Genomic DNA, 118,458 nt, shown 5'->3' on the forward strand with positions numbered 1-118,458 from the left:
TAACCCTGAGGTTTTGACAGCCTCTAGAGGAGTGAAGGAAGGAAAACAGAGGCAGCTTGTGCATGGTGGCGCGCTTCTCGAGGCGTTTTACCTTTTTTTTTTCTTAGTCTATTTAATTTGTTAATTAAATTAGGCAATTTGTAATATTAATTAGCTTGCGTAGTTAATTAATTTATAATATTTATTCGGTCCCTCCGAGCGAGGGCAAATCTGTAATAAATGTGCGTGAGTGTGTGTATGTCTTCCAACCTCACGTCTTTCTTCCCTTTTATTTACCTGCTTATGATAGTAGATTAGGGCATGTTTAAATTCAGCATACCTTATGCTATGCATGCGTGCATTCATGCATTTTGTATTACATGCATTAGGCTCGGCACATCACGCTAACTGCATTCGTACTTCAAATCAAAAAGTGAATATGTGATAATTGTGCATTTTCACATGACATGTTTAGGATAGCCGAGCCTATTCTAGCAACATTTTGTATGCGATGCATTAGACACTCAACATGGACTTGGATCATGCATGTTTGCTAACGAGTTCTTTATTTTGGCACGGAGTACGATGTAAGTATTTCCGCTTTAGCATATCGCATGAGTGTGAATGTTGCCATGATAGCATGCTTAACATGTGGCTAGATGCTTATGTGTTATAAACTGCTTGAATGCCTGTGGGTGAAGGTTGGATTGTTTGAGTTGGAAGAACTCATTGAAATCCGTGTTTTAGCCTACTTGCGAGTAGCAAATTCCAAAGCATTTTCAAAATGAACGGATATGCAATGTTTCTTTCCAAATTAGGCAATCTAGTCTATACTTGTTTGCTGCGCGCATAACGTAGTAATTCTAGGCTAATAATTGGTTTAAGAACACATAAAGTTTTCAAAAACGGATATCACGGTTAGTAGAGGCCGGTCTTCGGACCGGGCGAAAGGGGGTGCTCATAGCTGACCTTCCCCGATCGTACCCAAGCTCCCGAGCCGAGACAACTCCGGTGATAACGGACATGTGGCCTTCGGCACCGAGTCAGGGTTTCCTAAATTTCCCATTTTAAAAAATATTTAGGTGGCGACTTTGTATCTGGCAAAGCAGTCCATGTTTGGCACTACTTTTTCAAAAAATCTGTTTTCTCAAACGATTTGCCAGATTTGGACTCTTTGGTTCAGATTAAGAACCGTGACACAAACCGAGAGTCCGAACTGTAGCGAGGTTCCCCCCGCGGGCTTGTTACATTTAGTATCCGATATCCAGTTTACATCACTGTAACCTTCAAGTAAGGCTGGATATCTAGTATAATTCAGCCCAATATTATGAGTAAATCGGTGATATCTTAGAACCCTTATAATTGCTTTACAGTGTTCTACTCCTGGATTACTCGTATATCTACTTAATTTACTTACTACATAAGCTATATCTGGGCGAGTGCAGTTCATCAAGTACATGAAGCTTCCAATAATTTGGGCATACTCTAATTGAGAAATAATTTCCTGTACATTCTTAGATAGAAACAAATTAACATCTACAGATGTTTTAGCAAGATGATCATCATCTTTGCTGAATTTGTCAAGTATTTTTTCAATGTAATGAGATTTTGACAAAGCATAACCTTCTGATGTTTTGGTAATTTTCATACCAAGAATTACATCAGCAATGCCTATGTCCTTCATGTCAAAATGTTTATTCAACATTTTCTTAGTAGTTTTAATCATATCATTATTACTACCTATGATGAGCATATCATCTACATAAAGACAAACAATGACATAACCTTTGTCTGTGTTTTTAATATAAACACATTTGTCACATTCATTAATTTTGAATCCATTTGACATCATTGCCTTGTCAAATTTCTCATGCCATTGCTTTGGCGCTTGTTTTAAACCATATAATGATTTAACTAATTTACACACTTTCTTTTCTTTTCCTGGAATAGAAAAACCTTCTGGTTGTTCCATGTAAATTTCTTCATTTAACTCACCATTTAAGAAAGCGGTTTTCACATCCATTTGATGAATTTGTAGATTGTATAGAGATGCAATGGCAATTAGCATTCTAATGGATGTTATTCTGGTAACCGGTGAGTATGTGTCAAAGTAATCAAAACCTTCTTTTTGTCTAAATCTTTTGACCACAAGTCTTGCCTTGTATTTGTCAATTGATCCATCCGCTTTCAATTTTCTTTTGAAAATCCACTTGTACCCAAGACGTTTACAACCTGGTGGCAAATCCACCAATTCCCAAGTGTGATTTTGCAAGATGGATTCAACTTCACTGTTGACAGCTTCTTTCCATAAAGGAGCTTCAGGACTGGACATAGCCTCTTTAAAAGTTAAAGGCTCATTTTCTAACAAAAATGTTAGGAAATCTGGACTAAAAGATTTTGAGGTTTTAGCATGTTTACTATGCCTAGGTTCCTCTTCCTCATTTTGATCTAACTCTTGTTCTTGATCATGTTTTTGATCCTGACTAGTAATAGCATCATGAGATCTTTTATTGTTACTAGTCTCTTATCCAGTCTTATTTGGAAATACATGTTCAAAGAAAGATGCATTCCGAGATTCAATAATAGTATTTACATGCATTTCGGAATGTTTTGATTTATGAATTAAAAACCGATATGCACTACTATTCTTGGCATAACCAATGAAAATGCAATCAATGGTCTTAGGACCTATTTTAGTCTTTTTAGGACTAGGAATAGCCACTTTAGCCAAACACCCCCACACTTTTAAGTATTTGTAGGATGGTATTCTTCCATGTCACAATTCATAAGGTGTTTGATTCACTTTCTTTCGGGGTACTTTATTAAGTATATAATTAGCAAAAAGTATTGCTTCCCCCCCACAAGTTCTGAGGTAATCCAGAACTTATTAACATGGCATTCATCATTTCTTTTAAAGTCCTATTTTTCCTTTCAGCAATTCCATTTTGCTGAGGTGAGTAAGGAGCGGTGGTTTGATGAATTATTCCATGTTCTTTACAAAATTCACCAAAAAATGATTCATATTCATCACCTCTATCACTTCTTAATTTTTTGATTTTCTTACCAAGTTGATTCTCAACTTCATTCTTATATTGAATGAAAGTTTCCAAAGCTTCATCATTGGTTTGAATTAAATAAACATAACTATATCTAGTATAGTTATCTATAAAAGTGATAAAATACTTTTTCCCACCTCTAGTTTGAATTGATTTAAAATCACAAATGTCACTATGAATTAGTTCAAGTGGGTTCTGTACTTCTTTCAATTGAATGAAAATGAGTTTTAGATCAATTTTTTCTCAACGCAAATTTCACATTCATGATTTGAATCAATGTCAAATTTAGGTAAACATTCCATATTAATTAATCTACGCAAAGATCCATAATTAACATGTCCTAGTCTACCATGCCATAAATTTGAAGACTCAAGCAAGTAAGAAGAAGATGTATTATTATTAATAATTGAGGGTACAACGGTCATTACATTTAACTTGAAAAGGCCATCAGACATGTAACATTTTCCTACATACATCACATTCTTAGTAAGTACAAATTTATCACTCTCAAATGCTAGTCTAAACCCATTCTTACACAACAAAGATCCGGAAACAAGATTCTTGCGAATGTCCGGTACATGCAGCACATTGTTGAGAGTAAGTTCCTTTCCAGATGTCATCTTGAGTACAATATTTCTTGTCCTTCAACTTTGGAAGTTGAGGAGTTGTCCATAAAAAGTTGTTTACCATTATCCACTGTAGAATAAGATGTGAACATCTTTTTGTCGGCACAAATATGACGAGTAACACCAGTGTCCACCCACCATTCTTTAGGATTTCCGACAAGATTTGCCTCGGAAACAACTGCAGAAAGATTGATATCATCTATACCATTGAAAATATTGTCCACTTCGGTCATATGGGCTTGAGCAGGCTTCTTGCTTGTTCTTCTTTTGCTTTTGCCTTTGCTACGACAATCTCTGGCCCGATGTCCCTCTTTGTCACAGATATAACATTTGCCATTAAACTTGTACTTTTTATTTTCCTCGCCTTTAGAGTCTTGTGATGAACTTTCTCCAAAAGACTTTCGTTTCTTGGTTTTTGAAGCATGTTCCACCACATTTGCCTTAGACTTCATAGGATGTTTACCGGCCCGCTTTTCAGAATTGCGGTTGTCCTCCTTAATCCTCAAACGCACAATTAATTCTTCCATAGACATTTCTTTGCGCTTGTGTTTGAGGTAGTTCTTGAATTCCTTCCAGCCTTGTGGTAATTTCTCAATTAAGGCTGCAACTTGGAAGGATTCACTGAGAGACATGCCTTCTGCGTGAATGTCATGCAGAATGAGTTGGAGATCTTGAACTTGGCTGATCACAGTTTTAGAATCAACCATTACAAAGTCCAGGAATTTGCCAACCACAAATTTCTTTGAGCCGACATCTTCCGTTTTGTACTTTTTCTCCAACGATTCCCAAAGTTCCTTTGCTATCTTGATTGGACTGTAGACGTTGTATAATGTGTTGTCAAGTTCGTTCAAGATGTAATTCCGGCAAAGGAAATCGGCATGTTTCCAGGCATCAACCGCAGCAACTACTTGCCGGTCGGTTTCATCCTCTTTCAAAATAGGAGCATCCTCACGGAGGAAACGAGCCAGGTTCAGAGTTGTAAGATAAATTAACATTTTCTGTTGCCATCTTTTAAAATCAATTCCTGAGAACTTTTCTGGCTTTTCACCGTGATTTACCGGTACTGTCACCACAGGAGAGGGGGTTGGCGTCAGTGCAGCCACCACAGTAGTACTTGTTTGAGCATTTGTTTCAGTAGCCATGAATTCTAAATTATAAACAAAATTATAATTAGAATTTATATTACACAGAAAATTAATCCAAATTCATAGAATGAAATTTTGTAAAAATAAAAGAAACAAGAACGTAACTTTTATTTTTTAATTAATTTGGAAATAAAATAAAATTTTATTTAACCAAATTAATTTCACACAGAAAATTAAATTTCTGTTTCACTTCAATAATTTTAAAAAAAAACTAAAACTAAATTTTTTAATTAAAGAATACTCAGAAATAAATTTCTAAAAACCAAAAATAATTTCTGACAAAATTCCACAAATATATATTCTGAATTGTTAATAATACCAGTATATTACTACTAGTTGCCAAAGAAAATAGACAGTATATTACTACTATCTGTCAAATAGCATATAACCACTATTTGTTTTTCCAACCAGAATATTAATTTGTAAATTCATAGAAAATAATTTTCTTAAAAGAAGAAAAAGAAAGGGAAACAAACGAAAAATTCTGTAAACAGAATAGTTCGAATCTATCTTAAGATTGTTGGAACAATCTTCTGTGTAAATAAAATAGATTGAAACTAAATCAAACAAATAAATAAAAAACGTACCGAATTTATTTATCGAACCGAATTTAAAAAATCAAAGACCAAGTCGAGTGTGTGACACTCTGTCCTTAAGACAGATTTGCCCCGCTACGGTGCTTACGGTTGAGTGGCGTCTATCTCCCAAGATACAATGATCTTAACCAATTTGTAGTAGTACTCCAAAACAAATTATTCAGCGAACCAAACTTGTATTCTAACTCTCTGAATATTTATTCTAAAATTAATATGGAGAATAAGGCACCAAAGATGATAATTGGACAGCAAAAGGAATTATGCAGACTGATTTTTGGATCATACGGGCTGCTGGAAATTGGTTGTATTTATAGCCAAATATTTCAGCCGAACAGTTACCAAATTGAAGTGAAAAGGTGCACATTTAATTTGAACAGGTGCACGCACTATTCAAACAAATAACTGTTTGAATAGTGATCTGTCCGTTGCTTAGAACACTTTTATGAACTGTTGGGATATTTTTTATTAAACTATTTGAATAGTTTAATCAATAAAGGAAGAGGTACAATCTTTAGGAAACCAAAATTTGAATTTAAATTTAAATTTAAATTCCCACAATACTTTTTTGAAAAAATTCAAATGAATTTTGTTTAAAAAATTAATGTTAGACCCTAAAACGACGTTAACTTCCCGTTCACTCATAAATGGTTTTGACGTCCCGTCTTCACCATGTGACTTGCCACGCGACAAGGAACACGTCACCGATTCGGTCCCACCCCAAAAGACGTTTGGGGACTACTCAATTTTGGCCTCAAAGTTGGCCCAAAATAAGCCATATAAAACACCATTTTTCCAACAATGTGTTACAGTCATCTAGAGACAAGTCTGTAGTGCACTGCACGAGAGCGTATATTGTTTTAGTGTCTCTGAAGTTCACCGCTTCAGTGGCATACATACCATATGAAGCATTGAATGCTGCCAGCCTGCTAAGCTTATGCAACGTGTTGTTCACGACAGAAATGAACTGGCCTAGTTCATCATCCGAAACATTTTCCGAGTTGTATTGAAAAATGTTTCCTGTCACGTCCAAGGTGCCAAAGAACGATTCATTGGAGTAGCGCAACTCGCAATTTTCCTCCCACATAACCGCCTCGTTTCTGTTTTCGCAACGGTTTTTGATGTCTTGTATTGCACTTGCTATGCAGTTCTCACACTTCTGTGTTTCAACGAAGTTATAGCAGAGAAAGAGACCGAAAAGTCTGTCTTGGTCATTTCCCATCTTGGTGGTGTAGAACTTGGAGACAGGGGCATTTGAGGACAGAGAATCAAGAAGCTTTTCGAGATTATAATCAAATATACTATTCGTTGTAGAAATAGTTGTGTTTGAGCAAAGTTCATAGGGAGGGGCTTTGGCATGAACAAAATGATGAAGAGCATAAAAGAATGAATAAAGCAAAAGCATTTTCATTGTTTTTAGAAATGGAAACATGACTGACTGGCCTCGTTCAATAGTGCTGGGCTTGAGGAGAAAACAAATAAAGCTGTTTTTAATAACAAAATTATATAGACACGAGAAATTATATGGTACACAGCATTACCCTTGATAGAGACTTCATACACAGAAAAGTACTCAGTTGGGTAATGCTACAATACATACCGGTGTGCCATATGCAAATTAAAAATATAAACTAATTTTCCATGACTAATCTTTGAGGTACAAGCTCAAAAATTCAAAGGTCCAAGCTCTATTGTATAAAAGTTGAATTCAAATTATAAATTATTTTTTAAAATATAAATCTATGCATGATTTTGTGTATAGTTTGCTCCTTTCATGTTTGATTATTTTTTAACTTTGACCCTTCATGTTTTAAATTTTTCCTAATTTACTCTAAAAGTTAATTTCTATTCAAAATTAGACAGAAAATGTCATGATAACTATTAAATAACATAAAAAAAGGTATTATGATATTGGGATTTGTGCTAGAGGTATAAGTTATATACTATAATATTTTCATATCACGTGCCTGTCAGTGTGTCTTTTCTATCTAATTTTAAACAGCAATAGTAAATTGAGAAAAACTTGAAACATGAAAGGCTAGAGTAAAAAATAAATAAATTTTAAGATCCAAAGTGAGAAAGTGACCAAATATAAAAGGGGCAAATTGTAATTTACGCTATCTTAAAGTACTTTACATGACTATGAATCTATGATATATGACTGTAACAGATGAAGAAGGGATGATAAACTAATTTCCATCCCTAATTTTTGAGTCCAGATCCTATGTAGTGTTGAGCACCAAAAAATAAAATAAAAAAAATAAAATAAAATAATTAATTAAAAAAAATAATAATACTAACAAATTACAGCGATAGTCCCTACTTTGGTCTATATATCATTTTGGTCTCTATAATTTCAATTGACATTATTTTGACCATAAATTTATAATTTTGTCTCAATTTGGTTTAATTGATTATAACTCTTAGCATCTTTTTATAGAGCATACGCACATAAATGTCATTTGTCGTATTTTTAATGTCAAAATTATAAACTTACTAAACTCAGTGAGTTAATCTCAATTAATTAAGTGGTGCTCTAGAGTAGCTAATGGCTCTGCCCATTGAACCGCTCATGCTTGCCTAGATGATATGTTACCATTGGATTGGGTTTTGCAGCCTCTTTTGGCTCTTCTTGGGTGTTTTGATTCAATTCCTTGTAATTGAATTTTTGCGATAAAAAAAAAAAAAAAACAAACTAATGATATTATCAATTGGACTAAATTAATACAAAATTTTTAAAATGATGGATCAAAATTAAGCCAATTAAAATTGTAAGAATCAAAACAACATAATAAGTAAAATGTAAGGATCACTGCTAATTTGCCCCAATTTCTTAGTTACACCAATCAAATAGGAATTGTTGGGTTGCTTGTTATGGTGATTTGGAGAGGGAATATTAGATTTGCAGTGGGTTTTGATGTGAGTGGGTATTGCCAAAGTCGTTGCCTTGGGAATTTGAAGAAGGGTTTATTGATAGATCAGAAAATGTTGTTGAAGTAGACAAGTGGGTATTGATAGATGGTTATTGTTCCATAGTTTTGGGGGCTTAGCTTTGTTGGGGTTTGTGTTGGGGCTGAGTCAAGAGTGAGAAAGTACGAACAAGTGTATGAAATGATAATTTGTAGTAGGGTTTTGGAAGGCAGAGAGTGATGGAGGAGGCTGGTTTGAAGAAGTAGTTGGGAAGAACTGAAATAGACGGTAGAAAATGATATATCTCTAATATGTTTCGTTAAATATCAGTCGATATATATATGGAGATTTTAGACTTTCGATACCAATATTCACGAACATATAATTGCATAAGGGGTTAAGTAATACAATTAAAAAATCATGGGGCAAAGTATAAATTTCCCTAAATACTAATTGTCATGACCCGAACCTGCCCCCGTGGGTTAAGGACATAACTGGCCAGTAATCGTGAGATTATCTACGGCCTCAAACCAAACCAAATGTAGTTTAACAGAGTTAATGGGGGCCAAACGGAAGCAATTTAAAAACTTTATCCTTAGAGTTGTGCTTACATGGCATGCCAAACAAGTCATACATATACACATTAATAACTCACAACAGAATTAAAGTATCAAAAAGTGCAGTACAGACAGGATCATCCAAAACTAAGTCAACCCATGAACTATATACGGACATATACAAAGGCTCCACCAACGTGACAACATAAAACAAAATAATAATGGCGAAGGCGAGTCTCATGCGTGAGACACATAGGCTGACTTTCCAAAACTCGGTTGTTCCATACAGACTTCACTGGGGCTGGGTTTGGACCTCTCTTGGCTCACCTACAAACACATGAATGAGCGTGAGCGGAAGCCCAGTAAATAATATCAAATAAAGAAAATATATTGAAACATTATACAACAGACGGCCTTTGGCCCAATTCATTCATGTCAAACTGGCCTTCGACCCTTTTCGAACATTTATATCAGACTAGCCTTTTTGGCCCTATCAAACTTTCGTATCAGACTGGCCTTTTGGCCCTTCCAAATTTGTCATATCAAACTAGCATTTAAGTCTTTCAAACTTGTCATATCAAACTGGCATTTAAGCTTCTCAAAATTGTCATATCAAATTGGCATTTAAGCCTTTCAAACTTGTTATGTCAAACTGGCATTTAAGCCTCTCAAACTTGTCATAATAAACTGGCATTTAAGCCTTTCAAACTTGTTATGTCAGACTAGCATTTAAGCCTTTCAAACTTGTCCACCATTCAAAATTAATGAACTTTACAAAACTTACATAGAAGTAAGCATTTGGACAACAATATGTATTTCAGATATTACTCACATAATGGCACATAAAATCATATTAATCACATATTCATACTCAAATTAATGACCAATTAGCATACCACGGAACAGGGGTATCACAGTCTTCCCCCCTTTAGGAAGTTTAGTCCTCCAAACTTAATTTACCTTCGTCAGGAAACAAATGTAGATAGCGTAGTCGCATTTCCTCCTCTTTTTCCCATGTGGCATCCGTCTCATAGTGTTCTTTCCATTCCACTTTCACCATTGGGATGGACTTGCTTCTCAATTGTTTCACTTGCCGATCGACGATTCGTTCCGGCCATTCAGCATATTCCATATTCTCATCAATAGCTACCCAATGATAATCAATCACATGAAACGGGTCTCGGAGGTAACCCCTCAACATCGACACGTGGAACACATTATGTATTTGCTCAAATCCCGGTGGCAAAGCAACTCTATAAGTAGCTAGACCGAGCCTTTCCAAAATATAAAACGGCCCAATGTAACGGGGCGACAACTTGCCCTTCTTTCCAAACCTGACTTGGCCTTTCATTGGTGACACACGAATAAACACATGGTCACCGACCTCATACTCAAGAGGTCTTCTTCGAACATCCACATAGTTCTTTTGTCGATCCTGAGCTGCCTTGAGCCTTTGACGGATAGTCTTGATTTTCTCAGAAGTGTCTTGCACAATTTCAGGCCCAAGCAAAGCTCTATCCCCGATCTCTGTCCAACAAATAGGTGATCTACACCTCCTACCATACAAAGCCTCGTCTGGTGCCATACCGATGCTGGAGTGGAAGCTGTTATTATAAGCAAATTCTGTAAGTGGCAAATAGTCTTCCCAACTCCCTTGAAAATCCAAAGCACACATCCGAAGCATATCTTCCAAAGTCTGTATTGTTCGTTCCGATTGCCCATCTGTCTGTGGGTGGAATGCAGTACTGAACCTCAATTTTGTTCCCATAGCTTCCTGCAAACTCTTCCACAATTTAGATACAAATTTCGGATCTCTATGCGACACAATGGATACCGGAACTCCGTGCAAACGAACAATCTCATCAACATAAATAGTAACCGATCTATAAGCATTAAACATGGTTCTAACTGGCAGAAAATGTGCAGATTTAGTCAGTCTATCAACTACAACCCAAATAGAATCCATACCTTGCGAAGTCCGAGGTAGGCCAACAACGAAATCCATAGTCACATGTTCCCACTTCCATTTAGGAATAGGGAGAGGTTGAAGTAGACCGCCTGGTTTCTGATGTTCAGCCTTGACTTGCTGACACTGAAGGCACTTGGACACATATTCTGCAATCTCTTTCTTCATTTTAGGCCACCAATAGGTCTGTTTCAAATCCCGGTACATTTTATTGTTGCCCGGATGCATAGCAAATACGGATTTGTGGGTTTCATCTAAAACCCTCTTCTTTAGTTCCGGAACATCTGGGATACACATTCTGCTCCGAAATCTCAATACTTTATTCTCAATGCTAAACTCTGCTTTCGGAGTCGTTTCAAATTCATCAATCACTTTCTTGAGGAACTCATCCTCTTTCTGTTTCTACTTGATTTCATCAATAATCGCCGGCTCGACTGTAATAGCGGCTATCAATCCGCCCTGTTCACACATTACCATGATTTCAGATTTCTCAAAATCTTGCAAGATCTCTTTCTGTTCAGTAAGCAAATAAGCCATACTCCCCGTTGATTTTCTACTCAAGGCATCAACAACTGTATTGGCTTTCCCGGGGTGATACTGAATCTCTAGATCATAGTCCTTTATCAATTCCAGCCATCTCCTCTGTCACATATTCACCTCTTTCTGTGTGAAAAAGTGTTTCAGAATTTTGTGATCCGTGAAGACTTCACACTTTGCCCCATACAAATAATGCCGCCAGATTTTCAAAGCAAAAACAACTGCGGCCAGTTCTAGGTCATGTGTTGGATAACTCTTCTCGTGTGGCCTCAACTGTCGGGAGGCGTAAGCAATAACCTTTCCATTCTGCATTAACACACAACCCAAACCTTTATAAGATGCATCACTGAAAATCACAAAATTTTCCGTACCTGAGGGTAGTGTCAAAATTGGTGCCGTGGTCATTCTCGTTTTCAATTCATGAAAGACAGCTTCTCTTTTGTCGTTCCATTCAAACGGTTGCCCTTTACGACAGCTATTTTTAAAAAATCCTTCACAAACCTCCTATAGTACCCAGCTAAACCCATAAAATTGCGAACTTTTGTTACATTGGTCGGTGTAGGCCAATTCACAATTGCCTCTATTTTCTGTGGGTCCACTAAAATCCCTTCTCTGTTGATCACATGCCCTAGGAAAACAACTTCATCCAACCAAAACTCACATTTCTTTAGTTTAGCAAACAATTTCTTTTCCCTAAGTATTTGCAGGACAGTTCTCAAATGCTGTTCATGTTCAAATCTATCTTTAGAGTATATCAAACTGTCATCAGTAAAGACTACGACAAATTCATCAAGGTAGGTCTTAAAAATATGGTTCATTAAGTCCATAAATGCTGCCGGAGCATTAGTCACTCCAAATGGCATAACAAGAAACTCAAAATGTCCATACCTTGTCCTAAACACTGTTTTCTCAACATCTTCTGCCTTTACTTTCAACTGATGGTACCCGGGCCTCAAATCAATCTTGGAAAACACCTGTGATCCCTGCAACTGGTCAAATAAATCATCAATACGGGTTAGGGGGTACTTGTTCTTTATCGTTACCTTATTCAGTTCCCAGTAATCGATGCACAAACACAAAGTTCCATCATTCTTTTTCACAAATAATACTGGTGCACCCCAAGGCGAAGTGCTAGGTCGGATAAACCCCTTGTCAAGCAGGTCTTGCAACTGTTCTTTCAATTCTTTCATTTCAGTAGTAGCCATTCTGTAGGGAGCTTTAGAAATAGGTTGGGTGCCTGGCATAGTCTCAATCGTAAATTCTATCTCCCTGTCTACCAATTCCCCTGGCAATTCATTTGGAAACACATCCGGAAATTCTCTAACAAAAGGGATATCATTCACACTACAAGAAAAAACACTTTTGGCGACCACCTATTTTTTTTGGTCGCAAATAGTCCACTTTTTGCGACCAAAATTTAACTTTTGGCGACCACATTTTTTTAGTCGCGGAAAATCACCTTTTGGCGACCAAAAAAAAAGTTGGTAGCGAAAAGTATACCTATTGGCGACCAAAGGCTTTTTTGGTCGCGGAAGATCACCTTTTGGCGACTAAAAAAAAGTTGGTCACAGAAAGTATACCCTTTGGCGACAAAATAAAAAAAGTTGGTCGCGGAAAGTATAATATTGGCGACCAAAGGCTTTTTTGGTCGCAGAAGATTACCCTCTGGCGACCAAAAAAAAAAGTTGGTCGCGGAAAGTATCTATTGGTGACCAAAGGCTTTTTTGGTCGCAGAAGATCACCTTTTGGCGACCAAAAAAAAAAGTTGGTCACGGAAAGTATACTATTGGCGACCAAAAGCTTTTTTGGTTGCGGAAGATTACCCTTTTGCGACCAAAAAAAAAGTTGGTTGCGGAAAGTTATGGCGGGATAAATTTTTAAAAAATGATACTACTGTAATTACATGCTATTTTTCTGTTTAGGCATTAAAAGTTTTATAAAATAATATATAACCCAATTTTTATGAGTTATATATATTTTTTGCCAAATATGAACAAGAAGCATGTTATTGGCAGAGTGGATTGGGTGCGTGGTGACTCCTTGGTCAGGAGTTCATGTCCCAGGCAGCACAAAAGAATTATTTTTTTTGGGTCAAGGCGCTGACTTTTGGCGACCAACTTATCTTTGGTTGCTAAAAGTTTACTTTTGGCTAATATGAATTGGACTTTCCGCGACCAAAAAAGTTGGTCGCGAATGGTCACTTTTAGCGACCAAAGGCTTTTTTGGTTGCAGAAAACTATCTGTGACGAGGCGTTAGCGACCAACTCGCGACCAACATATTTTGGTCGCGAAAAAGGTTTTAGCGACCAAATATGGTACTTTTCGCGACCAAAATGTTGGTCACGGAAAGTGTTTTTTCTTGTAGTGTCAATTCAACATTCACAAGTTGTTTAGTCAGTACATAGCACAAATAACCCTAGCATCCCTTCCTAATCAGTTTACATGCTCTCATTGCAGATATCAAATAAGGTGAAGGCACTACCCCATTACCCACAAACACAATCTCTTTATGTTCTGGGGGTTTAAATACAACTCGTTTTGTCACACAATCGATGGTGGCACAATACTTGGTCAACCAATCCATGCCCAAAATTACATCAAAATGCCTAAAGTTCAAGGACAACAAATCTACATATAGGATAGCATCCTCAACACGCATTTCACAAAATCGGTATATAGATTCACACAATACAAATTCCCCAGATGGAGCAGACACACACAGCAGATATGGCAATGGTTCTAAGGGTCTATTCAGTCTAGATGCAAATGCACATGTCACAAAACAGTGTGGATCCAGAGTCAATTAACACAAAAGCATTCTGATTACATATAGAAATAGTACCTGAGACAACTGTGTTGGCATTCCGTGTGTCGTCCGGAATAAGCGCAAAAACTCTCCCCTATCTCACGGTATCCCCGGTGGTAGCGGATCTCAAAGTGTTTCCTGGCTTTGGGATCGATGCAGTGGAACTAGCAGCTTTCTTTCCTTCATTTTGATTACAATCTCGGGCCATGTGCCCTTGTTTACCACACTTGAAACAGGCCCCTGACACACGGTAAAAAACTCCACGGTGCCTTTTGCTGCAAATGTTGCACATGGGAAATGTGTCTTGGGAAGAATTCGAGGTATTTGAGGAGCCCGTGTTTTGCTTTTTCAGAAATTTCTTCTTTGAAAAGAAGCCTTGTCTTTTGTTACCTTTCCATTATGTTGTTGGCTTGGCTTGTCTAGCTATGTTGGCCTCTGATATGATGGCCCTGTCTAGCACTCCAATGTAGGTTTCTAGCTTTAAAACATTCACTCTTTCAAGGATGTCACTTCGAAGCCCACCTTCAAAATGCCTCGCCTTCTTATAGTCTGTATCAATCACATGTGGCGCAAACCTAGCCAATTCAGTGAATTTGGCCTCATACTCAGCCACTGTCATACTGTCTTGCTTTAATTCCATAAATTCTGCCACTTTCCTATCCCGAACACACTGCAAGAAGTACTTGTCGTAGAAAATTTTTAAAAATTTTGCCCAATCAGCGTCTTTGTAACTCTCACGCATTAACATCCACCATCTTCTTGCTTCGTCCTCTAGCATAAAGGTGTCTAGAAGCACTCTCTGTGTCTTCGAACATGGGAACACTTCAAATAGTTTTTTGATGCCGAGGACCCAAGCTTCAGCTTTCAATGGGTCTAATCCACCATGGAACTGTGGTGGTTTCGTTTTCTTAAACTCTTTGGTGAGAGTTATGATTCGGTCATCATTCTGATTATCTGGCATGGGTGGTGCCGGAGGTGGAGGTGGCGGATGTGGAGGTGGCGGATGTGGTTGCTACCACTGTTGTTGCCACTCCTGTTGCTGTCTCAAAGTTTCTGCCATTTCCTGTATCAGTCTTTCCATTCTGTCCAGTCTGGCAGTAGAAGATTCCTCTATCTCATCACCTATTGTTCTCACCATCTGATTAAACTTGCATTATGTTTTATATGAAAGATATACAAGCATGCATATAACAGGGAGCATACATATTCAAATAATTTGTAATGCAAGCAAATCATAAATTTATAACACATAGTTGTTCATATCAAAACATTTAAGCATATATTTAATGCTTTCAAATTCAGACTTATCACGTGAATGCATTCTAGATCTTTTCTAGGCACTTATTGCTCTTTTGGACAAGTGTGTGAGTTGTTAACTCGTGCTCTGATACCACTCTGTCATGACCCAAACCCGCCCCCGTGGGTTAAGGACATAACGGGCCAGTAATCGTGAGATTACCTACGGCCTTAAACCAAACCAAATGTATTTTAACAGAGTTAATGGGGGCCAAACGGAAGTAATTTAAAAACTTTGTCCTTAGAGCTGTGCTTACATGGCACGTCAAACAAGTCAGGCACGTCAAACAAGTCATATACATACACACTAATAACTCACAACAGAATTAAAGTATCAAAAAGTGTTGTACAGACAGGATCATCCAAAACTAAGTCAACCCATGAACTATATACAGACATATACAAAGGCTTCGCCAACGTGACAACATAAAACAAAATAATAAAGGCGAAGGCGAGTCTCATGCGTGAGACACATAGGTTGACTTTCCAAAACTCGGTTGTTCCATACAAATTTCACTAGGGCTGGGTCTGGACCTCTCTTGGCTCACCTACAAAAACATGAATGAACGTGAGCGGAAGCCCAGTGAATAATATCAAATAAAAAAATACATTGGAACATTATACAACAGACGGCCTTTGGCCCAATTCATTCATGTCAAACTGGCCTTCGGCCCTTTTCGAACGTTTATATCAGACTGGCCTTTTTGGCCCTATCAAACTTTCGTATCAGACAGGCCTTTCGGCCCTTCCAAACTTGTCATATCAAACTGACATTTCAGCCTTTCAAACTTGTCATATCAAACTGGCATTTAAGCCTCTCAAAATTTTCATATCAAACTGGCATTTAAGCCTTTCAAACTTGTTATGTCAAACTGGCATTTAAGCCTCTCAAACTTGTCATAATAAACTGGCATTTAAGCCTTTCAAACATGTTATGTCAGATTGGCATTTAAGCCTTTCAAACTCGTTATGTCAAACTAGCATTTAAGCCTTTCAAACTTGTCATATCAAACTGGCATTTAAGCCTTTCAAACTTGTCCACCATTCAAAATTAATGAACTTTACAAAACTTACATAGAAGTAAGCAATTCGACAACAATATGTATTTCAGATATTACTCACAGTGATCGGTTTGAGGATTTGCCCTGGAGCTCGACCCTATACATTCCATGAACACAAAAGGGTCACTAACAATCTAATCCGTTCTAAATTCACATTTTCCTCTTTAAGCTTTATTCTTATTTCTTTAACTCATTTACAATGTTTAACACATGCCTAAAAGTGCTTGCAAGTGAAAGAGAACGGAAAACGAAACACAGAATGCAAAAACAAAATCTCAGAAGACAGGGTCCCCGCTCGAGCGCGAACTACCCCGCTCGAGCAGACTTATAAGGCCTGCCAAAGTACTGGTTGCATCAAAAATACGCTCGAGCGTGAATTAGGGCGCTCGAGCGAAAGGCCTGTCAAAATAGCTCCCCCCCTCCCCCCGCTCGAGCGTGAATTACCCCGCTCGAGCGGACACCAAGTCTGCAAAAAGTACTAGGAGAACGTATTTCCCACTCGAGCGGCAGTTATCCCGCTCGAGCGGACATCAAAATTCTGGAAATCCCAGATTGTGTTCTTGAGTTTCATTTCGACTTTCAACTAACAATTCATGCATTTTATAGCTCCAATTCCACACATACTTGTACTAACATGGTATAAACACCAAAACACATCATCATGGAGCTCAATTTCAAAGATTTAACACATGCATGGCTCAAATTGACGCCAAACTCAATTCTAACATACACATTTATGCATTCAAAGCTCTTATCTTCATAGATTGTACATGCATGTGATGTCTAGCTCCCATTCTCAACTTAGATGATACCAATGGTGATTATACATGAGCTTCAACTACAAATTTACATGGATTTCAACCAAATTGCAACATGAATCATGTAATTCAAGCTCAATCATGCAAATTCCAAACAATTACATACATGCATGCCTATGTGGTCTTCAAATTCAACAAAACAAATTCAAAACACGCCCTTGACCATTAATTAACTTTGAACTCACAAGATTACACCTTAAACTCATGAATTCAAGAATCAATGCTTACCTAGAAGCCCAATCTATGGTTAATTCTTGAACTAGACTTCAAATTCCCAAGCTTGAGTAAAAAATTACACAATTCTCTCTCCCTCTCTCTCTCTCTCTCTAACAGCCGGCCCTTTTATCTTTCTTAGAGTTTGATCAGCCCAAGTGAAGCTAAAGGAGAGAAATGAGGGTATAGTGCTCAAATACAACAAATCCCACTAGCCACAATTAATAATTTTAAATAGTTAGGCACTAATTCACCAATTTAATCAACTTAATCTGGTCCGAATCAATTTTTCAATGAAACTTCACCGTAGGCTCTAAAAATTATGTCAATCACAAAGGCACAATCAATTTCAGGTTCTATGGCCAATAAGGCCCTCAATTTAATTTCCAAAGCAAATAGTCAAACAGATATTCCTACGGTGAACAGATAAAAATTGAAAACCGCATATATTCACATAATGGCACACAAAATCATATTAATCACGTATTCATACTCCAATTAATGACCAATTAGCATACCACGGAACAGGGGTATCACACTAATAGTACTTACCCTACAATTATTATATATTGACAATTGATGTGGTATTGTCCATCTTATTGTATACAATTCAATGACTAAAAGAATAATATGCATTAGATACTCCAATGCTATCATTTTCGAGATATAGATTGGTTGTCAATACATAAATGTTAACCCATTTGTGGAATTGACTCTGATATTAAAAATGCCCAATATCATACTTATGGGTGAAGACAACTTGATAGGACCACTTGTTGACAACCAGATTTTATTAAAACAAGATGTTGAGTGTATAAATTACTCTGTGAATTATAGGTAAGTGTTAAGGGTTACTCAGAATTCCTATACTTTATTAAAGGTTCAAGTCTTGTCATAGACTATGAATTTCAATGTACAAGCAAAAAATATATATATCATGCAAGTATCGAAGGATTGGCTCCTCTCCCCTGGCTAGACTAGAGATCCAACGCAAGAATAGAGCAAGAATTTCAATATATAGAAGCCCATTTTGCCGTATTTGTTGGGCTCTTATATTGTACTCAATTGTTTTGTTACATTAGTCACTCCATTTTTGAAAGTCTAACAAAAAAATTAAAAAAATACTTTTGAAAATTCAAAATCAGACAGACTGATAGTTTTCAAAATATTAGAATATCTTTAACGGTGTATCCAAATTTTCATCAAATTTGAGTAAAAGTTTCATTTGATATCAAATGCTCCAACAGAGGTTTTTGAAGCTTCATCAAAACACCGGTCAGCCGGGCGAATGACTGGGCGGATGTCCGGCCAGTCAACCGGCTAGTGTAAATTTTTTACAAATTTTTTCCTTGAGGTAGTCATCCGGGGGGTCGACCGAGCGGACGACTGGGAGGACAACCAAGGAGTCGACCGGTCAGTGTAATTTTTTTACGAATTTTTTCCTTGAGGTGGTCATTTGGGAAACATCCGGAGGGACATCTAGGGGAACATCCGATGGTGAAAATCAAACGGTTATGAACAATGATTTGATGAAAAGCACATTGGTCCTCAATTTGCTGAAAGAAAAGTAAAATCCTAAATTTGATACTTATTTCATGAAACCGTTGAAGTAGGAAAATGAGTGATTTTTTACCAAATTCAAATTTGATGATGGATTTGAGTAACCATTGGAGATGGTCTTAGAGGTTACAGTCATTAAAACAATAGAGGCAATATTAATACAAGAAGAAGAATGGTTGCTTTTTAAGCAATGTTTTGAAAACCGGACTAATGAGCGAACTGGAAAAGTGACTGGGCGGATGGGTCACTAGTTCAACTGCGGGTGAACCGGAATTAAACCATGATGTCATAATTATGTCATAAATGTATTGAAATTTTTAAGTATACAAAATATAGACAGTTACAAAAAAATATATTTCTTAAAATTTATTGTACTTTTTTATACAGTGATTTTTAGTAAAAATAATTAAGATAATATTTAATATATAATATATAAACTCATTACGTTGTTAACCATTGTATTGATGACTTAATGGTTTACGTGCTTGCTTTTTATGGATTTGTTCCATGTTGAACTCCTCTCCACATTATATTTTTCGAAGAAATTTTAATTCTTTAAACTGATGGTTCTTATGTTGACCCATGGCCGGTTTTGCCGGTTATTCTGATTGAATAGGTGGTTCTTCCAGTTTTCAAATTCTAAGCCGATTTTTAGTATAATCCGGATTTAGAGGATCATCTGAACCAGAACTAGGTCCCCGGTCGATGGTCTGACCGGTTGGCCCAGTTTTCAAACATTGTTTCCAAGGCTTGGTTGTAGCATGCATTGAATTTTAAAATGTAATTTAAGTACCAAGAAAACAATAGGTTGTGTAATGGCATTCTATTTTGGAGTGAGGAAGTGATTAATCAAACAAAGTTGGTGCAAGTATTTTAATTTTATCAAATTTGACTGCTTCTTCTTCTTCTTTTTGTTTTTTCGTTGTTGTTGTCATGTTTATGGAATTGTTATTGTGTTTTATTCCTTTTGCTCTTTTTGTTTTGGTTTTTTAATTTAGAATAATGTTATATGCATCAATTGATATATTATTAGTGTACTAATAGATGAAGTGACATAATTTTAGATATTTTAAGTCTTTGTTATTTGTATAATGGGTAGGGTCATAATTTTAAAATGATAATGTCATAACATATGTTGGTATACTTATCAATTAGTATATGTAGCATCAAATAACAAAGACCAACAAGCACGCATGTCCATGTTATGTTTATGTCAAACATGTGTACCACACCAACATTCATTGAATATTTCCTCACATGCATTTTCTCAGAAACTTCATAACCACAATTAATTTGACTAACAAGCACGCATGTCCATGTTATGTTTATGTCAAACATGTGTACCACACCAACATTCATTGACTATTTCCTGACATGTATTTTAATTTCTTAGAAGACACACGTCATCATTGGGATATATATACGAAATACATTACAAATTTAAATAAGATGCAATTATAAAAATAAAACAATATCGATTTATGTCTATTATTCCGTCATCTTTTAAACTTTAAGAACCAATGTTACATTGAATTTTCTATTATCTTTCAGTGAGATATTTATTTATACGACATATTATATATATACATAAACTTAAAAAATATATGTTTCGCAGGTGTTTGCAAATTTTCATAATTGACATGTCAATATATCCATGTCATGTCACATATACTTCTTAGCTTTAAGACCATGGGAACTGTCAGTTCCACATGGAGGTGTATATTGGCAAAACAAAAACAAAAAATACTATCAATACTTGTTTTAGAACTTTGAAAAATCATGGCCGGCATGTAAGAGCTTTTAAATAAAATTACCGTTCAATGAATTTATAATAAAATCTTAATACAGTGTCCAAGAAATTGTTTATAAAAAATTTCAGTTTGAGTTGAATATTTAGGAGTCATGCATGGTAGCTAGACAAAATTTAAAATGACTACACGAAATCAAGAATCAATATGCAACAGTTAGCTTTATAGGGAAAAAAAAAATTAAAATATGACAAGAAAAATAGTTTTCTTTTAAGGAAAATTATAGAAATGGTCCCTATAGTTTACTCATGGTTTCATTTTGGTCCCTGCACTTCTAAATGTATCAATTTGAACCTGCAATTTGGTTTTTGGCTTGAAATGATCCAATAGTTAACAGTCGTTAGTCCTTTTCAGACATCTAATCCTATGAGAAAACAAACACAGATACACATCAAATCCAACCAAATAGTCCGGGAGATTCACAGTCTCAGGATTCAAGTCTGATGGATTCTAATCCCCCATTTTCTAATTGTTTACTAAGTAATAGCATGACAGTAAAATAGACATTTCACACATTAGTCACATGTGATACTAATCCTCTTGAAATAATCCCCCTTCCCCCCCATTGGATTGTTTAGTCCCTCATATGAGGGATATAGAGTCCGGCCAGGCTCCACGTCCGGCGGACTAAATTATTAATAAAAAATAATTTATTATTAAAATAGACATTTATAAATATATTGATAAAAAATATAGACATTTATAAATTATTTTTTTAGTGTTGTTAATTTAAAATTATATATTAACAAAAAAAAATATAAATTATAAATTTTATTTTAATTTATAAGGCCATAATTTTTAATTTATTATTTTTAATTAAATTAAATTTATAATTTATAATTAATTGAAAATGTATATGATTTTGAGAAAAATCGGCGAACGTCGGAAAAAGATATGTATCACCAAATCAAGTTGGCCTGTATGTCCAGGGTAAAAGTCCCGAAAAGCACGCGTATACATGGGGTGCTAATTCCTGCGGACTAAATATCCGTACAATGGCAATAGTAGCGTTTGTATAGGCTACGTTTACATGAGTGTTGTTTGACGGTTTCCTGCGCACGAAATATCCGTGAAAGGTTGTATTGATTTGAGATTTTCCCCCTCTTTCTATTGTAAAGGACACGGTTTTGAGAACTGAGATATAAAATTGACATAGCATGGCTCTCGAAAAGGATATAAATGTTTTGATACTGGCATTGCATATGCATAAAATCTTATATCTTTATTAAGATTCATATATTGTGTTGGATTATTTCTACTGGGCTTTGGCTCATCCTATATGGGAAAACCATTTTCAGGTGTTGGTGAGATGCCTCCGCCAAGACAGTAGCTTAGGAGGATTAGAGCAAAAGCTTCATTGTGTTTACTCGTTGTAATTATTTTGTACAAGCCTACGGCTTTATCTGAATTGGATTTAAATCCATTTTGATGTAACCAAGTATGATCTTGAAAAGTTGTAGCCTTCAGGGCATTTCAATTTTCTATTTAACTTCTATTTCACATCTTTGTTGTTGACACATGCTATAGATTCAGGGTTAGGACTTATGAATGTATATTCGCATGTGTCACCTTTGTACAACTGAGTCTTATGTAATGGAAGGATATAATACTTTGATTTATATTGTTATTTACTTATCGTCATGGATGGTTTCCTGTATTTGTTTTGAGGCGTTACAACTTGGTTGGTTTATATTGTTCAAAATATATTCAAGATTAACTTGTTTACATAACAAATCGATCTTAAACGAATTTTTAACTAAGTTGAAAACGAGTCAAGTTAGGTTGGTTTTATATACTCCCTCCGTCGTAAAATATTAGTCCCTTATTCCATTTTTCATTGTCCCAAAATATTAGTCACTTTTCAAAAATCAAGGAATAAAATAATATGAATTTACTATTTTGCCCTTCTTTTAAATTCATTAATAATACAAAAAATACAATTATGACTATTGATACCCCCAAACAATGTACTATCAAACAGTAATTTTGAAAAATTAATATTTTAAAATATAATAATTATATTATTAAAAAAAGTTGGATTCCTCAAAAAGAACCATTATTTTCAAACGGAGGGAGTAATGGTTTTCAGTTTATTAGTAGATTGGTCACTTGAAACTTGAAGTCAAATTGTAATGTCACTTTTTCATTCATTTAATGTTCATGAGATTGACAGAAATTAAAAGTGGAGCAAACAACAACGAGATTTTCGTCAAAGTGCAACAACAAAAGTGAGATTTTAGTGAAAGTGTACGCAGCTAATGAGACGAGAACAATATCGCATATAGCTTACCTGATAAGTTTCATCATCACTAGTAACATCAAGGAAAATGATATATAAACCCGTTTTCTAAACTCATTTTCTAAATCTAATGATATATAAGTGATATGATTAGTTGATTATTAGCAAATATATATGAGAGAGAGTGTTACCTTTAATATCTTAATTGATTGTCACATCACCAAGGCTTGAAAATTGGATCTAATTTTTAGTCTTGAATAGCAATGTTTTAACATCAAATGGGTTAGAGATGGATTATCACAATTGAAAGTGAAGGGGTTCAAATGAGACATTAATAAAAATACCAAGATGTTAAGTGTCATTAATAAGTGGAGCAAATTATAGTTTATACCCCTGTACATTACACTCTGTTTCACTTTGCCCCTTGACTTTTTAATTGTCTTACTAGTCAAGTCCCCAAACTTTAAGTCAAGTTACATTTGGGCCCATTCATATAATGTTGTTTCAAAAATTAACGGAAAGACTAAAGTAGAGGGACTAAAGTAAGATTTTGATAAAAGTACAAGGGCGTTAAGGACAAAATGAGATTTTGATAAAATAACAAGAGTTTTAAGAACTAAAGTGAGATTTTGATAAAAGTACAAAAGTGCAAAGTATAATTAATACAACTGCGTAGTTATTGTATGTTAGTTTTCAAAAAGAAGTTGTCTAAATGGATCCAATCGTAACTTGACTGAAAGTTTAAGGGGTTAACTAATACAATTAAAAAATCATGGGGCAAAGTATAAATTTCCCTAGATACTAACAGTACTGTTACCCTACAATTAGTATATATTGACAATTGAAGACGTTAAGGGTTCAAGTCTTTGTCATAGACTATGAATTTCAATTTACAAGCAAAAAAAAAAAAATATCATGCAAGTCTCGAAGGGATTGGTTCCTCTCCCTTAGACTAGAGTGGAGATAGAACGCAAGAATAGACCAAGAATTTCAATATATAGAAGCCCATTTTGCCGTATTCTTTGGGCTCTCATATCGTACTCAATTGTTTTGTTACATCAGTCACTCCATTTTTGAAAGTCTAACAATAAATTAAAAAATTACTTTTGAAAATTCAAAATTAGACAGACTGATAGTTTTAATTTTTAATTTTTAAAATTTACTTTCAGTATAAATCTATTAAAATTTATTTAAGTATACATTAAAGTTTATAATTAAAGAATGACCAAAAAAATCTAAATTGAAGTATCAAATAAAAAGTAAACTATAACAAAAATACTTAAACATCGTTCTTCTCGCATTTTTAGTTGTAAAATTATTGATGTAGTTCACATAATCCAAATTGTAAGCTAAATCATTTTCCGTGGATAAAATTGCTAATCCATTTAATATTTCATTTGACATAGTTAAGCAAAGGTAAGATTTAATAATCAACTTTAATTTGAAAAAAGTAACTGTAAGTACTATAGTCTATCATCTATTTCTATATATAATCTATACATTTAGAAATTATCCATTCAATAATTTCAAACAATTCAACATATCAATAAGTTTTTTGATTTCTTTCAGTTAAAAACAATTATTTATTAGTTTTAATAATTTATCACATCAATCATCTATTAGTTTTAAATCATAACTAGATTTTGTTGAGGCCCTTTAAATTCCAATGAGATTTTTTTTTATAGATTAATATAATAGTTAACAAAATTTTGAGGCCTTTTTTCGAGTAAATTTTCCGAGGCCAATGCGATGGCTTCGCCAGCTTATGCCCAAAGCCGGCCGTGAGGGGTATTAAAGAAATTTCAAGACGTGGTGCTGGACTTCGAACCACAAAGAAGGTATCAGCATCTTAGGGTGTTAGCGAGCCAAGTGAAATTGAGTAGTAAATTGTTTAAGTTTGGCTTAAAAATTTAATAAGTTTCAAAATATATATTTAAGATTAAATTATTTACATAACGAACCGATCTTAAATGAATTTTTAACTGAGTTGAAAATGAGTCAAGTTAGCTTGATTTTATATAATGGTTTTAAGTTTATTAGTAGATTGGTCACTTGAAACTTTAAGTCAAATTGTAACGTCACTTTTTCATTTAATGTTCATGAGATGGACAGAAATTAAAAGTGAAACAATCAAAAACGAGATTTTTGTGAAAGTGCAACGACAAAAGTGAGATTTTAATAGAAGTGTACGCTGCTAATGAGACGAGAACAATATTTCGTATAGCTTACCGGATAAGTTTCATCAGCACTAGTAACATCAAGGAAAATGATATATAAACCCGCTTTCTAAACTCATTTTTTTTAATTTAAAGATGTATAAGTGATATGATTGGTTGATTATTAGAGAATATATATGAGAAAGAGTGTTGTCTTTAATATCTTAATTGATTGTCACATCACCGGGCTTGAAAATTGGATATAATTTTTAGTCTTGAATAGCAATGCTTTAACAGCAAATGGGTTAGAGATCGATTATCACAATTGAAAGTGAAGAAGTTCAAATGAGACTTTAATAAAAATACCAAGATGTTAAATGTCATTAATAACATTAGTGCAAATTATAGTTTATACCCCTGTACATTACACTTTGTTTCACTTTGCCCCTGGACTTTTTAATTGTCTTACTAGTCAAGTACCTGAACTTTAAGTCAAGTTACATTTAGGCCCAAATGTTGTTTAAAAAATTGACGAAAAGACTAAAGTAGAGGGACTAAAGTAAGATTTTGATAAAAGTACAAGGACGTTAAGGACAAAATGAGATTTTGATAAAAGAACAAGAGTTTTAAGAACTAAAGTGAGACTTTGATAAAAGTACAAAAGTACAAAGTACAATTAATACAACTACGTAGTTATTGTATGTTAGTTTTCAAAAAGGAGTTGTCTAAATGGATCCAATCGTAACTTGACTGAAAGTCTAAGGGGTTAACTAATACAATTAAAACATCATGGGGCAAAGTATAAATTTCCCTAAATACTAATAGTATTGTTACCCTACAATTAGTATATGTTGACAATTGAAGATGTTAAGGGTTCAAGTCTTTGTCATAGACTATGAATTTCAATTTACAAGCAAAAAAAAAAAAAAATATCACGCAAGTCTCGAAGGGATTGGTTCCTCTCCCCTAGACTAGAGGGGAGATCCAACGCAAGAATAGACCAAGAATTTCAATATATAGAAGCCCATTTCTATTTATCAGAGTGTTCATTACGAAAGTATTACATGTTGACAACAAAAGTAAATGCCCTACGGGCTTACAACTTTCCAAGCCAACAGTTGGTACAATTAGAAAGTGCTAACTTAAACACATTAAGCCCTTGGTTTGAATTTACATGTAATACCAAAAAGATAAGACCTAAAGATCTTTCAGCCTCTAAGCCTCCCAAGCTACGTCCTTGGAGGTGGCATATCACCTGAACCTGAAAATGATGTCCCATATAGGGAGAGCCAACGCCCAGTAGAGATATGCTAAACACAATATGAACGATAACTAAAACATTAGCTTTTGATAAATGTTCAACTCAAATAAACAGACATACTTCTCTTTCATAACCAATCCATGTTCACAGGTATATATATATATCAATCCTTTTTCGTTTCATTATCCAAACCAATTCATAGATATGGTTCTCAATTCATCCAGACAGTTTATAACGAGACTACAACTCATGTTAACAATATTTCAATTCAAAATGAGATTTCAACTCATATCAATAATACTTCAACATTTCAATTCATCTACGTTATGCAAACGTAATCAAGATTTCGGGACTTTCACCCTGGACACTCCGGCCAACTTAATTATCAATGGAGTCCATCCCCTATCTCCTCCAAAACAGGTTTGAGAGTACAACTCCTATCTCCTCTCAAACCTTGGAGTACATCCCCTATCTCCTCCCAAACAAGATACATATGCAATGTATTTAAACACTTATCATGTACAATGATCAAGCAATCACATATTCAATGTGTTATTCCATCCTTCATATTCCATGACATACTCAATTGATTAGTTTTAATTCACCTAATCATCATGCAGTATCTACAACAATCAAGACTATCCTCCACTGATAGCCCAAAGCAGTTATTTCTAAACAGATAATAAATTATCAAATAGATAAATTATCTACAATTTCAAAGGTGAGTAATTTATCAATCCAACTACACCATTCCATCTCACGACTTCCCGATTTCATGATTTTCACCTCAATTTCACATTCTCATACTTTCCCAAATTAATTGTACAAGTTGATTAATCACATAAAATTAGGGCTTTTCTCCATTGTTCCCAACTTTGGCCCTAAGGCCCATTTATCATCAACAAACATAAATAACCTCATTTTAAGACCCATGTACACATATATAATTCAAAGGAACAAAACCCCTCTTTATACATTTCAAGTTTTGAAACCCTTAACACCTAAAATTTCCCAACTTTAACATTAAATTAAAATGACCACATGTTCATGTCAAAGGCCATAAATATGAGTAGTTATCTCTACCTCAAGTGAAGAGACTCAAAGGAGATGATGAAGAAACTCGAAAGTGCTCCAAACCCACAACTTTTCAGATCAAAACGAAGATCACGCGAAACTCTACACTTTATACAAAGGAAGTAGGGTAGAAGATCACTAGAACTAGATGTATTTGTAGAGAGAAGATATATTATAGAGAGAGAAGCTCTCAAATGATAGTTTTGGAATGTTTTAGAGAGACAAAGAACCGAAAAAGTGATTTAAAATGACACAGTCACGATCTGATATACGTATAGTACGCTCCAGCGGATAGGAAGACGCTCGAGCACAAGACACAAAAACTTTACCCGCTCAAGCGCAAATAGACCCGCTCGAGCATAGAATACACTCCTCCAGTACTTTTACAAACTTCGAATACTCGCTCGAGCGCAAATATTCCCGCTCGAGCTCAGACCCGCTCGAGCGTAATGAACTCCGCTCAAGCATGAAAAACACTTCTGCAGTATATCTGCAGACGCACAAAATGCTAAAAGGATGCAAACTCCGCTCGAGCGCAACAATACCCGCTCGAGCGGATTATCAAAAATCTGGACAACAAGATTAAAGACTAAAACTCAACCAACCTGTTCGAAACATGCCCAAGACATCTCTAAACTCAAATTCAAAGAGTTAAAGGGTGAAGACGAGATATAGACAACAACGTCAACAACAACAAATGACGGGGAAAACCGGGATCACCATAACCTTCCCCCCTTAAAGAATTTCATCCCCGAAATTTATATAAGTTTCAAAATTGTGTTTTCTTAATTCCCAACAATATTACAATTCAATATTCAACATCTTGACCCATTGCCGGTCATCCCATCTCCTTTCAAGAGGCAAATTACAATATAATTCAATATGCATTATTAACATGCATTTCTTTGAAATTCAACAATTCCCAATACACATGCTTCACAATTCCATAACATATTCAATGTTAATGATATATCTGTATTTCTACAACACATTCGACATATACAATGTTAAATTAAACTTCCATTTTCAAGGCATACTCAACCATTACAATACTTCCATAAACCAAAACATATACAATGTTCTTAGAATTTATCAACAAAACAAAGTTTCCAATACATGGCTAAACATTAACAAACAAGTCCGGATATTTCTCACGGACCTCCAACTCGCGTTCCCAAGTGGCTTCCTCCACCCCGTGATGTTTCCAAAAAACTTTTACCAAGGGTATCGTCTTGCCTCGCAAGACTTGTTCCCGCCTATCTAAGACCCTCACCGGTCTCTCCTCATACGAGGCATCCTCATCAACTTTTAAGTCGGTCCAATCCAATACATGTAATGGATTCGGTTCGTATTTCCGAAGCATACTAACATGAAACACGTCATGCACTCCGGACAACTGCGGCGGCAAAGCTAAACGGTATGCAACCTCCCCAATCCGCTCAAGGATCTCAAAGGGACCAATAAATCGAGGGGATAACTTGCCACTCTTCCCAAACCTCATCAAACCCTGCCTAGGTGATATTTTTAGAAAGACGTGATAACCCACCTCAAATGACAAAGGCCTCCGCCTATGGCCGGCATAACTCTTTTGGCGACTCTGGGCTGTAACAAACCTCTTACGGATAAGCTCAACTTTCTTCATCGTCTCCCGAACAAACTCCGGGCCCAACAAAGGTGCATCACCCACCTCGGCCCAACACACTGGAGACCTACACGGTCGGCCATACAAGGCTTCAAACGGTGTCATGCCAATACTCGATTGGAAACTATTGTTGTAGGCAAACTCCACCAAGTGTAAGTGCCTCTCCCACGACCCACTAAATTCAAGGACACAACCTTGAAGCATATCCTCAAGGATCTGAATAGTACGCTCGGACTGTCCGTCAATCTGAGGATGATAAGCCGTGCTAAAGGTCAATCTAGTGCCCAAGGCACTCTGTAAACTCTACCACGACCTAGCAATAAAACGTGGATCTCTATCTAAGACGATCGACACTGGGACCCCGTGCAACCTCACTATGTCCCGAATATACAAGTCGGCAAGATGATCTACCAAATCTCTCACGCGCATAGGGATAAAGTGCGCCGACTTAGTTAACCGGTCCACGACCACCCAAATAGCATCACTACCCCATTGAGTCCTCGAAAGACCTACAACGAAGTCCATCGTGACATGCTCCCACCTCCACTCGGCTATAGGCAAGGGTTGTAACAAACCCGCTGGCCTCTGATGTTCGGCCTTCACTTGCTGACAAGTAAGGCACTTGGATACAAAAACTATCACATCTTTCTTCACACCCCGCCACCAAAACTGGCGACCCAAATCACGATGCATCTTAGTGCCTCCCGGATGCACCACAAGGTGTGAATGGCAAAACTCTCAGAGTACTTCCTCTCGGCAAGACTTCGGTACAAACAAGCGGTCTCGGTACCTCACACTCAGGTCGGGATACACAGTCAAACCCTTCTCAACCTTCCCACTGGAGATCTTCTCCCGGAGGGATTTTACCTCAAGGTCACTTCTCTGTGCCTTTAACACTCGATTCACAAGTGTAGGTTGTGCAACTACATAAAACAAGGCCGCAGACTCAACAGATTCACCTAGAAGCAAATCAAACTCGCCCAGTGCACCCAACATTTCCCACTCCCGGATGGCTGTACAAGCGACATCACTAATGGATTTCCTACTAAGGGCATCGGCCACAACATTGGCCTTCCCCGGATGGCAATGCAACTCGAATTCGTAATCCTCAATAAACTCCATCCACCTCCTCTGCCTCAAGTTCAAGCCTTTCTATGTAAACAGATATTTCAGACTCTTATGATCCGAGAACACCTCGAACCTCTCACCAGGTAGTGCCTCCAAATCTTCAAGGCAAAAATCATAGCTGCTAACTCTAGGTCATGTGTAGGGTAGTTCTTTTCATGTATTTTCAACTGACGTGAGCCATAGGCTACTACTTTCCCTTCCTGCATCGATACACACCCCAAACCCTCTCGTGAAGCATCACAATACACTGCATAACCCAAACCTCTCTCTGGAATAATCAAAACTGGAGCAGTGGTAAGTCTAACTTTAAGTTCTTGGAACGACTTTTCACAAGTTTCACTCCACACAAACTTGACCCCTTTCCGCGTCAATCTGGTCAACGGTGAAGTTAGCTTGGAGAAATCTTTCACAAACCGACGGTAATACCCAGTTAATCCCAGAAAACTGTGAATTTCAAAAACACTCTTAGGTTGTGCCCAATCTTGCACTGCCTCAATCTTGGATGAATCTACAGTCACCCCTTCCCCGGATACCACGTGGCCTAAGAATTTAACCACTCTTAGCCAGAATTCACACTTTCCAAACTTGGCATATAGCTTATGGGCCCTAAGCAATTTAAGCACCACTCCCAATTGTTCCTCGTGCTCCTCCTCCGAAAGTGAATAAATTAGAATGTTGTCCACGAAAACGACCACAAAGCGATCTAAGAACTCCTGGAAGATTCAATTCATCAAGTCCATAAACACTGCCGGTGCGTTGGTGAGCCCAAAAGGAATCACTAGAAACTCATAATGGCCATACCGCGTACGGAATGTCATCTTCGAGATATCCTCCTCCCCGACCCTCAACTGATGGTAACCCGATCTCAAGTCTATCTTAGAGAAACAACGGGGCCCTTTCAACTAGTCAAACAGATCATCTATACGGGGCATAGGGTACTTGTTCTTAACCGTAGCCTGATTCAACTTTCGATAATCGATACAAAGTCTCAAAGCCCCATCTTTCTTTTTAGCAAAGAGAGCCGGTGCTCCCCACGGCGAAGTACTAGGGCGGACAAAGCCCTTATCTAGCAACTCCTGGAGTTGAATCTTCAACTCACTCAATTCGGCTAGGGCAAAATGATACGACGCCATGGAAATCGGTGCCGTGCCAGGCACTAAGTCAATAGAGAACTCAATCTCTCAATGAGGTGGCAAACTAACAAGATCGTCGGGAAAGACGTCCGAGTATTTACAAACCACTCTCGGCAACTCAACTTGGGTCTCATCACACTCACTACTTATACAGCTTGCGAGAAGACAACTAAGCTCACTCCGCCCTCGCGGATCATACACTGGTGGCAAGACTTTACCAACACGATCTCCCAAGAAATAGAAACAATCCCCGCTCAAGGTACATATAGTAACCCTCTAGCGATAGCAATCAATAACAACCCGGTATGACGATAACCAGTTCATACCCAAAATCACATCAAAACCTGACATAACCATTACTACAAAAGAAAATGGAAGCCGACGGTCAGCGACCTCTATATCGCAACCTCTACACCCTTGTTTCAAAATCAACTCACCCCTAACAGGTGATACAATACAAATAGGAGAAGCTAATTGTGCCAACTCCAACCCCAAAACAGATGCAAATGCAACAGATATAAAGGAATGAGATGCACCCGTATCAATCAGCACATTAGCAACCGAGTTGCAAAACAAAAAGGTACCTCTCACAATAGATGGGGCCGGTACCAGATCCTGCGTGGTAACAGCATACACACACCCTGAAGGTCTCTGATCAACCTGCTCATCTCTCGGAGCATAAGACTGCTACACGGACTGAGACGAAGAGGCTTCATGATTGGCCATCGAGGCCTGGACTAACTGAGTTGGCTGATGGCTTTGAGTCTGCCTCGAACCAGATGCACCAGATGTGCCACTCAACTGTGGGTAAAACCTCTTCAGGTGCCCCGCCTGACCACACTAGTAACAAAAGAGCGGCTGGCCTCTGCCCTGACTCTGGCTCTAAGGACGAGCCAAAGATGAAGCTGTTCTCTGCCTTCCTCCCCTCTGAGGGCAAGCTGGAGACTTGTGGCCCAGCTTACCACATTTGTAACAAGTGAAGTCTCCCTGTCCGCCTCTTCCAGAACCTGAGCCCGGTACTGGAAAGGTAGATCTCGCAAACACACCCTGGGACTGCTGAGGGTTAGAACCCCTCTGCCTCCTACCATCCCCTTGGCCGTCCTGACTCCTCTTGGTGCCCCTCAATCTATCCTCCTCCTCATGCATAATAATCTCAAGATGGGCTGTAGCATCCACAAGGCGCCCATACTCCCGAGTCATGGACCCCGCAACCCTAAGTTTAAGCCCGGTCCTTAACTTCTTTTCGAACTCAAGACAACGGCGTTCCTCTAACGCCACTAGCTCAGGTGCAAACCTCGATAAACTGGTAAATGCGGCCTCAAACTCAGCCACTGGTGTATTCAGCTGCTTGAGTTAACAGAACGGATCCCTCAACCTCTCCCAAACAGCGGGAGGCAAAAGCTTCTCCTGGAAGACATCAACGAAAGCCTCCCAAGTGCCACCAATACGTCCTCGAACAAACTTCCACCACTAACCCGCGCCTCCCCTCAGTTGGAAGGATGCCATGGTCACTCTCAAGCCTTCGTCTTCGATGCTAAGCATCTTAAACGTCTTCGTCATCTGCTCAAGCCACTCATCAGCCTTCAGTGGCTCCTTTAGATCACCCACAAACTCGTCCGGATTCGACCAGAAGAACTCCCTCTTCAAAAAGGACGGCCCTGCCTCGGCCACATGGGCCTGGATCTGATTCTCAGCCCTGAGAATGTCCATGGATTCCCTCAATGCTCCTGCCATCTCGCGGGCTAAGGCGCCCATGGCTTGCTGACCTGCTAGCTTGGCCACATTGGCCTGACCAACCCCCTCCTACTACGCCGGAATCTCATCCAGTATAGGCATCTCAAGCCTCCTAGGCCTACCACGCCTACCACCACGTCCTCGTCTTGACATCCTAGTAAAGGTAACGAAGACATTAGCACATTCACAAATGTGCCGAAGCTATATCACTCACGTCCAAATGCAATGGACAATTGTAATTCACTCCACGTAAGCACATAATCACATAAGCACTTACGAATTTCATTTTCGGATAATGACAGTCCCGTGGCGTTGCTAGAGTTCCGGTTAGAAACAGCATTGATCAAGTGCTTTTCTAACAGGACTCCCAGAAACCCAATGATCCACTTAACATCCTAGAAACAAAATTCCATACCCATATAGTCACATAAACATGTTATCACATAAGTACATAACATTACATCTAAGTCTCTAACAAGCGAGACAAACCCACTGTGGTACTAACCACTTCCCACGTACCCAAAGTATTCAAACCCGGTACGCTCTGATACCAAGTTGTCACACCCTCAAAATAATACATTTAAACCTATCATTCAAGACATCCATACATATAAAAGAATAAAACATATTTCTATTTATCAGAGTGTTCATTACAAAAGTATTACATGTTGACAACAAAAGTAAATGCCCTACGGGCATATAACTTTCCAAGCCAACACTTGGTACAATTAGAGAGTGCTAACTCAAACACATTAAGCCCTTAGCTTGAATTTACATGTAATACCAAAAGGATAACAACGAAAGATCTTTCAGCCTCTAAGCCTCCCATGCTACGTCCTTAAAGGTGGCATATCACATGAACCTGAAAATGATGTCCCATATAGGGTGAGCCAGAGCCCAGTAGAGATATGCTAAACACAATATGAACGATAACTAAAACATTAGCTTTTGATAAATGTTCAACTCAAATAAACAGACATACTTCTCTTTCATAACCAATCCATGTTCACAGGTATATATATATATATATATATATCAATCCCTTTTCATTTCATTATCCAAACCAATTCATAGATATGGTTCTCAATTCATCCAGACAGTTTATAACGAGACTACAACTCATATCAATAATACTTCAACATTTCAATTCATCTACGTTATGCAAACGTAATCAAGATTTCGGGACTTTCACCTTGGACACTCCGGCCAACTTAATTATCAATGGAGTCCATCCCCTATCTCATCCAAAACAGGTTTGAGAGTACATCTCCTATCTCCTCTCAAACCTTAGAGTACATCCCCTATCTCCTCCCAAACAAGATACATATGCAATGTATTTAAACACTTATCATGTACAATGATCAAGCAATCACATATTCAATGTGTTATTCCATCCGTCATATTCCACGACATACTCAATTGATTAGTTTTAATTCACCTAATCATCATGCAGTGTCTACAACAATCAAGACTATCCTCCACCGATAGCCCAAAACAGTTATTTCTAAACAGATAATAAATTATCAAATAGATAAATTATCTACAATTTCAAAGGTGAGTAATTTATCAATCCAACTACACCATTCCATCTCACGACTTCCCGATTTCATGATTTTCACCTCAATTTCACATTCTCATACTTTCCCAAATTAATTGTACAAGTTGATTAATCACATAAAATTAGGGCTTTTCCCCCTTGTTCCCAACTTTGGCCCCAAGGCCCATTTATCATCAATAAACATCAATAACCTCATTTTAAGACCCATATACACATATATAATTCAAAGGAACAAAACCCCTCTTTATACATTTCAAGTTTTGAAACCCTTAACACCCAAAATTACCCAACTTTAACATTAAATTAAAATGACCACATGTTTATGTCAAATGCCATAAATATGAGTAGTTATCCGTACCTCAAGTGAAGAGACTCAAAGGAGATGATGAAGAAACTCGAAACCCACAACTTTTCGGATCAAAACGAAGATCGTGCCAAACTCCACACTTTATACAAAGGAAGTAGGGTAGAAGATCACTAGAACTAGATGTATTTGTGGAGAGAAGATGTATTATAGAGAGAGAAGCTCTCAAATGATAGTTTTGGAATGTTTTAGAGAGAGAAAGAACCGAAAAAGTGATTTAAAATGACACAGTCGCGATCTGATATATGTATAGTACACTCGAGCGGATAGTAATACGCTCGAGCGCAAGACACAAAAACTTTACCCGCTCGAGCGCAAATATTCCCGCTCGAGCTCAGACCCGCTCGAGCGTAATGAAATCCTCTCGAGCGTGAAAAACACTTCCGTAGTATATTTGCAGACGCATAAAATGCTGAAAGGATGCAAACTCCGCTCGAGCGCAACAATACCCACTCGAGCGGATCATCAAAAATCTGGGCAACAAGATTAGAGACTAAAACTCCACCAACCTGTTCAAAACATGCCCAAGACATTTCTAAACTCAAATTCAAAGAGTTAAAGGGTGAAGATGAGATATAGACAACAACGTCAATAACAACAAATGACGGGGGAAATCGGGATCGCTATAACCTCCCCCCTTAAAGAATTTCGTCCCCGAAATTTATATAAGTTTCAGAATTGCGTTTTCTAAATTCCTAACAATATTACAATTCAATATTCAACATCTTGACCCATTACCGGTCATCCCATCTCCTTTCAAGAGGCAAATTACAATATAATTCAATATGCATTATCAATATGCATTTCTTTGAAATTCAACAATTCCCAATCAAATGGGAAATACACTTTGCACTCTTACATTTTATATTTAATTTTTTATTTTTCAATTGTAAATAGTCAATTTTTTACACTTTCAATCAAATTTTAACATGATCATTTGGTTAGTTTACAATATATAACAGTATAATGACAAGTACACTTTGAAAATTCAAGATAAGAATTGGAGTAAGTTAGAACATTATTCCTTCCACATATGATACAATTCCTCGGTCGCCTCTCAAGATAAACGACCCGCCATATGAGATAAAAGGATGTGAAAGACGGGAAAAGCACTGGTAATGACAACTTCCATAGGGTCTTAATTAGGGTAAATTACACTACTAGCCCTTTTAGGTTGATCAAAATTTTATTTTGGTCTTCATAATTCTAATTTAAATAATTTAATTAATATATTTTTAATTTTATTGCAATGTGATCTTTTCGTCATGCGTTGTTAACATTTTGAATGGAAAAAAAAAATCATGTGCAAAATTAGAGGGATCATAGTGAAATTCAAAACAAATTTCACTTTGGTCCCTCTAGTTTTGCAAATGGTCTTTTTTTCACTTCAAAGTTTAACGATAAGTGAAGAAGGGACCACATTGAAACAAAATTGAAAGTATTGGTTTAATCAAATTAAAAAGATAGAAACTAAAGTGATACTTTCCGTAAATTGCAGGGATTAATGGCAATGTATCCTAATAGAAACCATTACTCAACTTGGCATAATCGATCACCGTGGCATAATATCAGAAATTGTTGATTCATTAACAGAATATTCTTTATCATTTGGTTCATAATGATAAGCTAATCTCAACATAGAGAAGGCATATCGTTCGGGTTTGGCTAAGAGTTACAACTTCACTTTTTAACATAACCACAACCGATGACATAGTAGGCCTGTCATATGCATCTTCTTGAACACACAATAAACCAATATGCATGTACCTTAAGAACTCATCAAGATCACAAGACTCCGTCAATAATGGATCAATCAATTCCAACCCTTTCCCTTCATTCCATAATTTCCATACCTGTAGCATCATCTGGCCAAATATACTTATTCAAGAAAAATTTCCAACAAGACTATCAATTTTGAGAAGTATAGTCTAACTCAAGCCAAATAAACTTACATATGCTATAAGGCTAGGAGCGCACTTAGTGAGATGGAAATTAGCATTCCTCATCCCAGTTATGATCTCAATCGAGAGGACACCAAAACTAAAAACATCAGACTTGATGGAATATAATCCTTCCATTGCAAACTCTGGAGCCATGTAACCACTATCCAACAAGAGAAAGGATTGGAAAGATATTCAATATGTGAACTAGTGTGATTAATGAAGCTACCTACTTAATTGTTTTACATAGATTGGTTTTGGGAAAAAAAAATGATAGAAAAACAAGCAGTGAACTCACTATGTTCCAACAATCTTAGCAATGTTAGTTGCACCATCGCTTCCTTCGAAGATCCTTGCCATTCCAAAATCTGAGATCTTTGGGTTTAATTCAATATCTAGTAACACATTGCTTGGTTTTAGGTCCCTATGAATGATTCTAAGCTGAGAAAATCCTCATGAAGATATAACATTCCCCTTGCAATTCCATTGATGATATTTAGACGCCTACTCCAATTCATTTGCACACGCTTCCTAGGATCTAACCATAAAAGAATAGAAAAATATATATATTATAGATTAGGAAAATAAAATTCTGATTAACTACAATGAAACATACAAATTTTTATATATTACATTTGTATGAAAAAAAACTAACACATTGTGATTTAGAACAAGTAGCCGAAGCCTTCTTGGAACAATTGGACCTCCAAAAGGCAAGAAAGAAACCAAATTGAGAGCAATAGCGAAGCTCTTGGGACAAGCTCAGAATTGTATCAAATTAAGTAGTCTGATTGGAAATGTCATTTTAAATTGAGGTCAACGCTGTTCTCGATGATTGTGAATGGTGGATTTTAGCCAAATTCCTTCGTTTAGGCCTTCAAATTAGCGATTTTGCCGTTTTAGAAAAGTTCCGTTTTGGGAATAACTTTATTTTGGGAAGTCCATTTTTAGTGCCGTCTATTTTGGCATGTTTCTATTATTTTCTAGTATACAAATTTGTGCTTAACTCATATTTTCTATTTTTGATAATTTTCTATTTATTTTCAATTAGGGTTCATTTTATTATAAACACACATGAATGCCTTAGGGCAAATCATATTTTTTGATGCAATATAATTCAGTTCTTCAAAAAAAAAAAAATTCTTCCTTATGGATTCAAGGATTTTGTTCATCGGCTAGAATGATATCTAGCCTCGTGTGATTTATTCTGCTGCATCAAGTGTTGTTTCTAATATTGTTTCCTAGTATGCAGATTTGGGCTTAACTCATATTTTCTTTTTTTGGTAATTTTATGTTTATTTTCGTGTCTAGCAAGGAATTATCATTGTTTCCTTATTTAATTAGGGTTCAGTTTATTATAAATACGCATGTATGCCTTAGGGCAAATCATCTTTTTTGATGCAATATAATTCTGTTCTTGAAAAAAAAAATTCTTGCTTGTGGATTCAAGGATTTTGTTCGTCTACTAAAATGATATCTAGCCTCGTGTGATTTATTTTGCTACGTCAAGTGGTATCAAAGCAATGAGTCACCTAGCTCAATGGCACAAGACAGAGTAGATCATGCAAACCCTATCGGTGGTGATCGTGGGGTCGTGGCCCTATGGGTAGCATATGAGAAACTGCAAGAGCAGTTGAACGAAATTCGTGATCTGCTTATTGACCTCAATCTCAATGCCAATAATAGGGCACCAATGGTTAATAGGGCTCGTGATGAGGGAATTTCCCAAGGCCAACCTATTAACTAGAACAAAGTATGCACCGAAGGATTTGCCCGAGGTCAACCTGTTCAGAATGCTCCTAGGCATCCCTTTCGTTGTCCATCTGACAGTGAAGAAGAGTCTGAACCAAAGTTTGAACCACTTCTAGCCAACTATCAATCCAGAAGGCAACAAGAACAAGGGTTCGATGAATACCGAATGAAGATAGATCTTCTCCAGTTCAATAGAAATCTACATACTGAGGATTTTCTTGATTGGCTTTCAGAGATGGAGCAATTTTTCGGGATAATGGATGTTCCAGAATCAAAGATGGTGAAATTGGTGGCGTACAAACTAAAAGGAGGTAATGCGTATAGTAAGATCAATTGCAGAAAAATAGGCATCGACAAGGGAAATAATTTGTATGGACTTGTGGTCGATGAAACAACTCCTTCAGGACAGATTTTTATCACCAGATTATGATCAATACTTGTTTCAATTATACCAAAATTGCACCCAAGGAAGTCGATCTGTATTTGATTATACAACTGAATTTACTAACTTTCATATCGCAATAATCTGAATGAGACCGAAGGACAGCGTGTAGGCCGGTATCTCAATGGGTTAAAATTAACCATCCGAGAGAAGATGGGGTAATCAATAGTGTGGACTATGGATGAAGCACATAATATGGCTTTCAAAGCCAAGCTAATGGAGCGCAAGACAATATATTCTGGATATCGTTGAAACCTTCTTGATTCATCGTTTCCTACTACAGAAAAAGGAAAAGGAGCTACCCAACCAACAATTCTAGTAAATCAACAGAGGAGTACCACTGGTGGATGAGGAAACCAGTTGACTAGATCAAGTAGCAAGGAGACACGTCGAAATACAAATCCTTATGCCAAACCAACAACAAATAAGTGTTATCGATGCGGCAAGCCTGGCCATCGCTGTAATGTGTGCTCCGAAAGAAAGACTGTTAATTTAGTTGAAGAAGAAGATGAAATTGGGAATGATGAAGACACAGAATATGAGGGTGATCAGTATGATGGTGCAAAATTCGTCGGAGAAGAAGGAAAACAAGTTAACTGTGTAGTTCAAAGGGTTCTATTTGCACCAAAAACTGAGGACCTCATTCAACGTCACAGTATTTTTTGCTCTTGTTGTACCATAAATGAAAAGGTGTGTGACCTTATTGTGGATAGTGGAAGCTGTGAAAATTTTATGGCTAGACGATTGGTAACGTACCTGAAGTTGTCTCCTAAACCACACCATTTTCCCTACAGTATTGGCTGGATAAAAAAAAAACATGCTGTCAAGATAACTGAACTATGTAAGGTACCTATTTCTATTGGAAAACATTGTAAATTCTATGTATTATGTGATGTGGTTGATATGGATGCTAGTCATGTATTACTTGGTAGACCTTGGCAATTTGATGTGGATGTTACATTTAGAGGGCAAGACAACACTTGCGTGTTCAATTGGGGGTCTCATAAAATTGCTATAAGTCCCATAAAGCAACACGCAGTGCCTTTGAAAGTTGAAGCGAAGTATTTCCTCATTATAACTAGTTCAGAGGCCGAGTTTGTGGCAAATGCGAAAACTTCGCAAGAGGTATATGCTATGGATGTGAAAACAATGGTACTTGCGACCAAGGAGAACATAGTCGCACCAATCCCTCAGAAAATTCAACCATTGTTAGAGGAATTCCAAGAGCTTACTGTTGATGAGTTGCTGGATAAACTTCCACCCATGAGGAACATTCAGCATCAGATTGATTTCATACCATGAGCAAGCCTACCAAACCTGCCACACTACAGAATGAGTCCAAAACAGAGTGAGATCCTACAGAAGAAAGTCAAAGAATTGCTGTGAAAGGGACTTATTCATGAAAGCCTAAGTCTATGTGTTGTTCCGACATTATTAACGCCAAAGAAATATGGAAGCTAGCGAATGTGTGTAGACAGCGAGCCATTAACAAGATTACCATTAAGTACAAATTTCTAATTCCCTGACTAGATGATATGTTGGACATACTGGAAGGATCAAAGTGGTTTTCAAAGATCGATCTATGAAGTGGGTACCATAAAATTTGAATCCGTCCTGGGGATAAATGGAAAGTAGTGTTCAAGACTAAGGATGGTTTGTATGAATGGGGGTCATGCCATTCGGCCTTTCCAATGCTCCAAGCACCTTCATGGAAGTTTTGCATCAGGTATTACGACCTTTCAGTAGGAAATTTGTCTTTGTTTATTTTCATGACATCTCAATCTACAATAAATCAGAGGAGGACCACCTGGCCCATTTACAGGAGGTGTTGACAGCACTGGAGGTAAACAAGTCGTACGTTAACCTTAAGAAGTACAGTTTCCTCAGAAGTAGCTTGTTGTTCTTGGGTTATGTGGTTAGTTCAGATGACATTCATGTGGATTAAGAGAAGGTTCGAGCCATCCAAGAGTGGCCAACACCCAAGACTGTTAGTGATGTTCGGAGTTTCCATGGGTTGGCTACAGTTTATAGGCGTTTCATTCGAAATTTCAGCATTATTGTGGCACCAATCACAGAGTGCATGAAGAAAAGAAAGTTCCTATGGGGTGATGATTAGCTTTGACCAGTTTTGAGACGATCTTTGAGGTAGAGTGCGATGCTAATGGTGTGGGCATCGGGGCTGTCCTATCTCAAGAACATAAACCAGTGGCATTTTTTAGCGAAAAATTAAGTGAAGCTCAACAAAAGTGGAGCACTTATGACCAAGAATTTTATGTAGTGGTTTAAGCTTTGAAGCATTGGGAACATTACCTCATACAAAGAGAGTTTGTGTTGTATACTGATCATCAAGCCTTAAAGTTTATCAATAGCCAAAAGCACCTGGATAACATGCATGTAAGATGGTCTAATTTCCTTTAGAAATTTCCTTTTACTATTCTCCACAAATCAGGGGTTCTGACTCAAGTCGCGGATGCCTTGAGTTGAGGGGCTAGTTTATTAGTCACATTGACACATGAGATTGTGGGTTTTGAGTTCCTGAAAGACCTTTATCCAGATGATGATGACTTCAAGGAGATATGGGCAAAGTGTATTCAAAGGCAACTAGTCACTAATTTCCACATCGCTGATGCCTATCTATTTTGAGGAAATCACTTGTGCATTCCCTGTACCTCTTGCGAGAGAAACTAATTCGGGATCTCCATGGTAGTGGCTTAAGTGGACATTTGGGCAGGGACATGACTATTGAAAGTATGGAAAAATAATATTTTTGGCCTCAATTGAAGCAAGATGTTGGCAATTTTGTGAGGAGGTGCTACATTTGTTAGGTATCCAAAGGGCAGTCTCAAAATACTGGACTCTATATGCCTCTATATGTTCCTAACAACATTTGGGAAGACTTGTTGATGGACTTTGTGTTAGGACTCCCTTGTACCCAACGTGGAGTTAATTCTGTGTTCGTAGTGGTTGACAGGTTTTCAAAGATGGCGCATTTTATTCCTTGTCGAAAGACTTCAGACGCCTCTCGGGTGGCTCGATTATTCTTTTGAGAAGTAGTTTGTTTGCATGGAGTTCCTCAATCCATTACCTCAGATCGTGATGTCAAGTTCCTTAGCCACTTTTGAGTGACTTTGTGGAAGATATTTAACACAGCCTTGAATCGTAGTTTAACCACGCATCCTCAAACAGATGGTCAAATGGAGGTGACTAATAAGACTTTGGGAAATTTGGTTCATAGCATTTGTAGAGACAAACCAAAGCAGTGGGATCTTGCTCTGCCTCAAGCAGAATTTGCATATAATAGTGCAGTTCACAGTGCCACAGGAAAGTCAACATTCTCTCTGGTGTATGTCACACCTCCAAAACATGCAGTTGATCTGCTCCATTTGCCTCGGGTTCCAAGAGTGAGTACTGGCGTTGAAACCATGGCCAAACAAGCCCAAGCAATCCAAGAAGAAGTACAACAGAAGTTGGAGGAAACAAATACCAAATATAAGACAGTTGTAAACAACCATCGACCCTCTAAACTGTTCAAGGAAGGAGATTCAGTAATGGTGTTTTTGTGCAAAGAAAAATTTCCAATAGGCACATACAACAAATTAAAGCCCCACAATTATGATCCATATAGGGTGTTGAAGAAAATCAATGACAATGCTTATGTGATTGAGCTACTAGAAGGCATGAAGATTTCCAAGACTTTTAATGTAGCTGATTTATATAAGTATCACACTGAATAACCCCTCTAGCCAGAATTGAACTCATGGTCGAGTTCTCTCTAAGAAGAAGGGAATGATGTAGAACAAGTAGCCGAAGACTTCTTGGAATAATTGGACCGTCAAAAGGCAAGAAAGAAACCAAATTGAGAGCAACTGAGGCACTTTTGGAACGAGTTTGGAATTGTTTCAAATTTGGTAGTCTGATCGGAAACAGTGTTTTAAATTCAACTGTAGCATGTTTCAAGGTCTCCAAATTCAAATTTCAAACAAGCTCTACAATCGCTATGAGAGATGTCTCTAGCGCACTATACAAGCCCATAGATGGATTCATTCCTTGAGAATTTGGTTAGAAGGATTGACAGTGGCTTCATCCAAGAGTTTATTCATAAAATCTTTCAAAACTTTAATAAAACTAACATGGTCTGATATACTTTTCTCCTATTTGTTTGAGTCAGGATACATTCCATTATAGACCATCAAGGAAAAGAAAGCCACGTGTGTATATCGTACTTGACAAAATTCATGCCATATAATTGCATTTTTGGTTGGACACTTCATGATCTCCTAGCTTGCATTTTTTATGCAATCCCCACACACTTCAGGAGTGACATCCTGTAACAGTTGAGTTTTGAGGACCGCTCGAGCAATCATTTGGTCGCTTGAGCGAAGATTTGTAGCTCTTAGCAGGTGTTATTTTGCAGGCGAGACAGCTCGAGTGGTGAAGTGGTCGCTCGAACGTAGAATTCATGCTCTTAGTATTTTCACTGTAGCTTTACAAAACTTTTGGGACCCCGTATTTACTACTCGAGCGGTGGAAGTATCGCTCGAGTGGTCTCCTTGAAATCTTCTTGGTTGCTTGAGCGAAGAAAAGTTTGCTCGAGCGGTCTGTCAGGGCAGCTAACTTAAAGGGGTGACCTACCTCATTTCTGTTTCACTTTTCACAAAATCTCTCACTCTCTCTCTTTCTCCCATCCATTCTGAAACCCTAGCTCCAAACCACTTGATTTCTTAGCATTTTGCTCTAGATACCCAAGATCCTTCAAGATATTTGTAGAGCAAGTCAAGTTCAAGTTATTCACCGATTGTTTCGCGATTTGGTTGAGGTTTTGCTTGGATTCTCCACTTTAGCTTCTATTTTTGAGATAGGGGTGTCCTTAACTTGTTACACCTTTAATTTGGAACTCATATGTGGTAATTTCATTAGCTATTCATTTTGTAGATATATATATATATATATTTATGTATACGTATATGTATGTGTTTTGTTTGCTACCAAATGGTCTGGAAAGATATGAGTAATGATTCATGATTATGGATGGAATTATGTTTGTTTTTGATGATTATTGTTGTTAGTGAAGAAATTTAGCCTCTAATTCATGAAAGAGAGGAAACCCCTAATTTTTCTATAAACCCTAGTTTTGAAATTTGTTTTAAAAAGAGGGGTTTTGTTCAATTGATTCTTAAAACATGAAATTAAGGGTAATTGTTTAACTTTGAGGTTGAAATGTATGATTTGAAATACTTTTCTACATACACCTTGTGTTGGTGATGATTGTTGAATGAACCATAGTTATTATTGAAAGGTGAAATAGTGAATTGCGTACATTGGAAATCATTTTAGGAGAAAATAAGTATTTATAAATTTCATGCATCATATGCATTATAAAATTTCTTTTCTAATTCAATGGATGGTACAACATAGTAGAAAGCTAAAAGGGGGGTAAATAGTCTATGAGTCCGGGTAGTGAGTCGGGTGGTTTTGAGTTGTGTATTGTATTTGGTACCCGCACAGGGAGTCAAGATGCCCAATTGAGATTTTGATAAAAGTACAAGGGCATTAAGGACAAAATGAGATTTTGATAAAAGAACAAGAGTTTTAAGAACTAAAGTAAGATTTTGATAAAAATACAAAAGTGCAAAGTATAATTAATACAACTACATAACTATTGTATGTCAGTTTTCAAAAAGGAGTTGTCTAAATGGATCCAATCGTAACTTGACTGAAAGTCTAAGGGGTTAACTAATACAATAAGAAATCATGGGGCAAAGTATAAATTTCTCTAAACACTAGTAGTACTGTTACCCTAAAATTATTATATATTGACAATTGATGTGGTGCTGTTCATCTTATTGTATACAATTCAATGACTAAAAGAATGATATGCATTACATACTCCAATGCTATCATTTTTCCAGATACAGATTGGTTGTCAATACATAAATGTTAACCCATTTGTGGAATTAATTCTGATATTAAAAATGCCCAATATCATACTTATGGTTGAAGACAACTTGATAGGACCACTTGTTGACAACCAGATTTTATTAAAACAAGATGTTGAGTGTATAAATTATTCTATGAATTATAGGTAAAGGTTAAGGGTTACTCAGAATTCCTATACTTTATTAGAAAACGTTAAGGGTTCAAGTCTTGTCATAGATTATGAATTTCAATGTACAAGCAAAAAAAAAAAAAATATCATGCAAGTCTCAAAGGGATTGGCTCCTCTGCCCTAGGCTAGAGATCCAACGCACGAATAGACCAAGAATTTCAATATATAGAAGTCCATTTTGCCATGTTCGTTGGGCTCTCATATTGTACTCAATTGTTTTGTTACATCAGTCACTCCATTTTTGAAAGTATAACAAAAAATTAAAAAATTACTTTTGAAAATTCAAAATCAGACAAACTAATAGTTTTCAAAATATTAGAGTATCTCTAACGGTTTATCGTGGGTGGAGTCATAATTTTAAAATGGTAATATCATAACATATGTTAACATACTAATTAATATATCTATTAATACATGTAACATACCACCATTTAATTTAAGCAAGATTGTTTTGGGTTAGTGTTTACATATGATTGTATGTGGTAAGGTAGTTGGGATAAGAAGGTTTTGCTATGATGCATTATTTGTCTTTTGCTTTTCTTTTATTGATGTATTTTTTTTTTGGAGAAAATTATTTATAAGTCCTATTAGGGAGACTTATGGTACATATGGTCCTACTAAAAAACTTATGTTCCCATAAGTCCTGTGGGAAGTTTGTTGACACATTTACCCTCAATATTAGTTGTTAATATGATAAATAATAGTAAAACCATATATAGGAAATCGAATGTTGCCATAGACCATATTAATATAAACGTAACGTAACGTGACACCTATGCGCAACGTGACACCTTCATAAACGTAACGTGACACCTATGACCTATGGTAACATGCAATTTTCTATATAGAAAATTGCACGTTACCATAGATCATATCTACATAAACGTAACGTAACGTGACACATACATAAACGTAACATGACACTTATGATTTATGGCAACATTCAATTTCCTATATAGGAAATTGAATGTTACCATAGATCATATCTACATAAACGTAACGTAACGTGATACCTACACAAACGTAACGTGATACCTACACAAACATAACGTGACACCTATGATCTATGGCAACATTCAATTTCCTATATAGGAAATTGAATGTTGCCATAGATCATATTTATATGAAACGTAACGTGACACAACCATAAACCAGCAACATTTTTACATTCAATTTAAAAAAAAATAAAAACTCATTAAGTTTGCGAAACGTAACGTGACACGTTACGTTACGTTTATATAGGTGTCGCGTTACGTTACGTTTATATAGGTGTCACGTTACATTACGTTTATGTAAGTGTTACGTCACGTTACGTTAATGTAGGATCTTGTGGAATACATTCCTATCTAAATAGGATTTGAGACTCTATAAGAAATTACACAGGACTTAGCCTACCATAAGTGTATGAAAAAAGACTTATAAATAAGTCTCCCTTTTTTTTTTTAATCTGTAATTGTCCTTTGCTTTGTGAAATTAGAGTATTTACTACAAGAAAATAAATATAGTCAAAAAATCATCACCATGCCATTCTCCAAAGCAAACATTACTATTAACATTTATTATTTAGAATAATGCTACATCTAATAATTAATATACCAATTAATGTACTAACATATGATACGGTATAATTTTAGAAGTTTTGATATTTGTAATTCGCATAATAGGTTGAGTAAAGAATAATGTTATAACATATGTTAGTACACTAATTAATATACTAATAACTACATGTAGCACTACCGATATTATTTAATAATTACTTTTGAGTTTACCCACTACACAATAATGGTTTACCATTCATCTTTGAGTTATACTAAGAACTCCAAATGAATTACCAAATTTTTTACTAAACCTCTCACATGGGTGTGGGATCACACAAATCACATCTATGTGTGTCCTACACCCATGTGAAAGGTATGATAGAAAATTTAGTAATTCATTTGGGATCCCTTCATCTTTTGATTTTACCAATTCAATGTTTAATTTATGCATGTATACATAGGGGATAATTTAAACTATATAAACAACCATTTATATAAAACTATTTTAATATTAAAATATACAAACTCCAACATGAAAATTATTCCTTCCACATCTGATTACAATTCCTCGCTAATGAGAAGTATACTTTGAAAATTACAGATAAGAATTGAAATAAGTTAGGAAATTGTTCCTTCCACATCCGATTACAATTCCTCAGTCGCCTCGCACGATAAATGACCAGTCGTATGAGGTAGAAGGATGTGAAAGACGAGAAAAAAGACTGGTAATGACAACTTGCATAGGGTCTTAATTAGGGTAAATTACACAACTAGCCCTTTTAGGTTCAAAATTTTATTTTGATTTTCATAATTCTAATTTAAGCAATTTAGTTCATATATTTTTAATTTTGTTAGAACGTGATCTTTTCACCATGCGGTATTAACATTTTGAATGAAAAAAAAAAATCATGTGCAAAATTAGAGGGATTATAGTGAAATTCAAATCAAATTTCACTTTGGTCCCTCTAATTTTGCAAATGGTCTGTTTTTCATTTCAAAGTTTAACGATAAGTGAAGAAGGGACCACATTGCAATAGAATTGAAAGTATAAGGTTTAAATTGTTCAAATTGAGACCATAAAAACTAAAGTGATACTTTACTTAAATTGCAGGGACTAATGGTAATTTACCCTAATAGAAACCAATACTCAACTTGGCATAATCGATCACCGAGGCATAATATCAGAAATTGTTGATTCATTAACAGAATAATCTTTATCATTTGATTCGTGATGATCAATGAATCTCCCCACAGAGAAGGCAGGTTGTTCAGGTTGGCTAAGAGTTACAATGTCATTTTTTAGCATTACCACAACCGATGACATAGTAGGCCTGCCATATGCATCTTCTTGAACACACAATAAACCAATATGCATGTACCTTAAGAACTCATCAAGATCACAGGACACCGTCAATAATGGATCAATCAATTCCAACCCTTTCCCTTCATTCCATAATTGCCATACCTGTAGCATCATCGGGCCAAATATACTTATTCAAGCAAAATTTCCAACAAGGCTATCAATGTTGAGAAGTATAGTCTAACTCAAGCCAAATAAACTTACATATGCTATAAGGCTAGGAGCGCACTTAGTGAGATGGAAATTAGCATTCCTCATCCCAGTTATGATCTCAATCAAGAGGACACCAAAACTAAAAACATCAGACTTTATGGAATATAATCCTTTCATTGCAAACTCTGGAGCCATGTAACCACTATCCAACAAGAGAAAGGATTGGAAATATATTCAATATGTGAACTAGTGTGATTAATGAAGCTACCTACTTAATTGTTTGACATAAAATAGTTTTGAAAAAAAGAAAAAAAAATGTTCAAAAAACAAACAGTGAACTCACTATGTTCCAACAATCTTAGCAGTGTTAATTGCACCATCATTTCCTCCGAAGATCCTTGCCAGTCCAAAATCTGAGATCTTTGGGTTTAATTCACTATCTAGTAACACATTGCTTGGTTTTAGGTCCCTATGAATGATTATAAGCCAAGAATCCTGATGAAGATATAGCATTCCCCTCGCAATTCCACTGATGATATTTAGACGCCTACTCCAATTCATTTGCGCACGCTTCCTAGGATCTAACCATAAAAGAATAGAAAGAAAAAAAAATTATAGATTTGGAAAATAAACTTCTGATTAACTACAATGAAACATACCCATATTTATATATTACATTTGAATTAAAAAATTGAGATATTGTACAAAAAAAGAAAAGAAAAAAAAAAGAAAGAAAGAAGGATACGAACCAAATAGGAAGACATCAAGGCTGCCATTGGGCATGTATTCATAGATGAGCAGCTTTCCTCTCCATCTATGCAAAACCCCAAAAGCCTTACAAGATTTTTGTGTTGAAGTTTCAATATTAATAAAACTTCATTGGTGAATTCATCTAAACCTTGCTTTGAACAACTTGAGAGCCTCTTCACTGCAACTTCCCTCCCATCAAGTAATTGACCCTGGAAAAAAAATGTTTCAGGCAATTAAAACTAGGAACCAAGAAAAAAGAAAAAAGCACAAAAGAAAAAAAAAATGTCATCACCTTGTAAACAGGACCAAAACCACCTTGTCCAAGCTTATTTGAAGCCGAGAAGTTATCTGTAGCTGCACTTAGTGTCACCAAATCAATGAACGGGAAATTCTGAGAATTCAAGTTGTCCCTGGCCTGCAAATTCTGATGATGTACATCTATCTTTTTGGGGTCCCCAGTTTCATGTAATTGAACTTCTTGGCCAGAAACTTGCCTTTCCTCTAAAATTGGAAAAAAAATAATAATAATAAATAATAACAGGTTTAATTTTAGAGTTATGAAAAAAAAAATAAATAAATAATTGTTAGTGAAGGGAAAAAAAGAAACTTCAACTAGATAGCATCATTACTTGTCTTAGTTTGATTCCTAATAGCAAGACAGTAGACACAAAATCCCACAAGTGCTACAATTAGAATTGCGGATCCAATTGCAAGGCCAATAGTCATCCAATACCTGCGGCTTTCGAAAATCAAGAAAAAGAAAGAAATTACTAAATTTGCGGCTTACTATTTGTACATCAAATTCGAATATTGATAGAGAATTTGTTAACACTTACTTGCAAATATCCTCTGATTTTCTGTTGAACTTTTACTTGCATCCTCATAAAACATGTAGAACTCATACCTTAAGAAGCAACTACAGCTAAAAAGTCTAGCCCCACGAGACTTAGAGCAGCAAGTTGAAGTGTTTGCTATTGCTGTTTCAAGGCATGTGTGTTGGAACAATCTTCTGTGTAAATAAAATAGATTGAAACTAAATCAAAAAAATAAATAAAAAACATACCGAACTTATTTATCGAACCGAATTTAAAAAATCAAAGACCAAGTCGAGTATGTGAAACTCTGTCCTTAAGACAGATTCACCCCGTTACGGTGCTTACGGTTGAGTAGCGTCTATCTCCCAAGATACAATGATCTTAACCAATTTGTAGTAGCACTCCAAAACAAATTTTTTGGCGAACCAAACCTGTGTTCTAACTCTCAGAATATTTATTCTAAAATTAATATGGAGAATAATGCACCAAAGATGATAATTGGACAGCAAAAGGAATTATGCAGACTGATTTATAGATCATACGGACTGCTGGAAATTGGCTGTATTTATAGCCAAATATTTGACCCGAACAGGTACCAAATTGAAGTGAAAAGGTGCACATTTAATTTGAACAGGTGCACGCACTATTCAAACAGATAACTATTTGAATAGTGATCTGTTTGTTGCTTAGAACACTTTTTCAAATTGTTTGAAAAAAGTATCGTTGGTGGAACAATTTTATGAACTCTTGGGATATTTTTTATTAAACTATTTGAATAGTTTAATCAATAAAGGAATAGGCACACTCTTTAGGAAACCAAAATTTGAATTTAAATTTAAATTTAAATACCCATAATAATTTTTTGAAAAAATTCAAATGAATTTTGTCTAAAAAATTAATGTTAGACCCTAAAACGACATTAACTTTCCATTCACTCATAAATGGTTTTGACGTCCCGTCTTCACCGTGTGACTTGCCACGCGACAAGGAACATGTCACCTCTTCGGACCCACCCCAAAAGACGTTTGGGGCCCACTCAATTTTGGCCTCAAAGTTGGCCCAAAATAAGTCATATAAAACACCATTTTTCTAACAATCCCCCACATGAATGGAATTTGACGGAGAGAAAATGCAACAACATGATCTAAATACAGAGAGTACAGAAATTAGAAATATTCTGCAAAGGATAGGTAGCTTTTGGCTTTGAACCTTCCATTGTGAGACACTATCGGATTTAGTAGCTAACCAGTGAACATGATGTCTTGAACTGTTCAGTCGTTTGTGTAAACCAAGACAATAGAACTCACACAGTATATCCCCAGACACAGTTTAGTTTTCACTATTGTGTTCATTTTGGCCCTGAACAACCTGGTCTTCCATGAGTGCTCTAGAGAATTGTAGCCCTTCACAAATCTCATAAAACCGGCCCAGTTCACACTCACATAGGTGATTCTTATGAAGAGTATCCTGCCATACTCCACTAGGTTTACCTAGATATAAGAATCATTAAAATTTTTACTTAACCTCAAATGCTGCAGACATCACTATTTCATCAAAGAAATGGGTAGGAGTTAGACTCCCCAGTGATCCTTCTGAGTGATTCACAACTCGGTTGTCCCTTTGAACCTAGATCTTGGGATCTCCAGTCAACTAGGTTGGGTTGCCGTTGTAGTAACTTTTATTTAATAGGTTTTAGTCTCATTCCCCTCGATGAATTCTCAACTAGCTCTCTTGCTAACCCTTTGGTTAGTGGATCCGCAATGTTGTCTTTAGACTTCACATATTCAATGGAAATAATTCCACTGGAGAGTAGTTGTCGCACGGTGTTATGTCGATAACGAATGTGTCGTGACTTACTGTTATACATATGACTCTATACTCTACCAATTGCTGATTGACTATCACAATGTATGCATATAGCAGGCACCGGTTTAGGCCATATTGGATTATCTTCTAGAAAGTGGCGAAGCCATTCTGCCTCTTCCCCTGCTTTGTCTAAAGCTATGAATTCGGATTCCATAGTAGACCTAGCAATGCAAGTTTATTTGGAAGATTTCCAAGATACAGCCGCCCCACCAAGAGTAAAAACATACCCACTGGTGGATTTTGAGTCTTTAGTGTAGACACCCCATTTTTGACCGTCCTCAAGACTTGGATGTCACCGTTTGAACACTCGGTGATTATCCATGTTTGTGTTCGTTTGGAGTTCCCGGAGGCCTCGGCTCGCGCGCCTTGCCTCAGGATCCCCGAACTCGACCGTTTAGTGTCTGGTTTTGCACCAAACACTTGTATTTTGCCTTTGAGAGGCAGGGTGAGGCTTGGAGACCATCCCCACCCACCACCGGCAGTGGCTAGAGGCCACCGGCTGGTGTTTGCTGCCACCGGTAATGTTTATTGCCGGCCGACACTATTTGTTGCCAGTCAGCACTATTTTGTGCCAGTCGGCACTCTTTTTGGCCAAGATGGCATTTTTGGCCGGCCGATTACTGTGCAGTTGCTTTTTGAGATATTTTTAGGCAGCTGTATTGCAGTGACTTTCCCTCCATACACGTGTGTGGAGGGATGGCCCTCTAGTTTTGCTTAACTTGTAAGTTTTGCAAGTTTGGTGAAAGAGAGATAGAGGCTCTCTCTTGGGGCAAAAAAGAGAGAGACTTTAGACATTTTAGAGAGGGAAAAACACAGAGAGAAGCTCTGGTTTTAGGGTTTGAGTTGCATACATATCCTATCTCTATTTTTACTCTTGTGTGTGTTTTAGTCCATACTATTGCACACAAGCACCTAGTGTTTCACCTTCCTCTTGAAACTAGGGTTCTAAGGGCTTGTTCTTGAGTTTCTTGACTGGTTTGGAGCTAAAGGAGGCCATTGGAGCATCATTTGTGAAGGAGGCTTCAAGGGTGAGAATCTAGTCCCATTTTCCCCCATTTTTGCCTTGATTTTATACCTATCTTAGAGCTGTTTTTGTGCTTATTGTATAACATAAAAAAGTTCTGTTTTTAGGCCCTCTTTATTGTTTATTAAGAGTGTTTTGTTGTTTGAGGGTTGTTCACCACCCTTAGGCCTTGAAAGGCCTCTTTTTTGGACCATTTTGCGCTAGCTCCGGGATTTTGGTGTTGGGGTCTCTTCACCACTGAAATCTTGAGGGATTTCAGTGGTGAAGATGATGCCTTGAAGTCCCAAGAAGGAGAGGGCCACCCCCTCTCCTTGTTGTCCTTGAAAAGGGCATATTTTGGCCTCTTAAGGAAGCCTATGCTTGAGTGTGTGTTGAGCATGTTTGGTCTGTTTTTCATGCTTATATATCCATAATATAACATGATTTGAAGTTGGTTTTGGAACTCCATGCATGCTTAGCATAGTTGCCATGTAATGCCTTGTTTATGCCTTAACATGTCTTAGGTTGTTAGCCTTTGTTGGAGCATGTTTTGGGCTTAGTCTTGTGAAGATTATGTGCTTATCTTGCCATGTTCTAGGTCTATCCTAGGTTGTTTGGGTTGATTTTGGCATGCTTGATATAGCTCCTTTGTATTTGGGCTTGTTAGCCTTGAGTATGTGCATGTGTAGCATGACATCTTTGCATCGATTTGGTGATTTGGGGTCCCCCCACATGTTATTTCAGTCTCATTTCCATGCTTGTTTGATTGCCTTGCATGCCTCTTTAATGCTTTGGAAGCATGTGTTGCATGCTCCTTGTTTTGACCATTTGTGCATGCCTTTGTTTTGAGCCATTTAGATGCCATCTAAGTGGTCCTTCGGGCCTTATGTTATGTGCTAAAACTCTGTTTTGGGTCAATAAGTTCATACCATGTTTAGTCTTGCAAGTGTATTTCAATGCTCCTTGGATTTGCTTTGAACACTTAGACTATTTGTTGCATGTTTAGCTTGATTTGTTGCTTGGTTTGGCACCATCCTAACATGCATTTTCAATGCTTATGTTGCATGCTAATTGTCCATGATTCCCTCTTTCAAGTGTGCTTGAATGTTGTTTGATTTATGCTTAAGTGTTGGTCCTTATGTGCATGTGTGTGTGCATGCCATTTAGCCCTCACTTTTTAGCACATTGGCTGCTGTTTTAGGCCTTATTAGAGCTGCCTAATTCATGTATAAGCCCATCTTTCCATACATTTGCATTGCCACATGTATTCTTGCATGATTGCATAAGTGCCTTGCCATGCCATGTTGCATTCTTAGCTTGTATGCCTAGGTTGCATTGCATCTTGCATGCATGCCTTGTTCCTTGAATTGGTGATGGGAATTGGGCCTAATTTGTTTGATTGGTTTGCATGCATTTGAAATCAAAGTTGCATACTTGGTTCTTTGGGCCATCATGCATGGAAATGCGTGATTGGTGGTTCGAGAACCGAGGCACATGTCCCGTTGAGTCATTACAATGATAAGAGACATGGTTGGTGCATACATGCCTTGAATTGTGCTGCCATGCCTTGTTTTGCCCTCTGTTGCTGTGAGTTGCAGGTCCTGCAGACTTTCTTTGCCGACCGGCAGTGTAAGGTGCCGGCCAGCAACCTTTTCTCTGCCGACAGCTTCAATTTTGTGCCGATGGATACATACCAGTGCCGGTGATGATCCCACTCAGCCGGTGGTACTCCCCAGTGCCCAGGGATGTAACCCTGAGGTTTTGACAGCCTCTAGAGGAGTGAAGGAAGGAAAACAGAGGCAGCTTGTGCATGGTGGCGCGCTTCTCGAGGCGTTTTACATTTTTTTTTTCTTAGTCTATTTAATTTGTTAATTAAATTAGGCAATTTGTAATATTAATTAGCTTGCGTAGTTAATTAATTTATAATATTTATTCGGTCCCTCCGAGCGAGGGCAAATCTGTAATAAATGTGCGTGAGTGTGTGTATGTCTTCCAACCTCACGTCTTTCTTCCCTTTTATTTACCTGCTTATGATGGTAGATTAGGGCATGTTTAAATTCAGCATACCTTATGCTATGCATGTGTGCATTCATGCATTTTGTATTACATGCATTAGGCTCGGCACATCACGCTAACTGCATTCGTACTTCAAATCAAAAAGTGAATATGTGATAATTGTGCATTTTCACATGACATGTTTAGGATAGCCGAGCCTATTCTAGCAACATTTTGTATGCGATGCATTAGACACTCAACATGGACTTGGATCATGCATGTTTGCTAACGAGTTCTTTATTTTGGCACGGAGTACGATGTAAGTATTTCCGCTTTAGCATATCGCATGAGTGTGAATGTTGCCATGACAGCATGCTTAACATGTGGCTAGATGCTTATGTGTTATAAACTGCTTGAATGCCTGTGGGTGAAGGTTGGATTGTTTGAGTTGGAAGAACTCATTGAAATCCGTGTTTTAGCCTACTTGCGAGTAGCAAATTCCAAAGCATTTTCAAAATGAACGGATATGCAATGTTTCTTTCCAAATTAGACAATCTAGTCTATACTTGTTTGTTGCGCGCATAACGTAGTAATTCTAGGCTAATAATTGGTTTAAGAACACATAAAGTTTTCAAAAACGGATATCACGGTTAGTAGTGGCCGGTCTTCGGACCGGGCGAAAGGGGGTGCTCATAGCTGACCTTCCCCGATCGTACCCAAGCTCCCGAGCCGAGACAACTCCGGTGATGACGGACATGTGGCCTTCGGCACCGAGTCAGGGTTTCCTAAATTTCCCATTTTAAAAAATATTTAGGTGGCGACTTTGTATCTGGCAAAGCAGTCCATGTTTGGCACTACTTTTTCATAAAATCTGTTTTCTCAAACGATTTGCCAGATTTGGACTCTTTGGTTCAGATTAAGAACCGTGACACAAACCGAGAGTTTGAACTGTAGCGAGGTTCCCCCCGCGGGCTTGTTACAGTTTCTGGCGACTCTGCTGGGGAAATTTAGAGAGCTTGACTCGAACTCGTGATATCCCGTTTTGATTTCATTTATGTGTTTCTTTGCATTGCATGTGCATTGGTGCGCCTAGGAACACAGTGTTTGCCATCTGCCATTCCTGAACGGTTTGCCGGAGGCTTGTCTTGTCAAGGCATGTCCATAAGGCTGACCGGCTATGGGCTCTGACAGTATGGGAACACAAACCCCGGTTTACCGGGGCACCCTTTTTGACCATTCGACCTAGTTCATATTCGGATCCATAGTGACCATTCCAAATTAGGACAGGCTGCTTATCCGATGTTAGGTTGTTTGAAAACTGCTGCGTGCATAGTGAAACCCTAGCTCCTGACAAAATAGGACAGGGAAATCCTACCCCAACGTAGGGGTGTTTTGGCTCTCCTTACTTGCTATGTGCTTTTAGAGTGTATCTCTACAGGGAACGCATATACCAGTTTGCGAGTTTGAGTATCGGGCCCGAGGGCACCAGAATCAGTATTGTTGAGAATCAGTTATCAGGAATCAGTTATCCGCGGGTATCAGATTCAGTATTTTGGGAACAGAAATCTGGGAACAATGATCAGCAGTAGGGTACAGTTGTTTGGCTACGCCCGTATCCGATCAGTTTGGGCTGAAGCGCTGTCTGTTTTTTTTTCTTTCAGTTCAGAGAGTTGCAGAGTTGATACAGAATAGTCAGTGTCTCCCCTTGCTAAGGCAGGATTTATGGCGGCACAAAATTCAGAAGAAGTTGTGGTTATGACGGCTGCGTTAGAGCAGGGGACCGCTCCGCAGAGTGAGGCCAGCATCAGTATGTCATACCCGCCCAGGTCGCCCGTTGTGCACCCGGTCTGGGCTCCCCAGTTATACCAGGCTCGTGAGCCCACCACCTTTGAATTGATGGGGATGATAGGCGATCTCCAAAGGTCTGTGGCGGACCTCGCCTATGGAATGTCAGCTTCACCGCCAGCGGCGCCATACGCCGGGAATTTCGTACCACAGGAGCCCCCGCTACTGGGGCGGATTGTGATAGACCTCAGCCAGCCAGAGGTGGCTTCCGACTATAGCCACGGTATGCCAGTGCCAACCCAGACCCTTGATCAGGCTGAGGCCAGAGGAAAAGACAAGGCAAAGGTAGACGCCGATCCTATTGAACAACTGCTGTGGGCAGTCGAGGCTCTGAAAGTCAGAGGGATGAACAAGCAACAAACATCTGCAATCGTGATCAAAGTTGTGGATGATGCTTTCCCCACTCCGATCAAAGGCAGTTCAAGCCAGACAGAAAACCGGGATGGGCCCCGTCATTCCCAGACAATTCCTGTAGTTCCCAACCCTGCACCGGGAAAGGTTCAAAAAGCCAAGGCAGCGCCAGCCGATCCTTTCGCCAACGCATCTGGCAAGAATCCTCAAACTGCAAAGTACCTGCCCCGAGGGCGCAGGGTTTTTCACGACCTCCACATGCCTTTGTCTAGGGCATTGCTAATATTGGCGAAGAATGGGCATCTTAAGCCTTTGGAGCCCCGGCCACTCCCGAAGAATCTCCCCGCCACCCATGATGCCACCTTGTACTGCGCGTACCATCAACAGTCCGGTCACAGTACCGATGGATGTTCCCGCCTTCGTCATGAAGTGCAGGATTTGATTGATAACAAGGTTATCCGACCACCCACCTCAGGCAAGCCTGTCACCACTCAGTTGTTGGATTTCGAGGGCTCAGATACTGTGAGTATGTAAAGTGAATCGCCTGCGGGCAACATTTGGTGTATTTTTGAAGCGTCTGGCACGCATTGTTGAGCATCGGTGAGACCGAGTTTTGTAAATCCTGGCTTGGATGTCGAGTCAGTCTTTTGTTTTTGAGTCTGTCTCTTTGTCTTGAGTCAGTCTTTTTTGCTTAAGGGTCTGTCTGGTTGTATCGAGTCAGTCCCCGTTGTATATAATACCAAGTGATTCTGGGGTTGTTGTCCCGAACACCATTTTGTTTTGTAATTATTACCTGTTTTTGTCTTGAGTCTGTGTCTGCCGAGGGGCCAGTTGCACCAACAGAGCCGATTGAAACAGCTGTTGCTATCTCAACTTCATGCTTGCTTTCAGCATAAGGACCAGAGAATTTGATTGGGCTGACAGTACATCTCGCCTGCTCTCCTGCGCGCCAAACCCATTGCATTAACCTAAGTTTTCCAAAAACAAACTTTTTAAACGCTGCGGTGATGAAAACGAAGAGGAAGGAATTCCTCGGGTTTTGCAAAATTTTGATCATTTTGAGAGAAGGAAAGGCGTGCTAAGCCTTTTTATGAATGAAATCATGCTTGTCGGCGTGAGTACTGAGAAGGATCCTGGCCTAATCCAGATTGGTTCCACACTATCTTCGGCGCGAGCGATTTGTCGCTTTCTTAAAAACTTTCAAAAACAAATGTTTTACGCGGCCCTGCGAAGACCTGTGTGGAATCGCTCTTGAGACTGCGCAGCCTAGGATCGCTCTCAGCCTCAAGATTCGACCTGTTGTCTTGAACCTCGAACTCATCCGGAACATTCAACAGTCAACCGTTGGAGGAGGCCCGTGTGGCTAGTTTTGAAGCAGCCCTCGAGCAAGAGGCACCAAAGCCAAATTAGAAGGAGTGGATCTCGCCGGAAGAAGCTTGTGGAGTAACCGAGATGGATTCTCCGCAAATCAGTGCAACAACCGTTCTCCTAGACACAGAGGGGCTTCAATTTCAGGAACCATTTGGCATGGACTTGCTACACTTTTACCCTTGAGAGGCTCGCTGGGCCGAAAACCCAGAAGGGCGACCCAGGCAAAAGTTAGAGCAAGAGAAAAATACAAAAAAAGCAAAAATGCAAAAAAGAAGAAAAGAAAAGAAAAGACAAAAGATACAAAAAAGAAAAGAAAAAGAAAAATGCAAAAAAAAAAAAGAGAAGAAATAGAAAATGAAAAGAAGCTCGCAAGGTCGAAAACCCGCATTGGGCGCCTTGGCAAAAATGAGAGCCAAACAAAGTGAAGGTTAAAATACCCGAGTGTACCTTACCCGGAACTACGTAAGGCTTGATTCCCATGTTTGGGATACGTAGGCAACTTCATCATGAAGTCCAGCCCCCAACGCTTTCATAGCGTCTCAGTCTATGCAATGGTTTCGATTTCATCCCAAAGTCCAGTGGCCAACACCCTTCAAGGTGATTGTGTCCATATATGTGTTGTAACCGTCTTCGTCATCTCTGTGTCCGAGAGTTCGACCACTGCCAATGAAGACTGTCTGCGGATTGCTGCGGCACCATCCCAAACAAGGGGCAACTTTCCGTTGCCACCAGCCGTCGTGAGACGCCATTCAAACTAGGGGCAACTTTCCGTTGCCTCCCACCCCCCTTCAAACCAGGGGCAATTTTCCATTGCCTCCGACCCGAGGTTGCGCATCTCGAAGAGTAAGTTCCATGCTTGTTGAGCATTGACTGTTTGAAAAATAGTTTTTTTTTTTTGAAAATTTTTACTGAGGTTGACTATTTTCTTGAAAACTATTCCATTTTCCAAAACTGGACCATTGTCTTGGACCCAAAAAAGGAAAATTTTCAGTACTTGCAGCCTGACTTGCATGCTTTTCAAATCAAAAATCGAACAAGTACGTTAATCCGACTCTCATTTTGATCAAAACTGTTTTAGTAGAAAGCAAAAACAAAGAATGGTTAAAATGATGAACTAGGGGCACAGTTGAGCCAGGCGTTCTGTCTCTCCCCCGTCATCGACGTACTTGCCAGAAGAGCGCTCTGCCCGTCAGAAGAAATAGCTGTGAGGTAACGGTGTTGAGCATGAACCCACACATTTCTATTTATCCATCAATCACCCCGGGGAGGGATGAAAAATGAGAGAATGAAGAATAGAGAGGTGTAAGTTGAGAGAAAAGTGAGGAAAAGGGGTTTTGAGAAAAAAATCCGAGCTCGAGAGCCGAGTAATGTGAGAATCACAAATCAGACAGGGTGGGAAACAATACCCAGTTTGAACTGGCCCCTCGTGATCTGAGGTCCCCCATTTTCGTTTACGCGTCTGTGTGTCGTGTCTCTTTGATCTGACGGTCTCGTCTTTTGTTTTTAGTCTTTTCCGAGCGTGTCTCGTTCTGTTTAGGTCGTGCACCTATATTTGAGTCCTCCCCGCTGTGTTCGGTTGTAGGCTCGATATCCCGGTTTGAAAAACCCTCATTTGATTTCAAAAATCCTTTACACTCGGAATGCTGTGCCATTCTCTACATTTGAGCATGTCTCAACCCTAGCTGGTTTCACCTTTGAAGGCCGTCTTGTCGGATTGGGCTGTTTTGTTTAAAGTTTACTGTGTGCAGAATAAATCGAATGCTGGGTTATGGGCTGTATGCAGATTAATCCCCAGTAGAGCAAGGGCTGTGTGTCCAAGAATCAGGCAGTGGATTGCTTGGGTTATTTCGCCGTTGGCTGTTTTAAGTTATCTGATTATTACAAGTGCAAGTGTTCAATTTTCAGATAACCAATCAATTTCATCTACATGGAGGTGTGGCATGATAGAATGCGATGCAATGCATGAGATATGTAAATGTAACACTTTTTAAGCAAAAATCTGTTCATGTCAAGCAACTCCGAAGGGCCGTCAGTCTGTCCTGGTCCTCTTCCTGGACGAGGGTCCAGGAGCATCGTCAGCGTCGTCGTCAGAGCCCGAGCTAGAACCGTCTCCGGTCTCCTCCGACGACGACTCGGACTCCGCCTCTGACTCCTCGTCGTCGTCATCATCCGGGACTGGAGCTCGCGAGCTGCTCCCGACGGGAGTACGCCCTCCCCTGGTACGGGGAAATATCCTGCCCTCCTCATCTCTCCCCCGAGCAGGGACGGAAAGTCCGGCCGAAGCACCTCCTGCCATAGGAATCTGGAAAGGAGGCTGAAAAAGTACACAAAAGGGAAATGCATCAATATACTGTAGACATTTTATCAATGCAGAATACAGTGTATGAGTACAGTGTGACAATGCCGTGAGCAGTTTAACAGTGCAGAATGCAATGCCGAGTATGGTGTATGAATGCCGTGAGCAGTTTATCAGTGCAGAATGCAGTATATGAGTACAGTATGAGAATGCCGTGAGCAGTTTATCAGTACAGAGTGCAGTGCAGAATGCAGTGTATGCAGTGTATCAGATACTGTGGGATCAGTGTATCAGGTGTTGTGCCGTGCATCAGATTATGTAAAGCAGTGTATGAATGGTTTAAGGCCAGTGTCAGAAGGACATACCGGTATGCTGTAGAGGGCTAGGAGATCAAATGTCCGCTGGAGCATCCCCATCATCGAGGCATTCATCGCCAACGACTGACGGGTGTACCCAGAAGAGGCTTGCAAAATATCAGATGCATCAATATTCTGTGGAATATCAAGTAAACTGAAATGAAATGACTATACAAAAGTGCAATGATATATACCGGAGGTAAATCGGGGACATCGATGAACTCGTGACCAGCCGGTGGAGGGGCGAAGGGGATCTGATAGGTCGACCCACCCTGCCCCTGGAAAGTCAGTACAGCGGGCAGGGCAGGCCAGCCAACTCCCCGTCCTCCCTGCACTCCACCCCTACCACGGACCCGAGCCCTCCTCGAAGATCCAGCCCCTGCTCCCGCGCCGGCCCCAGCCACCGATGCTACAGGCCTGGCTCCCTCTGCTCGACGGCCGCTCAGGGGGCGCATCAGGTACGTCCGCACGTACTCCTGATAGTCTCCAGTGCCTCGGAAGCCGGCCTCCTCCCAGCCAATGGAGTAATCATCCAGCTGCTCAGTGGTGAGCCCCTCGGTATCCCTCATGTCTGCAGGAGGGGGAACCGGGACTATCTGCTCAGGTAACCCTAGGGTCTGGCGTAGAAAACACTCCCCCAGGTACCAAGCCCGACAGACCGGGCCTTCAAGCAAAATCTGGAAATGCGAGGTCTCCTCCGCACCAGGGAACCGACCCCGCATCGCCGCCGGCATAGGAGCCCACGGCCGCCATGTGATCTGAAAATGACAGACAGTTTGTTATCTACTGTTATTGAAATATACAGTTGGAAAGCGAAGCTTAAATGAACTGAAAGTAAAGCATACCTCCGCGGGGGTGATGGTGTCGAAATATCGGCGGAAGAAGCCGAATGTCTCCCGTGGTCGCCGGGTACATCTCCTGTCGAAGCGACTCGAAAAGGGGACGGCCAGGGGAGTCTCCGCAACTGGCACGGGGGCAAGCCTAGGAAAATAGGCGTAAACCCACAACTGCAAAACAGATGTCAGTATGACCGTCAGAATAAAGCAGAAATAGCAGAGCCGTGTGTTGTGCAGTGTATTGTTTGCAGTGTACAGTGTGAGCAGTGTACAGTCAGTGTAAAGCAGAATGTATGTGTGTGCCGTGTGTACAGTATACAGCAAGTATAGAGCAGACTACAGTGTGTGCAGTGTACAGAGTACAGAAAGTACGAGACAGAAGTGAAAAAACGGAGAAGAAATGTACCTCCCACGCCCGCCAGTAGCCTCCAAGCAGCTGGCCGCTGCCGCGAGAAGCCGAGCTCATGTACCCGTAAAGGGTGGCCAGAGCAGCGCCGCCCCAATCGTAGTGCAGAATATCCCGGACGTCCACCAGTGCGCTGAGAAGACAAAGAGGCACGGTGTTCACCCGATCGGCGAAAATGGTAGTCCCGAACAGGAACATGAGGAAGCCGCGAGCATACCTCTCCTCGTCCTCCGGGGTCATCTGCGCCTCCTCCTCCAACACGGGCTGGACTCGAAACTGGACCTCGAACCAGGAGTATCGAACGAAACCTGGGCGAGCTAGAGGTGGCGCCTCCCCCAGTAGATGGACCTGAGCGGCGGTCCACTCATCCATGTCTGTGTCAAAAGGGATCGGATCCCCCCCTACCTCGATGCCTGTGAGCATCGAGAAATCATGAGGGGTCATCGTCATATCCCCTGCAGCAGAGAAATGAAAAGAATCGGTGGTTGTAGACACCCCATTTTTGACCGACCTTAAGACTCAGACGTCACCGACTGAGCGCTTGGTGATGTTGCATAATGTGCTCGTTCAGAAGTTTCAGAGTCGCGGCCGTGAGCCCTGCCTCCGGACTTCCGAACCCTCTTCTGTGCCTTGTCTCGGTTTGCGAACCGGACTCGGTTTTCTCTGTTTCTTTTCCTGAGGGGAGGGAGAGGTCCTGTAGACCATCTCTCAGTGGCCGTAGGCTACATTTGGTGGCCGTAGGCCATTTTGCCCATTTCGGAGTCCGGTTCCCGGTTTTCGGGACCGTAGGCCGTGTGCCTCGGTTCAGGACCGCTTAACCATCTCCTATTGCTCTGATTTTTGGCATGCATCCTATTTAATCCCTTTTGAGGGACACTGGGGTCTGAGAAACCCACTTCGTGGCCGAACACCCCTTTCGGTGCTTAACAGCCCATTTTCGGGACCTCGAACTGCGCGTTTTGGTCCCCGAGCGTTCGTTTTGCAACGGTTTTCGTTCATTTTTGGCAGGTACCTCTGTTTTATCACCGGGGAGGTCACTGAAGGGTGGGAGGCCAGCAATTGTTGCAGCAACCAGTTATCTCTCCTCCGGAGCCTCCCGGCGCCCGTTTTTCCAACTTCCGGGCTAATGTTGAACACCCTAGGGTTAGTGTTGCCAACTTTCAACCACATATTTGTGATGTACACACATGAGAGGACCCTAAAAGTTCATGGCCGGCCAGTAATTCAAATTGACCCATTTGACCCCTTCCTTCCGGGCTAATGTTGAACCCCTTGGACCCTTTTTCTCGAACTTTGAACCACATATCTGTGATGTACACACATGAGAGGACCCTAAAAGTTCATGGCCGGCCAGTAATTCAAATTGACCCTTTTGAACCCCTCTTTCAGAGCTAATGTTGAACCCCTTGGACCCACTTTCTTGGACTTTTAACCACATGGTTGTGTTGTACACACATAGGAGTACCTCACCAGTTGCTGGCCGGCCAGAAAATATGATTGAACCTTTTGACCCCTAGCCGGCCGGCTAGGGGGTGTGGCCGGCCGGCCACCTGCAACAAAAGTGATAGGCCGGCCGTGTTCCTCGCACTGTGCACTTTACAGCTGTGGGGCAATATCCCCCAGAAAAGATATTTACCCGGGGGATATTTTGTGGAGGAATTTTGCTCTCCTTTTCCCCCACCTTTACACCCCCTTTTGAACCCTTATAACCAGCTGGTGGCTTCACTTACAAGGGTTAGAAAAATTGTTCTTCAAGTCTCCATACTAAACTCCATCTCCATAGCTCTCATTTCTTTGAAAAACCCTAAGTCCCTAACCATCATTCCTTCTACACCACCAAGCTCTACCACCACCACCTCATTTCCAGCAGCAAGGAAGGTTTCCCAAAGGCCAAACAAGCTGCAAATTCATCCAAGAAGCAACAAAAGTTTGAGTCTTCAAGGGTAAGTAATGCTTTTACCCTTTTGACCCTTTTTCTTGATCTATTTCTAAGCCCCACTTTCTTTTTGTTTCAAGATCCAGCCCTAACTGAAAAGGGGACTCTTTTGAGCTCATCTTCACTTTTCATTAAGGGCTCAACCTTGTTTGAGCCCTCCATGACACACTTGCTTCATTGATCCTCTTGTATGTCATAATTTTGCATGCTATTTTTGGCCCATGAGCAATCTGTTTTTGAGCATGTTGTAAACTGATATTAGGCTTATTTTGAGCCCCTCTTCAACATTGGAGAAGGGCTCAACATTGTTTGGTGCCTCCATGTGTCACTTGTAGTTATATCCATTATTTGGCCCCATTTTTGCATAAATTGGCAGCCCCCTTTGCTTCTGTTTTTGGACCTTGGTCCGAACTGAAAGTGGCCTTATTTTGGCCTATAATTCATGTTTCATTAACACTTTTTTTTCTGTTTGGTGATTATTTTGTATACTTTATGTTATAGCACCTTTTGAGCCTCATTTTGCATCACATTTTTAGCATATTTGTATACTGATTTTGAGGCTTCCATATACTGTAAATGTTCATATTTTTGGTCCATATTCAGTGTTGTAGAAGGAACTTTTTCAGTTTGGGTTTTTCTTATACCACTTGCTTCATTACCCCTCTTTTGGCCCCTATTCTTGCATGCCATTTTTGCCATACCTATGCTTGCTGTTTGGCCATGTTTATAACTGTGAAAGTGCATATTTTGGGACTTTCTAGCTTCTGTCTTTGAATTGCATGTCCATATTGTGCATGTTTGGCATAGCTATAGGCCATTTCGGGTGCCTAAATTCGCATTTCGGGACAATTCCTTACATTTCATGTCATTTCGCCTCATTTCGGGACTGTTTTCCCCCATATTTTAGTGCTGAAATTCCATTAGCATGCTTGCATATCATTTTTGCCATGTTGCATCATATTCCGTCATCGCCTCGGTTTGCGTGCCCGTGTGCACGCATTTCGAGGCACTCCATTTTTATCCGTCGGCATCCTATGTGAGTGTGGCTGAGGCTCACTCATGTTGGTATAAGTCCATATCATGTTTCCATGTCATTTCATCGTATTTTGCCATTGCCTCGGTTTGCGTGCCCGTGTGCACGCATTTCGAGGCAATTTATTTTTATCCGCCGGCACCCTATGTGAGTGTGGCTGAGGCTCACTCATGTTGGTATAAGTCCATATCATGTTTCCATGTCATATCATCACATTTTATCATCGCCTCGGTTTGCGTGCCCGTGTGCACGCATTTCGAGGCACTTCGTTTTTATCCGTCGGCATCCTATGTGAGTGTGGCTGAGGCTCACTCATGTTGGTATAAACCCATTTGTCATTTCCATGTCATTTCATCATATTCCGCCATCGCCTCGGTTTGCGTGCCCGTGTGCACGCATTTCGAGGCACTTCATTTTCATCAACCGACATCCTATGTAAGTGTGGCTGAGGCTCACTCATGTTGGTATAAGTCCATATCATGTTTCCATGTCATTTCATTGTATTCCGTCATTGCCTCGGTTTGCGTGCCCGTGTGCACGCATTTCGAGGCACCTCATTTTCATATCATTCTGTCATTTTCTCGGTTTGCGTGCCCGTGTGCGCGCATTTCGAGGCACCTCATTTTCATAGCATTCTGTCATATTCTTGGTTTGCGTGCCCGTGTGCACGTATTTCGAGGCATCTCATTTTCATTGCATTCTGTCATCGCCTCGGTTTGCGTGCCCGTGTGCACGCATTTCGAGGCACCTCATTTTCATAGCATTCTGTCATTTTCTCGATTTGCATGCCCGTGTGCACGTATTTCGAGGCACCTCATTTTCATAGCATTCTATCATTTTCTCAGTTGGCGTGCCCGTGTGCACGCATTTCGAGGCATCTCATTTTCATTACATAACATTTTGCCATCGCCTCGGTTTGCGTGCCCGTGTGGACGCATTTCGAGGCACATCATTTTCATAGCATTCATCTTCTCGGTTTGCGTGCCCGTGTGCACGCGTTTCAAGGTATCTCATTTTCATAGCATTGTGTATGTTAGGATTGCATCTTAGTTGCATATCATGCATATTGCATCGTGTCCGGAATAGGAGTTAGCCCGGGCACGGGAAACGAGGTACATTTCGTACTCCGAGTGACGGAATGTGTCTCAATTCCGCAGTCACCGACACTCCGGATTATCCATGATGGAGTTAGGTTTTAGCTGTAGTTTCATGTGCATTCATCCTATATTGAGTTGTGCATTTCGACTCCTCGACCATCATGCCTCGGTATGCGTGATTGGTGGCACGAGGATCGAGACATGCATATATCTTTGCAAATACATTGCTATGCCCCTTTCCTGCTCTCTGTTGCAGCAAAACGAAGAATCAGCAACTTTTGGGGCTTGGCACGCATTTCAAGAACAAGTGTAAACAGAGGCTAATTGGGGCATTCCGGTGGATTTCCGCGCAAGACAATCCGGACATGCATCATCCATCAGAAGTAAGGCAGTCCCTGGCTTGCACGCCAGTTTTATTTGCTTTCTTAGTTAATTCATTAATTAATTAGGATTTTGTAATACTTTGGACTGTAATATTCTTTTATTCGAGACTGTAATATTGGGACTGTATATTTATTCGGATCCTCTAAGCGAGGGCATAACTGTAATAAGTGTGCGTGAGTGCGATGTATGTCTTCCAACCCCACGTCTTTCTCCCTTTTATTTATCCGCTTATGATGGTTAGATTAGGGCATATTTAAATTAGCATACAGTATGATAGCATGTTTGCATTCATTCATCTGTTTTGCATGCACCGGGCTCGGCGCATCATACTAACTGCATTTGTATTTCAATTCCAAATTGAATACATGTTAGCTGTAGCATTTCATATACCATCATAGAGTAGCCGAGCCTGCTATAGTTGCATTTTGCATGCGTTGCATTAGGCATTTCTGTATACTTAGGATCATGCATGATTTCTAATGCAGTTCCTATTTTGGCTTGGAGTACTCGGTGAGTTTTATGCTTTAGCATCCTTGCATGCGTGTGAGTGTTGCCATGAATAGCATGCTTACCATGAGGCTATGTGCTTATGTGATATAACTGCCTGAATGCCTGTGGGTGAAGGTTGGGTTATCTGAATTGGAATAAATCATCAAAATGTTTCAAGCCTACCTGCGGGTAGCAAACCATTTTCAAAAACAAGCATGCAATGTTTTGTTCCAATTTGGGCGACCCGGTCTATACTTATATGCTGTGAGCATCACATAGTAACCTAGGCTAATAACCGGAATAAGAACTCGCAATGTTTTCAAAAATTGATATCATGGTTAGTAGAGGCCGGTCTATGACCGGGCGAGCGGGGGTGCTCACGAAGTGACCTTCCCCAATCGTACCCAAGTTCCCGAGCCGAGGCAACTTTGGTGATGATGGACACGTGGCCTTTTGGCACCGAGTCAGGGTTTCCTAAATTTCCCAAAATAAAATATTTAGGTGGCGACTCTGTATCTGGCAAAGCAGTCCATGTTTGGCACTACTTTTTCAAAAATCAGTTTCTCAAAATGATTTGCCGGATTTGGACTCTTTGGTTCAGATTAGGAACCATGACATTCAAGAGTCCGAGCTGTAGTGACCCCAAATGAACAGAACGGGAGCTAAACCCTCCCGGGGCGTTCGGGGGACGTCTACAGCCCACTATCTCTCCGCCAGAGCGGCAAGGAGAGGTCTGCATGTGGACAATCTGGAGAGCCCTCGGCAGAAGGTCCCGAAGCCCGCTCGGTCTACGATGCGTCGGACTGCGTCAGGAAGCTCATCATACCACTCCCTCGCACCAGTATTCCTATACTCGCGAATGGTATGGGAACCCTCCTGTAAACAGAAAATAACGGTGGCAAGACAACATTCAAAATGCAGTTTTGAAAGGACAGATATAGCATGTATGCAAGTTTGTCAGTTTCAGGCAAATACCGGGTGCCGGTGTGCTTACAGTGAAATACGTGTGCTGTGTCAGCGTGTTTGGGTGTTCCAGAACAGATATAGCATGCATGCAGGTTTGACAAATTCAGACAAATACTGGGTGCCAGTGTGTGTGCAGTAGAATACAGTGAGTGCAGTGTGTTTGAGTGATTCAGGGCTAGTGCAGTGTGTGTGCATGTGTCAGTCTCAAACAGATATCAATTGTATGTATGTTTACAGTCAACTACGGTCTACGGCATATCATTTTTCAGCAGTTAAAGGGTACAACTAACTATGACAGTTTTGCATCCTACATTGCGGAAAGTAAAGCAGAAGACAAAGAGTTACCTCGAAAGTGCCGAATGAAAGGTGGGAGGTAGGCTCACGCAGTAGTAGCTCAGGCGCCACATGCCTCTCGAAGCTCCGGAACTGACGCAGGCCGTCGGGGGGCAGAACATGGATCGCCGGCTGGTAGGTCGCCGGGTCGAACGGGCGCTCGCTCAGTGGTAAGAGCTCGACCCCGGGATCCATCTCGTGGTCCGGGGGAGTCCCGCCACATGGAATGTCGTCCGCCATGTAGAGAATGGTGTGAAAATGGTCGGGAAAAGGAAAACCGGGCCGGAATACGAAGAGTCAACCGGAAAGTCAACTCCTGAGAGGGTCAGAAATGACCGGGAAGGCCGGAATGTGAAAAGGCACAGGAATGAAGAGGAAAGTGAGGGGAACAAACCCCGAAAAGGCGGGAACGCCAAACGAGGCACCGAAACGAAAATGTGATCGGTGGAAGATGTCCGAAACGCGAAGGAAATCGCGAATCCGACGACGAAACGAGCGTAGAACGCGAAGAAACGGGCAAAAAATGAGAGAGAAACACCCTAGAGAGAGAGAGCAAGGGATTTCGGCGGTGGAGAAGTGAGGAAATAGAGCTTGAAGCCCTATTTTAAAACACCCAAGGTGAAAAGTCAAAACTGCCCCGCATCAGCAACTGTTTGCCGGTCGGCAATGTTTTGTGCCGGCCGGCACTTTTTTGTGCCGATAGAATTGTTTTTATGCCGATGGCCAGCCGGTGGCCTCCCCTTTCGGCCGGTGGGGTTCCCACAGCCTTGTTTAGGCCATTTGAGTTATTTTGGGTCTTCATAGCTCAAGAAAGTGCAAGAAAGTGCATCTCCGACGCTCAACCGGCCTCCGTTCTGACCGCGGGCCGTGTTTCCAATGCGTGGCACTCGAATTCGTGCAAGGTGTATCCTTTTTGTATCCTTTTAAATTCAAAATTTGCCCCATGTGTGTTGCACGAGTTCATCACATTACTTCGGTACATTGCATCGCACTGTTTTGTGCACCACACTTACATTTTGGTCAACGGTCTGGCGAGACCTTAAACACGTACGGTCTAGGAGACCTTAAATCCTTGGGAGGTGCGAAACCTCCGGTGCATTGATGTGCACGTTTTTTTTTTTTTTTTTTTTTGGCATATAAGTCCATTTGTTACACTTACATTCCATACGGCATGCGTGCCTCATTCTTGCATTGTCATGCATATTGCTAACGATATTGTACCTGTTAAGTTTGTTTTCTTTTCAGGAACGATATTGTATGTACGGTTCATTTGAGGCTGGAGCGACCAGACGAACCAGACAGGTACTTTGCGGTCTGGCGAGACCTTAAACACGCACGGTCTAGGAGACCTTAAATCCTCTAAAGGTGCAATTCCTTTGGTGTTTATCATGCCCGAACGACTTTCGGTGGTCTGGTAAAGCCACCTGCCTATGTTTGCGATGAGTTCCTAGAAGACCAACTGGGACGGTGTAAACTAGAGTTCGAACGGCTTATGCCTAGAACGCAAAGGTTCGGGAGTTCCGAGACTAAAGTCTGGTTTAAATACCCAGGGGTTTACCCTCGGCTTGAAATCTGTATGGAAGCCCCATAGGTTGAGGCAGCTTGTCTGCGCCTCAGTTCTGGATACTGAACCAACCTAGTATATCACCCTGTTGGTAAGATAGGGAAAGTTGCAATCATAGTCATTGCATCTTAGTGCATTGTCATGCATTTCCATTGTAGCTTGCATACATCCATTGCATTTTCCCCAGTAGGTCGCATTGCACTGCATTGTCATGCATATTTGTAAATATCCACTCCATTGCATATTTGTAGATATTGCATTGTAGATTGCATGCATTCATTGCATCACCTTCCGCCTATGGCTTGCGCCTTTCCAGGTTGAGCTTGGTCTGGTATGTGCCCTTACTTTTCATGTTAAAACACAGTTCTGCATGTGTATCGCGCCGATTCCACGCTGATATGTTGGTTGAGGGTTGCGGCACCTTTTCTGTGTTACACATGGCCCGTATGTGTACATGCCTTTCCTAGGCAAAATTTGGTTTGGCTTGCGTGCCATATCCATTGTATCCATATCCATTTCATTGCATATTTGTAGATATTGCATTGTAGATTGCATGCATTCATTGCATCATCTTCCGCCTATGGCTTGCGCCTTTCCAGGTTGAGCTTGGTCTGGTATGTGCCCTTACTTTTCACGTAAAACATAGTTCTGCATGTGTATCGCGCCAATTCCACGCTGGTATGTTGGTTGAGGGTTGCGGCACCTTTTCTGTGTTACACATGGCTTGTATGTGTACATGCCTTTCCTAGGCAAGATTCGGTTTGGCCTGCGTGCCATATTCATGTATTACATTGTAGTGTAATTTTTGCATCCGGCATTAGGATCGTAGTCCTTTCTCCAGCGGGTCGTTTCCCCACTTATGTCGATTCCACCCAATACTTGTTCTTGCGTCTGTCTACAATACTCATAGTTCAGTTGACCGTTCTATGGTAGACAGACTTGTTATCTCCATCAATCTATTTGACATAGGTGTGGTTTCGAACCGTTCGTGATTGGATCACGATTCAAATGCTCTGCATGTAGCTTGCATTTTTTTCAATTACATTGCATCTTCATTTGCATTGTTTATACATTGTTTTGTATATATTGCACATCGTTTTGCATCCATTTGCATTGTCATGCCTGTTGCTAACGATTTTGTACCTGTTAAGTTGTTTTCTTTGCAGGCACGATATTGTATGTACGGTTCATTTGAAGCTGGTGCAACCAGACGAGCCGCACAGGTATTGTATCCTCCGAGTGAGACGTATTGAGAATTCCATAATTCTCTTACATCCTTTCTGCATTGTAGTGTAGTTTGGTATGCTAGCTTAAAACTGTCGCATGTTTGCTTCATTACAGCTTTCTTTGCATGATCATAAGTTATGTCCGGCTCTCTGCATTGTCTTGCATTTTGCCCCTGCCTTCGGGCGCATATCTTGATTGTCTTGCATGTTTGTCTAAGTCTTCGGCCTTGTCAAAAATGGGTCGTCTCTGGGCTTTGACATTCACTCCCGTCATTGTTATGACTTTCGAGTTCTGTCAAAGAGGGGCAACTGTAGACACCCCATTTTTGACCGTCCTCAAGACTTGGACGTCACCGTTTGAACACTCGGTGATTATCCATGTTTGTGTTCGTTTGGAGTTCCCGGAGGCCTCGGCTCGCGCGCCTTGCCTCAGGATCCCCGAACTCGACCGTTTAGTGTCTGGTTTTGCACCAAACACTTGTATTTTGCCTTTGAGAGGCAGGGTGAGGCTTGTAGACCATCCCCATCCACCACCGGCAGTGGCTAGAGGCCACCGGCTGGTGTTTGCTGCCACCGCCGGCACTATTTGTTGCCGGTCAGCACTATTTTGTGCCGGTCGGCACTCTTTTTGGCCAAGATGGCATTTTTGGCCGGCCGATTACTGTGCAGTTGCTTTTTGAGATATTTTTAGGCAGCTGTATTGCAGTGACTTTCCCTCCATACACGTGTATGGAGGGATGGCCCTCTAGTTTTGCTTAACTTGTAAGTTTTGCAAGTTTGGTGAAAGAGAGATAGAGGCTCTCTCTTGGGGAAAAAAAGAGAGAGACTTTAGACATTTTAGAGAGGGAAAAACACAGAGAGAAGCTCTGGTTTTAGGGTTTGAGTTGCATACATATCCTATCTCTATTTTTACTCTTGTGTGTGTTTTAGTCCATACTATTGCACACAAGCACCTAGTGTTTCACCTTCCTCTTGAAACTAGGGTTCTAAGGGCTTGTTCTTGAGTTTCTTGACTGGTTTGGAGCTAAAGGAGGCCATTGGAGCATCATTTGTGAAGGAGGCTTCAAGGGTGAGAATCTAGTCCCATTTTCCCCCATTTTTGCCTTGATTTTATACCTATCTTAGAGCTGTTTTTGTGCTTATTGTATAACATAAAAAAGTTCTGTTTTTAGGCCCTCTTTATTGTTTATTAAGAGTGTTTTGTTGTTTGAGGGTTGTTCACCACCCTTAGGCCTTGAAAGGCCTCTTTTTTGGACCATTTTGCGCTAGCTCCGGGATTTTGGTGTTGGGGTCTCTTCACCACTGAAATCTTGAGGGATTTCAGTGGTGAAGATGATGCCTTGAAGTCCCAAGAAGGAGAGGGCCACCCCCTCTCCTTGTTGTCCTTGAAAAGGGCATATTTTGGCCTCTTAAGGAAGCCTATGCTTGAGTGTGTGTTGAGCATGTTTGGTCTGTTTTTCATGCTTATATATCCATAATATAACATGATTTGAAGTTGGTTTTGGAACTCCATGCATGCTTAGCATAGTTGCCATGTAATGCCTTGTTTATGCCTTAACATGTCTTAGGTTGTTAGCCTTTGTTGGAGCATGTTTTGGGCTTAGTCTTGTGAAGATTATGTGCTTATCTTGCCATGTTCTAGGTCTATCCTAGGTTGTTTGGGTTGATTTTGGCATGCTTGATATAGCTCCTTTGTATTTGGGCTTGTTAGCCTTGAGTATGTGCATGTGTAGCATGACATCTTTGCATCGATTTGGTGATTTGGGGTCCCCCCACATGTTATTTCAGTCTCATTTCCATGCTTGTTTGATTGCCTTGCATGCCTCTTTAATGCTTTGGAAGCATGTGTTGCATGCTCCTTGTTTTGACCATTTGTGCATGCCTTTGTTTTGAGCCATTTAGATGCCATCTAAGTGGTCCTTCGGGCCTTATGTTATGTGCTAAAACTCTGTTTTGGGTCAATAAGTTCATACCATGTTTAGTCTTGCAAGTGTATTTCAATGCTCCTTGGATTTGCTTTGAACACTTAGACTATTTGTTGCATGTTTAGCTTGATTTGTTGCTTGGTTTGGCACCATCCTAACATGCATTTTCAATGCTTATGTTGCATGCTAATTGTCCATGATTCCCTCTTTCAAGTGTGCTTGAATGTTGTTTGATTTATGCTTAAGTGTTGGTCCTTATGTGCATGTGTGTGTGCATGCCATTTAGCCCTCACTTTTTAGCACATTGGCTACTGTTTTAGGCCTTATTAGAGCTGCCTAATTCATGTATAAGCCCATGTTTCCATACATTTGCATTGCCACATGTATGCATGCATGATTGCATAAGTGCCTTGCCATGCCATGTTGCATTCTTAGCTTGTATGCCTAGGTTGCATTGCATCTTGCATGCATGCCTTGTTCCTTGAATTGGTGATGGGAATTGGGCCTAATTTGTTTGATTGGTTTGCATGCATTTGAAATCAAAGTTGCATACTTGGTTCTTTGGGCCATCATGCATGGAAATGCGTGATTGGTGGTCCGAGAACCGAGGCACATGTCCCGTTGAGTCATTACAATGATAAGAGACATGGTTGGTCCATACATGCCTTGAATTGTGCTGCCATGCCTTGTTTTGCCCTCTGTTGCTGTGAGTTACAGGTCCTGCAGACTTTCTTTGCCGACCGGCAGTGTAAGGTGCCGGCCGACAACCTTTTCTCTGCCGACAGCTTCAATTTTGTGCCGATGGATACATACCAGTGCCGGTGATGATCCCACTCAGCCGGTGGTACTCCCCAGTGCCCAGGGATGTAACCCTGAGGTTTTGACAGCCTCTAGAGGAGTGAAGGAATGAAAACAGAGGCAGATTGTGCATGGTGGCGCGCTTCTCGAGGCGTTTTGCCTTTTTTTTTTTTTCTTAGTCTATTTAATTTGTTAATTAAATTAGGCAATTTGTAATATTAATTAGCTTGCGTAGTTAATTAATTTATAATATTTATTCGGTCCCTCCGAGCGAGGGCAAATCTGTAATAAATGTGCGTGAGTGTGTGTATGTCTTCCAACCTCACGTCTTTCTTCCCTTTTATTTACCTGCTTATGATGGTAGATTAGGGCATGTTTAAATTCAGCATACCTTATGCTATGCATGCGTGCATTCATGCATTTTGTATTACATGCATTAGGCTCGGCACATCACGCTAACTGCATTCGTACTTCAAATCAAAAAGTGAATATGTGATAATTGTGCATTTTCACATGACATGTTTAGGATAGCCGAGCCTATTCTAGCAACATTTTGTATGCGATGCATTAAACACTCAACATGGACTTGGATCATGCATGTTTGCTAACGAGTTCTTTATTTTGGCACGGAGTACGATGTAAGTATTTCCGCTTTAGCATATCGCATGAGTGTGAATGTTGCCATGACAGCATGCTTAACATGTGGCTAGATGCTTATGTGTTATAAAATGCTTGAATGCCTGTGGGTGAAGGTTGGATTGTTTGAGTTGGAAGAACTCATTGAAATCCGTGTTTTAGCCTACTTGCGAGTAGCAAATTCCAAAGCATTTTCAAAATGAACGGATATGCAATGTTTCTTTCCAAATTAGGCAATCTAGTCTATACTTGTTTGCTGCGCGCATAACGTAGTAATTCTAGGCTAATAATTGGTTTAAGAACACATAAAGTTTTCAAAAACGGATATCACGGTTAGTAGAGGCCGGTCTTCGGACCGGGCGAAAGGGGGTGCTCATAGCTGACCTTCCCCGATCGTACCCAAGCTCCCGAGCCGAGACAACTCCGGTGATAACGGACATGTGGCCTTCGGCACCGAGTCAGGGTTTCCTAAATTTCCCATTTTAAAAAATATTTAGGTGGCGACTCTGTATCTGGCAAAGCAGTCCATGTTTGGCACTACTTTTTCAAAAAATCTGTTTTCTCAAACGATTTGCCAGATTTGGACTCTTTGGTTCAGATTAAGAACCGTGACACAAACCGAGAGTCCGAACTGTAGCGAGGTTCCCCCCGCGGGCTTGTTACATTTAGTATCCGATATCCAGTTTACATCACAGTAACCTTCAAGTACGGCTGGATATCTAGTATAATTCAGCCCAATATTATGAGTAAATCGGTGATATCTTAGAACCCTTATAATTGCTTTACAGTGTTCTACTCCTGGATTACTCGTATATCTACTTAATTTACTTACTACATAAGCTATATCTGGGCGAGTGCAGTTCATCAAGTACATGAAGCTTCCAATAATTTGGGCATACTCTAATTGAGAAATAATTTCCTGTACATTCTTAGATAGAAACAAATTAACATCTACAGATGTTTTAGCAAGATGATCATCATCTTTGCTGAATTTGTCAAGTATTTTTTCAATGTAATGAGATTTTGACAAAGCATAACCTTCTGATGTTTTGGTAATTTTCATACCAAGAATTACATCAGCAATGCCTATGTCCTTCATGTCAAAATGTTTATTCAACATTTTCTTAGTAGTTTTAATCATATCATTATTACTACCTATGATGAGCATATCATCTACATAAAGACAAACAATGACATAACCTTTGTCTGTGTTTTTAATATAAACACATTTGTCACATTCATTAATTTTGAATCCATTTGACATCATTGCCTTGTCAAATTTCTCATGCCATTGCTTTGGCACTTGTTTTAAACCATATAATGATTTAACTAATTTACACACTTTCTTTTCTTTTCCTGGAATAGAAAAACCTTCTGGTTGTTCCATGTAAATTTCTTCATTTAACTCACCATTTAAGAAAGCGGTTTTCACATCCATTTGATGAATTTGTAGATTGTATAGAGATGCAATGGCAATTAGCATTCTAATGGATGTTATTCTGGTAACCGGTGAGTATGTGTCAAAGTAATCAAAACCTTCTTTTTGTCTAAATCTTTTGACCACAAGTCTTGCCTTGTATTTGTCAATTGATCCATCCGCTTTCAATTTTCTTTTGAAAATCCACTTGTACCCAAGACGTTTACAACCTGGTGGCAAATCCACCAATTCCCAAGTGTGATTTTGTAAGATGGATTCAACTTCACTGTTGACAGCTTCTTTCCATAAAGGAGCTTCAGGACTGGACATAGCCTCTTTAAAAGTTAAAGGCTCATTTTCTAACAAAAATGTTAGGAAATCTGGACTAAAAGATTTTGAGGTTTTAGCATGTTTACTATGCCTAGGTTCCTCTTCCTCATTTTGATCTAACTCTTGTTCTTGATCATGTTTTTGATCCTGACTAGTAATAGCATCATGAGATCTTTTATTGTTACTAGTCTCTTATCCAGTCTTATTTGGAAATACATGTTCAAAGAAAGATGCATTCCGAGATTCAATAATAGTATTTACATGCATTTCGGAATGTTTTGATTTATGAATTAAAAACCGATATGCACTACTATTCTTGGCATAACCAATGAAAATGCAATCAATGGTCTTAGGACCTATTTTAGTCTTTTTAGGACTAGGAATAGCCACTTTAGCCAAACACCCCCACACTTTTAAGTATTTGTAGGATGGTATTCTTCCATGTCACAATTCATAAGGTGTTTGATTCACTTTCTTTCGGGGTACTTTATTAAGTATATAATTAGCAAAAAGTATTGCTTCCCCCCACAAGTTCTGAGGTAATTCAGAACTTATTAACATGGCATTCATCATTTCTTTTAAAGTCCTATTTTTCCTTTCAGCAATTCCATTTTGCTGAGGTGAGTAAGGAGCGGTGGTTTGATGAATTATTCCATGTTCTTTACAAAATTCACCAAAAAGTGATTCATATTCATCACCTCTATCACTTCTTAATTTTTTGATTTTCTTACCAAGTTGATTCTCAACTTCATTCTTATATTGAATGAAAGTTTCCAAAGCTTCATCATTGGTTTGAATTAAATAAACATAACTATATCTAGTATAGTTATCTATAAAAGTGATAAAATACTTTTTCCCACCTCTAGTTTGAATTGATTTAAAATCACAAATGTCACTATGAATTAGTTCAAGTGGGTTCTGTACTTCTTTCAATTGAATGAAAATGAGTTTTAGATAAAAATTTTCTCAACGCAAATTTCACATTCATGATTTGAATCAATGTCAAATTTAGGTAAACATTCCATATTAATTAATCTACGCAAAGATCCATAATTAACATGTCCTAGTCTACCATGCCATAAATTTGAAGACTCAAGCAAGTAAGAAGAAGATGTATTATTATTAATAATTGAGGGTACAACGGTCATTACATTTAACTTGAAAAGGCCATCAGACATGTAACATTTTCCTACATACATCACATTCTTAGTAAGTACAAATTTATCACTCTCAAATGCTAGTCTAAACCCATTCTTACACAACAAAGATCCGGAAACAAGATTCTTGCGAATGTCCGGTACATGCAGCACATTGTTGAGAGTAAGTTCCTTTCCAGATGTCATCTTGAGTACAATATTTCTTGTCCTTCAACTTTGGAAGTTGAGGAGTTGTCCATAAAAAGTTGTTCACCATTATCCACTGTAGAATAAGATGTGAACATCTTTTTGTCGGCACAAATATGACGAGTAACACCAGTGTCCACCCACCATTCTTTAGGATTTCCGACAAGATTTGCCTCGGAAACAACTGCAGAAAGATTGATATCATCTATACCATTGGAAATATTGTCCACTTCGGTCATATGGGCTTGAGCAGGCTTCTTGCTTGTTCTTCTTTTGCTTTTGCCTTTGCTACGACAATCTCTGGCCCGATGTCCCTCTTTGTCACAGATATAACATTTGCCATTAAACTTGTACTTTTTATTTTCCTCGCCTTTAGAGTCTTGTGATGAACTTTCTCCAAAAGACTTTCGTTTCTTGGTTTTTGAAGCATGTTCCACCACATTTGCCTTAGACTTCATAGGATGTTTACCGGCCCGCTTTTCAGAATTGCGGTTGTCCTCCTTAATCCTCAAACGCACAATTAATTCTTCCATAGACATTTCTTTGCGCTTGTGTTTGAGGTAGTTCTTGAATTCCTTCCAGCCTTGTGGTAATTTCTCAATTAAGGCTGCAACTTGGAAGGATTCACTGAGAGACATGCCTTCTGCGTGAATGTCATGCAGAATGAGTTGGAGATCTTGAACTTGGCTGATCACAGTTTTAGAATCAACCATTACAAAGTCCAGGAATTTGCCAACCACAAATTTCTTTGAGCCGACATCTTCCGTTTTGTACTTTTTCTCCAACGATTCCCAAAGTTCCTTTGCTATCTTGATTGGACTGTAGACGTTGTATAATGTGTTGTCAAGTTCGTTCAAGATGTAATTCCGGCAAAGGAAATCGGCATGTTTCCAGGCATCAACCGCAGCAACCACTTGCCGGTCGGTTTCATCCTCTTTCAAAATAGGAGCATCCTCACGGAGGAAACGAGCCAGGTTCAGAGTTGTAAGATAAATTAACATTTTCTGTTGCCATCTTTTAAAATCAATTCCTGAGAACTTTTCTGGCTTTTCACCGTGATTTACCGGTACTGTCACCACAGGAGAGGGGGTTGGCGTCAGTGCAGCCACCACAGTAGTACTTGTTTGAGCATTTGTTTCAGTAGCCATGAATTCTAAATTATAAACAAAATTATAATTAGAATTTATATTACACAGAAAATTAATCCAAATTCATAGAATGAAATTCTGTAAAAATAAAAGAAACAAGAATGTAACTTTTATTTTTTAATTAATTTGGAAATAAAATAAAATTTTATTTAACCAAATTAATTTCACACAGAAAATTAAATTTCTGTTTCACTTCAATAATTTTAAAAAAAAACTAAAACTAAATTTTTTAATTAAAGAATACTCAGAAATAAATTTCTAAAACCAAAAATAATTTCTGACAAAATTCCACAAATATATATTCTGAATTGTTAATAATACCAGTATATTACTACTAGTTGCCAAAGAAAATAGACAGTATATTACTACTATCTGTCAAATAGCATATAACCACTATTTGTTTTTCCAACCAGAATATTAATTTGTAAATTCACAGAAAATAATTTTCTTAAAAGAAGAAAAAGAAAGGGAAACAAACGAAAAATTCTGTAAACAAAATAGTTCGAATCTATCTTAAGATTGTTGGAACAATCTTCTGTGTAAATAAAATAGATTGAAACTAAATCAAACAAATAAATAAAAAACGTACCGAATTTATTTATCGAACCGAATTTAAAAAATCAAAGACCAAGTCGAGTGTGTGACACTCTGTCCTTAAGACAGATTTGCCCCGCTACGGTGCTTACGGTTGAGTGGCGTCTATCTCCCAAGATACAATGATCTTAACCAATTTGTAGTAGTACTCCAAAACAAATTATTCAGCGAACCAAACTTGTATTCTAACTCTCTGAATATTTATTCTAAAATTAATATGGAGAATAAGGCACCAAAGATGATAATTGGACAGCAAAAGGAATTATGCAGACTGATTTTTGGATCATACGGGCTGCTGGAAATTGGTTGTATTTATAGCCAAATATTTCACCCGAACACTTACCAAATTGAAGTGAAAAGGTGCACATTTAATTTGAACAGGTGCACGCACTATTCAAACAAATAACTGTTTGAATAGTGATCTGTCCGTTGCTTAGAACACTTTTATGAACTGTTGGGATATTTTTTATTAAACTATTTGAATAGTTTAATCAATAAAGGAAGAGGTACAATCTTTAGGAAACCAAAATTTGAATTTAAATTTAAATTTAAATTCCCACAATACTTTTTTGAAAAAATTCAAATGAATTTTGTTTAAAAAATTAATGTTAGACCCTAAAACGACGTTAACTTCCCGTTCACTCATAAATGGTTTTGACGTCCCGTCTTCACCATGTGACTTGCCACGCGACAAGGAACACGTCACCGATTCGGTCCCACCCCAAAAGACGTTTGGGGACTACTCAATTTTGGCCTCAAAATTGGCCCAAAATAAGTCATATAAAACACCATTTTTCCAACAATGTGTTACAGTCATCTGGAGACAAGTCTGTAGTGCACTGCACGAGAGCGTATATTGTTTTAGTGTCTCTGAAGTTCACCGCTTCAGTGGCATACATACCATATGAAGCATTGAATGCTGCCAGCCTGCTAAGCTTATGCAACGTGTTGTTCACGACAGAAATGAACTGGCCTAGTTCATCATCTGAAACATTTTCCGAGTTGTATTGAAAAATGTTTCCTGTCACGTCCAAGGTGCCAAAGAACGATTCATTGGAGTAGCGCAACTCGCAATTTTCCTCCCACATAACCGCCTCGTTTCTGTTTTCGCAATGGTTTTTGATGTCTTGTATTGCACTTGCTATGCAGTTCTCACACTTCTGTGTTTCAACGAAGTTATAGCAGAGAAAGAGACCGAAAAGTCTGTCTTGGTCATTTCCCATCTTGGTGGTGTAGAACTTGGAGACAGAGGCATTTGAGGACAGAGAATCAAGAAGCTTTTCGAGATTATATTCAAATATACTATTCGTTGTAGAAATAGTTGTGTTTGAGCAAAGTTCATAGGGAGGGGCTTTGGCATGAACAAAATGATGAAGAGCATAAAAGAATGAATAAAGCAAAAGCATTTTCATTGTTTTTGGAAATGGAAACATGACTGACTGGCCTCGTTCAATAGTGCTAGGCTTGAGGAGAAAACAAATAAAGCTGTTTTTAATAACAAAATTATATAGACACGAGAAATTATATGGTACACAGCATTACCCTTGATAGAGACTTCATACACAGAAAAGTATTGAGCTGGGTAATGCTACAATACATACCGGTGTGCCATATGCAAATTAAAAATATAAACTAATTTTCCATGACTAATCTTTGAGGTACAAGCTCAAAAATTCAAAGGTACAAGCTCTATTGTATAAAAGTTGAATTCAAATTATAAATTATTTTTTAAAATATAAATCTATGCATGATTTTGTGTATAGTTTGCTCCTTTCATGTTTGATTATTTTTTAACTTTAACCCTTAAAGTTAGATTTTTTTCCACTTTGACCCTTCATGTTTTAAATTTTTCTTAATTTACTCTAAAAGTTAATTTATGTTCAAAATTAGACAGAAAATGTCACGATAACTATTAAATAAGATAAAAAAAGGTATTATAATATTGGGATTTGTGCTAGAGGTATAAGTTATATACTATAATATTTTCATATCACGTGACTGTCAATGTGTCTTTTCTATCTAATTTTTAACAGCAATAGTAAATTGAGAAAAACTTGAAACATGAAAGGCTAGAGTAAAAAATAAATAAATTTTAAGATCCAAAGTGAGAAAGTGACCAAATATAACAGGGGCAAATTGTAATTTACGCTATCTTAAAGTACTTTACATGACTATGAATCTATGATATATGACTGTAACAGATGAAGAAGGGATGATAAACTAATTTCCATCCCTAATTTTTGAGTCCAGATCCTATGCAGTGTTGAGCACCCAAAAAAAAAATTAAAAAAATAAAATAATTAATTAAAAAATAATAACACTGACAAAGTACAACGATAGTCCCTACTTTGGTCTATATATCATTTTGGTCTCTATAATTTCAATTGACATTATTTTGTCCATAAATTTATAATTTTGTCTCAATTTAGTTTAATTGATTATAACTCTTAGTATCTTTTTATAGAGCATACGCACATAAATGTCATGTGTCATATTTTTAATGTCAAAATTATAAACTTACTAAACTCAGCGAGTTAATCTCAATTAATTAAGTGGTGCCCTAGAGTAGCTAATGGGTCTGCCCATTGAACCGCTCGTGCTTGCCTAGACGATATGTTACCATTGGATTGGGTTTCGCAACCTCTTTTGGCTCTTCTTGGGTGTTTTGATTCAATTCCTTGTAATTGAAGTTTTTGGGATAAAATAAATAAATAAATAAACAAAACAAAACAAACAAACTAATGATATTATCAATTGGACTAAATTAATACAAAATTTTAAAATGAAGGATCAAAATTAAGCCAATTAAAATTGTAAGAATAAAAACAACATAATAAATAAAATGTAAGGATCACTGCTAATTTGCCCCAATTTCTTAGTTACACCAAACAAATAGGAATTGTTGGGTTGCTTGTTATGGTGATTTGGAGAGGGAATATTAGATTTGCAGTGGGTTTTGATGTGGGTGGGTATTGCCAAAGTCATTGTCTTGGGAATTGAAGAAGGGTTTATTGCTAGATCAGAAAATGTTGTTGAAGTAGACAAGTGGGTATTGGTAGATGGTTATTGTTCCATAGTTTTGGGGGCTCAGCTTTGTTGGGGTTTGTGTTGGGGCTGAGTGAAGAGCGAGAAAGTAGGGACAAGCGTATGAAATGATAATTTGTAGCTGGGTTTTGGAAGGCAGAGGGTGATGGAGGAGGCTGGTTTGAAGAAGTGGTTGGGAAGAACTGAAATAGACGGTAGAAAATGATATATCTCTAATCTGTTTCTTTAAATATTCAGTCGATATATATATATATATGGAGATTTTAGACTTTCGGTACCAATATTCACAAACATATAATTGCATAAGTGGTTAAGTAATAGAATTAAAAAATCATGGGGCAAAGTATAGATTTCCCTAAATACTAAAAGTACTTACCCTACAATTATTATATATTTGTCCATCTTATTGTATACAATTCAATGACTAAAAGAATAATATGCATTAGATACTCCAGTGCTATCATTTTCGAGATATAGATTGGTTGTCAATACATAAATGTTAACCCATTTGTGGAATTGACTCTGATATTAAAAATGCCCAATATCATACTTATGGGTGAAGACAACTTGATAGGACCAATATTGAAGAAGGGTTTATTGCTAGATCAGAAAATGTTGTTGAAGTAGACAAGTGGGTATTGGTAGATGGTTATTGTTCCATAGTTTTGGGGGCTCAGCTTTGTTGGGGTTTGTGTTGGGGCTGAGTGAAGAGCGAGAAAGTAGGGACAAGCGTATGAAATGATAATTTGTAGCTGGGTTTTGGAAGGCAGAGGGTGATGGAGGAGGCTGGTTTGAAGAAGTGGTTGGGAAGAACTGAAATAGACGGTAGAAAATGATATATCTCTAATCTGTTTCTTTAAATATTCAGTCGATATATATATATATGGAGATTTTAGACTTTCGGTACCAATATTCACAAACATATAATTGCATAAGTGGTTAAGTAATACAATTAAAAAATCATGGGGCAAAGTATAGATTTCCCTAAATACTAAAAGTACTTACCCTACAATTATTATATATTTGTCCATCTTATTGTATACAATTCAATGACTAAAAGAATAATATGCATTAGATACTCCAGTGCTATCATTTTCGAGATATAGATTGGTTGTCAATACATAAATGTTAACCCATTTGTGGAATTGAATCTGATATTAAAAATGCCCAATATCATACTTATGGGTGAAGACAACTTGATAGGACCACTTCACTACAAGAAAAAGCACAAATGGCGACTAAAATGAAGAATTTCGTCGCTGAAAGTTGACCAAATGGCGACTAAACTCGATGTAGTCGCCAAAAATGAAGCCTTTTGCCGACTAAAATGAATTAGCCGCCGAATACCAAGGTTTTAGCGACTAAACTGTTTGTTGGTCGCCGAATGTAGCAGTTTTGCCGACTAAAGGGTGTTTGGTAGCCAAAAGCGACGGTTTTTGGCGACTAAAATAATTTAGTAGCCAAAAGTTATGGTTTTGGCGACTAAAAACCATTTTAGTCGCCGATTATGGGTCTTTTGCCGACTAAAAAAAGATTAGTCGCTGAAAATGAAGATTTTTGGCTATAAAAAAAAAATTAGTAGCTAAAAACAGTGAATTGGCGACTAAATTTCAATTTAGTAGCCAAAACGGGACGTTTTTGGCGACTAAAAACAGATTTAGTCGCGAAAAGTGCTATTTTTAATTTAAACATATTTTTTTAGCGACAACAAATTAATTAGTAGCCCAAAAATCATAGAATTGGCGACTAAATAATTGATTTAGTCGCCAAAAGTGGCCTACATTTTTTTTTAATAAATAATTTATTTTTTACATAAATTATATTCAATAAAAATAATTATATTTACAGATATGGTTTTGTATAAATACCGGTCAAAATAGTATATAAATAATATATATTGCATATATAATCATGTGAGGTTCAAGTGGCATAGTGGGGGGAGTATGTTGGTAAAGGTGTTGGCACTTGGAATGGTTCACGGTTCGAATCTCAGAAAATCAAAGAATTTGTTTTTTTTTTTTTTACGGAAGAACCTTTGGCGACTAAACTTTTAGTCGCCAAAAGTGTTATTTTGGGCGACAAAATTGTTTAGTCGGCGATTCATGGACTATTGGCGACTAAAATATTAGTCGCCAAATGTGTGCTTTTAAAATGTGTAATGCACCAATGGCGACTAAACATTTGGTCGCTAAAGAGCTCTTTTTTGCCGACTAAAAAAAGTTTAGTCGCCGATACCTCTCGCGACCATTTATGCGCGACAAAAGGGGCGACTAAAAAAATTAGTCGCTGAAAGCAAAAACTCGACTTTCGGCGACTAAAAGCGGACTTTTGGCGACTAAAAATTTAGTCGCCAAAAGTGATTTTTCTTGTAGTGCTTGTTGACAACCAGATTTTATTAAAACAAGATGTTGAGTGTATAAATTATTCTATGAATTATAGGTAAGTGTTAAGGGTTACTCAGAATTCCTATACTTTATTAAAGGTTCAAGTCTTGTCATAGACTATGAATTTCAATGTACAAGCAAAAAAAAAAAAAAATATATCATGCAAGTATCGAAGGGATTGGCTCCTCTCCCTTAGACTAGAGATCCAACGCAAGAATAGACCAAGAATTTCAATATATAGAAGCCCATTTTGCCGTATTCGTTGGGCTCTTATATTGTACTCAATTGTTTTGTTACATCAGTCACTCCATTTTTGAAAGTCTAACAAAAAAATTAAAAAAATACTTTTGAAAATTCAAAATCAGACTGATTGATAGTTTTCAAAATATTAGAATAGCTTTAACGATGTATCAAAATTTTCATCAAATTTGAGTAAAAGTTTCATTTGATATCAAATGCGCCAACAAAGATTTTTGAAGCTTCATCAAAACACCGGTCAGCCGGGCGAATGACTGGGCGAATGTCCGGCCGGTCAACCGGCTAGTGTAAATTTTTTACAAATTTTTTCCTTGAGGTAGTCATCCGGGAGGTCGACCAAGCGGACGACTGGGAGGACAACCAAGGAGCCGACCGGTCAGTGTAATTTTTTTACGAATTTTTTCCTTGAGGTGGTCATTTGGGAAACATCCGGAGGGACATCTAGGGGGACATCCGATGGTGAAAATCAAACGGCTATGAACAATGATTTGATGAAAAGCACATTGGTCCTCAATTTGCTGAAAGAAAAGTAAAATCCTGAATTTGATACTTGTTTCATGAAACCGTTGAAGTAGGAAAATGAGTGATTTTTCACCAAATTCAAATTTGATGATGGATTTGAGTAACCATTGGAGATAATCTTAGAGGTTACTGTCATTAAACCAATAGAGGCAATATTAATGCAAGAAGAAGAATGGTTGCATTCTAAGCAATGTTTTGAAAATCGGACTAGTGAGCGAACCAGAAAAGTGACTGGGCAGATGGGTCACTAGTTCAATTGCGGGTGAACCGGAATTGAACCATGATGTAATAATTATGTCATAAATATATTGAAATTTATAAGTATACAAAATATAGATATTAAAATTACAAAAATAATAAATAATAAATAATAAACAGTTACAAAAAATATATATTTATTAAAATTTATTGTACATTTTTATACATTGATTTTTAGTAAAAATAATTAAGATAATATTTAATATATAGTATATAAACTTATTACATTGTTAACAATTGTATTGATGACTTAATGGTTTAGGTGCTTGCTTTTTATGGATTTGTTCCATGTTGAACTCCTCTCCACATTATATTTTTGGAAGAAATTTTAATTCTTTAAACTGATGGTTCTTATGTTGACCTGTGGTCGATTTTGCCGGTTATTTTGATTGAATAGGTGGTTCTTCCAGTTTTCAAATTCTAAGTCGGTTTTTAGTATAATCCGGGTTTAGAGGGTCATCTGAACCAGAACTAGGTCCCCGGTTACTGGTCCGACCGGTCGGTCCATGTTTTCAGACATTGTTTCCAAGGCTTGGCTGTAGCATGCATTGAATTTTAAAATGTAATTTTTTTTTTTGGGTGAATATTAAAATGTAATTTAAGTACTAAGAAAACAATAGGTTGTGTAATGGCATTCTATTTTGGAGTGAGGAAGTGATTAAACAAACAAAGTTGGTACAAGTATTTTAATTTTATCAAATTTGACTGCTTCTTCTTCTTCTTTTTGTTTTTGTTGTTGTTGTTGTCATGTTTAAGGAATTGTTATTGTGTTTCATTCCTTTTGCTCTTTTTGTTTTGGTTTTTTAATTTAGAAAAATGTTATATGTATCAATTGGTATGTTATTAGTGTACTAATAGATGATGTGGCATAATTTTAGAGATTTTAAGTCTTTCTTATTTGTATAACTAGCCTATCACCCGTGCTATGCACGGAATAATTATAGATATTTATATTTGTTTTAGATTTGTTTTAAGGAAAATTTACCCATAAGTCCTAATTTTTGAAACGTTGAACCATTTAGTCCTAAAAGTTTTCTTATGCTCCATTTAGTCCCATTTTTACATCAACATGATGTGAATGATGTAAATGATCTGATGTTTCATTCTATAATTTCAAAATTTATTGAAATCTGATGAACATTAGATGTTTTTCATCCTATATTTTCAAACATTATTGAAATTTGATGAACATTAGATGTTTGAAATCCAATGTTTGTAACATGACTCTGATGTTATTAACATTGTATCTGATGTTATTAACATTGTAATGGGACCTTTCAGTCTATAAGAAAACTTTTAGGACTAAACAGTGCATAAGTTATTAATTTGGGATTTATTGGTGCATCCCCCTTGTTTTAATATATAAATTATGTTTTTTTAAGATTTTTTATAAAAATAATTTAACAATCTTATCACTAATCATAATGTATGAGAGAAGTTGAAAAAGGTACTGCAGTAACTATACACAGATTGTATCTATAATTATTTGTATGAGGGGATTTTGAATGCTAATCAAGGGATTTTGACCAAATTAATAAATGCAGGCATGTAAAAAGACATGTGGATTGAAAAAAGTTAATAAATGTTGATCAGGGGATTTTGACCAAATCAATAAATGCTGTGTTTTTTTTAATAAAAAATTTAGAAAATTCAAATTGGGATTATTTAGAGCCATTGAACAAACTACAATCACATTTTTCTTTTTGTGAGTTAACTTCAATCATATTAAAAAATCAAATTATAAACAAAAGGAGATAATTTCAATCATACAAATCACAATTTTTTTAATGCTATTTAACTACAATGACATTTTTCTCATAATAAAAAAAAATAATTGAAAAAAAAACCATTAAAATAGTAAATAAAAAAAATTATTTAAAACCATTGAACAAACTACAATTACATTTTTCTTTTTGTGAGTATTTATGTTTATCTAACTTCAATCATATTATAAAATAAAATTATAAACAAAAGGAAATAATTTCAATCATACCAATCACAATTTTTTTAATGCTATCTAATCATCATCAATAATTAAAACAACACAATAATTTATTTTTCAAAAAACATAGTGAGTTAAAAAGATCAATTACAATTTTTTTTGGGTCAAAATACTATCTAATTATCATCAATAATTGGTACATGACGTGACCCTAAGGTAGCAACAGCGTTTAGTTTAAACAAGGTTGTTTTGGGTGAGTGCATATGACTGTGTGGTAAGGTAGTTGGGATAAGAAGGTTTTGCTATGATGCATTATTTGTCTTTTGCTTTTCTTTTATTGGTGTTTTTTTTTTTTTTTATATATCTGTAATTGTCCTTTGCTTTGTGCGGGTTTTTGGCAAAGGTTTTTTTTGAGTTTTGTGGACTAAAATTTACAAAAAGACAAAATATACTAAAATAGTTAATAAGACAAAATATCACATCAAATTCATAATCATTTTACTTTTTTCTCTTATAAATATCACATCCAATTAAAAAATAAATCAAACTATCTTCCCCAACACAAAAATTTTAACCTATTAAAATGACCAAAAACTAAAATAACCTACTAAAATAGTGACTATCCAAACACCAAAAATCATCGCCGTACCATTCTCCAAAAAGCAGACATTACTATTAACATTTATTATCTAATAATCACTTTTGAGTTTACCCACCACACATTAATGGTTTAGTGTTCATCATTTGATTTTTCCAATTCCTCACTAATGACAAGTATACATTGAAAATTCCAGATAAGAATTGAAGTAAGGAAATTATTCCTTCCACATCCGATTACAATTCGTCGGTCGCCTCGCAGGATAAACGACCGGTCATATGAGGTAGAAGGATGTGAAAGAAAAAGACTGGTAATGACAACTTGCATAGGGTCTTAATTAGGGTAAATTACACTACTAGCCCCTTTAGGTTCAAAATTTTAATAAAACTTCATTGGTGAATTCATCTAAACCTTGCTCTGGACAACTTGAGAGCCTCTTCACTGCAACTTCCCTCCCATCAAGTAATTGACCCTGGAAAAAAAACATGTTTCAGGCAATTAAAACTAGAAACCAAGAAAAAAGAAGGGATTTTTGGTGAAAAGCCACTTCTATGGGGTTTTTTTTGTGTGAAGCCCACCAAATAAAATAATAGTTTCAAAAGTCCCTCAAATAAAAAAATATGATGAAAAGGTTGAAATGCCCTTCCATATAATCCAAAACCCTCGCTGAACTATTTCTCTTCTTTTCTATCTCTACGTTACTGGTATCCTCTCTCTTCCCTTTATTTTCCCTCTTTCTAAGCCCTAAACCCTCTTGATCTCCATTTTTGATCCATCTCACAAAATCGACATCTTGTAATCGTCCATTGAAATCCATCACCATCGCAGATTTGATGCCTATGAACTCATGTTTGAGATCAATAATTACATATTTGAGATAAAATGACCTCATATATGTCAAAAAAAAAAAATGATAAACTGATATATTACAATAAAAAATCGAGAGTTTTTTGTTTGTTTGTTCATAGATCTAAAATAAAATTCGACTATAATTTATTTATCTAGTATGTACTCTGTTTTCGCAACAGTAAAATTTTACTCTAATTAATGAAAAATAAAGTTTATTCTCTTATGCATAGACAAACATTCAACAACACAGTAAAATTTTACTTTAAGATTCTACTAGAAAACAAATCATAAACTGCATAGACAAACATTCAACAACACAGTAAAATGTTACTTTCAATTCAGAGTAAATTTTACTCTGAAATACAGTAAAATTTTATTCTGAAATAAAGTAAAATTTTACTTGAAGATTCAGAGTAAATTTTACTCTGAAGATTCAGAGTAAATTTTACCAGAAAACAAATCAGAAACTGCATAGACAAACATTCAACGACATAGTAAAATTTTACTTTCAATTCAGAGTAAATTTTACTCTGAAATACAGTAAAATTTTACTCTGAAATAAAGTAAAATTTTACTTGCATGTTAAGAAAACATAACAGATAACACCAGCGTAAATTTTTATTCTCATTTTATCAAACAAAAACAGAGCACATACCAAAGTAAAATTTTACTCTCATTCTGTCAAACAAAAACAGAGTACAAACCAGAGTAAAATTTTACTCTCATTTTGTCAAACAAAAACAAAGCACAAACCAGAGTAAAATTTTACTTTCATCATGTCAAATAAAAATAGAGCACACTCCTGATTGAACTCGACAAATCAACAAAAATAAAAATAAAATAACAACAGATTTATACAGCTTGGCAATGTAATCTCTCATTTAATTGAGAGTGTTGATTTTAGATGGCGAGATTGTGTATTGTTGACCAAGGGTGAGATCGTAGGCGGTGAGACCTTCAGACTTTGAGATCGTCTTAATAGATTTCGCAGATCATCTTCACTTTGCAGATCATCTTCAAGATCGGTGTATGCATGAGCTGAGATTGTTTAAATATATGATATATATATATATGAGGGCAATATGGTCCAAAAAAAAACAAATTATAGAATGTCCTTATTGAGCTGGGCTTCTCTTACTCAGGTGCTTTTTGAAGGAGAATTCATTGAGTTGTCCTTTATCTTAAAAAAAGGCCCAAAAAAGGGAGTTTCATCAAAAATCCCAAAAAAGAAAAAAGCACAAAAGAAAAAAAGAAAAAGGAAAATGTCATCACCTTGTAAACAGGACCAAAACCACCTTGTCCAAGCTTATTTGAAGCTAAGAAGTTATCTGTAGCTGCACTTAGTGTCACCAAATCAATGAACGGGAAATTCTGATGATACACGTCTATCTTGTTGGGGTCCCCAATTTCATGTAATTGAACTTCTTGGCCAGAAGTTTGCCTTTCCTCTAAAATTCGAAAAATAAAAAAATAAGAATAAAAAATAACAGGTTTAATTTTAGAGTCATGAAAAAAAGACATAATTTTTAGTGAAGGGGAAAAAAAGAATCTTCAACTAGATATCATTACTTGTCTTAGTTTGATTCCTTATAGCAAAACAGTAGACACAAAATCCCGCAAGTGGACTAGAATTGCTGATCCAATTGCAAGGCCAACAATCATCTAATACCTTCTGCTTTCTTTCGAAAATCAAGAAGAAAAAAAATTACTAAATTTGTAGCTTACTATTTGTACATCAAATTCGAATATTGATAGAGAATTTGTTAACACTTACTTGCAAATAACCTCTGATTTTCCGTTGAATTTTTACTCACATCGTCATAAAACGCATAGAACTCGTACCTTAAGAAGCAACTACGACTAAAAAGTCTAGCGCCACGAGACTTAGAGCAGCAAGTTGAAGTGTTTGCTATTGCTGTTTCAAGGCATGTGTTACAGTCATCTGGAGACAAGTCTGTAGTGCACTGCATGAGAGCGTATATTGCTTTAGTGTCTCTGAAGTTCACCGCTTCAGTGGCATACATACCGTATGACGCATTGAATGCTGCCAGCCTGCTAAGCTTATGCAACGTGTTGTTCACGACAGAAAATGAACTGGCCTAGTTCATCATCTGAAACATTTTCCGAGTTTATTGAAAAATGTTTCCTGTCACGTCCAAGGTGCCAAAGAACGATTCATTGGAGTAGCGCAACTAGCAATTTTCCTCCCACATAACCGCTTCGTTTCTGTTTTCGCAACGGTTTTTGATGTCTTGTATTGCACTTGCTATGCAGTTCTCACAGTGCTGTGTTGGAACAAAGTTGTAGCAGAGAAAGAGACCGAAAAGTCTGTCTTGATCATTTCCCATCTTGGTGGTGTAGAACTTGGAGACAGAGGCATTTGAGAATAGAGAATCAAGAAGTTTTTTGAGATTACAATCAAATATACTGTGGAGAAGTGGTTTGGAAATACTCTTTGGATCCAATGGGACGCTCGAAATCCTCAGCTAATTACCTCAAAAGGAATGAACACTCCGGTCGGGAATGCCGGAATTAGCACTACGATGGATAAGTCAGTGTATACTTTCTTGGTTACTTATATCTTAAGTTAAACTTACTTATTCTCACATACCTTTTCTTAGCTGATACTCTCCTTATTCATAGTCGTTCTTGATGTTGATGGTTGGACCCACATTTCTTCCAATGAATAATCCCTTATTCGGCTAACAGTTCGTACTCGGCCAGGTCTACAGCTGATTACTCGGCCGATCTGGTTATTCGGCCTCTGTCCCTCCGGGATAGAGCCGTATAATACACAACTTGGTTTCTTTCCTCAAGTTATTTGGCCTCCATACGTAATAGATTTATTCGGCCCCCACATATACTATTAGTTGTAGAAATGGTTGTGTTTGGACAAAGTTCATAGGGAGGGGCAATGGCATGAACACAATGATGAAGAGCATAAAAGAATGAATAGAGCAAAAGCATTTTCATTGTTTTTGGAAATGGAAACATGACTGACTGGCCTCCTTGAATGAACTGTGATATGAACTATGAAGACAATAGTGCTAGGCTTGAGGAGAAAACAAATAAAGCTGTCATTGATTTTTAAGTAAATACAATTACTTTACAGGACTTTTACCTGGAAAAAGGCTTAGGCCAATGAGCAATGCTATAGACACGGGAAATTATATGGTACACAGCATTACCCTTGATAGAGACTTCATACACAGAAAAGTACTCAGGTGGGTACAATACATACCGGTGTGCCATACGCAAATTAAAAAAGAAAACTAATTTTCCATGACTAATCTTTAAGGTACAAGCTCAAAAATTAAAATGTACAAGCTCTATTATATAAAAGTTGAATTCAAATAATAATTTTTTTAAAAAAAATATAAATCTATGCATGATTTTGTATACAGTTTGCTCCCTTCATGTTTGATCATTTTTTTACTTTGACCTTAAAGTTTGAATTTTTTTTAATTTGACCCTTCATGTTTCAAAAAAATTTCCTAATTTACTCTAAAAGCTCATTTTTGTTTAAAATTAGACAAAAAAGCGCCACGGTAACGGTTACATAACATAAAAAAAAAATTATAATGTGGGTGTATGGGAAGTGGGTTTTTTTTAGGCTTTTTGGCTATTTTAGTAGGCTATTTTAGTTTGTGTTTGGGAAGTTGGGTTAAATTTTTGGGTTGATTGTTGTATTGAAAAATGTGTTTGAAATGATGTTTAAAGTTGAAATGACAAATTTGCCCCTAACCTTATTTTTTTCAAAATTGTTTTATAGTTGTAATATCGCCATTTAACCTGTCTAAAACCTACACTGTTGGTGACAGTGTAGGCTGCTGTGCTGCTGTAGCCATTGCTTTTCAATTTTTTATTTTTATTTTTTTGAAAATCAATGGTAGGTGAGGCTAAAAGGATTTTTTGCCATTTGAGGCTAAAATAGCCTCTCTCAGTGGTTCCCAAACACCCCTAATATTGGGATTTGAGTTTGTGCCAGAGGTACGAGTTATATATAATATAATATTGGGAAAATTATGCAAATAGTCTCTGTACTTTACACGATGTGTCAATTTGGTCCCTGTAGTTTCAATTTGCTCGATTTTGCCCCTTAATTTAACGGATTGTGTCATTTTAGTCCAATAAATAACGGTTGTTAAGTTAATTTAACGGAAAGTAAAACAATGTGTCAATTTGGTCCCTGTATTTTTCAAAATGTGTCAATTTAGTCCTTGTCAAAATCGAGAAAATTAAAACTACATGGACCAAATTGACACATCGTGTAAAGTATAAGGACCAAATTGACACATTGTTTGACATTCCATTAAATTAACTTAACAACCATTATTTATTAGACTAAAATAACACAATCCGTTAAATTAAGGGGCAAAATCGAGCAAATTGAAACTATAGGGATCAAATTGACACATCGTATAAACTACAGAGACTATTTGCATAATTTACCCTATAATATTTTTATGCCAAGTGACTGTCAATATGTCTTTTTTGTCTAATTTTTAACAGAAATAGTAAATTGGGAAAAACTTGAAACATGAAGGGTTAAAGTAAAAGTAAATAAATTTTAAGATTCAAAATGAGAAATCTTGAAGAGGGCAAAGTGTAAAGTATGCTATCTTAAATTACTTTACATGACTATGATGTATGACTGTAACAGATGATAAACTAATTTCCATCCCTAATTTTTGAGTTCAGATCCTACGTAGTGTTGAGCACAAAATAAATAAATAATAATAATAAGAATAATGACGAATTACAATGATAGTCCCTTCTTTGGTCTTTATATCATTTTGGTCCCTATAATTTCAATTGACTTGATTTTGACTTAAATTTATGACTTTGTCTCAATTTGGTTCAATTGATTACAACTCTTAGAATCTTTTTATAGAGAATATGTACATAAATGTCATGTGTCATATTTTTGATGACAAAATTATAAACTTACTAAACTTAATGAGTCAACCTCAATCAATTAACGCTGTGTTTGGTTGGAAAAATTGAGAAGAGATTTGGAAAGAGAAAGGGAAAAGGTAAATAAAATGTGAATAAAATATACCTATATTTCATATAGTTTTACACACATTTTCCTTTTCTTTTTCTAAATCCCTTCCCAAATCCCCCAACCAAACACAACATAAGTGATGCCTAGAGATGGGGTTGTCCTTGAAGTAGTGCCCTAGTGTGGGGACATATTTTCTGAATACCAACACGTGGCATGGTGACGCCGACGTGTCAGCCGAGGTGCCACGTGCCCTGGTAGTTAAGCCGAGGTAATCTCGGATAAGCCGAGGTCATCTCCGAAGATGTCGGAATCCGAAGATAAGGGACAAGAGTCCTGAAGCAAAAAGGGGACTTAATTAAGATAAGGATAAACCTCTTAGGGAGTTTATCTCTATCTCCTAAAGAGTCCAGAGTAAGTACTAAGATTGGGGTACACAGAAGTCATATTTCTAGTTGGACTTGGATTAAGTATATTATAAAAGAGAGGCACCCCCGTGGGTCTAAGGTATGTAATTCATACCTTGAGTATTCAGTTTAATACTTGATTATCCTTGAGAAACATACTGACTTGATCGTCGGAGTGCCCCCGGGTGGAAGAACCACCGCCGGAGCTTTTCCTTTCTGTTACAGGTTGTTGGAGCCATCTATTCTGCCGGTGCTTTGCTGCTGATCACTAAACGGGCAGTGTGGTCAGATTTTTACTCACACAATTTGGCGCCGTCTGTGGGAACGAAGGAAGAATAGATGGCCACTAACGGACAACAGGAAAATATTGGGGATGATGCTCCCACTGGGAGTGGCAGACCAATTGGCCTCGACATTGAAGGAGACAACCACAATTCAGAAGCCCGTGGCCAGGGCCACAGGGAAAACGACGTAAACCTGGAAGGCGACACGTCAAAAAGAACAAACCAAGGAACGTACTACAATGAAGATAACCTCCAGATATGGAGGGACAGGTGCCTACGGAGGGATGAGGAAGTAAAAGAGTTGGCGGACAAGTTGGCAGACCTTCAGTCAGTCGTCAACTTCATGATGCAAAACAATGTAATGCAGCCACCATACCCGCTGCAAGATACACCGATACCAGCGACCAACACCCAAAAGGGCGGAAGAAAAACAATCCCCGAGGTTCCTCAGCATACCAGGAGCGGAAGGCACTCTCACCGGCCTTCAGGGAAGTCGGGCGAGAAAAGCCGAGGCAAGAAGAGTCCCGAAGGACGCAACACATAAAGAATCCAGACCCCAAAGAACATCGACATGTTCAGGGGCAAATACTCCACTTTGACACAACCCATGAAGAAAGACCCAAACGGACCCACCTCGAGGCCGAAAGCAGTGTGCCAAAAAGATTAAAATCCAGAGACAGCCGAGCTCCAGGGAGGAGCAAGGAAGACCTAAGGGACTACCTCAAGAGGAGGCAACAGAATGGAGAAGCCGAGGTAAACTCCCCAGTGAAACCAAAGACAGCCTTCTCGGCGGAACTGGACAAATTTGAACCACCCAAAAGATTCAGTATGCCGAGGTTTCAAATCTATGACGGTAAATCAGATCCGAACTTTCATGTTGGGTTGTACCTAAATTCAATGGCACTATATAGCGGAAACGAGCCGTTGCTCTGCAAAGTATTCCCCTCGTCCTTTGGGGAAATTGCATCTGATTGGTTCCACAAGTTACCAAAAGGAAGTATAAAGACATGGGAAGGCTTGGCCGAGATGTTTGTGGCCAGATTCGTGACCAACAAACTGCAACCCCTGAGGGTTGATGCTTTGATGGCTCTACGAATCACCAAAGAAGAAGGCCTCAGGGCCTATGCGAAGAGGTACTACGAGGTGTTCAACCGAATACCTGAATGCAACCAGGAAGTAGCAGTCGTATCCTTCAAGAACGGCCTGAAAGATGACTGCCCACTACGGAAGTCTTTGGCAAAAACATTGCCAAAAAGCATGGAAGAACTCATGGCAAGAATTGAGAAATACGCCAGGGCCGAGGAAGATACGTCGGGAAACAAAGAGGTGAAGCAAGAAAAGGGAAACGGCTCGCCAAAGCGAGGCCGAGTCAACAATGGACCCACCAGGCAAGAAATAGAATTAAGAAATAAACAGGCGGTAACCACGGTATTCCGGATCCCAATCCATAAAATCTTGGATCGGATTCGAAATCAACCATATTTCAAGGTTCCGGAAAGAGCACCAGGGGAATACATGGGAAGAAACGTCGGCAGACGTTGCGCCTACCACAATGAAGAAGGGCATCCAACTCAAGGTTGCAGAGCCTTAAAAGCACACTTGGAGGACCTAGTAAGGCAAGGCCTCCTGAGGGACCTGGTCGATGAGGCCAGAACAAGGGAAGAACAGGCAAGGTTGCCTCAAGCACCAGCAGCACCCCCTCCCCCAGCACAGCTACCACAGGCAGGAGAACCAAGGGTGGTCAATGTGATCCACTCAAGGGTCAACGAAAACGAAGTCAGAGGAGAAACCCAGAGGGTAAGACATCTACAGCATATCTACCAAGTTGGGGACAAGAGACATCGGCCAGAAGAATGCCAAGGGCCAATGATAACCTTTACCGAAGCCGACCTAGAATTGGTCCAACATCCGCATAATGATGCCTTGGTAGTATCCCTCCAGGTTGGGGAGTGCCAAGTAAAACGCATCCTAATAGACCAAGGCAGCTCCTGTGATATCATGTACGTCAGATGTTACAAAGAGCTAGGCCTTCACCCCGATGACCTAGAGCAATCCAGCGGCCCGATGGTCGGCTTTAATGGAACGCCGACATGGCCACTGGGTGCAACAAGCTTGGAGGTACAAGCCGGCACTAAGAAGATCAGGACAGAATTCCTGGTCATTGACACACCCTCACCATATAACATCATCCTTGGAAGACCGTGGTTGCATGCAATGGGGGCAGTTCCCTCGACGTTGCATCAACTACTCCGGTTCCCAACAGAGCATGGGATTGAAGAAGTCAGAGGGGACCAACTACAAGCCAAAAATTGCTCCATGGCAGCAATAAAGTCCACCTGTAGTATAAGGGAGCCAAAGAAAGCAGAAGTTGAAGATGAGGACGTAGAAGTCCTGGAAGATGTTGGGAAAGAACCAGCCGAGAAAAGCGAAGAGGCGCTAAAGAAAATCCTCGTCCAGGAGGGCGACGAAGAACGATTTTTTCTTCTCGGCTCCGGCTTAGCCAGAGAAGAGGAAAAGGAACTGGAAGATTTTTTAAGGGCAAACATAGAGGCGTTCGCCTGGACACCCTATGAAATGCCTGGCATTGACCCCGAGGTCACTTGCCACAGTCTGAACGTCGACAGATCGGCAAAACCAGTGATTCAACGAGCCAGAAGGCCGACGTTATTGCACGTCGAAGCAGTAGAAGAGGAGGTAGACAGACTCCTCGAAGCCAGGGCCATCCGAGAAGTTCAATACCCGACATGGCTGTCCAACACAGTAGTAGTAAAAAAGAAGAATGGCAAGTGGAGGGTTTGTGTAGATTTTACCAGCCTCAACAAGGCTTGCCCAAAAGACAGCTTTCATCTACCCAAAATCGACCAACTGGTAGACGCCACCTCGGGACATGAAAGGATGAGTTTTTTAGATGCGTACAGAGGGTACCACCAGATTGCTATGTACCCTCCAGATGAGGAGAAAATCGCGTTCATCACCCCGAAAGGCCTATACTGTTACAGGGTAATGCCTTTCGGGCTGAAAAACGCAGGAGCAACCTATCAGAGGTTAGTGACAAAGATGTTTAAACACCTGATTGGCAAAACGGTGGAAGTTTACATCGATGACATGGTCGTAAAGAGCAAGAAATCAGAAGGTCATCTTGCCGACCTAAAAGAAGTCTTTGACATACTCAAACGATATCGGCTCCGACTCAACGCCTCGAAGTGTGCCTTCGGAGTTGGGTCAGGTAAATTTCTAGGGTACCTGGTAACAAGAAAGGGCATTGAAGCCAGCCCAGATCAAATCAAGGCCATCCTGGAACTACAGAGTCCAACATCGGCAAAGCAAGTTCAAGTGCTCACTGGAAGGGCCGCAGCCCTGAACCGATTCATCAGCAGAAGCTCAGACAAGTGCAGACCCTTCTTTAACCTGGTGAAAAAAGCCACAGACTTCCTGTGGACGGAAGAATGTGAAGCTGCCTTAGCCGACCTGAAAAAGTACCTGACCACAACCCCAGTCCTTTCTAACCCAGTCCCAGGGGAGGAATTATTTTTATACTTAGCAGTCTCTGAGCACGCAGTCAGTGCAGTGCTAATCCGAGAGGAAAAAGGGGAGCAGAAGGCTGTCTATTATGTAAGCAAGACTTTGGCTAACGCGGAAACAAGGTACCTTCCACTGGAAAAATTAATGCTAGCCTTGGTAATGGCCTCAAAGAAATTGAGCCATTACTTTCAGGCACACAAGATTGTGATTCTAACAGAGCACCCATTAAAGTCCTTATTACATCAAGGAGACTTAACAGGAAGGATAGCAAAATGGGCAGTAACACTGGGCCAGTTTGACCTGGAATTCAGGCCAAGAACAGCAATAAAAGGCCAAGTTTTGGCCGACTTCGTCGCAGAACTCACACCTGAAGCCATCACACCTCAGGCTCCGTCGAGCCGAGATAAGCATCACCCCGACAAACAAAAAGAAACCCAGTCAAAGACAAAACAGCAAGAGAAAGAAAAATTCAGACCATGCAGCATCTACATCGGCGATTCATTCAGACTATTTGTCGATGGAAGTTCAAACCGCCAGGGAGCAGGAGCAGGAGTACTGCTGATATCTCCAGATGGAGAAATTGTAGAACAGTCCATCCGGCTGGGGTTCAAAGCCTCCAATAATGAAGCGGAATATGAGGCATTAATTGCAGGACTAAAGCTAGCAGCAGCAGCAGAGGCAGACGAGGTAATTGTTTTTTGTGATTCACAATTAATTGTTAACCAGTCAACAGGAGAATTTGCAGCCAGAGACGAAAGAATGTCGGCATATGCAAAGGAAGTCATCCGACTGGCGGCCCTATTCCAGAACTGCAGATTACTCCAAGTAAGCCGAGATGACAACACCCACGCCGACGCGTTAGCCAACCTGGCCAGCTCAATTCAAACTGGAAAAACAAGGACAATTATGATCGACTACATGTCGGCCCCGAGCATAGATAAACAGAACATCGAACAAGAAGCAATGTGCGTGGGCTTTGGACCAAGTTGGATGGATGCAATCATTGCATTCCTAAAAGAGGGGAAGCTGCCAGCAGACCATAAAGAAGCACATAAAATTAGGCTGAAATCGGCCAGATTCAGTCTAACAGCGGAAGGCCATCTCTACAGGAGGTCCTTCACTGGACCACTTTTAAGGTGCGTACACCCTTTACAGGTTGAAGATTTTCTTTATGAGATTCATGAAGGAATTTGCGGAAGCCATACTGGGGGCAGATCGTTAGCCCATAGGGCCATTACCCAAGGGTATTGGTGGCCCTACATGCAAAAGGATGCCGAAGCCTATGTAAAGAAGTGTGAGCAATGTCAAAAGTTTGCACCTCTGATACATTAGCCAGCTGCCGACCTAAACCCAGTATCCAGCCCTTGGCCGTTTGCCCAATAGGGCATGGATCTGGTTGGACAACTTCCCCAGGCAACTGGGCAGAGAAAATACTTGTTGGTAGCAACAGACTACTTCACAAAATGGATAGAGGCAGAACCTCTTGCCAAAATCCGAGATGTGGATGTCAAGAATTTTATTTGGAAAAACATAATCACCAGATTTGGGATTCCAAGAGCTATAGTTGCCGACAACGGAACACAATTCGACAGCAAACTCATCAAAAACTTTTGTGCAAAATTCAAGATCAAGAATTATTTCTCAACACCAAGTTTTCCTCAAAGCAATGGGCAAGCAGAGGCGTCCAACAAAGTAATCTTGGATGGAATAAAGAAGAGGCTCCAGGCAGCAAAAGGAAAGTGGGTGGACGAGCTACCCAACGTACTTTGGGCATATCGGACTACGCCGAGAAGATCAACAGGAGAATCCCCCTTTGCCATGGCCTATGGCACAGAAGCAGTCATCCCATTAGAGATCGGCATCCCAGGGATCAGAACCCAGGGAGTAGAGAATGGCACCAATGACATACTCTTAGCCCGAGACCTGGATTTACTAGAAGAACGAAGAGAGAAGGCTGCAATTCAGCTTGCAGTATACCAGCAACAGCTTGCCAGAGCTTACAACAAGAAAGTTAATCCAAGGGATTTTCAAGTCGGCGACTTAGTCCTAAGAAAAGTCGTCGGGAACAAGAAGGATCCCAGGGAGGACAAGCTTGGCCCAAACTGGGAAGGACCCTACAGAGTTACTTCAGTATTAGGCAATGGAGCATATCGGCTTGAAGACAACGAGGGCAAAGCATTGCCCAGACCTTGGAATACTTGTAATTTGAAATTTTTCTATCATTAGAAAAACATCATTGTTTGGCCGATGCTATCAATAAAATCTTTTTCAGAATCCTTTCAACATGATCGATTGATAAAGTTATGCATGGATGTTTTTGAAGGCATATCAAACTCAAAGTTAAGCCGATGTTATTCCTTGATCCACTTGTTGAAATTTGTAGCAATTTACAAGTTGGAATCAAGCTGATTCCTTATCTTCACTTGTTGAAATTTGTAGCAATTTACAAGTTGAAGATAAGCCGATGTTATTCCTTGATCCACTTGTTGAAATTTGTAGCAATTTACAAGTTGGAATCAAGCTGATTCCTTATCTTCACTTGTTGAAATTTGTAGCAATTTACAAGTTGAAGATCAGCCGATGTTATTCCTTGATCCACTTGTTGAAATTTGTAGCAATTTACAAGTTGGAATCAAGCTGATTCCTTATCTTCACTTGTTGAAATTTGTAGCAATTTACAAGTTGAAGATAAGCCGATGTTATTCCTTAATTCACTTGTTGAAATTTGTAGCAATTTACAAGTTGGAATTAAGCTGATTCCTTATCTTCACTTGTTGAAATTTGTAGCAATTTACAAGTCGAAGATAGGCCGAGGTTATTGCTTAAGTTTTCATAGCAATATGTGGGTTGTTTAAACCCTAGAGAAGATGTTTAACACTTGTTGAAATTTGTAGCAATTTACAAGTTTATGTTAAGCCGACATATGATCACCCACTAAGGTATACAGAAAATTAACGGGTTGAAGCAAAGGTTAAGTATATTGTTTAGACGCTTGTTGAAATTTGTAGCAATTTACAAGTAGATTAGAACGAAATCATTATTTAAATACTTGTTGAAAACTTGAAAAAAAAAAGATGGCAAAAGTATACATTGAGTAGTATATGTTTTGTGCTTATCAAAATTTATACAAGGTTTGCAGGTTAGTATCTTGCCGAAGTAAAAGCTTTGCAGTTATACCCGAGGTATGTAACCCCGAGAAGATTGCACAAAGAAAGCAGAAAGCAAGCAAAAATTTCTAAGTATAGAACTACGCAGAAGCAAACAACAGAACATCATAAGATTGACATATCCATAGCAAGAACAATTGCAAATACATACTGAAAAAGGCACATCGGCCATAAGAAGGAATATACATTGTCCGGGAATTGAAAGAAAAAACAAAGTCCAAAATCCAGAGAAGAAAGAAGGGAAAATCAAGACTCTTGAACATCAGCAGCAGCAGGAACTGGAACCTCGGATGATTCAGCTGGAATCTCCTCGGCCACCTTCTCCGCTTGTATTTCGGCATCTATCTCTGCCAAAGTTGTGTCAAGACTTCTTTCAGTCAGAAGGAGGTCAGATGATAGACACCCTGGAACAGACTCCTTGGACACTTCCTCAGCATCATCACCCCCCTCATCTTGAGTTAAGTCCATAACCAGTTCAGCGGGAGGAGGGGACTTGACTTCGGCAGCATTCTTGGGTTTTCTCACCAAGGCCTCACCATCATCATTTTCTTCATCTTCCTCCTCGGCCTCGGACTCTGACTCACCAGCAGGAGGAGGTGGAGGAAATGGTAACGGAATAGCATCGGCCTGACGCAATGGCGAGTCAGCAGGAAGGTCAAGCTTCTTTATCAAGGACATCCAACCAAGGGAAAATCCCCTGTTGCATGCCTGCCTGACTTGAAGCTTGTAGTCTTCTGCAACGTCGGCCATACCTTGAGCATAGGCCTTTTCATCGGCCTCTTTGATTTCGGCCTCCTTGGTGGCCAGCGCTTGTTGAAGTTCTTTTTGCGCTTGGACCTTCTGAGCCTCGGCCTCCCTTTTCTCGGCTTCAGCTACTTTTTTAACGGCTTCAGCAGCTTCGGCCTTTTCAAGAGCTAAGGTTTGGTTCTTCGTTGCAGCCTCGGCTTGATCCTCTAGTTTTTTCATTTTTACTTCAAGGGCCCTTAATTCTCTCTTCATTGAAGTTGCTTCCCTCTTCATATCAACCAATCTTTGACGATTCTCAAAGGATTGCATTGAAAATGAATGGGCATGTTGGATAGCCTGAATGAAAATAGAAGTATCAGAAAATTTTCTCAGAAAGAAAAAGAAGGAAGAAACATAAATACAAACAGAAATACTTACTTGAGCAGAGTGTTGGAGCATAAGAGCATAATTTTCATACTCACTAAAACTGGCATTTCACTCCAAGTCATTCGGTAGGAGGAGAGCAGTGCTAAGAGCGACAGCAACATTAATGTCGTCAGCACTCTCGCTAGCCATAATGGGCCTGTCCTCCAGAGATAGATCAGGGGCCCATGGGACGTCGGGCTTCTTTGAAGCCGAGGTCGTCGCAGACGATGACCTTGGCCGCTTTGTTTGTGTAGACCCTGAGGGTTGACCCTCAACAGATCTCTTGGTGGAGACAGAGGCTAATTTCTTGCTTTCTGCCAGCTTTGAAATAGGCACAGTATCTTCAGCTTCGGCATCTGTAGCCGTGGCCTTAGGCTGAGCCCTTTTTACTCTCTTTTGTTTGGGTGGGAGCATTGTTGACTCGGCCTCACTTTGGCGAGCCGTTTCCCTTTTCTTGCTTCACCTCTTTGTTTCCCGACGTATCTTCCTCGGCCCTGGCGTATTTCTCAATTCTTGCCATGAGTTCTTCCATGCTTTTTGGCAATGTTTTTGCCAAAGACTTCCGTAGTGGGCAGTCATCTTTCAGGCCGTTCTTGAAGGATACGACTGCTACTTCCTGGTTGCATTCAGGTATTCGGTTGAACACCTCGTAGTACCTCTTCGCATAGGCCTTGAGGCCTTCTTCTTTGGTGATTCGTAGAGCCATCAAAGCATCAACCCTCAGGGGTTGCAGTTTGTTGGTCACGAATCTGGCCACAAACATCTCGGCCAAGCCTTCCCATGTCTTTATACTTCCTTTTGGTAACTTGTGGAACCAATCAGATGCAATTTCCCCAAAGGACGAGGGGAATACTTTGCAGAGCAACGGCTCGTTTCCGCTATATAGTGCCATTGAATTTAGGTACAACCCAACATGAAAGTTCGGATCTGATTTACCGTCATAGATTTGAAACCTCGGCATACTGAATCTTTTGGGTGGTTCAAATTTGTCCAGTTCCGCCGAGAAGGCTGTCTTTGGTTTCACTGGGGAGTTTACCTCGGCTTCTCCATTCTGTTGCCTCCTCTTGAGGTAGTCCCTTAGGTCTTCCTTGCTCCTCCCTGGAGCTCGGCTGTCTCTGGATTTTAATCTTTTTGGCACACTGCTTTCGGCCTCGAGGTGGGTCCGTTTGGGTCTTTCTTCATGGGTTGTGTCAAAGTGGAGTATTTGCCCCTGAACATGTCGATGTTCTTTGGGGTCTGGATTCTTTATGTGTTGCGTCCTTCGGGACTCTTCTTGCCTCGGCTTTTCTCGCCCGACTTCCCCGGAAGGCCGGTGAGAGTGCCTTCCGCTCCTGGTATGCTGAGGAACCTCGGGGATTGTTTTTCTTCCGCCCTTTTGGGTGTTGGTCGCTGGTATCGGTGTATCTTGCAACGGGTATGGTGGCTGCATTACATTGTTTTGCATCATGAAGTTGACGACTGACTGAAGGTCGTCGCAGACGATGACCTTGGCCGCTTTGTTTGTGTAGACCCTGAGGGTTGACCCTCAGCAGATCTCTTGGTGGAGACAGAGGCTGATTTCTTGCTTTCTGCCAGCTTTGAAATAGGCACAGTATCTTCAGCTTCGGCATCTGTGGCCTTGGCCTTAGGCTGAGCCCTTTTTACTCTCTTTTGTTTGGGTGGGAGCACTGTTTGCGCTGGTGCGGCTTCGGCGTCAGTTGGAATGTCGGCAAGAAGATCTTGGACGACAGGCTTTGAACGAACCATTTCGACTGTTTTTACAAGCTTTCTTCGGCGTCTACGTTTGGGAATTGGAATTAAGTAGGGGGCCGAAGTTGATGGAAGATCGGCTGGGGCAGATGTGGATTCTTGATCCGTTCGGGATGTAGAAGCAGTTAAGGTTGTGGCTGTAGGTGGAGAAAGGCTCTTTTTCCTTTTTCTTGGGACGTCGGGTAAGGTGGATTTGTATGTAGGGATGAAGTTTAGTAATACTGGGGCTTTTCGTTTATGGATTGGGAGGCCAAGAAGTGCTTTCAGATCTATTCCTGGGAAGAAGGATTGACGAAAAGTTTTCGGTGGTTGATGAAGATCTGCAAAGAATCAGACGTCAGAAATAAAGTATTAAAATCTTAAGTAAAAACAACTAAGTGTTGACTCAGGGCTCTTACTCTTGCCCTCTGTAAGTGTTCGAGGAAGAGGGTAGAGGTGGACATCTTCATCTGGGCCAAATTCCCAATTTCCAGAGGCAATAAGAAAGTCATCTCCAGCCCCCTTGTTGGAGTCTGGAAGGTCGGCTATAATCTTGTACTGAGTGGATCTCGGCTTAAGGTAATAGACAAAACCCCTATCCTTCAGATCGAGAGGACACATGGTATAACAATATTGAAGGTCGGCTAGGGTGATTCTAAGGTTTTCTTGCCTAGCTAAGGCAATAATACCGTTAATTACCCTATAGGAGTTGATAGTGAGTTGCATAGGGTTCAGCCTATAGAAATGGAGAACTTGACGAAAGAGGGGATCGAGTGGAAGCCGAAGTCCACATTCGGTAAAAGCAACTATTGGAAAGGGCATTGTATGATCTGTGGGCACGATGGTATCATTATCCCCAGCCAATTTAAGATGAACATCGGCTGGGATAGAGAATTCTTGTCTAAAGTATTCAAGTTTTGTTGGGGTATTCACCCTATGCCTCCACATACCCATTATGTTGGCTTAAACTAAGAGGAATCTGTCTTAAAAGATGGGCGTTTTTCAAGTTTCCCTAAAGATTAATGGTTCTACAGACAAATCCCAAATCTATGAACTATGAAGATAAAGATCGAGGGCACAGATCTGGGACAGATACAAAAAAGAAGAAAACAAAGACGAAGTTTCAGATTCAAGAACAGAGGTATAGTTCTCAGAAGCAGTAGAGATACAGAAACAAATCAAGAAACAGCAGCAAAGAGAATGATGGAAAAGCATAGAAGCTCAAAGTATAGCCACAAATTCAAGAGACAAGTAAATCCCAGACCTCGAACAAAATCAGTAATGGCAGTAGACAGACAAAAACACATAAAGAGAATTGAAGAATTAAAAGAAAGGGTCTTACCAGAACAAATGAAGCCAAGGCAGTGCTTACCAAACCCAGAAACCAGTTGCAACAACAAAGAGGGCTTTTGCAAGAATGAAGGATCAAAAGCAGTTCCAGGAGAAAGTTTGAAGCAATGGCGGATTCGAAGAAGAAAAAGCTTTCAGAAAGAGAGAGAACGAGAAGACAGAATGAAAAAAGTGAAGGAAAAGAAGAGGCAAAAAAGAGTTTTGTCAAAAATTTGAAACGGCGGCAAAAATAGGGCAATTATTGCGCCTAGAGCAACGCATGCGTCAGACGGCGCAGACGAACGAACAGACAGCTTCAGGCGCGTCACTGACACGCTCCAATAAAGACGAAACACGTAAAAGAAACAGTTGGATATGCATGACAGCTCATGCGCGTAGGGGAGTACGACCGAAGCCTCGCTCTCCGAAGAGAACACGTCGGCTGAAAGAAGATAATCTTGGCAAAACAGTTTTTTTGAACCATTGCTCAGAAAAGAAGTGACAAAATTTCGAACAGTGTAGGTTCCATCACCTCAGAATGCCGAGGTAATGGAACCTAGGGGGCAGTTGTGGGGACATATTTTCTGAATACCAACACGTGGCATGGTGACGCCGACGTGTCAGCCGAGGTGCCACGTGCCCTGGTAGTTAAGCCGAGGTAATCTCGGATAAGCCGAGGTCATCTCCGAAGATGTCGGAATCCGAAGATAAGGGACAAGAGTCCTGAAGCAAAGAGGGGACTTAATTAAGATAAGGATAAACCTCTTAGGGAGTTTATCTCTATCTCCTAAAGAGTCCAGAGTAAGTACTAAGATTGGGGTACACAGAAGTCATATTTCTAGTTGGACTTGGATTAAGTATATTACAAAAGAGAGGCACCCCCGTGGGTCTAAGGTATGTAATTCATACCTTGAGTATTCAGTTTAATACTTGATTATCCTTGAGAAACATACTGACTTGATCGTCGGAGTGCCCCCGGGTGGAAGAACCACCGCCGGAGCTTTTCCTTTCTGTTACAGGTTGTTGGAGCCATCTATTCTGCCGGTGCTTTGCTGCTGATCACTAAACGGGCAGTGTGGTCAGATTTTTACCCACACACCTAGAGTAGCTAATGGGGTTGCCCATTGAACCGCTCATGCTTTCCCTGACGATATGTTACCATTGGATTGGGTTTCCCGGCCTTTTTTTGGCTCTTGTTGGGTGTCTTGATTTCAATTCCTTGTGATTGAATTTTTTGCGATTAAAAATAAAATAAAATAAAAGTAATGATATTATCAATTGACTAAATTGATACAAAATTTTTAAAATTAAAGATCAAAATTAAGCCAATTGAAATTGTAGGAACCAAAACAACATAATAAGTAAAATGTAAGGACTACCGCTAATTTGCGCCAATTTCTTAGTTACACCAAGCAAATAGGAATTGTTGGGTTCCTTGTTATGGTGATTTGAAGAGGGAATATTAGATTTGATGTGGTTTTGATGTGGGTGGGTATTGCCAAAGTCATTGTTTTTGGGAATTTGAAGAAGGGTTTATGGATAGATCAGAAAATGTTGTTGAAGTAGACAAGTGGGTATTGATAGATGGTTATTGTTCCATAGTTTTGGGGGCTTAGCTTTGTTGGGTTTGTGTTGGGGCTGAATCAAGAGTGAGAAAGTAGAGAACAAGTGTATGAAATGGTAATTTGTAGTTGGGTTTCGGAGGGCAGAGAGTGATGAATGAGGTTGGTTTAAAGAAGTGGCGGGGAAGAGCTGAAATAGATGGTAGAAAATGGTATATCTCTAATATGTTTATTTAAATATCAGTCGATATATAAAGAAACAAATTAGAGATACATAAGAATCATGTGCAGTAGGTATTAGTTTAGTGGAGGGAGATGGTTGCCATTCTCATAATCTGGAGATTCTTGCTCAAAACTATGGGGTGGGATATTAAGTGTTGGCCAATCCAATCCTCACTTGTTGAGCATTTTTCTACACAACTTAAAGTTGGTTGTAGGAAATGGGAGTAGGATTCACTTTTGGTCTGATCAATGGATTGGGCAATAGTACATTAGGTTGGAGTTTCCGAAGCTGTATAGCTTGTCAACAGAAAATGTGATATCCTTGAGTTTGTTGTTTGAAAGAAGTGTATCAGGAGACTGGAATCTGATTTATCGAAGATCATTATTTGCATGGGAGGCTGAGGAACTAGATAGGTTGGTATCACTCATGAGTCCGGTTGAGTTAGGGGCAGCGAAGTGCGAGGACTATTTGAAATGGTTGGCGTGTCCATCACAACAGTTTATTGTCACCTCCCTTTTGAGAGTGTATATGCCTAGCACTCCTTTGGTGTGCACTGGTCTGATCTAGAATAAGTTGGCTCCACCGAAAAGCCCAATTTCTTTGTTGGCTGGCTTGGAGAGAAAGATTGAAGACTGCTGTCTTCCTACAAAAGATTGCGGTGCTGAATCAAAATGCTTCAGTCAATTGTGTTTTTTGTAGGAATGAGGAGGAATCAGTTCTCTACGTATTACTTTGGTGTTCCTTTGTTTGGCAAGTTTGGTCAAGATTGTTGAAACGGTAGGGCATGCAGTGGGTGTTTCCTGGTAGTGTTGAAGGCTTGCTTCATTAGTGGTTGGGGTTTCAATGGGGAAAATTTGAAGCTAGAATCTGGAATGTCATTCCATTGGCAATCATGTGGCCTGTTTGGAAACTCAGGAATGAAGCAATCTTTAATGGAAGGCAATTTTGGCTCGATGATTTTTGTGATTTGATTAAGGCGAGTGTGGCATTCTGGGTTAACACTTGCTCGAAGGGGTGCTTTTACTTAGTCCAGGACTTTATCTATAACTTACAACAATTAAGAAATTTGCCTACCAGTTAAAGTTTGTTCTAGGTTGAGTTGTCTTTATAATGTTGTTGGCCTGCCTCTGGGTATGGGAGGGGTTGGAGTGATTTTGGCAACAATTTAGTGATAGTTCTGTATTATCTGGCTTGCTTAAAGACTCTGTTCAACTCTGATGCAGCTGTTGATGTCTGTTATTGTTTGTTGATGGTTGTTGGTTGTTGGGTGGCGTTTATGGTAGCATGGGGGTGGTTGTCTTGTTCTTGGTTGATCCAAAAGTCTGTTATGAGGTGGATAGGATGTGTCTCTTTGGGGGTTGTTTGCTTTTGTTTTTTTCTTATTGTTTGCTCTGTGGGTTGGTCTCTCACCAACTTGGAGCTTGGAGTTTGTGCTAGCAAAAGATTTCGTGTGCATCTTGGTGCCAACCTGGTTGGGATCTTGATATTTCACTGTGATGCTTTTTGCACCCTCTTCTTTATTGATGTATCTTATCATACTTTGTATGTTTTCATCAATAAAGTTTCTTCTTTTGCTGATCAAAAAATATCAGTTGATATATATGGAGATTTTGGACTTTCAGTACCAATATTCATGAACATATAATTGCATCACCAATATCAATACCTATTATAAAACGGTTTATGATGGGTTAGTAAGTATTGCTTAAGAGTTAGCATGATGTGCCACTCTTATCTATTTTCATTGGCTGTGCAGATAGATTTGTGTTGAGATATCTATTCGTCAAACTATTTACTACTCAATAGGATATTGAAGCGTTAACAGACCCTAATCTTAGACCACTCAATAAATTTTCCTACGGTTGAGCTTTTCTTCCTTGACTATGCATTATATTTTTTTGTTAGGACTCAGATTCTCTCCAGACCATGCTATTCGAGTTCATAGGGTCCACCACAAGTCTTATTTCGATGATCTAAATCGTTCAATGTATATAACTCGTTGAGCATTTCATTCTTGAGAAAAATCATGTTTATCGGATGTCAATAACTACTTGATCAGATCATATTTCTGTCAACAATTTATTTTGAAAATCATATTTACCGTTGACAGAAATATGATTTGATCAAATAACTATCGATATCTGATCAACGTGATTTTTTGCAAAGATGAAGTACTTGGTAAGTTCTATACATTGAACAGTTTAAATCATAAAACAGGACTTGTGGTGGGTCTCCACGAGTCCAACAGCATGCTCAAGTCCGATTCCGAACTAGAAAGAAACCTAGCCCTTATTGTTAAATTGTAGTTGTTGATTGGTGGTAACCCTCCTTAGTTGGGTGGATCCCAAGACTCAAATTTTACCAAATTATTCACATGAGTGTGATCACACCCATGTAAGTAATTTGGTAAAAATTTTAATAATTCATTTGGTGTCAACATTTTTGTTATTTTATTATTAGTTGGGAAGCTTCCCTTGGAAGCTTTTTTGGTACCTGCAAGTTAAATAGAAGAAAAGAGACATTTGTTTCAAAGAGGCGAGAGAGAGACAAAAGAGAAGAGAAAAAGTTAAGTGGGTTTTTTTGCCTTGGTTCAAGCCACGATCGGATGGTTATTTCTTGCCTGATCTTGATGAAATTTTAGTCTATTGTTTACAAATAAAAGCTATACGTATTGATCGGAGTCAATTTCGTCAAAACTCTCTTGAATTGGTAGTTTGGAATATCTACTTTGATAAGACTTAAATGTTTATCTTTGTTGATTTTGTTAAAATCCACCTTTATGGTGATGATATAATTATTGATTAGTAATCTAAGAATATTCTCTTGATGGTTGCATGCCTTTAGTTGTGACTACATATTATTTTGGGGTACTTACATATAGATCCTAATAAGTGGATTTATTGTCTAATAGATCCTATGAAAAAAAATTTGTCATAAAAAAAGTCACTAATTGTAAGTTTTAGCAAAAATTTATAAAAATCATAACAAAAAAAGTCACTAATGGTCAATTTTTAGCAATATATATTAAAAATTGTCACAAAAAAATTATTTTTATTGACAATTTTACCAAGACTTATTTTCAATAGGACTTTATGGGAATTAAGTCCAACTATTAAGACCTATTGGTAGTTTACCCTATTATTTATTTTATAGTGAAAGTTTAATTAGGAATTGAATCCATAGATGAATTGCCGAACCACGTAAATTTAACCTCTTGTAACTAGTTTTGTTGCCTTTAATTTTCCGGTTAATTTCACTTTTACCCCCCCAAACTTTTAATTTGATCTACTTCCTCCCTAAACTTATGAATTTCAATTATAGTTGTCCAATTCTTCACAGCCGTTTGGAACAAGTAACGGTAAGCAGTGTTGTCAGTATTTTACGATTGAATACATTTCAGAAGGAAATCAATATTATCATCAATACATAATGCGATACGTATGTTATACTTAAATTTCTTTAGCAAATTTGAATAAAAAATATTCAAATTATTTTCTATAAATTAATATTGTCAAAAAATTTTATTAACTTATTAGAAAAAAGCTATTTTTGAGATGAGAATGGTAATTTTTAGTTTATTTTTCGACCTTTTTGACATATCTATTGTATGGTATTAAGAATCTTGCGTAATTAATTTATGCCTTCTAAAGATAATATGTATTGCTGTATGTATGTATTTAATTTAGGACAAATTACCTACACCTCCCTTGAGGTTTAATGAAATTACAAATTCCCCCCTAAGGTTTCAAAAATTACTTCCTGTCCATATCATAAATTGACTAAAATGCCCTTTTGACAAATAAGGGCAAATTACCTATTGTAACAACCCCGACCTCTGATTAATGTTAATTTATGATTAATTATGACTAATTAGTAAGTAAGGTAAAATTTTGAATTAAGTTACATGTGTGTGTCACATTATTTGTATCTATATCTGTTTAACTTAGAAAGAGTTGTTCATGTTGTATTCGGTTTGCGAATTGAAGGCCTTATCGATATCCAATTCGGAAATTGATTTGATTTATGTGCTATTTGGAATTTTAGAACATTATGGTAGGCTTAATTGAAATTCGAATTGCAACGATTTAAATAGATTAATTTGAAGCCCGTGTGTTTAACATTACTCACCTATCTTTAAGCAAGCCTATATAAGCACCTTTTGGCCTCCACTCATCCATTTTCCCTCCACTCAACACACACAAATTGAGCCTAACGTGAGAGAGAGGGTGCAAGGAAGTTGAATAGCCTGATTGTAGCCCTGTTATCTGTGAGTAACAATGTTGTAAAGATATGTTCAATTGTATTTATTTTCAGATTGATAAATCATATTGCTCTCTAAAATGATACTTTTTATTGCTTGAATGATGATCCTATTTTGAATTGTACTCGTGGCATCCATAGCGTATTGTGATTGTTATTGTTATTGATATCGTTATTGTTACAGAGATCGCTGTCAGTTCCAAATCTTAAAACTATTGTATGATAACCATCAATTGATTGTTCGGTCTTTTAAGACCTACTGTATTGTTACTATTGGATGTACCACGTATGACCTAATGAATATGATGGATCAAATTGATCAAATTGAATGATTGATTGACAAATGATATTGATTGAGATTGTTCTAATGCTAATCGATCGTTTCAAAAATTAAAGGACATCATTTTTAACCTCTTTACGCATTTGTTATTCACTAGGCTATAGCTCATAGTTTATTATGTATACGTAGGTGGCCAAGCATCGGACCAAAGCTAGAGGCACCGACCCAAGCTCATGTTCTGTTAAGCTAGCCATTGTGCCTCATATCAAGGTTCCGAACCTACACGAGCCAAGGCTTTTTGGGTGATACTATCCACCCTTTTGCTAAGTGTAATGAACGCCTAAGACTTTTGATTGTTCAGTTCTGATGAGAGGATTATGTCCCTAACTTGTATGTTATCTTGTACATGTATTTTTGGTATAAGTGGTTATGAATATGGTTATGTACATAAAAGTTATTTCCATTCAGGTCTTCACAACTCATTGGACGATGTAGATTATTATTGATTGGCTTCCGTCAGTCCCATTATATTGTATTATTGTCATTATTGTTTAAACAAGCTTTCAGTAATTACGGATTACTGGCCGATTACGACACTAAACCTATAGGGGCGGGTTTGGGTCGTGACACCTACACTCCCTTGAGGTTTAGCTAAATTACAGATTTCCTCCTGAGATTTAGCTAAATTACAAGTTTCCCCCTGAGGTTTAGCTAGATTATCATTGTTAAATAAGTTATGAAATGCAAAATTAAAATGGAAAAACATTTATCACACTACGAAAAATTAAGGTTTTACATACCAAAATTTAGGGACAAAATTATTTTTAGGGGACTAAATATTTTTGTTGCGAAAAGTGTCGTTATTATATTTTTAATAATGAAAATTGAACATTAGTGATTAATTATTATCTTTTTGGTATCAAATTTTTTTCTCAAAAAATAAACCATTTTGAGACCAAATTATTTTGTCCATAAGAGTCTATTTATTATTGATATTTTCGAAATTTTATCGCTAAAAACCTTATTTTTGACTTTTCAGGGCGACCTTTTAGTGACTATTTTCACAATGATAGAAATTAGTCCCTAAATATCTTTTGCAACAAAATTTTCACTTTTAAAGATAAAAATTGGCTTCTAAAACTCTTATATATTGTAGTGTCAGATGGTGAAAATATCATAAAATTAACAAATAATTAAATAAGTTAAAAATAAAAAAAATGGCTTGTCAAAAATTTTTTAGAATATGTTTGGTTTGATTTTTAGAAATTTATTTTTAAATTTTTTGTAAAAAATTTAAAAATTAATTTGGTTAAGAAATAAAAATAAAAAATAAATATTATTGTTATAGAATTTTATCTTTAATAATTTTTACAAATTAAATATATTTTTTCATATTTATTTTTATTAAATCAGTTTTTATTTTTATTTTTTAAATTCTGAAATTTTTTTCTAAACAACAAATCAAACATGGTTCAAAAAATTTAATTTTTTTTTCAATCTAACGTAATTCTTTTATAAATTTTGTTGATTTAACAAAGGGATTTCAGTAGGGGCAATATCGTCCATCAATTTTTATTTTGGTAACGTCAACTAACCATTCTTAACGTTTAGTTAACAGTATGGGCTAAATTGTTATGCAAATATAAACTTCGGGGGACAGGATGTAATTTCTGAAACTTCAGGGGGAATCTGTAATTTAGCTAAACCTCAAAGGAGGTTTAAGTAATTTGCCTTTTAATTTAAGGAACTTTATTTTTGCAATTGATAGAATTATATATTGTTTAATATTTTATTCTTATAAGATACTTATTTTTTATATGGAGTTTTTTTTAGGGGTCCCTGGTATTAAGATTTTATAGCGTAAAGGACATTTAATATTTTCATAATGTCTAAGGTCCCTCAATTTGATTTAGAGAAATTTCATCCAGAAAATTTCTCTGGATTTCCCAAAGAAATTCTAGACCAGAGAAATTCTCTCCAACTTAGAGAAATTTCGATTTTGTTGAAAAATCCGCTAATGCAGAAAAAAAATATCCAAAGACAGAACCATAAATGCAATTAGAACAATCAATTTGGAGTTGAAAAGTAGAAATCAAACCCAGAGAAATTCTCTATTTCTCTCTCTAGAGAAATTTCAATTTTGTTGAAATGCCTCCAAAAGTACAAAGCTAAACATTAAGTTTCTGTTTCTATCAAAGAGACATTTCAATTCTACTGAAATTAATCATATTTTTCCCTCCAAGAGTACACAAGGAAGAATACCCATGAAAATGCCAATACAATGTCTCCAATAACCTGCCTCAGCCAATCGTGGCCGGGTATTTCAAGCTTTCTCTCAAAGTAAACTCTCCATATCGTTTTGGCAACATAAAGAAGCACTCACTCTTTAGTAAAGAAGATCTAAAACTCTCTCTCCTTAAGAAATGCCACCATGAACAGAAGAAACCAAATGGCAAACAAAAGCAACCCAGAAATAACTCCGAAGTACGAATCAAGAGCTTATCATGCATAACATCGTTGTTTCTGCTTCATGTATTGGAATGAATTTCTCTGATTTGGACCAAAGAAATTCTCTAGTTTGAATTGAATTTTCTATAGGTTGGTCTAGAGAAATTCTTTGGTTCAGACTGAATTTTCTTTGGTTTGAATTGAATTTTCTCTATGTTGGTCCAGAGAAATTCTTTGGTTTAGACTGAATTTTCTTTGGTTTGAATTGAATTTCCTTTGGGTTGGTCCAGAGAAATTCTCTGGTTTAAATTGAATTTTCTCTGAGTTGGTCTGAATTTTCTCTGGGTTGGTCCAGAGAAATTCTTTGGTTTGGTCAAGAGGAGAAATCTGAACAACAAAAGATATATACCTATCAAAATATATAATCATACACTATATCAGTTTATATACGCACACACATACACACACATGTGTATATATATAATCATACTTGTATATACATAATTTATACCTGTAGCGAGTGTATTCCCCAAAATATATGATTATATACTTGTTCTATTCTTGTTATGTAGTTAACCTTCCATTGAACTGGTGGGCTTTTCATTTGAATTTCTTAGACCTTTTACTAATGACTAATTTAATTACTTGCAGAAGTATCAACCTTATGCCTTAGACCCAAATCTTAGTAGTGCCCTAGCTTCAGTTCGTTGGGAACTCAACCTTCTGTCTAAGCATCATCATCTTCCAACTGTTTCAACGCTAGCATTGACCATTTCAACGTTGAGCAATGCTCAGAACCAGGTTTATCATTCTAACAAGAGACATTCCTAGAACTAGGTTTATCATGCTCAGAACCAAACTTTTTTCTTTCACTTATTATCTCCAACAAGAGAACTCCAAAACTAAAAACATCTGACTTAATAGAAAATAGTCCTTCCATAGCATACTCTGGAGTCATGTATCCACTACTACGGATAAAAGCATCACAATAGAGTGATCAGACAAAATAAAATGACTGATTATGTATGTATACATGTGTATAATAAAAGAAGAGGGTTACTATGTTCCAACTACTCTATTTGTGTTGGCTTCACTTTAATTTCGCCAAAAAATTCTAGCCATTCCAAAAGTCTGATATCTTGGGATTCTTCTCATGATTCAGCAAAATGTCGCTAGCTTTAAGGTTTCTATGAATTATTCTAAGATGGGAGTCCTCATGCAAGTATAGAAGGCCCCGGGCAATTCCATTAATAATAAAAAGGTGTCTCCTCTAATCTAGTTGCGTACTTTATTTGAATCTAGAAAGAAAACAAACAAGCAGTCAAGTTGATTACAATCTTTAGTAATTAACTTTTAGCTTTTATTTGGTTGCAAGTGACTAGGATTTAAAAGGGTCCGGACCAAAGAGAAAGACATCTAGGCTTTTGTTGAGCATGTACTCGTAGATGAGTAGTAACCCATCTTCCTCCAAGAAACAACCCAACAGTCTAACAGGATTCATATGTTGTAGTCTTGCAATTAAAATAACTTCATTCTTGAACTCTCGTAATCCTTGGCCAGAACTTCTTGAGAGTCTCTTAACTGCAATTTCCTTGCCATCTAATAATGTATCGTGTAAACATTTTGAAGTCATGCAACAATCTTTAATAAGAAATGGCTACATTAATGCCTATTTATGGTTGTGTTGGTCCTTTAAATTTAACCCTGCATTGTCAATCACCTAGTGCACCATGTTACCCATACATGTGACAAACTATGATTTATATCCTTCAAAGATTATTGTTAGCACCATAAATACCTTGTAAACTGGACCAAATCCACCTTCTCCAAGCTTATTTTCTTCAGAAAAATGTTTTGTAGCTGCATGTATAAGATCTAACTGGATTGAAGGAAAGTGTTGTGATTTTGTTGTTAGCTCCAGCTCATATGGAGGAATTAATGAAGGCTGGCTCCAAGTCAAGGAGTAGAAGGGGAGAGGGCAGGTGGAAGACTAGCTTATTTTTTTTTCTTCGTCTTTCTGTTATAAATGTTCACCGGTTTCTTGACTTTGTTTCCCTATCTTTTGTGTATAAATTGAGATGATGAGGAAGAGATGAAATACAACACAGACAGAGTAAGAGAAAATCAGAGAGAGTGTGTAAATCTATAGAAAGGAAGTGAGAGTGAGTTCTGTAATCTCTCTCCGGAAAATTCTATAGTGAAAATTCTCTCCGTGGACATAGGCAATTGCTGAACCATGTAAATATCTTGTGTCTCCTTCCTGTGTGTGTAATTGATTTCTGAGTGTGCCTAATCCTAACAAGTGGTATCATAGTCTTGTTGGAGAAAAATAGTGTGTTTTTTCAAAAATTGTCAAATTTCGAAGTTGTTTGAAATCAACTTTTGAGCACACCAAGAGGTGTGTCTCTTTGAGACGATTTCGACGATATAAAATTCGTCAAAATCGGAGCTAAAACGAGTGCCGTAGAGCTTGCTGAAGATTCGCCAAAATTTCGCTTGAAATTTCAATTCAGCAAAAGCATTGGAAGAAGAAGGCTGATGTCACTGTGACGTCATCATTGCATCAGTAGAGTTTCTAAAATTGCAATTTAGCCCTTGAAGTTGTGGTAAATAGCATTTCAGCCCCTTAAGTTTCTGAAATTGCATTTTAGCCCTTGAAGTTGTGGTAAATTGCATTGCAATCTCTGAAGTTTTTGAAATTTCAATTTATTCCCTGAAGATGTGGCAAATTTCATTTCAGTCCCTAAAATTTTTGAAATTACAATTTAGCCCCTAAAGTTATGGTAAATTACATTTCAGTCCCTGAAGTTTCCAAAAATTGCAATAAGAATCTTGGATTTGGGAAATTGTAATTTGGCCTATTGAGTTAGGAGAAATTTCATTGAGGTCCCTGAAAAAGTAGAGGAAGTGCTTTTCTGGCTAATTTGACCATTCTAGACTCAACGGTGTGGTCCGTTTGTTCAAATTCAGAATTATTGTACAAGCAAGAAGACGATGAAGGAATCCACATCAACTTCAAGATTGATGATAAAGTTGAATGTTTCCAGTTATGGAATCTGGAAGCCGCGGATGGAAGACGTCCTATACTGTAGAGACCTGTTTGACCCTATTGCTCTAAAATGGGTTAAAACGAAAGCAGAGAATGATGAAGACTGGATAAAGATGAACCGGAAGACTGTTGGTCAGATCAAACAATGAATAGACCACAATGTGTTCTGCCATGTCACCCAGGAGACAGATGCATATGTCTTCTGGACAATGTTAGAAGGAATGTATCGGTCAAAGACTGCCCGAAATAAAACCTTGGTGATGGGAAGGCTTGTAAATCGGAAGTTGAAGAATGATCTGTCTATCATCGAGCACACCAGTGAATTCAAGAATCTGGTGAATCAGCTTCCAATCGTCAAGATGCCCTTGGACGATGAAATGCAAGCCGTACTACTGCTCAGTTCATTACTAGACAGTTGAAAGACGTTGGTGGTTTCTCTCAGCAACTCTGCAGCAGAGGGAAAGCTGACTATGAGCATGGTCATGGACGCCCTGTATAATGAAGTGACAAGAAAGAAAGACATGGGAGGTCATCAGTCCCATGCTCTTGTTACAGAAGATAAAGGC

At 38.5% G+C, this 118,458-nt stretch overlaps 4 protein-coding genes and 1 pseudogene across 4 annotated transcripts; all 5 read right to left on the reverse strand.

Moving 5' to 3' along the window:
- Window positions 1-3,885: 3,885 nt before the first annotated feature.
- Window positions 3,886-37,694, reverse strand: LOC145798874 (cysteine-rich receptor-like protein kinase 10). The gene is made up of 3 exons (XM_082888112.1): window positions 37,173-37,694; window positions 36,988-37,073; window positions 3,886-4,808 (listed from the first exon to the last, which is right to left on the reverse strand). The coding sequence occupies exons 1-3, from the start codon at window positions 37,314-37,316 to the stop codon at window positions 4,793-4,795; spliced, it is 246 nt and encodes an 81-aa protein (XP_082744238.1). The 5' UTR covers window positions 37,317-37,694; the 3' UTR covers window positions 3,886-4,792.
- Window positions 37,695-48,163: 10,469 nt separating this feature from the next.
- LOC114268030 (cysteine-rich receptor-like protein kinase 10) lies at window positions 48,164-50,667 on the reverse strand. Its single transcript, XM_082889598.1, has 6 exons — window positions 49,891-50,667; window positions 49,554-49,762; window positions 49,261-49,470; window positions 48,855-49,092; window positions 48,563-48,713; window positions 48,164-48,463 (listed from the first exon to the last, which is right to left on the reverse strand). The coding sequence occupies exons 3-6, from the start codon at window positions 49,292-49,294 to the stop codon at window positions 48,164-48,166; spliced, it is 723 nt and encodes a 240-aa protein (XP_082745724.1). The 5' UTR covers window positions 49,295-49,470; window positions 49,554-49,762; window positions 49,891-50,667.
- LOC145799955 (cysteine-rich receptor-like protein kinase 10) lies at window positions 49,299-81,032 on the reverse strand. The gene is made up of 5 exons (XM_082889599.1): window positions 80,410-81,032; window positions 49,891-49,994; window positions 49,554-49,762; window positions 49,387-49,470; window positions 49,299-49,325 (listed from the first exon to the last, which is right to left on the reverse strand). Exons 1-5 carry the CDS (start codon window positions 81,030-81,032, stop codon window positions 49,299-49,301), a joined length of 1,047 nt encoding a protein of 348 aa, XP_082745725.1.
- Window positions 81,033-88,997: 7,965 nt separating this feature from the next.
- Window positions 88,998-91,500, reverse strand: LOC114284872 (putative cysteine-rich receptor-like protein kinase 12 pseudogene; annotated as a pseudogene).
- A 10,607-nt stretch (window positions 91,501-102,107) lies between these two features.
- On the reverse strand, window positions 102,108-104,759 carry LOC145799956 (uncharacterized). Its single transcript, XM_082889600.1, has 3 exons — window positions 104,524-104,759; window positions 103,026-103,074; window positions 102,108-102,944 (listed from the first exon to the last, which is right to left on the reverse strand). The coding sequence occupies exons 1-3, from the start codon at window positions 104,757-104,759 to the stop codon at window positions 102,108-102,110; spliced, it is 1,122 nt and encodes a 373-aa protein (XP_082745726.1).
- Window positions 104,760-118,458: the final 13,699 nt, after the last annotated feature.

The sequence above is a fragment of the Camellia sinensis genome, chromosome 9 (assembly GCF_055761805.1).
Source record: "Camellia sinensis isolate YWXY chromosome 9, ASM5576180v1, whole genome shotgun sequence".
In the NCBI taxonomy this organism is placed as follows: Eukaryota; Viridiplantae; Streptophyta; class Magnoliopsida; order Ericales; family Theaceae; genus Camellia; species Camellia sinensis.

What these genes read in the sequence shown, in the direction of transcription:
- LOC145798874 (XM_082888112.1), bottom strand. Translation starts at nt 37,316, where the DNA reads ATGGCTCCAGAGTTTGCAATGGAAGGATTATATTCCATCAAGTCTGAT. An exon ending in CTCCTAGCCTTATAGCATAT is followed by an intron (nt 37,074 to 37,172) that starts GTAAGTTTATTT and finishes ATGATGCTACAG; the next exon opens with GTATGGAAATTATGGAATGA.
- LOC114268030 (XM_082889598.1), bottom strand. Translation starts at nt 49,294, where the DNA reads ATGCCCAATGGCAGCCTTGATGTCTTCCTATTTG. An exon ending in CCTTGATGTCTTCCTATTTG is followed by an intron (nt 49,093 to 49,260) that starts GTTCGTATCCTT and finishes TTTTATGGTTAG; the next exon opens with ATCCTAGGAAGCGTGCGCAA. An exon ending in GCTAAGATTGTTGGAACATA is followed by an intron (nt 48,714 to 48,854) that starts GTGAGTTCACTG and finishes CTTGTTGGATAG; the next exon opens with TGGTTACATGGCTCCAGAGT.
- LOC145799955 (XM_082889599.1), bottom strand. Translation starts at nt 81,032, where the DNA reads ATGAAAATGCTTTTGCTTTATTCATTCTTTTATGCTCTTCATCATTTT. An exon ending in AACACATTGTTGGAAAAATG is followed by an intron (nt 49,995 to 80,409) that starts GTGTTTTATATG and finishes CGAAAGCCGCAG; the next exon opens with GTATTGGATGACTATTGGCC. An exon ending in TAGGAATCAAACTAAGACAA is followed by an intron (nt 49,763 to 49,890) that starts GTAATGATGCTA and finishes TTCCAATTTTAG; the next exon opens with AGGAAAGGCAAGTTTCTGGC.
- LOC145799956 (XM_082889600.1), bottom strand. Translation starts at nt 104,759, where the DNA reads ATGGTTCGTTCAAAGCCTGTCGTCCAAGATCTTCTTGCCGACATTCCA. An exon ending in GCTGAGGGTCAACCCTCAGG is followed by an intron (nt 103,075 to 104,523) that starts GTCTACACAAAC and finishes GTGAAATGCCAG; the next exon opens with TTTTAGTGAGTATGAAAATT. An exon ending in TGCTCCAACACTCTGCTCAA is followed by an intron (nt 102,945 to 103,025) that starts GTAAGTATTTCT and finishes ATTTTCATTCAG; the next exon opens with GCTATCCAACATGCCCATTC.